A 121,896-nucleotide genomic window follows, 5' to 3' on the forward strand; every position below is an offset into this window, starting at 1 on the left:
ATTTTTTAGTGGTAAAAAAATATTTGTCATAAAAACCTAAGTGGTCCCTATTTGAGTTTGTATTCCTTGATGGCACACTTATTAATGGGTACTTGGGTTCTTTGTTCATATATAATGTGCATATTGGTATTTTGGTAACTACACAAGGTTACATAAGAGTGTGTTAATGGTCTATTTGGACTGCCTCATTAATTAATTGGAACCCAATAGGATTAATTAATCAATTAGGACCCAAGTGAGTGTTGGATCAAGTGACCTAATCCTAATATGAACTTAAGTCACTTAAACCCATTAGAAGCCTATATAAATCATTTTTAGGGCTTAGAGCTTCAATTTTGTCTTCTAGTCTTCCTATTTGCTAAAAAAATAGGGGAGATCTAGCCACCACCCCTTTATGAAGCTTTCATCACTTCTAATGCCAAGAGCAAGGGAAATAGAGCCATTGGGTGGAATATCCCTTGGTTTGCGAGATTTGTGTTCACTCTTTATTGATTAGAAATGATTTAGGTACATCCAAATTTAAGGTAAAACACCATAAACTCTAGATCTAAATTTGGATATCTATATCGTTTCCACTTGTTAGATCTAGAGATCCCTCCCTATGACAGTTTACATGCACCCCTAAATGATCTAGGGTTGAGAATGGAGTAATCTAAAGATTCCTAATAAGAACTTAGTAGAGACTCATGCTATATGGATGCTACATCTATAGAGACGTGGTAATTTTTTAGATTACCTCACCAAATCATTACCATGTTAAAGTATTTTCTCCATATCATTGCGTTTCCACATCGAAGGAATTGATCATACTTGTTGTCAAAGGAATTGATTCATAACCGCATACAAAGATAAATCATATAAATATAGCTAGCCTAAGTCCCAACACATACATGTGTGTCAAATGTTCTTCATTTTTCTTTCATGGTTTAGCAAGATGATTGAATGCATCTATATCGCACATTGTGCACCCTACATCATTATGCTTGAATGTTGGGGATCTAATGTACGCAAACCAATAGGAGGCCCACACCTATAGGAAACCCCCCTGAGCAATGAGATGATGTATGATATGGGAGTTATGATCCATGCATGTCTAAAGTTATCTAGTGTTTGCAAAGGCATGTAAAAGGATGTGTACCAATAATGAGTATGACATTTATTCTAGGATAGCCTTTCATTCTACCTTTTAGAGTCACCTCCACTTTGTCAGGACATGAACTAGAACCATAAACTAGATACTTGCCTACATTTAGGTGCATTTGTGCATAAGATTGTAATAACAATGCAATAAAGATTAAGCAGCATGGTTTGAGTTAGTTCAATTGGGTTTTCCATCATCATTCATGACTTTGGAATTGAGTTAGCAATTGAAAGGAATTGGATATTTATTAGTTGTGTTTAGTGTTTCTCTAGTTGATTAAAAGGGATCTGGTCCATTTGGGATGATTATTGATTTCTTTAGGTTACCAACTCATGTATAAGACATCATTTGAGCATTTATTACTAAGAGAACTTTGTGTAATTATTATTTGTCATCTAAAAAGATTTCAAACATCAATGTTGAGTGCATTTGATCTCTCATTAGCAAACCTTTAGAGCACTTTGATTCAATCCTAGTTTCTATTGTATTTGGTAAGCTAAACGTGTGCATGAGGATTTCATTTGATCTTTCATTCATTTAAGAACCTTGAGAGAGACATTCAACTGTGGATATTCACTTGAGGAAGAATTTTAAAGAGTACATTAGAACTCTCAATGCAGTTGAAGTTTGAGAAAAGTAGAGATAGGCTAGAATTGGGTTGAACCGCCATAAAATAGTGTTTGCATCCCTCTTTTCCTATCTTTATTTCATTTGTTGTTAATCTACTTGCTTATTATCTCTTACTTGATCAATTACATTCATTAAGCTTAAAATTTATAAAAATTGATCACCCAATTCACCTTTTCTCGTAGGTGATTAACTTAGAATTGAATTAGTTAGACTTCATATTATTTACCATAAATGAGATGTATATTAGATTGATACCGAGGATGGATAGGGTAGAGGCCATCATATTAAAGCATCAACCCACACTTTCTTTTTGGTTTCTTTAACACACATTACATTGTCATTCTAGCCCATGACACCCTTTTATCTCACTAGTCATCTTTAGGTCTATGATTCTACCAGCTTTGGTGTTACCTACACCTACATTACCTACAATTTATGACACAAAGGATCTTAGATTAGTCGAGCAGAGGTTTAGGATAGAGAGATCAGAGGGATAACAAAAGAAGAGGAATATGATGGTAGTTGTAGGTTGAACTCTAATGGATTTGGGGATGTCTTTAGATAAAGCTTTCCAAAGTCCCTGAGTCATATAATTAATGCTACCATTAGGGTTTAAACCATTCTCGAATATTTTACCTCTTCATTTTTGTACACATGAATTCTACGCTTATCACTAGACATGAAGACACAACACTAGTTACTAGGTCTTTCTCTATAATGATATTTAGGATCTCATTGATTATGAGGCAATTGCTCTCTTTCAGTTAGGTGAGACCAATACTCCTATCCTAACTTGTATCATACATGCGGCTACTCTCTCACTAGTTGATCGTGACCTTAATTATGGACCTCGATGATTGATCTATGTTGGCATGGTGTCTTGAGCCCAGAATTTGAATTGTCTTGATCTCATATTTCATCTTTTGTTCTTATCCTATTTTAAATAAATTTTTTTTTTTTTAAATAGGATTTTAATATGAGCATAATATATTAATATGTACTAAAATAATATTTTCAAAAGATGATTTTGAAGAGTATTGTATTTCTTTAAATAGATTCATAACTACCCTTATTAGTATTTTTTTATTATTTTTAAAAGACATATAGTTGTGCAAAAATCCTTTATTTACTAGTAGCCCTTTGATTATTCTTTTTATTATGCTTTTGAGTTGTATTTATGGCTAGCTTCCAACCAAACTTTGGATGAAATTTACCCATGACTCAACATCCATACAAGCTAACCAACCATCCTTGATTGAAAAACTCTTATGAATGTTTACAATCATACTTATGGATTTTGGAAGCAAATTCTCTGCCATTCACGTTGGTGGGTGAGATCCCATCTATCAAAATCCTGACTCATTTTACATCCTTTCTAAACAGAAAGAAAGAACCTTCCTAAAATTTAAAAATCTACCTTAAACTCCATGATTTCTATTTTGCATGATATTCGCGGTATCCCTTTTTGGAACCTCACAACTTTTTTCACTTTTTTTCTTGGATGTATCTGCTACCTGTCATTTGGGCATCCAGACCTTGCCATGTCGCCTGCCCCTTGTCGCCCCAAACAGAATTCTTAACATTTTTATTGAACCTATTATAACATTATACGCGGAATTGAATTCCCATGTAAATTATATGGAAGATTTGTTCTCTTAAATTATCTATTTGTTCTTTGAAAAAAAAAAAAATTCGTGGATTGATGACTTTATGATAAACTCAAGTCATTCACAGAGACATGTCAATAACGTCTCATTTAGCTGCTCCACTGACAATTCAAAATATCATTAAATACTGCACACCATTGTCCAAATAAACAATTACGTGAAGAGCAAATAAATAATGAAAAGGATGGCTTTCGTATCCTACTTGGACATTAAAAAATTTTAAAAAAAAATGACAAAGGAAAAAGTTGACAAAAAATATGAATAAGAGCCGTCAGGCCCTACAAGTCATCACAAATGACATCCAAATATTTCAACTATTATATAGAAGAACAAGGCGTTTCCTGGGGGCTATCAAAAAATTTAAACAAGTGATGGGTCGTGGAAGACGACCAAAACCAAATGGCAAGAAAAGAGAAATAGAAAGATGTGAAAAACTTATTTGACGCGGCATGTCTCGACTTTGTCTTTTTGCCTTTTCGTCTAATTTTTCAACAGCCGCGTAGACGCCCTTTACCCAACGGAAGCCTCTAATGTGTGACTCTTCTTTTGCCTTTTTACGCTTTAAAAACTTGGAGGCATAAGAAGATTCCATACACATGGGGTGCAAAGAAACCCGTCACATCCCACGTGAATAATATGTCATTTAATTTTTTTTTCTTTAATAGAAAAGAGCTCTCATCTCCAATTATGGTATAAATTCACTTTTTTTTTTTCATTTTTTTTCTTTTGATCTTTCTTATAATGGGTCTTAGTATATATATACTTCATGGATAAATTGCACAAATTATTTCTATATTTTTACACATCTTAATTTTGCAATCATCTTCATGGTATTAACATTCATAAGAAAAAAAAAATCATAAAATAAAAACCCAAGTTTATAAAATAATTTTTTTAAAAAATTATTTAAAAATACTTAATATTTCATTCAATTTTAATGATATAAGTATTATCTTTGATAATCATAAATATTATTTTTAATTGGTGAATGCATAAAACTTAAATTATTTTATGATTATTTTTACGTGAATGCATGAAAATTCACTTTTTTTTTTTCAACTCTTATATATCTCAATCCATCTTGTAATTATTTTAAATAATGTTAATTTTAAATTATGTCTAATAGATATTATATGGCATTCTTCTAACATCATTTGAAATTATTACAAAGTTAGTGATTTACAAACAAATAGATGGGTTAATTTGGCTCTACCAAATCATTATTTAATACAACTTTTTCTTTGGGGGTCTTTGTCAATAAAATTGGGAGAAAAAACAAACATGTAATTTAGAAAGAGCTAGCTTTATCATTTTGACTTGGCTTTGGGGCGATGAACTACTCCCAAGGGGATGTAAACCAATTCAACTTTTACTGCAGGCATGTGTCGATATGAGCCAATATTCTATCTGGGGAGCCTCATATTTTGTATGTTCACATCTGTGAAAGGTTTTCAGGCGTGGAAGCATATGAGAACTCCCCCGTATGTAGACAGAGACTTCCAGGAAAGGGACCCATCAACCTCCAAAGTCAAAAATAGGAAGCTTCAACAATTAATCTTTCCTATAAAGCCTTCTCCATTAACGAAGGCCCTCCCACCCACAGGCCTATATCAGAACCAACCTCTTTCTCGTTCAGAATAACAGAAAGACAGATACAAGGCTAGGTATATTATTTTGCATCATCACTCTCAACTCTCATTCATTTCATCCATGGCAGATCCTCAGAGAATCCATCCTGCCCAAGACCCTGAGGCTCCGCATACACCTACTGCCCCATTGGTGCCCCGCGGGGCTTCAAAGTCGGACAGAAGCGATCCGACCGAGCAGTATCCGCCCTTTCAGCGGACCATCCCGGTGATGCACTCAAAGCCACCCAAGAAAAAAAGAAGCTGTCTCTGCAAGTGCTTTTGCTGGACAATATCTCTCCTGCTGCTCTTAATCGTTATTATTGCGATTGTTGTTGCAATCCTTTTCCTTGTGTTCAAGCCCAAGCTCCCCAAATACTCCATTGACGGCCTGAGAATAACGCAATTAAGCCTCGGCAGTGACGATAGTTTATCAGCTACGTTTGATGTGAACATCACTGCAAGAAACCCCAACACGAAAATCGGAATATACTATGAAGGAGGAAGCAGTATAACCGTGTTTTACACAGGCACACAACTATGTGAAGGATCGCTGCCGAAATTCTATCAGGGTCACCAGAACACCACCGTGCTGACCGTGGAACTAACGGGACAAACCCAGAACGCCACCGGGCTGTTGACGACGTTGCAGGAGCAACGAGAAACAGGAAGCATTCCATTAACTCTGAAGGTTAAGCAACCAGTGAGGATCAAACTTGGGAAGTTGAAGCTGATGAAGATGAAGTTCAGGGCGACGTGCAACCTTGTGGTGGATAACCTAGATGCTAATAATACGATAAGTATTAAAAGTAGCAGCTGTAAGTTCAGATTAAAGCTATAATTTCTTTATTCGTATGTAGCATATATATATATACTTCTGTATCGATTCATTGCTACTGTCTGTAGCTGTTTTTTGTTGTTGCTTTCCCTAAAGGAAGTGGAGGATCATATGTGATTTTTTCCTCCCCTTGATCAGCTTAGATACATTCAATACTATTGTATTTTGATTACTAATAGAGATTATATATCTTATTTAAATTCGGAGTCAATGATCTTATATATATTGTGGAGATTGGTAGGTGAGACATTGAAGGCTTAGGGATGAATATTTCAACCCCAATGCCCAAATTCTTGGTCTTGGAAGTGTTCCTTCCCCCCTCCTCTAATACACCGACTACACTCGGACATGGACCCATTCCAAAGTCAATATATTGGTAGTAGATTATAGCTCTAACTCCCTTAATTTTTTATTATTTTTTTATTTTTTGAAATTATGGGTTCTTGCTCTGTACTCAAACTGAAGATATACAATTGTGTTTCCCTTTTAAAAATATGAGTAATAGCCAATAATCATGTCACCAATGTCACTTTTTCTAGAGTAGTATTTAAGCAACTTATTACATTATGATGTTAGCTTGTTAATGAAGAGTAGTTGTGGAGGCATGGCCCGTTCACAATTCCATCAAGTCTTAGTTTGAGCTAGCATGGATTGTTTTCTAGAATTTTATCAAAATGTTTGATTTTTGTAAGAAAATTATTTTAAAATATTAAAAAAAATACATTTAATTTTTGAAAAATTACTTTTAAATAAACTACAAGTTTGTATTTAAATTTAAAATGATTAAACAAAATATGGACCTATTACTTTGTTGGAAATGGTAGTTAGATCAAACGTTACGAAGTACCTTGTGGAGAAACAAAAATTAAAACTAGACACTGGATGCAGGTTTGGCTTCAAACCCAACTCAATCATCCAAGCTAATGATACTTGGTTGAAAATTTCTATACATTAGATATACGTCTATATCATAGACTATGTTTAATTGGTATCTCATTGAAGAAATAAAATAAATTTGTGGTTAAAAAAATTTAAAATATTTATAAAATATATTGTAAAATAATATTAATGTATGAATTATATATATATATTGAATAACATAATATAAAAAAATGTATTTATAAAGCTTAACTATTTTAATAAAAAATATTGTTAAGACTAAAAGAAATTTGATTTTTTAAAATAAGAAGTATTAGAATATAATATAATTTTTATTTTAAACATTTAAAAAATAATATATATATATATATATATATATATAATTATTTTATTTTATTTTATAAATTAAATATCTATTTAAATATACTACTTTAAGATTTCTTATTCTTTCAATTTAATATCAAAATATATTATATCTATTGAAAATTATATTATAGGATATGCATTCTCTATCTAATAGGATATGAATCTTACGATATACATATCATATCCTTTTCATGATTCCTTCTCATTCCTATCTTATTTTTATTCATATTTTCACTCGAATAAAGTCGTAAAAAAATGAGACCTTGATTGTAACGTAACCAACATACGACACCATTTGTGTCTCCTAAACCAATTCTTATCCTCCACCGACTTTGTACATGGAACCTAAATTTTTGGATACCAAAATGACTCATTACAAGATGGGTGTCAGATAGGAAAGGCAATGGGGCGGGTTCAGAACAGGTCACCCCCATCCCAACCCCGCCCCGTCTTAACCCCGCTCCGTTTATTCAAAACAATTTTTATCCCTATCCCATTTAAAAAATTAAACGGGGCAGGGCGGGGCAAGATGGGTATGATAAATTCTCATACCCACCCTGCCCCGCCCCATTTAACTTTTTTTTTATTTATTTTTTTAAATTACTCTTAAAATTTTTAATTACATTAAAATAAATAATTAAATAATTATATTTTTTATAACTTATTTTATTAAAAATATTTTATTATTATCTATACATAAAAAATAGTAAAATAAAAATTAAATTAAATTTTAAAATTAATTTTATATATAATCAGGACAGGACGTGGTGGGACAAGGCAATACCCGAACCCGCCCCGGGTTTTTTAAAAAAAATCACAAACTCGTCTTAAACCCGTTTATTAAAATGAAACCCCGTCCCATTAAGGGCGGGGCAGGTACCCGAAAAAACCCACCCCATTGTCATCCCTAATGTTACAGAGATGTATGTGTAGAGTTGAAGATTCACATGTTGGAGAAAGATGTATGTCTTGAGAGACGTGTGCTCTACATGCACATTTGAGATACTCCTATATACAGGCCAGCTTCTTTGCCACGCCTCTTTTTTCTTGACACCATAACACAATTTTAATCCATAAATGTGCCTATTTTATCTGAGAATCATAATTATCCCTACTAGCAATTACTTGCGTGTTAATATTGCAGTTCTCAAAGCCTAATACTCAAATTCTCCTTTATCGGATGCAGAGTTTTTAATTCATGGAAACTTTAATCAGCTGCTTGAAAAAGAGTCCTAGCCAGGTTAATCCAGAACTTTTAAAGGCTCAAGCCACAAGCAGTATGTCGTGTTTGAGTAATGTCAAAATCTATGTATTTTATTATATTACTCAACCCAAACATGACACGAATAATAATCTTGTTAAAAATATAAACTTGAATATTACATAATTATTAAACAAACAACATATTATGTAACTCATTTAACCCATTTAATAATATTTTTCTATATAATAATCAAATTGAGTTAAATCTTGTATATATTTATATGATTAATGTTTTAATCAAACATATTTATTACGTAATTGATCTATTTATTTAAAATAAGTCAAATATTGGTTAAATGATTTAAAGATATAATTAAGTTAATAACAAAATTATTAGATGAGTCAATTCATCAACCCAAAAACTACCTATTTATTAAGTGGGTTATACATGTCGACACAAATTTGACTCAAATCCATGTGTATTCAACTCAAACTCCTGAAAGATGTGTTAGGTTCCAGTCCTGTTAGCCAATCATATCAAATTTTGTCACCCCTAGTTTGGATTATGAAGAGAAAAGTGATCTTATGTCTTCTATCAAAGCTATTGTTTAATTTCAATAAACTACAAGTTATGTATATCTAATGACTTATCTTAATCTTACTTTATGGTGAAAATGAAATTCTAAAAGCTTAGTGTCTATTTGGAAATTGTTTTTTAAAATAATTTTATGTTCTTCAAAACAAAAAACACAGACAAGACATTTGGTAACCAAAAACTATTTGTTGTTTTCTATTTTTAAGAGTAAAAAATATGGTGTTTTTATACAATATTTTTTTTAATTATTTTCACTTATTTTCTTATGAATGTTTTAAGAAATAATTATACAAACATTTAGAATAATTAAAAATAAAATACTAAGTATAAAAATTGTTTTTAAAAATATTAAAAACGGGTTAAAAATATTTTGGGTTTTCAAATATTCCTTTGTTCTATAAAAATTAAATAATAATTTTTAAAAACTATTCTCAAAAACTATTTTTCATAATTATTTTCGAAAATAATAGGCTCTTAGCCATTATTTCTTGGAAGCTAGCTGATAAAACTATTGATGAGATCAATGATACTCAATTTTTCCTTTTTTTTTTTTTTTGGCACAATCACACGTGTTTATAAGAATTTTTTTTTTTAAAAAAAAAATAATAGTTATGAAACCATTTTAGAAAATACAACATTTTATATTCATGTTAAAGATCTTCTTTTCAAAGAAGATTTCAGCATAAATTCATAAGTTATCTTTATACTAAAATCCTATTTTGAAAATATCATTTTATCTTTCAATTGTTTATATCAAAACCATCATTTTAAAAAAAAAAATTTCTACATGCAAATTGGATAATATTTTTAAATTAATTAGTTAAAAGGATGAAATAAATCCCCAAAGTTATGAATTTAACTTTTTCTGTATTTTTATTTGAAAAGTAAGTTTGTTTTTCTCATAAATATCTTTTATTATGTTAAGTATTTATAAATATACTTTAAAAAAAAAACAAGTTATTTTTACAATAAAATAGTAAAGGTCTTTTTATTAAGATGAACCTAAAAAATAATGAAAGGTAACCCATATTTTTAAAAGAATTTTAAAAGTATCAAATTTTTTAGATATTTTATGAATTATTATCCTTTAAGTAATATTCTCTAAATAAAAAAATCCCATTTAGTGGATTAGTTAATTAATGTTGTAGAATAATTTTTTTTTTTTCTGACAAGAATTTTTCGGAATTTTGTATAAATGCTCAAGATGATAATGGGAATAGCAATGGACAGTTCAATGATGGTGCTTCGAGAAAGGGTCAAACATGAAATCATGATTATAGTATCACTTCATTATGGTGATGGTGATGTAAAGACAAGAATAGAGAAGAGAATGATGATGATGGTGGTGGTGGTGGCTGTGGAAGAATGCTATCACTTCGTTATTAGTTTCTATTTTGTTTTTATTTGTTAATTTGCTTAATACCTTTTGAAAAATAATATAGAGAGCATGATTTGCTTAATAATTTGTTTTGATTTCGGTCAATTCTTATTTCTCAAATTTTATAAAATTTAAAAATAATATAAAATAAAATAAGAAGCCTTTCTTTCCAATTCTCAATTTATCTATATTACATATAAAATTATGAAGTATTTAAATTTTTTTTTTAAAATAGTCTTATCATTTTTATTATATATTTTTATATCCTATCATTATTATATGTAATTAATTGAAATACTGTTTTTGGACAACCTATAAATTTGTTTAAATAATGTTTATTTTTTAGAAAAATTATCATTAAAAAAAAAAAAGAATTTGATTGAGATAATGATTCTTTTTTAAAAACTTAATTTAGATCATGTTTCTCTTTTAAAAAAATTATCATTATTTTTTAAATAAAATAACTTGATTTAGATAATGATTATCTTTTAAAAACTTATCATAATTTTATTTTTCATTCTTAATTTCTTCAATAAAAAATATATTTAAATTAAAATCAAATAAATAATTGGTTTGTGTTGTAAAATAAATAAATAAAATAAAAAAAGAATAAACAAAAATACTCAAAGAAAAGCATAATGCAAGAAGAAAACTAAATGAATTTTCATTAAAGGTCTCCCTTTTTATAGGGAATCACAAATAGATATACATTGGATTATCATCCACAAGTTCCCACAATCCGATAAATTTTCATATTTTATAACACTCCCCCCTTGGATGATCATAAGAATATATTTCATTAAAACCTTACAAGGAAAAACCCTAGTGAAATAACAAAAATGCAATATTCTTTTGAACTACTACAATTGTCTCGTTAAAAACTTTACCAATAAAACCCAATGGGACAAAACTTAGACAAAGGAAAAAGAGTACAATATAGTGATATTCTTATCAATTAGTCGTCCCCCACCCCTCATGTTGACATGATTATATTTTTTCTAGTAACGTAACATGGAGATATTTGAGTTAAGGTATTCCACTGAGCTTCTTAAGTATGGTACTTGGTAATGCCTTTGTGAATAGATTTGTTGAATTGTCACTTGATCTTACTCATTGAACAACATTTTAATCATTCTTCTGGAGCTGATGAATTGTCACTTGGGCGATATATGCTTAATTTTATCACGTGCATCCTTTTTTAATATGTGTAATGTATGCAACATTATTTTCATATAACTTGGTAACATTACTTCTGATGGAGGGTAATCCACACGTTTTCGGTGTTTGCTTGACTAAGATATTGTCGTACCACCATAGGTAAATACATACCTTGTTTGAGATCGAGTTTTGTGGGAGTCTGAAAGATAGCTAACATCTACATATTCAAATAATTGAAATTCTTATCCTTCTAAATAAAATAGACCCATGTCATCGTAGTACATGTTTTACTTTATTTCAATGTCTCTGAGTTGGTGTAGAACTATATCTTGTAACTAAGTTAATATGGAATGCAATATTTGGTCATCTATAATTTTCAAAATATATCAATGCACCAATAATACTAAGATATGGTACTTTTGGACCAAATAATTTTTCATTATCTTCTTTAAGACGGAATGGGTCTATTTTCACTTCAAGTGAACGAACTATCATCAAAGAACTTAATGGATGTAATTTACCCATATGAAAATGCTTTAAGACTTTCTTTGTATATATTGACTAATAAATTAATATTTTATTTGAAAAGTACTCAATCTGTAGGTCGAGGCAAAAATTTTGTTTTCTAAGATCTTTCATTTCAAATTTACTTTTCAAACAGTCAACTGTTCTTGTAAGTTCTTCAGGAGTTCAAATAAAATTCAAATATTCCACATATACTATAACAATTGCAAATATTTCACATAATGAATATGCATAGGCAAATGAGGTAGTACACATGTATTTCACGTTTCAAATATTCAATGAGGTAATTATATCACATGCCTTTGGATTACTTAATTGATACAAGGATCTATGTAGCTTAATTAAGTATATGCTACAATGTTTTGAATTAGTTGCCTAAGGCATTTGAAATCCTTCAAGGATTTTCATATATATATATATATATATATATATATATAAAGATCCATATAAATTTGTAGTAACAACATCCATGAGATGCATATCTAGTCCTTTTAAGACTACTAAACAAATTAGATATCTAAATATGTCTGTGTCCATCATAAAAGAATATGTTTCCTCATAATCAATACCAAGTCTCTACCAGAATATGTTTCCTCATAATCAATACCAAGTCTCATGATTTCATTTTTCTCATTACATTTTCCTATAAATACCCATTTATATCCGATAAACTTGACAACTTCAGGCATTTGGACTACTGGTCTAAATAATTCTCATTTTTCCATCGAGTCTAATTTTGTTAAGATATATTCTTTTCATTTTGACCAATCTTTTCTATGTTGGCATTCATCTATAGTTTATGATTTGGAATCTTTATCATTTCTTATTATGTTAATAGCCACTTGAAAAGAAAATATATTGTTAATGACAAGAGTATTTGTGGACCCCGCACTTTGCACCATGCATTCCCACTCGATGGCGAACTCGTTTTTTTATTTGCGAAAATTTTATTTTTAGAAAAAGATTTGGAGTCTCCACTTATTTTTGTTTTATTTTTAAAGGGAAAACAAAATAAGAAAGAAAAACCTTAAATGTGACTCCTAAAGGAAAAATAGGTCGATGAAAAATCGAGTTTGGGTCTGAGGATCAAGTTATCTATTGGGAAAGTACAGTGGTGAGCCGTAACACCCTTCTAAGTCCCTAAAACAAGTCTTTACTAAATAAGGTAAAGCAAGTGTGGCAATTGATAAGGAAATCAATGGATACCAATGAAATTATCAAATAATATGTAGACCCTCTATTTTGTCTTCCTCGCACATGTCGTTTATAGCAATTCCCTGGTGGCCCATTAATACTCGTGTAGCCTATCTTTTCTAAGCCACCTCGGAGACTTTGGTTGAGGGATTATCTGACCCCTTATTGTGACCCTTGGCAGCCCTAACTTAGACTTAGGCTTTTCTTGCTTTTTTTTTTAGGATAGCTTTTAGGCACCCTAGGCCCATTTAGGTAACCCTAGGCCCATTTAGGTACACTTGGCCCATTAGGCATCACTTTAGGCCCATTTAGACACACTTGGCCCATTAGGCATCACTTTAGGCCCATTTAGACACTTTAGGCCCACTTAGTTACCCTAGGCCCACTTAGATCACTTTAGGTCCATTTAGGTAACCCTAGGCCCATTTAGACACTTTAGGCCCATTTAGACACTTCAGGCCCATTTAGTCACCCTAGGCCCATTTAGGCACCCTAGACCCATTTAGGTACCCTAGACCCATTTAGGTACCCTAAGCCCATTTAGGTACACTTGGCCCATTAGGCATCACTTTAGGCCCACTTAGATCACCCTAGGCTCATTTAGGTAACCCTAGGCCATTTAGGTACCCTAGGCCCATTTAGGTACACTTGGCCCATTAGGCATCACTTTAGGCCCATTTAGACACTTTAGGCCCACTTAGATCACCCTAGGCCCACTTAGATCACCCTAGGCCCACTTAGATCACTTTAGGCCCATTTAGGTAACCCTAGGTCCATTTAGGTACCCTAGGCCCATTTAGGTAACCCTAGGCCCATTTAGACACTTTAGGCCCACTTAGATCACTTTAAGCCCATTTAGGCACCCTAGGCCCACTTAGTACACCCTAAGCCCATTAGACGCACCTAGCCCATTTGGCGTCACCCTAAGCCCACTTAGGCACTTTAGGTTCACTTAGATACACCCTAGGCACCTTAGACCTACTTAAGCACCACCCTAAGCCCACTTAGGCACTTTAGGTTCACTTAGATACACCCTAGGCACCTTAGACCTACTTAAGCATCACCCTAAGCCCACTTAGGCACCCGAGGACGATTTAGGCACTTTAGGCCCACTTAGGCACCTTAAGTCAATTTAGGCACCATAGGCCCTTTTTAGGCACCTTAGGCCCATTTAGGCACCCTAGGCCCATTTAGGCACCTTAGGCCAATTTAGGCATTCTAGGCCCATTTAGGCACCTTAGGCCCATTTAAATCGTTTTTTGCATGGGCATGGTTTGCATGGTTGCATGGCTTGTATGACTTGCAAGACTCGTTTTTGTAAAATCACATTGCTTGACTTTTTTTACCTTTACATTTTTGTTTATTTTATTTTATTTATTATTTTGTATATTTCTTCATTTATTTTATTTTCCTATTATTTTATCACTTTTCCAATATACTTGTCTTTACTTATTTAGTTTAATTTAATAATTTTGTTTAAACGTTTTCATTATTATTATTATTATTATTATTACTATTACTTTATTAACTTTGAAATTTTGCAGGAAGTCCACCAATAGAAAGTGAAGCTTGGAGTGGGTAGCTACCATATAGGTTCCAAGAATAGACATATGGAAAAAATGAATGGAGCCATGTTATGGGGAAGATTCAGCTTATGTATGAAAAAAGAAATGATGAGCAGCAAAGAAGGTAATGTAATTTGTCTTTTGGAAAAAGAATCACGTGATGATGGAAGGAGGATTCAGTAGTGTTTTGGGTCAAAGCATATTTTAAATGGAAAATAAAAAGAGATGATATATTTTAGGAAGAATTGAGGTGACATATTGAATAGACAGACTGTATTTTGCAAGAAAAAGAGCAGAAGGAATTCATAGAAGGAAAGAAAAGTCAACTCACATGCAAAAAAGGGAGGAGAGGCGTGATGAAGGGGATTTAGGTTTTTTTTTTGGGGAATATGAGAAGGACAAAGGAGGAGAGAGAGGGGGATTTTTTTTTAGAGGAGAGCTTGAAGATAGAGGGAGAGGTCGGAGGAAAAGAAAAAAAGAAGAGAAAGAGAGTTCTGGAAGAATTTTGGTTGATTTTTTGAATGAGATTTAGAAGAAAATTGTAGACATGGAGATCACGTTTCCGGGTGGAACTTCTAAAGGACGCATGGGCTGATTCGGGGACTGTTTGTGGTGAAGGAACACACGAGCCAGATCGAAGAAGCAGACACAACTAGACTGAGAAGAAAAAGTGACACAACCGTGAAAGAGGGTAGTTGTAAGCAAGGAAAGGGAATGAAATCATGGATGGTTATAATAGGATTTAATGTCTTCCGATGAGTGTTTTGTTGGATTTAATGTATTTATATGAGATGTGTTAATGATTGTTTGAATAAAATATAAATCAAGTTAGGATTTTTAGTTTTTTTTGGTTTTTGAATTTATTTTATTTATTTTATTTTAGTTATCATTATTATTATTGCTAATCTCATGTTACTTTTTGTAGGCATTTGTCTTGGATGATTCGGGATGATAGTTTAAAAATTGGATGTTTTATTCGTTTTGGATAATTTTGTGATGTTGATGAAAAGTTGAAATATTTTGCAAGTTTGTTTTAATTTTTAATAATTTGGATATTAATGAAAAGTTATATTGTGCTTATTTTTTTTAGCCTTAGGATAATTCCTGATGATTGCTTGAATAAAATATAAATCAAGTTAGGATTTTTAGTTTTTTTTTTGGCTTTTGAATTTATTTTGTTTATTTTATTTTAGTTATCATTATTATTATTGCTAATCTCATGTTACTTTTTGTAGGCATTTGTCTTGGATGATTCGGGATGATAATTTAAAAATTAGAAAAATTAGATGTTTTATTCATTTTGGATAATTTTGTGATGTTAATGAAAAGTTGAAATATTTTGCAAGTTTTTTTTTAGTTTTCAATAATTTGGATATTAATGAAAATTTATATTGTGTTTAATTTTTAGTTTTGGGATAATTCCTGATGATGATGAAAAAGTTTGAATTTTTAAGTGTTTTGATAATTTTTATGATAGCTTTGTTCAAAAATAAAAAATAAAAAGTTGTAATATTTAAATTATTTTAAACATTTTTTTTTTGTTCTCTTGGATTAAAATATAAAATAATTGTTTATCTTATATAAAAAAAAACTATTATGTTTTAAAAAAATAAAAAATAAAAAAAAAATTTGTGCTTTCTAAATAAAGAGTTGTGGAAATCATCCTCTTGTAAATAAAATAAAGTTAAAAAAAATTATTAAAGGAAAATTTAAATTATAAAAGATATTCTTACATAAAAAAAAAAAATTTAAATCATCAAATATATTTTTTATAAGGTTTTATTATTATTACCATTAATAATTAATTAATTAATTTTCTTTCTCTTTTTTTTGTAAATGAATTTTTTGAAAGCATTTTCTTCACATGGAATTAAAGTCTTTTTTTAAATAAATTGAAGCTTCCTTCTATAAAATTCATTAAAACTATGGAATCAATTATTATTATTATTATTGTTATTATTAATACTCATAAAATATTTCCTTTATAAAAGTGATAACATTTACTTTCTTGTGAATAAACTTTCTTTTAAAAAACATTTTCTTTGCATGGAATTAAAACTTTTTTTTATTTAAGTAAATTGAAACTTCCTTTTATAAGATTAATTAAAACTATGGACTCAATTATTACTACTATTATTATTATACTCATGAAATATTTCCTTGATAAAAGTGATAATTACATTTATTTTCTTGTGAATGAACTTTTTAAAAATATTTTCTTGCATGGAATTAAAGTCTTTTTATTTAAATAAATTAAAACTTTTTTTTAAAACTATGGAATCAATTATCATTATTATTATTATTATTATTATTATTATTTATGAAATATTTCCTTTATAAAAGTGATGATTACATTTATTTTCTTGTGAATGAACCTTTTAAAAACATTTTCTTTGCATGGAATTAAAGTCTTTTTATTTAATAAATTAAAGCTTCTTTTTATAAATAAAATTCATTAAAACTATGGAATTGATTATTATTATTATTATTATTGTTATTATTAATACTTATGAAACATTTCCTTTATAAAAGTGATAACATTTATTTTCTCGTGAACAAACTTTTCTAAAAAAAACATTTTCTTTGCATGAAATTAGAGCCTTCTTATTTAAGTAAATCAAAACTTTATTTTATAAATACAATTCATTAAAACTATCAAAAAAATGTTTTTTTAATACTCATGAATTTTTATTTTTTTATTTTTATTTTATAATTTTTATTTTTTTTATGAAAGTGATAACATTTAATTCCAAGCTATATTTGTGTATATCAATTGGGGAATTGGTGAAACTCCTATATAAAATCATCTTTTTAAAACTCATCTTTACTGTCACCCTTGCCTTTATTGAAATCATATCTATTTTTTTTAGGAATTATATACAAGATGTATGTGATAATTGATGATTTTTTATACTTTGATCACTTCTGCTATGCTAATTAGACAACGAGTATGCTAGGATTTCTATATTTTATTATTTATCTAACCCCTTACAACTTGAGGAAGCACGTTACAAATTATCTATGCTATCTAGGTATGTCCTCTATCACTTACTTTCTGAATTTTGTGAATATGCTTGTCATTGTGAAATAACGCTTATGTCTAATAATGATTGAGTGTTCTGATATACATGTTTCATTGTTTGATTATTTCTAATAAAATACATGTTGGATAATATATTGTTTAAATTAACCATTGATGTTTTATGATAGCGCTTGAGAAGCGGTCCAGGTACGCATCCTAACCTTCCTTTATTATGATTTGATCTTGTTTGGCATGCTATTTTTTGGAACCATCTAGCCTACTTAGGTATCCATAATTAACCGGTTAATTGCCACATTCCCCTTAACTTAGTTAGTAGAGACCTTTATAGGGCTTAGAGGGGTGCTACCTTTTAAAGGTACCTTCCCAATAGGTAACCTGATCCCCGGACTTAAACTCGGGTTTTTCAAAGACATGCTTTTTCCAAAAATTATGGAGTCACATTTTAGGGTTTTTCTTTCTTGTTTTATTTTCCCTTTAAAATAAAAATAAAATAAGTGGCGACTCCGACTTTTCCAAAAATTATTTTTCACGAATAAAAAGCGAGTCTCGCCGATCGAGTGGGAGCGCACGTGAGAAATGCGGGTCCTCATAATAAAATGAAACATGCATGAGAATAAGCAAAGCAGGAGTGAGATCGTACCTTAGCAGCAAGTAATAGTGCGTTATCATGAAACGGGATTAGTGTACAATAATGAACACAAAATATATCGCATGTGTCACAAAACAAAGTAAGAAATCCTCAATGGCAATTATGCACTTCACTCAAATCCTTTTTTTTTTTTAAATATCATGGATGTTGGGTCCCCACCAAAACCCAATTGATTTTGCATGAATTAATCCTACAAATTTCATTATTTTGGAACTATGAAAAATTCGTTCATGCTTATTAAAAATTGAGAAAAAAATTAGGGGATTTTTTATGACCCTAAACCCTAAGGAAGGAAGGAAAAAAGGATTTAAATTATTAAAAAAAAAAAATAGGGTGGCATGAAAAATACTTTGAAAATCAGAGTGGAATTAAAATTATTTGAAAATTGTAGTTTTGAAAATTATTTGACTATTGAAGTTTTGAAAATTGGAATTTTTAAAATTAAATTTAGAAATTAAATTTTTGAAAATTGAAGTTTTGAAAATTAAATCTGGAAATTGAAGTTTTAAATTTTGAATTTTGAAAATTAAATTTAGAAATTGAAGTTTTGAAAATTATTTGAAAGTTGAAGTTTTAAAGATTAAATTTGGAAATTGAAGTTTTGAAAATTATTTAAAAATTGGACTTTTGAAAATTATTTGAAGATTCAAGTTTTGAAAATTGAAGTTTTGAATATTAAATTTAGAAATTGAAGCTCTGAAAATTATTTGAAAATTGGAGTTTTGAAAATTATTTGAAAATTGGAGTTTTGAAAATTATTTGAAGATTGAAGTTTTGAAAATTATTTGAAAATTTGAATTTTGAAAATTAAATTTAGAAATTGAAGTTTTGAATAAATTTGGAAATCGAAGTTTTGAAAATTGGAATTTTGAAAATTAAATTTAGAAATTGAAGTTTTGAAAATTATTTGAAAATTAAAGTTTTGAAGATTAAATTTGGAAATTGAAGTTTTGAAAATTATTTGAAAATTAGAGTTTTGAAAATTATTTGAAGATTGAAGTTTTGAAAATTAAATCTAGAAATTAAAGTTTTGAAATTTGGAATTTTAAAGAATTATTTGAAAATTATTTGAAGATTGAAGTTTTGAAAATTATATCTAGAAATTGAAGTTTTGAAAATTGGAATTTTGAAGAATTATTTGAAAATGGAAGTTTCAAAAATTAAATTTAAAAATTGGAATTTTGGATAATTATTTGAAAATGGAAGTTTTGGAAATTAAATTTGAAAATTGAAATTTTAGACAATTATTTGAGAATGGATTTTTTTTTAAAAATAAATTTTTAACATCAAAAGATGAAAAACTAAGAGGACCGACACTTGGCTTTCCGGGTTGCATGTCAAAGGTGGCCATGCATGGCCATGCAAGAGTGGGCCCAAGGAGGTAGGGCAAGTACTAGATCATTAGGTATAGCCAACTACATTGCTTTGCTGGTTTGTAATCACACAATTTCAAAGTTCACTAGTGTGTTACAATTGGACACAATATCCCAAAACCTTAATCTTGAATCAAAATTTGCACTCTGAAGATTTAGTAACAACACCATGAGTGGTGGCATGGTCCTGACTGGACAGCATCCTTGGATGCAGTCTCTATCTAACTAATCCTTTGGCTTGACTTGAAGTTCTGCCAATAGCTAACTGTTTTGAACCACTCCCATAAGCAAATTTCTTTTGTGGTACACGGGGTCTAACATTTACACTTTGGCTTGATGGCAAGGACTTTAACATTGGAGCCTTATTCATAGCAAAACGTTCAAGGAGGGGTGGGTGTCTACCAAGCTATTATTGGGACTAATCTCATTTCAGTTGGTTGTCGCCATTGTTGTTTCTGCCATTTTTTTGTTTCTACTTTTACATTTGCTTTTGTTCTTACAGGCATCCAAAGTTTGGGATTTCTAATTTTTTTGGGCTTGCTTAAACTTGTGATCCTCCTCCTCTGCGAGGATTTTCGAACAATTGAAGCAAACACACTGCATAATATCATAAACCTGATGTGGAACATCTATGTTTAACAAGTTCTAGGTGCTCAAAATGCCTAGGACATTGGGCCATGTTTGTTGTGCAGGTCTCGCACTTCATCTTTTCGTTAATTGTATTGAGCCAAGGATCGCTCAACCCTCCTAGCTTCGGCTTTCCTCTCTCTGTTGGAACCTTCATCAGAACACCAGTGAGGTCACACCCATCAAGGTCAAAATGGAGGATAGCATGTGAGAGGGCATACCCGCAATGCTAGGAAACACGACACTCGGAGCATCATCTCTAGCAAATCTAGCATTGGCCATTCCAATTCCATTATCTCAAACAAGAGGTTGAACATCCTCAGTTTCTGTCATCCCTTAGTTCCTATACTTCCTAATTATTTGTTCATCCTCTGACACAACTCTCACTAGGTGGCTATTGGAGCTTAGGAGGTTGTATTAAGCTTGGGAAATGTGGCCATGCAAGGCTGAAATCACATGCACATGGGAGTTATATACCTCCATCTTATCTTAAACGTTGCTAAGCTTTCATGTACTGACTTCACAGAACCTTACTTCCCATCTCCACCATCATTTGTGATCAAAACGATGGTCTGAATTCTAACAGATTTGGCCAGGAAATGATCAAACACAATAATCCCATGGAGGTTTCAATGTATTAGACTTCCACAAATGCTTCCCAAACCCATATTCTGTAAACTCACTCATCCCATGATCACTACCCACAACATCTTAATGCTCTATATTTGTAGTGCCCAACTCCCCATAGACAAACATAAAAAACAGGGGAAAACATGAAGAAAATAGAGTACAAATGAAAGAAACGAAATGAACCAACCATAGCCAAGGTTTCATGTTATAATCAACGGGCTCAGATTGGTGAGAGGAAGACAAGTAGATTCAAAACCAAGAAAAGGCATAAAGCAGAAATATCAAACAACTAGGAAAATGGCATATTTACATTATTTTCTAGGCAAAGTCTAAGAAAACAGATATGAGCATAACAATGGCAAAAATATTAGAACTAGATTCCAACAAGTAACAAGTGGTCATCACCATCTATTCCCAAGTGAGTTAAAATATCTAGAAATCAATAAGAGAGAAAGAAAGGCAGTATGGCCAACAAACTAAACAATAGAAACGAAATATCCATACCTAGAAGACTTCTCTCTAGACATGTGGAATATCAGCTTCCAACTATTCCTTCTCCTCCAAAACCAATCGATAACCCTTTCGTTTCTCCTCCATCTCCTTCCCTGCTCATTTTCCTCCTCAATCTCTTTCTTTTCCTGCTTCTCCCTCTCACTCAAACCCCTGAATATCAGAAAACTTGCCTGCCATCCCCAGCTACTCTACTACTCCCCGTTCAGCAAAAAAAAAAAAAGTCTCCATTCCTAACCATAACCATGGCAAGGTGGTCATGTCTTTGCCACACGTCTCAGCAGCTTACTCACCCTTGGAAGCCGTCCCCCACTCCCAAATAAAATGCCCAGCTCACCCGATCCAAAAAGGGGTCTACAGTATTTCAACCCCATTTTTCTTCATACATAAGTAGGTAATTGAGATCTCATCATTATCAGGTATTTATACCTTTTTAGGAGCTAATTGTATAATATATACCTTTCCTAGGGCTACTTGTTTAAGTCCTACCTCTTCAAGGGTTGATTAAGATTGATCAGTCATTTTAATAACTCATTTTAAATGCAACTTCTTCAAGAGTGTCACCTTTCCATATATCTTTCCTTGTGTTTTCCTCTTTCCTTATGCTTTCATTTTCTAGGGAATTTGTTTGCCTCTTCAATGTCTACAACACTTCATGCATGCCTTAGACTTATTATTTAATTGTCCTTCAAGGACATCAATCTGTACTGGAATATTCTCAGTTGGCAAAAATGATTTTATCACTTTCTTTGCATCAATGAGAGTATCTAGTAGTTGGTTTGCAAGTCCTTGCAAATGAATAATCTTTTAAACTTCCAAGTCACATTGATTAGTATAAGGATCAAGATTAATCAAAGTCGATGTCCAAATAATTTCACATCTTTATTCTAGAACTAGCTCTTCACCCCTTAACAACGGGAAAATTGTCTCATTAAAATAATAATTTGCACAACAAGTCATTCTACATTTTAAGTGTATAGGTAGATTAGTCACTAAATAAAAACTTATGGTATTATAATGTACATTTATACAAGTTTACAAAGAACTAATGCATCATCGTTTAAGGGGACCAAGTTAGTCTGACAAGATTCTTCTACATTTAGCATAGTATAAAATGTCATTCACATGAAATCCAATACTATTAGTGACATAGTATAAGCTCTTCTAGAGCCTTTAATTAGGTTTCTATTACTTGATATAGTATTAACATTGTTTGTTATCAATGTTGTGTAATTAACGAGACAAGAGTTTCATCAAAATAACAAGTCATAAAACATGTCATAAAGACCTCACCCTTATAGAATTAAAGAAATCTTATTATAGAGAAAGAGTTAAAATCAACAAAAAAAAAAAAGTCATTAATGATGACTTAGCTTAATAAGTTGTGTAAAAGCAACGAGAACATATATAACACAACAAAACAAATATAAAAAAAATAATTTAAAGTTATTTATTTCTTAAATATCTCACATATTTGATTTGAAAGTGTGGAGCAATTTATGTATGAAATAGCGAAGAAGTATTTCAATAATCAAACTAATTGCAATGATATATCAATCATTTTTATTCAAATATCATTATGATTTAAATTAATGAGCAAAAATTAATTCATAAATCAAAATTTCAAGAGGACATATCATGATTTAAAGTATCTTGCAATTTTTCCATATCTCAAAACTTTAATTGAAACACCATAAATCTATCTAAATATATATGCAAAGATATAACAAAATATATTGAGAATAATAGTTGAACCTATTGTAATTTCAAAATTATTCTTGGATAATGAAATTATTGTATTAATAAAAATATCATATGTGGCAATATGTAATAATAATAATAATAATAATAATAATAATATATAATCAAATTATCAATTATATAACCAAGTCATATATTTCACATATATCTAAAACAAATTATGTAATCAAAATTTTCAACACATAATTTTAGTATTAAATTCTCAACAAGTAAATCCAAATCCTTTTGACATGAGAGGAATTCTTATGCATGCTTTTTAAAACATTGAAAATTGAACTCATATACTATCAAATAAAAAGATGTTATCCAAAATTTTAAAGATATAAGTACATATGTTATCCAAAAATCTCAACTTTCTATATGAAACAAGCATATTTTATATTAGATATTGGAAAATAAATATTAAGATTAATCTCAACTATTATATCATATTAAAAACAAATATTTTTCATAGCTTCGGGCTATGATTATTTTGTTAGAGTAAAAAAAATGTGCAAATTTATACATAGTTTCAGGCTATTATTCATTGTGCAAATATGTACATAATTTCAGGCTATAAATTTTCATTTTATAGCTTCTAACTATAAAATATTATTTGATATAACTTTCAGTTATATAATATAATTAAAAAGTAATTAAGGATCATATGCATAGCTTCCAATTATGTATTTGTAATTTTTTTAATTTACCTCATAACATCTGGTTATGAGGATTATGCATATTTTTCATAATTTCCAATTATGAAAAATTCTCTATATAACTTGTGGTTATTAAATAATTAAAATATTTGCAATTATAAATTTTTGGCTTGATTATATGAAATGTGATTACATTGCTTCTGACTATGAGATAAAGTAAATAAAAATTATAATAATAAAATACAATTCATACTACTTTTTATATTTTGTTTTAAGAAAATAAGGCTACATACCTATAAGAAATTTTATAGATGAATTCTTCTCTTTTTCTATTTCGATCATTCTTCTCTTTTTCTTTTCTATCTCAAGCACTCTTCTCTTTTTCTACATACTCAAAGCATCATACTGATAACTCCTTCTAATTGATGAATGGTAGTTTTTCATTGATTATTTCATTCGTTCATGTACAGAGTATATATAGAGGGTTATCACCATTCTAAGAATGGGAAAGAATGATACAAGGAAGGAATGATATAAGGAAAGAACAACTAATATTCTAATATTTCAACATTCCTAATATCTCAACATTTCTAATATCTCAATTTTCCTAATATCTAAACATTCCTAATATCTCAACACTCCCCCTCAAGTTGGTGCATAGATGTCACACATGCCCAACTTGTCTAAAATTTTTGAGAACACTCGACTTGAGACTGCAACTTTGGTGAGGATATCGGCCAATTGATCTTCTGATCGAATCTTAGGCAATTCCACAATCTTATCATCTAACTTCTCCTTAATGAAGAATCCGTCCACCTTGACATGCTTTGTACAATCATGTTGTACTGGATTATGTGCAATATCACATGCAGCTTTATTGTTACAAAAAAATCGGATTGGTTGCCTAGATAGGTAACCTAAATCCTGTAAGAGGAGTCTTAGCCATGATGCCTCACAAAGTCCTAAAGTCATACCCCTAAATTTCGCTTCTGCACTTAAACGAGCGACGACATTCTGCTTCTTACTTTTCCATGTCACAAGATTACCACTTACAAAGGTAAAGTAACCAGATGTTAATCGTCTATCATCCACTGCACCAACCCAATTAGCATCAGTATATACTTCTATACTCTGATGATTAACATTTTTAGTGAACAAAATTCTATTCCTAGGAGCATTCTTCAAATACCTCAAAATACGCATGACTGCATTCATATGTTGCTCTCCAGGATTATGCATGTATTGACTTACTACACTCAATGCATAAGCAAGATCTGGTCTTGTATGAGCTAAGTACATTAATCTCCCCAAAAGTCTCAGGTATCTTCCCTTATCGGTTGATACTTGATTAAGCTCAACACACAATTTCAGACCTTTTTATATTGGTGTATCAACAGATTGACATCCCAACATTCCAGTCTCCTGTAAAAGATCTAAGGCATACTTTCTTTGAGATAGAAAAATTCCTTCACTTGATCGAGAAACTTCAATCCCAAAAAAGTATTTCAGAGGACCTAGATCTTTCATTTCGAATTCTCTAGATAGATAATTTTGCAGAGTTTTTCTTTCTTCAGGATCATTTCCTGTAACTACCATGTCATTCACATATACGATGAGTGTCGTAATCTTACCATGTTGCTTTTTCAAGAACAAAGTGTGATCTGAATTACTTTGATGATAACCAAAAACTCTGATTGGCTTTGTGAACCTTCCAAACCATGCTCTCGGGGATTGCTTCAACTCATACAATGACTTCTTCAATTTGCACACCTTCTGACATTGCTTTTCTGACACCATGCATCCTGGTGGAAGATCCATATATACTTCTTCAGATAACTCACCATGCAGAAAGGCATTTTTCACATCGATCTGTTGTAATGGCTAATCCAGGTTTGCAGCTAAAGACAATAATACTCGAACTGTGTTGATCTTAGCTATAGGTGTAAATGTCTCTGTGTAGTTAATTCCATAAGTTTGAGTGTACCCTTTTGCTACCAATCTTGCTTTAAATCGTTCAATACTACCATCTACCTTATACTTCATAGTATAGATCCAACGACACCCAACTGAATTCTTTCCTAGTGGACATTCTATGAGTTCCCATGTTTCATTTTTCTTCAATGATTTCATATCTTCATTCATGGTTGCTTTCCACCTTGGATCAGCTAAGGCTTCCTACACAATGTTAGGAATAGCTACAGTAGATAATTGATTTACAAATGACTTATTTGATTCAAACAAACGATGGTTAAACACATAGTTGCTCATGGGATATTTGACTTTGGTAGACAATTCAGGTTCATATGTGGGTTTAGGAATACCTTTATTATGACGGTGTGGTAACCGTTTCATGAATGGATCAGGTTCCAAATTAAGAACACCCTCAACAGACGACGATTGGTTTGGTATTTCAATGAAGACATCTTTGAACCCAAATTGTTCAAATGGTGGTAATGGTTCAATTGTACTGTCTCTTCCTTCTTCTATCACTTCTTCAGTTTTTGGGTGGTCATTACTACTTAGTTCCAAAGTTGTACCACTCATATCCAACTCACCCGCTTCCTGGTTCACTAGTTCAAATTGTCCAGATTCATCCTTCTCAGAGATATGATAATTACAATCGAGAGTCTGAATTTCCTTCTGGTACTCCCCCTGAAGTTCAGACTCAAATGAAAAATACATCGAATCTTCATGAAACACCACATCCATTGTAATAAACATTCATCGAGTTGGAAGATGGTAACGTCGATATCTTTTTTTGTGCAATGCATATCCAACAAACACACATTGCAATGCACAGGAAGTTAATTTGGTGCATTGGTGTTTGTGTAGATGCACAAATGCCACGCAACCAAAAACATGAGAAGGTAGATTTGGGATGGTTGGGGCAACTACGACATTAGTAAGAGCTTGGAGAGGTGTTTAGAAGTTAATTGAGTTGGAAGGTACTCGATTGATCAAGTATGTGGCATATGTGATTACTTCTCCTCAATAAGATATCGGTATTTTTACTGCTATCAAGGAAGCACGAACAACCTTTAACAAGTGCTGATTTTTCCGTTCAACGATTCCATTTTACTGGGGTGTATTGGAACAAATAGTCTGATGAATGATGTCATGTCCTTCCAAATACTTTTGAATATCAGAACTCTGATATTCTCCACCATTATCGCTCCGCAGAACCCGAACCTTTGCAATGTACTGAGTTTCAATCATTTTATGAATTTTTTGAAACAACAAGTTCACTTCATCTTTGGTCTTCATCAAGCATAACCATGTTATTCTGGTACAATCATCAATAAAAGTAACAAACCAACGCGAACTACTCAAAGTTGGGACTTTGGATGGGCCCCAAACATCAGAATGTATAACCATAAAAGGAAACAGACTTTTATTCAAAATTAACGAAAACGAAGCACGATGGCTTTTAGCCAATTCAAAAATATCACAACGGAAACCAGAAATATCACTCTTTGCAAACAAACTAGGAAACAATTTTTTAAAATAACTAAAGGAAGCATGTCCCAGACGTCGATGCCACAACCAAATTTCAAACTTTTTCTTCTCCCTCTCAGATCCATTTACCATCAAGACTTGTCACAACTTATTTGAATCCTTTAACTGCAAGTCCAAGTAACATAAATTTCCCCGCTTAATACCACAACCAATCATCTGTCTTGTTTGGATGTCCTTAAAAACACAAAATTCAGGCCAAAAATGACAATACAAGATAAGACTGCAGTGATTTAAGAAACTAACAAAAGATTGTAATATAAAGATGGAACAACTAAAACAGAATCCAAATTCAAAGTATGAGTAAGAGTTAAGGATCCTTCCCCAATGACTGGGGTTGTGTTACCATTGGCTGTAGAAACAATTTTTTGTGAGGAAGGTCTAAGGAGTGAGACCTATCTAGAATCAAAAGTCATATGATCTGTAGCACCAAAATCAATTATCCATGCACTATTAATAATAGGTGTAGAAGTATTTAGAAACTTACCACCATAATCTGTAGTGACTACCAATGCAGAGACTTTCTCAACAACATTAGCCTCTGTTTTTATTTCGGTAACAGTTGCAGTCAAGGTTTTCTTGGAATCCTTCTTCCATTGATCACGATTATGATCCCACCAGTCTGGATATCCCACAATTTCAAAGCAACGACTCTTGGTATGACCAATCTTATTACAATGAGTGCATTTGAAGGTTGACTTATCAATATTAGGGTTTGTCTTAGGATGTTTGGTCTTGGATTGGTCCTGCCAATTCTGGGTTGATCGTTGTCAGACTACCATAGCTGAGGTGTCAGGGTTGTCAAATTCTGTTTTCATACTAGCATGTCGCACTGTTGTAGACCCTCCATTTTGTCATCCTAGCACATGTCCTATTAAGTACTTGCCTGGTACTTTACAACAATTCCTTGGTAGCCTATTACTACTCGTGTAACCTATCTTTTCTAAGTTACCTTGGGGACTTTGGTTGAGGGATTTATCTAACCCCGTCGTGACTCTTGGCAGCCCTAACTTAGACTCTAGGCCCATTTAGACACCTTAGGTTCACTTAGATACACTTAGGCCCATTAGGCACTACCCTAGGCCCACTTAGGTCATCTTTTAGGCATTTTTTGCATAGATGTGCCTGGCTTGCATGGCTTTTTTTTTATATATATAAGTTGCATGACTTTTTATTTATTTATTTATTTATTTATTTATCTATTTATTATCTTGTATATTTCTTCCCTTATTTTATTTCCTTATTATTTCATCTCTTTTCCGCAATACTTGTTCTTACTTATCTATTTTAATTTAATAATTTTGTTGAAATGCTTATTATTATTATTATTATTATATTATTATTATTATTATTATTATTATTATTATTATTATTATTATTATTATTATTATTACTCATTTTTATCATTTCTATTCTTATTATTATTATTTTATTTAACCTGTTAACCTTGACATTTTGTAGGAAAGTCCACCAAAGATTGAAGGAAATCATACACGACTGCATCTTGGTGAGATATTCAGACTACATATATTGGGAGTGGCAGCCGGATATAGGAAGAAATTCAAGGAGGGATCACCCATAAAGAAAGAAAAGAGAATGCAGTCGTTGTGAATTTTTTTAAATGGTAAATTACCAAAGCTGTTGAGTAAGTGAAAAGAAAGAATCCAACGTGTATGTGGATGGAATAAGGGTTGTGTGTAAAAGAAAATTTCTCAACGTGCATAGAAAAGGCAAGGGGAGACGGGTCAAAAAAGAGGACACTTATGGGAAGGTATCCGGCTGGTGAGGGTTGGGAAATGGAAGAATCTAAAGAGAAAGAAAATTCATTACGGGAGGAAAAATATGTTTTGGAAGGAAAGACACAGGCTGGTGGTCTGAAAAAGGGAGAAAACAAAAATCAAAAGGAAAGAAAAAATTTTGACAGCCAGTGGTGGATGCATGAAAGAGGATCATTCATCTAGAGAAGGAAAAAGAAAGAGCATCTCAGAAGAGGGGTCACGAGGCTGTTGTTTTGGGGATGAGAGAAAGAGAGAGGTTTTGAGGGCGTGAGAAGGTGCCATTTGAGGGAGGATCGGTAAGAAGAGAAAAAGGGGGGGAGGGGGGAGGCTGCTAAAAGAAATAAAGAAAAAGAGGAGCGAGCTACTGACGCTTCTAGATATATATATTTTCTCATCACTGGATTGTGATGCTTCCATTATGATGATCGAACGACTGTGACTTCTATTTTTTTTCATCATGCAGCACAAAGTCTAGAAGAGGATCATCGAATGAAGGTTGGAAGAATTCGCAGAGAAAAGATGTATTTTTTATTTTGAGAGAGTCTGACACCTTTGGAGAAGGAAGAACAACCAGTCGCACCATACTTGGGACGCTTTCAGGATGCATAAGAGAGTCTGACGCCTTTGGAGAAGCAAGAACAACTAGCTACACCATTCTTGGGACGCTTTCAGCATGCATCAGAAGAGATGGTGACACCAAACAGGAAAGAGATCAGCAGCCGCACTAAGGGGAATCCGGGTGAGAGAAGCAAGATTATTTTCTAGAATGTGAGAGGGTGCAACCGCACCATTGAGATGAGGACTTCTAGAACAGCCGCACCATTGAGAGGACGATTTCTGAATCAGCCGTACCGTTGAGAGGACTTCCAGAGCAGCTGCACTATTGGAAGAAAGGAAACATTCAACCGTGCTCCTAGGTTTCAAATATATTATGGTTAGTGTTTTTGTTTAACTTCAGGTTTAGGTGCTCTTGTAAAAAAAAAAAAATTGTTAAAATAATTAATATTAAGTGTTAAACATTTGATTTTAGACTTACCTTTATTAGTGTTAAATATATATATATATATTTAAGCCTAGGTTTCATTTTAATAACGTAAGTTTATTTCAAAGTTAGATTCACTGAATTCATATTTTGTTTTAGTTTCCTTTCGTTTAAATTGATTCATTTTAATTATTTTAGGAGTTTGTATAATTTTAGGTCATTAATAAAATCAATTCTATATTTGAAAATTCATGCCTTTAGTTTACTCTGATTTAGTTTCACACATCTATTCGATTTAGGTATTTTATATAATATTAGTTCATTAATAAAATTAATTCTATGTTTGAAAATTATTGTTTGTTTTGATTTAATTTGGCTCATTTTAATCAATCTAGATGTGTTTGTGTGTTTAATTGATCTCATGCTAATTCTTGATTGTTATTCTTAATGGATGTGTTTCTTGAATATTCGTTATTAATTCTTGGTGGGTAATCTCGTTAGCTTATTTGATCTAAGTTTGAATAGTTTATTGCTTTGGTAGTCTCTAGTAAAATTTACTTTTCGGAGGCCATCGGAAAATAGTGAAGATTGGCCTCCATTCTCACCACTTCAATTTTCTCGGTTGTCAAAAATTCTACTTTGTGATTTTGTTCTCTTTTGTTTTGCTCGTTTTATTGTTTTCAAATTAATTTCTTTTATTTTTAAAACATAACACTATTCTCAAAAGATCCCTTTAAAAATCCATTTCAAAAATTCAATTTGAGTTTTTAGAATCAAAATCTCATTCCCTTTAGAAATCCATTTCAAAAATTCATTTAGAGTTCTTAGAATCGAAATCTCATTTTCTCAAATAATGTGCAACCATGTTTTGATCGGTTCACATCTTTCTTAAATTTCAAATAAAATTACAGTTTTGAGTAAGACATTAATCTAAGCTTGTGGTCCCAAACAAATGGGATAATTCCAGGCTAGATTTATGTATATCAATTGGGGGATTGGTGAAACCCCTACATAAGGAAATTTTTCAAAACTCATCTTTGTTGCCCCCTTTACTATTTGATGAACTCATGTCTATTTATTTTTTAGGAATTATATAGAAGATATAAGTGATAATTGATGGTTTTGTATACTGTGATAATTTTTTTTTCTATGCTAATTAGATAACAAGCATGTTAGGACTTCTTATTTTATTGTTTGTTATCTAACCTCTCATGTCTTGTGGAAGCACGTTACAAGTTATCTATGATATCCAGGTACGTCTCCTATCACCTACCTTCTAAATTCTATAAATATGATTGTCATTATGAATTATACCTATGTTTGAGAATGCTTGGGATGTCTTGATATTTGCTACATTGTTTGATCATTCATGATAAAATGCATGTTGAGTGATATATTATCTAAACTAACCATTGATGTTTTATGATAGCGCTTAAGAAGTGGTCCAGATACGCATCTTAACTTTCCTTTATGAGCGTGATTGGTTTTTCTTGTTTGGCATGCTAGTTTTGAGATCACCTTAACCTACATAGGTACCTCAATTAATCAATTGATTGCCACGTTTCCTTCAACAAAGTTAATAGGAACCTTTGTAGGGAGGGGTGCTACCTCCTAGAGGTACCTTCCCAATAAGTAACCTGATCCCCGGACCTAGACTCGGATTTTTTAAAGACATGTTTTTCCAAAAACTATGGAGTCATTTTTAGGGTTTTATTTTCCTTTTAAAATAAAATAAAATAAGTGGCAACTCCAACTTTTCCAAAAACAAAATTTTCACCAAATAAAAGCGAGTCTCGTCAATCGAGTGGGGGCGCACGTGAAAAAAGCGGGTCCACAAATGCCTCTCGTCGAATCAATGCATAGCATTCTTCCAAATCGGGAAGAGGATCTTTGTGTAGAATCTCTCCTCGAACTTGCTCAAAGTCACCATCCAATCCAGCAAGAAATATGTGCACCCGTTGTAGTTCAATGGATTTTCGGTATGCTGCAATGTCCTCAAGGTCTTTCATGACTACCTTATCCCAATGATCCAATTCGCAAAAAAATTCAGTTAACTCTCCATAATATTCAAAAAGAGATCTACCGCTTTGTTTGGCAGTGAAGGCTTTTTGATTCAAAGTGAAAACTTGTAATTCATCACTTCCATCATAGAAGGCCTTTGATAATATACTCCAAATTTCTTGAGCGGTGGGTAAGCGTAAGTAACGCTTTATAATTTCTAGACTCATGGACATTAACAACCATCTCTTCACCTTTTGATTCTCAGCATACCATTTTTCATATCCATCTTCTGACTCTTTTAGTGGATTTGTCTTACCTCGAATGTAGGAAAGTTTTTCCCGTTCAACAATATGCATCTCCACGAGTTGTGACCAAACTTCATAGTTTGATTCAGTCAAAATAATTATTGGATTAAAAATACCTTCAGATTGAAAAACAATAGTATTTTTTCACTCTTTTTTTTTTTTTTTTTTTTTGCGAAGGAGGGGCGATGGCTGGCCTTACCAACAAAATATCTAGGATTTCAATTCCATGGCTTTGATACTACCTTCTAATTGATGAATGGTAGTTTTTCATTGATTATTTCATTCGTTCATGTACAGAGTATATATAGAGGGTAATCATCATTCTAAGAATGGGAAAGAATGATACAAGGAAAGAATGATAGAAGGAAAGAACAACTAATATCTCAATATTCCTAATATCTCAACTTTCCTAATATCTAAACGTTCCTAATATCTCAATAATAACATGTTGTAAAATGAAAGAATAAGAAAAGAGAAATAAACAGAAATATTCAAAGAAATGTAGAATGTAGGAAGAAAATTAAATGAATTTTCATTAAATCTCTCTCTCTTTTATAGGAAGTCACAAAGAGATATACATCATTACGGATGATCATCCACAAGTTCTGACAATCTGATAAATTTTCATATTTTATAATAGTTTGAATTAATTTGTTTTTTAATCCAAATTTTAAACAATATGATAATAATATATTATTATTTCAATGATTATTTCAATTTTTTAAAATTAATATTTGAAGATGATATAAGTTAAAAAATTTAATAAATTGTCCATATATCATGTATTTATCATTATATTCATTCAAAGTATTCATTGTTATATTAATAAATTGTTTTTTTATCAATACTTATTTACCAAAATAAATATTAAGAATCATTATCTATTTATTTTATATTTTTCATTAAAAAAATCTCTTATTTAAAAAATATTTTTTTCACATTGTTTTCATTCCATATGACTATTCATTTCATTCATATCCACCAATTCAAATATTTAGATGTAATTAATTCATATGATGTTTGTTTTCTCCAAAGACAATTTACTTTTTATAAAAATTATCATAATCTAATTAAAATAATTTTAATATCTTCATAAAAAAAAAACATTAATTTATATAAATATCCTCTTAAAAAATTATGATAATTTAATTTTTTTATATATAAAAATTAGATAAATACAATTATGGCAAATGATTTGTTTATCCATATTAAACAATATTTATATTTATTGTTGTTTAATCATTCTTGCCCTATTTCATGTAAAATTATTTTTTTTTTAAATAATATTTTATCATGACCACAATTTATAAATTTGTAATAAAATTATATTTTTAAATGATGATTTTGAAAAATATTATATTTTTTAAAATAGATTCAAGACTATTTTTTCATAAAATATTTCTTAAAAATAAACATAGTTATGACCAAAAAAAAAAAACTCTTCATTTGGGTATGATATTTAAAGAGTCAATCTTTTCATCTTAGTAAATTGCGTCTTAAATAAATTCATCTCATTAAATATATTCATCTCATTAAATAGATTCATTTCTTTAAATTCTATTATATTTCAACGTCTCCTTTTATCTATTACTTTTACTTTTATATCCCATTAAATTTTATTATCTTATTTTTGTTTTGCTTCTACATCTCCTTTATCACTCAGGTATTTTGTTATGTTATTTTTATTTTGTGACATGATATTATTTATTTATTACTTATTTCATTATCACACTACTATCATGTTATGTTACTATTATTTTGTAACATTATATTATCTATTTATTACTTATTTCATATCAACAATACTATAATTAAGGGATATTTTATTTAAATAATATTATTTTTTTAAACAATACTTTAAAAACCTATATCTACACTTGTATTATGTCTAAAAGAATAGTCATCCTCTAATCTTATACCCAAAAACCTCCCCTAAAATTTTTTATTATTCTCTAGAATCCTTCAATAAATTCTAATGGTTTTTCACTTCATATTCCTCTTTATATAGATGGTGTCTTTTCAATATCAAACACTAAGAATTTTATAAATTTCATATTTAATGTCTTTTAATTTTAACTTTCATATTTAATACCTTTTAATTTTAACTTTCATATTTAATTTTATGTCTTTTGATTATATTCACCTATAAATAAACAAATATTCTCAACTCATAAAGCATTCGTTTTTATTTCTCTTCCTTCTCCTTTTCATTGCCAAATTTTATTTGCTCACAAAATGATACAAATTAATATTTTTCTCATCCTATTTACTCACAAAATAACATAACATGAAGGGTTTGGTGTTATTTTTGTTCAAACCCTATAGTCCCAATATTAGATACCACCTTGGCATCTGCTCCATCACTTGATGTTGGATTTATTTTTTGTATTTCTCTTCAACATTCTTTGATGTTATATATATATATATATATATATATATATCTTCAGTGTCGTTGGTATCTCCTCGCTCTCATGAAGCCTCTCTAATCTTTTATGGATCAACACTATTTTTTATAAGATTGATTAAGGGATTAAGGATGGTATTATATTCATTTTTGAAGATTATATTGAATTTGCAAATAAATATATTTCGAATTTATTTTAAAATATTTATCAATAATTATCTTTATTCTTATTTAATTATTTTACTATTGATCACAATCAAATTAATTTCAATATAAAAAAATGATATAATCTCAAAATGAAAAAAAATGTTGAAATGATATAATTTCAATATGAAAAAAAAAAAATGATGAAGGAAAGGAGAGAAGAAGTTGAGAAGATAATTATGATAAAACTAAAAAATTTAGGCGTTTAATTAATTTTAAAAATGTTTGAAAATAATTTATCAACAAATTACTCTTAAAACTCCCAAATTTAATTTAAACTATCTTATCTAATACAAGTAAAATATAATTCACAAAAGTTTTGTATGTTTAAAATAATAAATTCAACTATTCATGTCAACTTTAAAAAAAAAAAAATGCTAGATTAATTTTCAATATTTTAAGTTTCTAAAGTTATCATAATAAATTTCAAATTTATTTTAAAACATTTATAGGTAATTATTTTTATTCTTATTTAATTATTTTACTATTGATCATGATCAAATTAATATCTCTATTAATATAGAACAAATGATGAAAGGAAGGAATGAAGAAGTTAGGAAGATAATTATGATGATAGTTATTTGCATCAATTTATATATTCATATATTATTTTAATTAATTTTAAAATATAAAAAAATATTAAAATTAAAACTCTCTAATTTAATTTAAATAATCTTATTTAATACTGTTAGTCCAAGGGTTCTCCTAATCACGTTTTGATGATAACAAACCATGATTAAGTTGCTAATTGGTTTAAATTATAAAAAATTTCATGTGTTAATTTAGAAATTCATCAAAGGACCCAATAGATGCACGATCAAGACAATTGGAACTTTAATCATAGAAAACATATGTAAGATCAATGTATGAGTGCACTTAGGATTTTCATATTTTTTCATGCATCTTGAAAAACTCGATTTATGCATTAAAGTAACATTTTCATCCAAACTCGAGTTTTATCAAATGAACCTTATCAAAATTGATATATTAATTTACCAAAAGACTTTGCCTAAGTATTAGAAGCAAAGAAAACAAAAATAGATAGGTTTTCAGGCCAAAATGGTGAACTGGTCAGGGCACCAGTGAATTGGCTCAACTGGTTAAGGCACCGATCGACTAGTTGACCATTCCCGGTTGAGGTCCGATCGAGAGATGCAAAAATCTTCTCTCTCTCTCTTCCAATAACCTTTCTTTCCTGGTCAAGGGATGTGTATTCTCGGTCAAGACCTAACTGTCACCTGTCATGCATTTAATGCCCAACAGCTAGTGAACCGGTAAACCTCAAGCTCAACCAGTCAAGGCTATCTTTTTGGCATTTTGGCTTTTGATGCCAGAAACTTATAAATTGAGAGTTCTACTTCATTTATGAGAAAGAGAACACTTACATTTATTTGTTTACCTACTTGCTCTTATCTTAAAAGCTCTCATTCTTTTTTTGGTGCATTAAATCTCCATTTGCATATTCTTTAGTGCACCCTTGTGATTCTTCCTAGCATTTAAATTGTATTGAGCCCTTGTTGAGCTAGGTTCAAAGTTTCAAACTTGTTATTTGAGTGTTAGAACCTTCAAGTGAGTAGAGACTTGAAGAGAATCGTGTAAGAGCTCATTGGAGCCGAAATCCAAATGTAAAGTTGATTAGAAACTTGATTGAAACTTAAAGTATAGTGGAACCCTCACTCGGTTAAGAGCTTGAAGAGAGTGGATATAGGCAAGAAAATGTCAAATCATTATAAAATTTGAGTTTGCTTTCTCTAACCTTATCATTTTATATTTGTGATTCTTGCACTTAAATTTATTGTGTTTGAAAAAGAATTTTTTAAAACCCCAATTCACCCCTCTCTTGAGTGTTTTTCTCTATTAAGATTAGCCTTTATTTTCTCAAATATGACTAAAACATAATTCACAAAAGTTGAAGTAATGGTACATTAATTTTCAATATTTTAAGTTTGTAAAGTTATCGTCATAAATTTCTAACTAAAAGTCTAGATGATTATAACTATATATATATATATATATATATATATATAAATTAAAGGACAAACTTGTATTATTATAATATATTACGATTTTATTTTCATTATCATAGTATATTACCATTTATTATTTATTAATATAATATTATAGGATAATATATTATTATCTTTGATATATTTATTTATATATTATTTATTGATGAATATCAAATTTTTAACTAAATAAAATGGAGATAAAAATATTTTTTTAATTTACATATATTTTGATTTATATTCTTTAAATGAAATAGTGATAAACCTAAAAGTTTAGATAATTTAAAAAATATATATAGACCACTTAATTGTAAAAAAAATATATAAATTATTTAAAAAAATGTAAAAGATAATCTTATATTATTATAATATATTACAATATATTATGTATTAAATCATTAATATAATATATTTGATTTATCTATTTATAAGTATTATTTATTAATTAATATCCTATTTTAAATTTTTTATTTTATATATAATTTTAATTAATTTTAATTAATTTTAAGTTATTTATAAATTATTTAAGGTAAATAACTTACCGTTAAATTATTAATTTTTTAATAATGAATATATATAGACAACTCTTAAAATTAATTTAAATGATTTCATTAGTAAAAAATAATTCACTTATTACTTATAGAAACGTTATTTCATTTATCCAAGGGGTTTCACCCATACAACTTGTAAATTTTATTTTTCAAATAATTATTAACAATAAATAAATTTAAAATTCAAAATTCTTATTAAAAAAATCATTTATTTAAGAATGATTAAAAGATATGACACCAATAATTATTAATTGCTAGAAATTAATAACTCATATTAATTTTCAATATTAAATTATTAATATTTAAAAAATTTATCTTCAAAATTACCATAATAAATTTTAAAACACACATTCAATCCTAAATCCACGAATTCAAAATTACGCGACATAAAAATCAGTAAGTAATTAATGAAACTTAACCTAAAAAATTTCTGACATTTTCTTAAAAACCAAATATAATTGTAATATGTTATGTCATTGCGACATAATTACAAATTTCTTAATTAATTTTTTTTTAAAGTTATTAATTTTTAAATATTTTTATCTTAATTGTATAAAAATAAGAAAAAGCATGTAAAATAAAATAAAAAATAGATTTAATGCTTAATAATATTAAGATATTAATAAAAACAACAACTTAATACTTAATATCATTCAAACATTAATTAAAAACAGACCAAACACTTAACTATATTAAACTTTATATAAAATCAAGTCAAATTAAGATTTATTCATATTTCCAATAGAAAAAAACAAACACAACAAAAGTTTACATTTAAACCCCATTTAGTAACTGTTTTTTTATAAAAGGCTCTATTCTTTAGAGAGAAAAAAAATACATTTTTTATCCATAACACAAATAATAATAATAATAATAATAATAATACTTAATATCTTTAGAATTACCATAATAAATTTTAAAACACACATTCAATCCTAAATCCATGAATTCAAAATTATGCGACATAAAAATTAGTAAGTAATTAATGAAACTTAACCTAAAAAATTTCTAACATTTTCATAAAAACCAAATATAATTGTAATATGTTATGTCATTGCGACATAATTACAAATTTCTTAATTAATTTTTTTTAAGTTATTAATTTTTAAATATTTTTATCTTAATTGTATAAAAATAAGAAAAAGCATGTAAATAAAATAAAAATATATATTTAGTGCTTAATAATATTAAGATATTAATAAAAACAACTTAATACTTAATATCATTCAAACATTAATTAAAAACAGACCAAACACTTAACTATAGTAAACTTTATATAAAATCAAGTCAAATTAAGATTTATTCATATTTCCAATAGAAAAAAACAAACACAACAAAAGTTTACATTTAAACCCCATTTAGTAACTGTTTTTTTTATAAAAGGCTCTATTCTTTAGAGAGAAAAAAATACATTTTTCATTCATAACACAAATAATAATAATAACAATAATAATAATAATAATAATAATAATAATTATAATTAAAATTAAATCTTGAAAACACGAAATATGATGTTTTTGAACATCTTTTAAGTGCTTTCACTTGTTTTTTGAGAAATGTTTCAAAAAATTATTATCCAAATATGGAGAATTAAAAATAAAGTACTACATATATAAGTTATTTTTAAAACATATTTTAAAACATAAAAATTATGTTAAAAACATTTGAAATTCCTAAACAGACTTTTTGTTTTACAAAATATAAAAAAGCAACCTTTCAAAACTTGTTCCTAAAAAACTGTTTTTCAGAACCATTTTCGAAAGCACTTTCCAAACATAGCCCTAACTTTCATTCCTAAATAAATTAAACACTAAAATAACAATTAAAATGGTATTCTAATTTTAATTGTATCATTTCCCATCATTAGATCAAAATTTGCTCCATTCTTTAAGCACATAGAGCCTAAATTAAGCATACACGGGAAAACTGGATCCTAAACTTGATGCCCTGGACAAACCTGTTAGGAAGCATAACATTCACTAGGAAACTCTACAATTAACTCTTCTCCATATCACAGAAAGTAAGATGGAGAGGAGTAAAAGGACTTGGAAGACATCAAGAATAAATAAGCCCTCTTGGCATGGGAAAACATCAAGCTAACTACTTTCAAACCATGATTTGAAACAGATGGAAAGGACTGTGGAAATAACAATCAAACTCTGTGATACTACTTGCAGCAAAGATTCCACCAATGTGCTGCAGCCCTTCAAAACTGGAAGATCTACATTTTTATCCAGCACCATATTACAGGATCAGAGCAACATAACATGCAAAATTCTGTACATCCTGTTGAGCACCCCCTCCAGTTCATCTCCAGATGTGTGATGAGAGTAAGAAAATATCTGGTTTGCTGGACCTTAAACCAAACTAGATACCATAGTGCAATGTTAACCTATTTAAGAATTTGGAATACAATGAAGCAAAAACAAACAGTGGTAAGAAATTCTGCTTGACACAATCAGTTCTGCTAAAAAAATGCATGTGAAAGATTAGACACTTCTTGGATACCAAGTGATCACTTTGAAAAAATCTGTCTATGGTAACTAACCACAAACTGAAAGCAATCTAAGACAATTCCACAAAGTTTTGGAAGTAAGATATCACCGTCTCATTAACGACTTGTATGATCAATATACTGAGAAAATTCATGCCTTTGAAGATTTAGCAATAGAATTATAATCCACTGCAAAAGTTCATCAAGCTTTCAAAAATAAACTAGGAACAAGAAAGATTAATTATCACATGGTTGGTACCATTTTTGGAAATTAATCAAGTCTGTCTGAGGACGGAAAGAGAAAATGAATCACATTTTTGTAATGCAGCTAATGCCAACAATTAAAATGTTCTAAGCGCACTATACAACAATGCTCCTTTCTTTTGCTATTTTTGAGTACTAAATAATGTAATATATGCCTTTTCCTATTTAAATGGATCCAAGGAATTTTATGCACAATAAAACAGCTATAATCTGCTAGTAGCCGATAAGTAAAGGTACCAGTTAGCATGCATGTTTCTTGCCATAGACTAATACTAAGACCGGTATCACTACTTTAAAATCATGCAGCTATCTAGAATGCAGAATATAGATATATAAACCTGATTTACTTAATTTACACTAATGCAAGCAAAGCAATCTTACCTTTCATCGACCACGAGTAAGAAGGCCAGCAAGAGAACCAGCTACTCCTCGTCGTCTCCCCTATATCATTAAAAAAGGAAGCAATCTCAGGCTCATCTCTGTTCAAGTTTAGTTAAAACGATTTTCTTTCTTACCTTCTCATTGTTGAATAAATCTTCTGCAATTGCTTCCATTTGCTTCCGCTTTTTTTCTTCTTTCACAGATTGCATTACTTCATCACTCCCATTGTCAGATTCTCTGCCACCAAAGAAAAGTGAACATCAATGAAAATGACATACACCTTATATTTCCAGAACACTCTTCCAGTCAAAATAGGAGTTGAAATAGTGATCGTACTTGTATGGGTACTTTGCAAATGGAATAAGATTGTTGAAGCTATTCCCAGATTGAGTCTTTGCCTACAAATTGACTTACAGTCAGAAACATAGCAAAATATCTAACACTTTCTGAACTAAAATACTTGGTGTACCCAAAATAAAATAACAAGCTGCAGAATTCACAAGTAGTCTTAAATGAGCCATTTGAAGTAATTGGGTGTAGGACTCCAATAAAGCAAAATCATCTTGCAAAAATATGCCAACATAAAGATATGAATTAATAAAAGAGTGAAATGACAGGCAATGGACTGAATAGAGTTTGCCGCAATTCCAGGCAGTTCCTGACCATCTCATCTCAAATTCATCCCAGGATTGGCCATTCCAGGTTAAGTGCTTAAATTCATTCAGAAGGAAACTAAAAGCTATAAGCAGCACTTGACCCAAACAAAAAAAATTCCTATAACAAACCAAAATAAGACCAAAGGAAACAAAGAAAAAAGGGGCAGAATGCATGCTTTTAAATTTTTCCACCAAAAACTATAGTCTAACTCTATTCTTCATCATATGGAATAAAAAAATACCAGTGGAGGTTATTTACCTTTCTGAAGCATTTGAAATTTACAATTCTATTTTTTGTTGAAGAAAATGATGTCAGCAAGTTAATATCTCTCACAATTAAATCTTGACTGTATAAAACATCTGGATTTCCACTTTCAGATTCATCAACTTTGTCTCGTCTTGTTGTTACACCATCATTCCTTTGTCTAAAATGTGTCATGTGGCCAGTCTCTGATGCATTAGCAGCCTGACCAATAGATATCTCCCCTTTGCTATCATATTTGATGTCTTCTGCAGTGCGCACAGCAGCATTGGTATGAATTGATGTGGCTGTTTCAACCTCTGCATCAGAATCAGCCACTACAGATATCTCCCCTTTGCTATCATATTTAATGGTTTCTGTAGTGCAGGCAGCAGCATTGGCATGAATTAATGTGGCTGTTTCAACCTCTGCATCAGAATCAGCTACTACAGATATCTCCCCTTTGCTATCATACTTAAAGACTTCTTTAGTGTGGGCAGCAGAATTGGCATGACTTGATGTGGCTGTTTCGACTTCTGCATCAGAATCAGCTACTACAGTCTCATCTGTGGAGCATGAAGATGAGACAAGTACTGCACAAGAAAATCTATTCAGATAGAATACTTTGACAAACATTAAGATATATATGTCATGATTATAAGGAATGCATTACAATCTTTCATGCAATTATGTAGTCTAGAAAAAGCTACAAACCAGGATAATGTCATTTGATTATGCAAATGGTAAATAAAATGCTAAGTACTACCAAAAGACATCTACTCCTCTAGGTACTTTGATACAGATAAATATAATGAATGACATCATTATAAGAAATACTCAAAAGAACGAAGTAGTGGAGCTACTCCGCACCCCCAAGTCCTTCTTAAGCTTGCCCCTTAAATGATGCATTACTTCCTATTAAGCTAAGTTTTAGGCTTTAATTGAGTGTTCTTTCCACATGTTAATTTTCATTGCTTAAAAAAATGTTGAATAAAGCCCCACTTTTTCATTCCATTCTCACTTAAATAAAATTTCCCAAGTCATCTCATATTATGTTTTTTAAGGGGGAAAAAATTCTCACAATAAAAAAAATAAAAAAACAAAAAAAAAAACAGAAATATGGCACGGCATATCAACTTCAGAACCAGAAGTTCCATTTTGCCCAAATTTTCAGAATTTCATTATGAGTTCTCTGTCCCTTTTTTTAAGGGGGAAAAAAGTGAAAAGTGAACTTTCTTATGATTGTATTTTTTTCCCCTCTTCTTTGGCATTTTTATATGGTAAAACTGTTCTAAACTTCACTCTGAAATTCCTTAACAAAATTATTGAATTTCTTAAATTAATATGCAATCACATGAAGATTGATTAGAGAATGATAGTGGTTGTATATGTTGAGAAAAAGGTATAGAGTACCGTGGGAAAACGAGAATTATGGTTGTAAATTAATGGCTTGTATTTTGCTGTGTATGGTAATTATGCTAGTTTAGGAGAGTTTGTTTGTAACAGCCAGAATTCCTAGAATTAGGTTAATTTAGTTAGTTTCCTATTTTGTTAGAGTATCCCATAAATCATGGGATTTGATATAGCCTAGTAATTAGTTTCCTTTTCTATACCTAAGATTTTTTTGTATAAAGCTAATGTAGTTTTCTGAGAAGGAAGGAGAATAAAATTATTTCACAATTCTGCTCTCTCAATTTACGTCATGGTATCAGAGCTGAATTAGGATCCTTGGAATTTATTTTGTTTCAGCCTTCATTGCTGAATACAGTGCCCAATTTTTCTTCTATTTTTGAAACTCAAAACCGAGCATTTGTTTTCTCTCCTGGAATTTTCATTTTCTTCTTGGCCTTCATTGCCATTCATTTGCCTTTTTTTTGCCTTCATTGTCAATCTGATCTCTTGGCCTTCAACGTTGTCTATTGTTGACCCACGTGCTTTGCCTGAATCACCTAGAAATTGCCGTTTTTTTAGTAAAAAATGCTAGAGATTGCAGAAACAACCACTACAGTCCAATCAGAGGAGATTATTCGACCCCAACATTCCGGAGAATTGCAGAATATCCAGGCTGCATATAGGCTGATGGAAAAAATTATCTGAAATGGTCCCAACTTGTTCGCACCGTGTTGAAAGGGAAAGGGAAGATCAGCCATCTCATGGGTACAGGGCCGAAACTAGGAGATCCTCATTTTGAAGCATGGGATGAAGAAGACTCCATGATTATGACATGGTTGTGGAATTCTATGATTTCTGAAATCAGTGACACATGCATGTTCCTAGCTACTGCCAAGGACATTTGGGATGCAATCCAACAGACATACTCTAAGGCGAGAGATGCGGCCCAAGTATACGAGGTAAAGGTAAAAACTGTTGCTGCTAAACAAGGAGATAAAACTATTGCTGAGTATGCTAATCAATTGAAATCTTTATGGCAAGAACTTGATCATTATAGGGTGATAAAGACCAAGTGTCCCGAAGATGCTGCTATTCTCAAGGATTTCATAGAACAAGATCGAGTCTATGATTTTCTTGTTGGACTCAATCCAGAATTTGACCAAGTGCGAATCCAGATTCTTGGCAAGCAAGAAGTTTCGTGCTTTAATGAGGTGGTGGCATTAATTCGAGGAGAGGAAAGCAGAACATGCCTGATGCTTAATCCACAGAACACAGACAGCTCGGCTATGGTGGCTGGTAGTGGTAACAATTCAGCCACAAATATGGAAAGAGTACTAGTTTCTGGCAATGGAAGATCTAGTCAACCAAAGACTCAAAATCGTGACTACAAGGACAACTTATGGTGCACTTATTGTAAGAAGGCATGCCATACGCATGAGCGGTGCTGGAAACTACATGGAAAACCACCAAGTCGAGAGTGGGGACAGAAGGGAGAACAACCAAGTAATAATGGTCAGGCCCATGTTACAACAGTACAACAGAATGGAGCAACACCGCAAGAGATAGGCAGTCTTAATCAAGAAGAAGTTGAGAGGGTGAGGTCTCTTATTTGCAACCTTGACAAACCAGCAGGTGTTCATTGGCGTATTCAGGTAAGTTTCCATTCTCTATTGGATTAAATGTCTCGAATATAACCTTTGCCAACTCCTGGGTCATTGACTCAGGTGCTACCGACCATATGACTCATTCACCAAACATTTTTTCCACATATTTCCCATGTTCAAGCAGTAGAAAAATAGCCACAGCCGATGGCTCCTTGACCACTGTAGCAGGTATAGGAGATGTCAAAATAAGCCCATCACTGATGTTAAAATATGTTCTTCATGTCCCTAGGTTAACCACGAACCTCATTTCTATCCAAAAACTCACTCAAGATTTACATTGCAATGTGGTTTTTTATCATAGTCATTGTGTATTTCAGGACGAGGATTCAGGGAGGATGATTGGACATGCTAGAGAACGGGATGGACTCTACTATCTCAAAGCATCAAGTCAATCAAACATTACCAAAGGCAAATCATCTCATTCTTTTGTCTCAGAAGTTTTTTCATTCAATAAAGAAAAAGTTTGGCTTCATCATCGCCGACTTGGACATCCATCATTTAGGGTTATTAAAATTCTGTTTCCTTCTTTATTTAAAGGTCTAGACGTCGAACATTTTCATTGTGAAGTGTGTGAACTTGCTAAACACAAACGTGTGTCTTTTCCAGTTAGCAATAAAAGAAGTTCTATTCCTTTTTATCTCATACACAGTGACATTTGGGGTCCTTCTCCTATTCCTAACATTACTGGGGCTAAATGGTTTGTTTCATTCATTAATGATCGTACTCGAGTCACTTGGATTTTTTTGCTCAAATATAAATTTGATGTCAGTACTGTCCTTCCAAATTTTTGTTTAATGATTAAGACTCAATTTGGAGTCAATATCAAAAGATTTAGGTCGGATAATGCTAAGGATTATTTTAATCAAGTCCTAACTCCATGCTTTCAGAGGGAAGAAATAATTCATGAGTCATCCTGTGTTAACACTCCACAGCAAAACGGAGTGGCAGAAAGAAAAAACGGTCACCTTCTTGACTCAACCCAATCCTTCATGTTTCAAAAAAATGTGCCTAAATCCTTTTGGGGAGAAGCAGTTCTTACAGCTGCTCATCTCATAAATAGATTGCCTTCTAGGATCTTGGGATTCAAAAGTCCAATGGACATACTTTCAACATTCTATCCAAACCTACACACTACAAACAATCTTGTTCCTAGGATATTTGGGTGTGTAGCATTTGTCCATGTTCATAATCAAAATAGGGGGAAGTTAGATCCACAGGCATTAAAATGTGTTTTTGTGGGTTATTCTTCAACTCAGAAAGGGTATAAGTGTCACCATCCTTCATAAAAAAGATTTTATGTCTCGGTAGATGTTACTTTCCATGAACAAGAATCTTATTTCACTATTCCTTATCTTCAGGGGGAGAATTCGGTAATGGAAGATAAGGATAGGGGGGATTTTTTATTCCTTGATCTGCCATCACTTCCGTTGTCAAAACAATCCCGTCCCACTGATCCTTTGATTGAAACCTTACCTAAATTGCCTGATCAGCCTGAACCTGTGCCTGAAAATCCAAAATCTGCCCCTGAGAATGTGAGATTTGACAAAGTGTTTTCGAGGAAGAAGACAGTTGTCCCTGAATCTGTGCAAGTCCAAGACTTCAACCCAAATTCTGAGAATGAGGTAACAATTTCTAATCCTTCATTGCAATCTGAATCTTGTGTGAACAATGATGACCAGGACCTCCCTATTGCTGTTAGGAAAGGGATTAGAGAATGCACAAATCGACCTCTATACCCTCTTACACACTTCCTATCCTTTAAAAAAATTTCACCATCTCATAGAGCCTTCCTTGTTAGCCTAAACACTATTTCTATCCCTACCACCGTATCCGAGGCTTTGACCGATGAAAAATGGAAACAAGCTATGAATGTGGAGATGGAGGCATTAGAAAAAAACAAAACTTGGGAGTTGGTAAAATTGCCGACAAGAAAGAAACCCGTGGGGTGTAAATGGGTTTATATTGTGAAATACAGAGCAGATGGATCAATAGAAAGATACAAGGCTAGATTGGTTGCCAAGGGTTATACTCAAACCTATGGGATTGATTACCAAGAAACTTTTGCTCCGGTCGCAAAGATGAACACTGTTAGAGTCTTGTTGTCATTAGCAGCTAATTACAATTGGTATTTGCAGCAATTTGATGTCAAGAATGCTTTTTTGCATGGAGAACTAGAGGAAGAAATTTATATGGAGGTCCCGCCAGGTTATGACAATAATTTAGCTGCTCATACTGTATGTAAATTAAAAAAGGCCTTGTACGGACTTAAGCAATCACCACGAACATGGTTTGGAAGATTCGCAAGAGTGATGATAACCATGGGATATAGGCAAAGTCAAGGAGATCATACGTTGTTCATTAAACACTCATCTTCGGGGAGACTCACAGCTCTTTTGGTGTATGTCGATGACATAATAGTGACAGGAAACGATGACAAGGAGAGACAGGTTCTAAATCAATGTTTGGCTAAGGAATTTGAGATCAAGGCATTAGGGAGGTTGAAATATTTTCTTGGTATTGAGGTGTCTCACTCTAAGCAAGGCATTTTTATCTCCCAACAGAAGTATGTTACAGATCTTCTTAAAGAAATTGGCAAGACCGCATGCAAACCAGCAAGTACTCCAATAGATCCGAATCTTAGACTCGGAGAGGCAGAAAATGATGCTACAATAGATAAAGAAATGTATCAACGCTTGGTGGGAAGGCTCATTTATCTATCTCATACACGACCAGATATAGCATATGCAGTGAGTATGATTAGTCAATTCATGCATAGTCCAAAGGAAGCTCATCTGCAAGTAGCTTATCGAGTGTTACAATATCTCAAAGGGACACCAGGTAAAGGTATTATGTTCAAAAGGAATGGAGGATTAGTACTTGAGGCATACACAGATGCTGACTATGCTGGCTCAATTATTGACAGAAGGTCAACTTCTGAATATTGCACCTTTCTTGGTGGAAATCTCGTGACATGGAGGAGTAAGAAACAGAATGTGGTAGCGCGGTCTAGTGCGGAGGCAGAATTCCGAGCAATGGCTCAGGGTGTGTGTGTACTACTATGGTTGAAGATCGTTTTAGAAGACTTAAAGATTAAATGGGATGGCCCAATGAGACTATTGTGATAATAAATCTGCAATCAGCATAGCTCACAACCCGGTACAGCATGATCGAACAAAGCACATTGAAATTGACAGACACTTCATCAAAGAGAAGTTGGATAGTGGATTGATATGTACACCTTATGTGTCTACACATGGTCAACTTGCCGATATACTTACCAAAGGGCTAAGTAGTTCAGCGTTTCAAAGCTTTGTATCCAAGCTGGGAATGGTGAATACCTATTCACCAGCATGGGGGGGAGTGTGGGAAAACGTGAATTATGGTTGTAAATTAATGGCTTGTATTTTGCTGTGTATGGTAATTATGCTAGTTTAGGAGAGTTTGTTTGTAACAGCCAGAATTCCTAGAATTAGGTTAATTTAGTTAGTTTCCTATTTTGTTAGAGTATCCCATAAATCATGGGATTTGATATAGCCTAGTAATTAGTTTCCTTTTCTATAGCTAAGGTTTTTTTGTATAAAGCTAATGTAGTTTTCTTAGAAGGAAGGAGAATAAAATTATTCCACAATTCTGCTCTCTCAATTTACGTCAAGTAACATCCATCACAAGATTATTCAAATATAAAATCTTGTTGAGCACAATGGTAAATGTAATGAATAAGAGTCCTATAAGTCAAATATGATTTTTTTTAGAGTTATTTGTTTTTCAACTCATTCATTTTTTATAATACAATTTTGTCTTAAAAGAAAATGTGAATTTTTTTTTTCACTTTTTCTCGTTTCTCTTTTCAACATTCACTTTGTTCAGAGTACTTAAATCTAATTTCTCACACTAAATAAAACCAACTTCATTTATGAAATTTTTGAATAACTCTTGTTTTAAAAACTAATTAAACTACCTTAATTTTGTGTTGTTTGAATGAGAAGTAAATTTATCATACATTAGAAAAGTTATCATCAAGAAAAAACTGAATATGATTGAAATAGATTTTATTTTTATCCTTCTTTCTTTCTTTCTTTCTTTTCTTTTCTTTTCTTTTTTTTTTTTTTTTGGTGGGGGAGGGGGGGTGGATTGGGTGATCACTCAAAAAAATTTAGGCCTAAAATGTTCTTTGAATTGCTACTAAAAAAATGCAAGCAACAACATATAAAATCACTTAATTTGGATAAGAAATTAATCTAAAATAAATTCACTACATTCCAAAACCAAAACTGAAATTTTACTGCATATAAACCACTATTTGGCCTCATATAATTCATCAATTCTTAGCAAAACTAAATTTCATTATTTTTTATAATATGTTATTCAAAAATAAAAATAAATGTGGAAATCCGGTATAATTTAAATGGTGATTTGTAGGATATTGAGGAAAAGATTGAGGCCCCAATTGTGGGTAATTTGTGTGATTTTAATTTTTCCATATTTGTATTTTTTTTCCTGTTTTGTTTGCTCTCTATGTATATGTTAAATAGGGATCTGTTTATGTAAAAAATACAATTTTGAATGAATATTAGAAAGATTCTTAGTTTTTGCATGGTATCAGAGCGGTGTTTGCTCTAAAACCCTAATTAGTCCATGGTTGCCCAAACAGGAAACAACCACGAGTCTAGTTAGTCGGCAACCCATGAGATACACTCCTCAATGGGCCCCGTCGATGCATTCGACAATTCCCCACTCCATCTTATCATTGAAAAATTGAACGATAAGAATTATAGAGAGTGGGCGCAAGCAATCAAGCTCGTTATTGACGGAAAGGGAAAGTTAGGGCTTCTTACCAGTGAGACTTGATGACCACCTCCAACCGATGCAGCAACATCCCAAAAATGGCGGTCCGAAAACTCCTTTATCACCTCATGCTTGATTAACTCCATGAAGTTAGCCATTGGCAAGACTTACATGTTCCTCCCGACGACAAAGAATGTGTGGGATGCGATACGGGAAACGTATTCCGATGTCGAGAATGCTTCCCAAATCTTTGAAATCAAGATGCGGCTTTGGCAGATGAAGCAAGGAGATCGAGAAGTCACGGAATACTACACCGAGATGTCGGGTTTGTGGCAAGATCTCGATCTCAACTGCAAAGAGGAGTGGGAGTGCACGGGTGACAATGTGTGCTTCAAGAAGAAGATGGAGAATGAGAAGGTCTTCGAGTTCCTAGCGAGGCTGAACCGTGAGCTTGACAACGTCAGGAGCAGGGTTCTCAGTTGTCGATCGTTGCCCTCCATCCGAGAAGTCTTCTCTGAGGTGCGACGAGAGGAAAGCAGAAGGAGAGTGATGTTGGATCTCTCATTTGGGCCTGAGGCTTCAACCCTTTTAACCCGTGGGCCTCATGGGCCTCATGCTGCTGCTGGACGTGGGCCTCATGCTAGATCTAGTGGGTCTCATGCTGCTGGATCTAGTGGGCCAAGCCCAAGACAGTCCAAGAGGACTTATTGTGAGCATTGTAAGAAGTTAGGTCACACTAAAGACACTTGCTGGACTTTACATGGCAAGCTCGCAGATTAGAAGCCTAGACAGCCCAATAAAGCCCATAGTCATCAGGCCTCCACCGAAACCCAAGCAGACAAAACACCCACAGAAATTTGTCAGTCAACTTCTAGTGTGGGGTTTAATTCCGACCAGCTTGCGAGATTATATGAGCTTTTTTCTAATTTCCAAGCCCCTGGTCAATCTTCTAACACTTTGTCATCTGGTTCTTGGGCCCAAAAAGGTACCTTTTTGACAGCACTTAGCACCATGTCTCATATTACTCCCTGGATTATTGACTCTAATGCATCTGATCATATGACTGATGCTCATCATTTATTTTCTACATACTCTCCTTGTGCCGATAATTTAAAAGTAAAAATTACATATGGTACTTTATCCCCAGTTGTTGGCAAAGGGAGTATTCATATTTTTGAGTCTATTACTCTCAACCCTGTCCTACATGTACCTAATTTATCTTGCAATTTGCCGTTTATTAGCCAGTTAAGCAAAAAGTCTAATTGCTCAGCTAAATTCCTATCATCTCATTGTGTTTTTCAAGACCTATCATCGGGGAAGACGATTGGCAGTCTAAGGAACGTGAGGGTCTATATTACTTCGACGAAACTGATGTGCGTGGACAGTGTCCTCCTACTGTTTGTAATTCTGCATCTCATCTTAAGGACAGTGAACTTTTGTTATGGCACAAAAAGATGAGTCATCCTAGTTTTCAGTACTTAAAACATTTATTTCCTTCACTATGTTCAAATAAAACTTCATTGGATTTTCAGTGTGATGTGAACTTGCCAAACATCATCGGGCGTCTTTTCCTAAATCTAAGTATAAACCATCCATACCATTTACTCTAATTCATAGTGATCTATGGGGACCCTCACATACCCCTAATAGGATCCATAAAAAATGATTTATTACTTTTATTGATGATCATACTCGCCTGTGTTGGATATATTTGTTGACTGATAAAACTAAGGTTCGATTAGTCTTCATGAACTTTCACTCTATGATACAAACCCAGTTTCACACCAATATTCAAATTCTTCGTACTGATAATGGTATTGAGTACTTCAATCACTCCTTGAGCACTTATCTACAAGAAAATGGTATTATACATCAAAGTTCTTGCGTTGACACCCCTCAGCAAAACAGGATTGCAGAACGGAAAAATAGACATATTCTTGAAGTTGCTCGTGCTTTGTTGTTTACATCTCACATGCCCTCACAATTTTGGGGTGACTCCATTTTGACAACCACATACCTTATTAACCGAAATTCCAAGAGTTTTTTTCCTCATTCTAGACTCGATGCACATCTTCCACTTTGTGTCTTTAGGTCCACTGTGTTTGTCCACACTCACGGACCTAAGCGGAACAAATTTGATCCCAGAGCGCTTAAATGTGTCTTTCTTGGCTACTCTTCCACACTAAAGGGCTACAAATGCTATGACCCAATTTCACAGAAGCTATATATTAGTCTAGATGTCACATTTTTTTAGCATACTCCCTACTACTCGCTTCAGGGGGAGTCCATGAGTGAAACTAGACCACCATTAACCTTTTACTATCTCGATGTTGCTGTGTTTGAATCCACTTCGTGCCTTATATCTATCCCTTTGCCTAATACAGAAGGACACTTAAACTTAGGGGGAGATACGGAATTACAAACAAATAGGGAAACACTTGTCTACTCAAGGAGGCCAAAATCGAAATTCAATGAGACACTCATCTCCGAAGTACTAAAAGAGTCAGAACCGGTGATAGTTCCAATCCTTCGAGAGTCTGGCTCCAATTCTGATCAGGTAACAAATGACTTACCCATTGCTCTTAGGAAACAACTTCGTTCATGTACTCTCCATCCTATCTCGAAATTTGTGTCTTATAATACTCTTTCTGCAAAGTGTCATGCTTTTACAACTAACCTTGATAGAATCCAGATTCCTAAAAACATTCAAGAAGCCTTGGAGATTCCAAAATGGAAAGAGGCAGTGATGGAAGAAATAAGGGCATTGGAAAAAAATGGGACTTGGGAAGTGATGAATTTGCCAAGAGGGAAGAAACCAATGGACTGTAAATGGGTATTCACAGTGAAATATAAGGCGAATGGCACAGTAGAACGATACAAAGCCCGCTTGGTTGCAAAAGGGTTCACTCAGACCTATGGCATCGACTATACCGAAACATTTGCACCAGTAGCAAAGTTGAACACTATACGAGTTCTTTTATCCTTGGTAGCAAACCTCAACTGGCCACTCCATCAATTTGATATCAAGAATGCCTTTCTGAATGGTGAGCTAGAAGAAGAAGTGTTTATGATGCTACCACCAGGGTTCTATAAGAAAGAAGAAGAAACCAGGGTATGCAAATTGAAGAAATCTCTTTATGGTCACAAGCAATCACCCAAAGCATGGTTTGATAGATTTACAAAGGTGATTAAGAACCAAGGATACCAACAGGGACAATCGGATCATACTATGTTCTTCAAACAGTCCAACGATGGAAGGATGATCATTCTAATCGTGTATATCGATGACATCATTCTCACTGGAGATGACACAGGAGAAGTGGAAAGGTTGAAGAAGGTCTTAGCCACAGAATTTGAGGTAAAAGATTTGGCTCAAATGCGGTATTTCCTAGGAATGGAGGTCGCCAGATCAAGAAAGGGAATTAGTATTTCCCAAAGAAAGTATGTACTTGACTTGTTGACTGAGACTGGCATGCTGGGATGCAAGCCAAACGATACCCCTATCAAGGCAAGAAAAAGGACAGAAAGCGACGAAAAACCCGTGGATAGAGAGAAATATCAACGACTAGTAGATAGACTGATCTACCTTTCTCACACCAGACCTAACATTGCTTTCGCCGTAAGCGTGGTTAGCCAATACATGCATTCACCAAAGGAAAGTCATCTGGAAGCAGCGTATAAGATCCTCAGACACCTAAAGGGTTCTCCAAGGAGAGGACTATTCTTTAAGAAGAGTGATAGTAAGAAGGTAGAGATCTATACAGATGCAGATTAGGCAGGATCAACAGATGACAGAAGGTCTACTACAGGCTACTGTACCTATGTCTAGGGGAATTTAGTAACATAGAGAAGTAAGAAACAGAGTGTGGTAGCCAGAAGCAGTGCCGAAGCTGAATTCAGAGCAGTTGCACAAGGTATGTGTGAAGAACTATGGTTGCAGAAACTATTGGAAGAACTACGTATTACAACAGAGCTCTCCATTAAACTCTATTGTGACAACAAAGCTGCCATTAGTATTTCCCATAATCCTGTTCAGCACGACAAGACCAAACATATAGAAGTGGACAGACACTTTATAAAAGAAAAAATTAAGAAAGGGATTATTTGCATGACTTATATCCCTACAAAGGAACAATTGGCAAATATTTTCACCAAAGGGTTACAGAAATCAAGCTTTGAAGATTTTATTTGCAAGTTGGACATGATTAATATCTATGATCCAACTTGAGGGGCAGTGTGGAAATCCGATATAATTTGAATGGTGATTTGTAGGATATTAAGGGAAAGATTGAGGCCCCAATTGTGGGTAATTTGTGTGATTTTAATTTTTCCATATTTGTATTTTTTTCCTTTTTTGTTTGCTCTCTGTGTATATATTAAATAGGGATCCATTTATGTAAAAAAAATACAATTTTGAATGAATATTAGAAAGATTCTTAGTTTCTACAATAAATAACACTAAAAACCATAAAATTTAGATTAGAAATTATTGTACCACAAATTTTCAAAATTCAACTTCTTACCGTACAACAAAAACAAATATGAACTAATAATCATCAATTCCAATGATTTTTTTTTTCAATTAGAACTCCAAAACACAATTCACATTCATCTAAATATCCATTGAAATCAACAATTCCTATTAATTTTGAAAAATAAAAAGTGAAGATTTCTTAGCAACCAAGCATAATTAGAAATCATGATCATCATCTAATTACTAATTTCCTACTATATTACATAATTAATCACTACAAAATTTTTATTGTGGTAATAAATTATGACATTTTGGGATATTTAGAAATATGTCAAACTACTATTTTTTTAAAGCTATTAGTTTTCAAATTAAATAAGAATAAATATAATACTTTATTTTACAAATGTTTTTAACATGTAAAAATAAATAGATTCAATGTTTAACAATATTCAAACATAAATATAAACGAACTTAATACATAACAACATTTAGATGCTAATAAAAAAAAACAACACTTAATAGCATTCAACTCTATTAAGATCTTTAAATCAAATGTAGATCTATTTAGATCAAACAAAAAAACCAGACACCGTCTAAGTTTTTCTTTGAAATCTTCCTACTATCATCCAGGGCATCCCCATGGACCACATTCCTGTCCCTGCCACTTCCCAAAAGTGCATTTGGTAAATAGCAGCATATTCAAAGATATTGCCTTTCAAGAGCACTTTAAAACTATAAATATATGAACATTCAAGCATATGGTTATAAAGAACTTGAAAAAAGCTACAACTGAAATGTTTACATATAAAGAACTTGTCAAAAAAGATGCATATATGTAAAGAATGAAGAAATATTAAAAATTGAACTCTGCCAAAAGCACCCAAAACATAAACATATATTAACAGGTAAGAGAAGTTTAGAAAGCAGCAAGTTTTCTAGAAAATATGAAAACACAGAAGCATGCATTTACAAATTTAGAATCAATAAAATATCACCAGACATATATAATTAAACAAATAACACAGTGACTGACAGTAAACCCACGGATTCCAGCCATGTATTTTTCATTGACATTCATAATAGCACATCTACAGAAAATATTGAAAGCATTTCCTTTAAAAATTTTCGTCACTCAAAAACTATCAGAACAAAAAATCAGTTAAGCCAAAATATAACAATTGGGAGCAAAGTCATAGCTTAAAGTCTCATATTTTGTATGAACAGTTTGAACACTCAAAATAGAATTCCCTAATCTTTACATATTTCTACAGTATACACAGCATAAGAGAAACAAAGACATCATGATGGCTCTTCTATATATATATATATATATATATAGAGAGAGAGAGAGAGAGAGAGAGACCCCTAGGTTGATGGTTATTTCAATGAAACCAAAAAAAGTGGCAACACAAGTACAAAGGCAATGGGCAGATTGCAATTAGTTTTGCTTTCTTATTGTTCTAGGCAAACACTTACATGCACCAGCTTATCTTTGCACTCATTTTGTCTTAAAATTTCATAATCGTTCCCATCACATACATCACCAATGCCACATTCATGTTTGATTTTGAAATGTATTCTCTTTTTCATTGTGCGTTAATCACACATGCACATATGCTCTTATTACAGTGCAAGAGTTTACAGTGACCTTCTAAGATGAGAGATGAATAGGAATTAGAAGGAAACAGAAATGGAAATGAAGAAGAAGAAGAAGAAGAAGAAGAAGAAGAAGAAGAAGACTCTCTCCGTAAGGGGAAAAAAACAAAGGCATATCAAAAATCATAGGAATCTGGACATTTCTACAATCTCCTCCTACAAGAAGCAAACACATAAAAGTACATAAGACATACACTTAAAAGTAGAAATCAGACTCAAATTTTATTTTTTTTTAATCAGCAACGACAAATGTATTAAACTATGGATAAGAAATACAAAAGAAAGATGAGGAATCCACCCAAAAATACAACTAACTAATCAAAAATTATGTTTGTTCAATAGATAAAGAAATTGGATGCAAATTAGAGGGTACAAAATTTATTTAATGGTAGCCATGATTGTAGAATAGCATGAACATAAGGACTTTTAAAATTTTTAAATTAGAAAACACCATCAGAATAAAATTATTTGACCTAGAAATAAGATTAACTTATTTAAAAACATGGCAAGAATATTTACCAGGTGGCGATATTATAGTAGAAGGATCCAGATGTCCAGATATAACAGCACTAATCAAATTCATCTCTTTCACACTTGATACAGATCTGCGGTTATGGAAGGAATCAAACTTGTCTGCTGAACATGCAGGGATTACATGCACCACCCGATTATTTTCTCCTCCCTCCAAGCCCTATAAAAAAAAATTATAACCAAAACAATTTAAAAGATAACCCAAAAGAACATATAAGATTTTCAATAAAATGCACTCAATATGTTAAACATACCCAAACCAAAAAGTATGCATTCTTTTTTCCTAGTTTGGATTCGACTCATTCAAAAATCTAAGTAGGTTTACCTAAAGTTGATTATTTTGAAATTTTCTTGGCTATCAAGAGAATAATAGACCAGCTGGTGCAAATGAAAGCTATTCAATTTTTTCCTTTTGCTTGGTGGTTTCTGCATCAACAATTTATGAAACCCATTAGGGATTTTCTGCACAAATCAGCAAGGTTTAATTATCATTTTCTTTTGAATCACTCCATGCGCATCCTGTCCAGATAACTACAACACTTAAGAGTCACCATCATCCAGTGACAGTTTAATCCTGAAGATAGCCATGTATGGCATTCAGTGGCAATCCTCATCTCTCAACTTCCATCCAATTGTTAATATTCTTTTAGGGAAACAAGAGGTAAGATGATGGCACACCATATATTGCAGTTCAAAACCACCATGAGTGAAAAAAAATAAATATGCAATTCTCTTAAGCCAAATTTGAAGTGCTCAGGTGAAAAAAATGGTGTGCAAGCACTAGCCTCCAATATTTCAAGAATACCTAGGAGGCATATGCACATTGGGGATGATGAGAGAGAGAGAAAGAGGAAGAGATGGAGATGTGTGGTCAATCCATGTGCTGGGAAAGAAACCAGTAGAGATGAGGATGGGTAGTTAATCCATTTGATGGGTCAGAGAGAAAGAGAGACAGGGATGGATGGTTAATCCATTTGATGGGGCAGAGTAGTTGCAGAAAAATCAACTGGTGGTAAGAGATGCAGAAACAGATATTTGTTTAAACAAGTAGCATAGATGACAAATTCTGGGTGGTATCAAAATCTACAAGAAAATATGATGGATCTTCACAAAGTGCTAGAGCTTCAAAATTGGGAGTTCATGGAGACAAGAAAGCAAAATAATATTACCAATAAATAGTAATGGAATGAAGATCATGAACATATGATATTGCAAACAGATGGAGAGATTTATCTTCCAAGTAATTCAACAAAACTATGTCAATTAAGGTGTCGTGAAAGCAAAAAAAAATAAAAAATTGATGAAACCAATTAATTAGGTAGTGCCTATTGAAAGCAGTAAAAGAAAAGAAGGCCTAGAAGGAGCTCTGACATATTTGAAGTTCCACGATTTAACAGAACCTGTGCTTTTGACAACATCGAATGTTACAGCAGTATTTGCATTATCAACTTTCCACAAACACAAACAGAATAATATCTTAAGACCAGAGATCCACTAATGGAAAATCAAAACTGTGAATCCTAACATGATATAGTGTGTGTGTTTGTTGTGTGTATATGAGATAGAGAAAGAGATAGACCAATGAACACCGGGCATGGTTGGAACAATGAAATGGGGAAAGGGAATGAGAAATCCATTCCACTCCTCATTCATTATTGCATTTGTATTACAATTAGAAATAGGAAAAGAAATAAAAAGTTCATTCTCATGGAAACCAAAACCCACTATTGTAAGGATTTTGATTCATATCGTATAGCAGTTTACCTCCTTCCTCTTCATATTTCCATTTCTATTCCCGCATACGAAGCACACCCTAAGAGAAAAATCTATTAGAGAACCAATTGGCTTCATAGCTAAGTTGTCAAACATTATTTGCATGTGTGTTTGCACAAGCATTATGTGTGTGCATGTGTGCGTGTGTGCATGTGTGTGTGTGCGTGTGTCTGTGCACGCGCATGCATGTGTGCATGTATGCATATGTGTGTGTGGGTGCGTGTGCGTGTGTGTGGGTGTGGGTGTTTGTGTGTGTGTGCATGCGTATGTGTGTGTGTGCTCGTGCACGCGTGTGTGTGTGTGTGCATGCGTGTGTGCATGTGTGTGTGAAAGAGAGAGAGAGAGAGAGAAGAGATGGGCCATGGAATACCATTAGAGAACCAACTTCCCTGGCCAACTGGTCAAACATTAACCTGTCTTTGTGCCCAAGCATTTAATGATTTAATTCACAGAAAATAGGAAGGCTAATAGCAAATTCTGAAACACTTATCGACCAGTTGGTTGTGGAAGATGGAGTCTTTGGGAAGAAGGGGAGAGTTTGAGTAAGGAACACTCAAATATAAGCTCTCTAATGTCAATCCAACCAAAATGAAGATGTTGAATATGCAAAGGAAGCCTGCATTGAAGAATATGACAAGGCTATGTCCACCGTCCAGAGCCATATTTCAAATCAAGATACGACTGGACCTTGACCATCATATGCACACAAATTCTCAATATCCTCTCTAAATAACTGTGACAACCCCACGGTAACATATTCTGGAAGTTAAACATAAGAATGACAACTAATGTCTCATCCGCAAATGAATATTTAACTAAAACAAATAAATGACTTTAAATTATTCCAATATTCAGAAAAAAAAAAAAAAAGGAAAACAAAAGCCTAATTAATATTTCAACAACTGTCTGCGACATGTAGAATTAAAAAAGGATAAATTTCAAGTTGGGAAAAGCAACAAAAAAACTACAAACCCATGCACATGCATACATACATACATATATATATATATATATATATAGAGAACACATATGGAGAGACAAGGAGGTAAAGAGAGAGAGAGAAAGAGAGAGAGTATTGTATCACGTACTTGGCTTCTTGAAGACAATCCATCAATCGAATCAACCTTGGCACCACTTGCTTCCAATAGTGACTGCAACCTATCCCCAAAGTTGTACTGAAAGTAGGGTAAAAACATTAATCACCTACTACAATCATCCCAAATGTTTCCAAAATCAATATACAATCTTGAATCTGCAAAAATAACATGAAAAAAAAAAAAAAAAAAAAATAGAAGGGGGAAAAATCCTGTAGAACTATTCATTTGGATGAAGGATGCGGTGAATGAATGATAAAGCGATGAAGGGATGAATGAAAGGAGAAAGGGTTGAATGAATGGGAGGAAAAAGGAAAGGAATGAACAAAAGAAAGAAGGAAAGAGAGAATGAACAAATGTAAGAACAACCAAAAGGATGAATGAATCAATAAATGCAAGACTGAATGGGTAAATCATATAATGAATGAACGAAATTCTGATCAGAGTAAGCATGCCCCCTTCCATAGAGCACACTGAATCAATGTCCTAAAATCCAGATAGAACCAGAAAGCAGAACCATCCACATAAGTCTAAAAGTCAGTGTTTTAAAAGATGGAGTAGACAACACAGTGAACCATGAATCCACCGCTTTTCCTGATTAGGGCTGACACACAAAAAAAAAAAAAAAAAATTAACTTTGTAAGTTTTCTTTTGTAAATCATGTCATATTTATAGTTTTAGCAATTTGATTCACATTTCATGATTTCCTAGATCTTTTTATTTACCAATCATGTTTTCTTTTCTTTTTCTCTCCTTTTTTCAACTATTTGTGACATGGCTGTCCAGTTGGGCCAAGAGTTTGGACAATTTGGCTTTGATATCAACACTTCTCCTGTCTGACCTTTGGTTTGGCTTTTAAAGCATTACTCTAACTTAGAGCTTTACTTAATTTTTTTATAAGGGCAACGGGAAACTTTATGTACCGTTATTATTATCTGACAGATGCACTATTTGGCAGACATGACACCATGGGAGAAGCATCAAATCAGAGCAATGTTCATAGAAAAGCATTGGTTCATAGAAAGTTAAAGAGGTGAAACTGTACATGACCAAGAAATATGAGCTAAGAATAAAAAACTGATGTCTCCAGAGTGAGGGAATCAACATGTAACCTTGTGTGCAGGTTCCAACAAAAAAGTGCATCCTTTCAAGCAGTTTTCTCTAGATATAGAGTCGCCAACTTTGACAGATACGCCTCCGCATGTCAAGGTCGGAACATAGCTAGGAAAAGGAACAGCATCTAAGGTTATCAGCTTGATCAGAACTCATCTCCAATGAAACTTCATGGTATCATAGTCCCATAACAAGTCAGATTAAAAATATACTCACTCATTGCAGCTTGGAATTTCATTTCGAATATTCTTTTCTGCAACAAACTGGGTATCATAATGAATCAATTAGTTACAAAATAAGAATATACGTAAAAACACCTATCAGTGCCTTTACCATTTGTCTATTTAAAAAAATTCAATAATGTAGCCAAGTATCACAAAAATGTTGAAGAGCTGGCATGCAGTTATATACATCTAAAATTGGTCTCCAGAGCCAATTGAGTGTTTAATTACATCAAACAAATCAAAATGATTCCTGATAGTCAGTTATATATATGTACAATGAAGGATGAGGAATCCTTCCAAAATTTACACATTCTGATCAAAGAAGAGATGGAGAAGAGTTCTCCAGAGAGTACAGGATTATATACAGCACCCTCAAGAGGGTAAAAAATCTCCTAAAAAATGAAGCCAAAGCATAGAACCTCACTTTGTCAAATGAGATCAGCAACAATATTAGTTGAATGAGGAGCCCAAGAGGAAAGGCAGTCCAGGATACATGCAACATCTAATATTTGATGCAGCAACCCATTGTACCTCCAAGGAACTCTTTCTAATTTAGCCACCCAAGATGACAATAGGGCAAAGTTCCCTTCCACCTGTAGGTTAGAAAGGGTTAAGGGCCCTAGCTTGCAGCAAGCCCTCTAAAGGCTAAAAGCTCTGCCTAAATGGTTAAACCTTCTCCTGCCGGTTTTGAAAAAAGTCTAACTACAATACCATTATGGTCTTTGGTCACCCTTCCAATCCCCAGCTGACATGGGTGTCCTCAACCACACCCATCAAAATTTAATTTGCACGAACCCACTGCAGGTAGAACCCAACTAGGGAGCAGCTTCCTTTCTAATCCTTTTGATAGGAGTGCCCTCAAAAGCTGTAATAGTAAAGGCCCAAAAGGATGAATAGAAATAAAGTAGGTCCCATATGGTCTATAAGGTCCTCTATTTATCCTCAAAATAAATAAATTAGAAGCATACTCAGAATTGTTCAAGAAAAGTAATTTTTTTTTAATCAGAAACAGAATTGTATTAAAAAAAAAAACGAATAAAAGTACATGAGAAGGATGAGAAGTCCTCCCCATAGTTACAAAAACAGATTTAAAAAAATGGCTAAACTCCACCACAATACAAGGAGACCTAGCCAACTGATATGGACCAAAAAAAAATACAAAAGCCTCTCCACTAGCCCACACAAAACTCCTCTCATTGCTATTCAGCCCCTTTTGTTCTACACACCAAGGACTAGTCAAGCTAAACAACATTGAGAGGAATGTCTTTGAAAGCAGGTTCACAAGAAACCCAAAAAGAGAAATAAAAGTGGATTAGATCCTACATTGTTCAACAAAAGTATTATGGCTACTACCAAACATATTTGAAACTCTTTTTTTTTTTTTTATAGCCAAATAGAATATTGTTGAAAAATGTCTAATAAAAAAAGGGGGTGCACCCATGAACATAGGGAGTACAAAAAGCACACAACAAGAAAACACAATACAAAGAAAAAAAAAAATACAACAGACCAAACCACCACCTACCCCATTGTCAAGAAATCAGGAAATTGGCAATATATGTGGAAATCGCCTATGAATTTCCTCTTAGGGTAAAACCGCGAGTCTCAATCAATCGTAAAGTCAATCCACTAATTATGAAAAGCTAGTAAATAAGTTTACATAATCCAGACCCAACCTTCTTCCAAGGGGTTTATCTACCTAACACCTACCTTTTTATTTCACATCTTTGATACAACTCCAAGTGCTCCTATGCTGACACCTTAACAGTAAGCTAAAAGATTAGAACAAAGTAACAACCATATATTTTAATAGGTACATCATTAGAGAATTTTTAGCATAGGTATTTATAGGCAAGCCCTAGGTTTTTAGGTCAAACCACAATAGGAAAATAAATAATGTGAATTATAGGGTTTTTTTTTTCATATTTTAAAATAATTATTTCTCAACAACCAAGTTGAGTGCTTAAGTGGCCTGTTTGAGCACTTGAGTGCTCAAATCCAAAAATTCTTCTATTTGCATGTACTAGTTGGCTCAAGCACTACTTTGAACAATCAAGATCTCTAACCACTTTTCTTAACCCATTTTACGTCTTGATGCAATTTTTATACTGCCATAATCCTACCTCAAACTCCAAACCACATACTTATCTTTTTTTTCTAAATAATCACTATAACATAGCTTTGTCTGATCAAAAAAAAAAAAAAAACTATAACATAGCTTTGAAGTCGATCAGTCCCTTAGAAATACTTAATATCGTACCAGTGCTTATTTGGAGCAAATTTGTCAACCTAACTAGCTAATCTAGCACACTAACAAAACCCAAATTCATTTTTATTTTACTAGATATATATAGTGGAGGTGGTCAATTTAACTAAAATAGCTGAAGTTTTTTTGTTTGTTTCAATAAATCATCAACTTTGTTAACCTTCAAGATCTTTATGTCTATAATTTGTATATAATCTTCACTTACATTATAAATTCAGAACTTAAAAAAAAAAAAATTGTGTGTTGTTATATTGCTCTTCAATTCTCCAAAATGGTGGTTATATGATTCTTTAGTTCTAATTTGGATTTTTATTTTAATTATACAACACAAGAATGGAAACACTTCCATAGCCCTTGTCTAGAACATGTGATCTTTAATATATGAAAACATGATGTTTGAGATCCAATGGGATTGCATGTCATCTTATTTTTCTCAAGACTTAGACTTGGATCATACTGCATGCATCTATTTAGTTGAATATGGCATAACATGTGTCTCTTCCTTAGAAAATAACTGAAAAAGCAATTGGTCATAGTCCGATCTATTGAAGGGGAAATGAAATGAGAAAGCTGGTGATGTAGGGCAACCTTAGGATGGTTGTCAATAAGAAAATAGGTGGACTAGGGCTTTCAATCTTTTAGGATAATGAGAGGAACAAGGAATAAAAATTATGATAGCAGAGAAAAGTAAAATAAAATATAGGTAAAGAAAGATAAAGAAGAATAAATAGCAACCTTAGAGTCTCACTAAGCTTCTAAGGGTCTCACCTAGGAGAAAATCAATGGAATCTCACTATTAAGAATTGTAAGGTATACAAAAAATTTAAAAAAAAAAAAAAGAAAAAAAAAGATAGGTAAATATTATTGATCATCAATCCTTAATCTTATTTTGTATCAAACTATGAAAACCCTAAAATTTGAATAAAACTATGAAAGGTAAAGCTAACCTATGTAATAACCAATTAGGAGTCTTATTCTCTCCCTAGAACCATTAAATCTTTTAAAAAATAATTAAAAGAGATCAAAAATATTTTTTCCTTGTAGGATTGAAGACTTACTTTATAGAAACGTATTATAATTAAGTTTATAATAAAGAAGACTTCTAAATTCTAAGAATTTGAAATAGCAAATTTAGAGTAAAAAACTCTGTTTTTCCTTCTTTTTAGGAGACTTTTAAAACTTCCCAAATTCTAAAACTTCCTTTTTCTTTTCCTTTTCCTTTCCTTCTTTTTCTTAAATACACCTTGACGGACTCATCCTCATCTGTTGGAGATAGGGATATAGATAATATTCAAAATTTAGACGTATATATTTAGCTTTTCTGAGTTTGCATGTGCATATCTAGCTACATAGAGCAAAATCACGCAAAATATAGTAATTTTTTGTTATATAGGCAAACAAAGATGAAATATAAAGCACCCAATAAAAGGGGGCACATGAAAATAACAACTTATTTGTAAAAATATAAACCAATTCAAAGAAATTGAATCTGTATTTTCTTACTTTGAAAGGATTACAAGCTATCTTTTTATACAAGGACTTAGGTTGACTTATACTTCTAGAAAAGTTAAAAATCATATAATGATTTCCTGATTCTATACATAATAGTCAATAGTAGTACACTCTAAAAAAAAGGAACAAACATAATTCCAAAACTCTACTAGATCTTAGAATTATTTAGTCAATTTCGGATCTCCTTTGATTTCTGCAAATCTGCCAACACTCCCCCTCAAGCCGGTGCTAATATATTCTGCATTCCAAGCTTGCCTAGAATTTGATGAAATGAAGAGCCCACCAATCCTTTAATTAGCACATTTGCCAACTAATTTAAGGAAGTAACATAAGGAGTGCAAATTGCCTCAAAATCTAGTTTTTCCTTGATAAAATGTCTATCAATCTCCTCATGTTTGGTGTGGCCGCGGAAAATCTGGAGGTAACCCCGTCTTCAACTTTTCAGTCTCCCTCGTCTTATTTTCCCCCTTCTTGTGGTTTCACTTCTCCCTTCTTGAGTCTTGCTGCCCCCACTCTTCCCAGTTCAGACATTCAGTCTCTGAATCCTTTGGAGAACCGTGAGAACTCCGATTTTTTTTCAAAAAAGATGACGATGGTACTGTGGGTCAAAATAGTGTTGGCTTCCCTTACCTCGTTTTGGAGGTGAACCAGACTGCTTATCCTAACCAGTTGACCGAGAGTGTTAACCCATTGATGCCTAAAACAAATCCACCTCCCAACCAGGCTACAATTAGTTAGGGTGTTTTTGCGGGTTCCCCATAGGGTGAGTTCCAAATAGAAGGAATTTCTCCTAGGAAAATGGCAAAAGTGCGTGATGTCTTAAAGACTCTGGATATAAAAGTATACTCCAGGAGGAAGAGCAGATGTTCCAAAGGTTTGTGAGATGAGTTGGAACTGGTTTGGAGGATTAGGGTCCGTGTGTTTAATCCATGAAGATAATCAGTTGGAATACCAGGGGGTTGGGTTCAAGGAAAAAGAGAAGGGTGGTGAAAGACTTTCTGAGATCGGAAAAACCGGATATAGTGATGATTCAGGAAACAAAAAAGGCAGAGTGTGACAGAAGGTTTGTGGGTAGTGTGTGGACAGCCAGAAATAAGGAATGGGCAGCCCTTCCGGCGTGCGGGGCTTCGGGTAGGATTTTGGTCATTTGGGACTCTAAAAAATTGCACAGTGAGGAGGTGGTATTAGGTTCCTTTTCGATCTCAGTCAAGTTCGCAGTGGATAGAAGCGAACAATTTTGGTTATCAGCCGTCTATGGCCCAAATAGCACAGCACTTAGGAAGGATTTTTGGGTGGAGCTTTCAGACATTTTTGGATTCTCTTCCCCATGTTGGTGTGTGGGTGGAGATTTCAATGTCATAAGGAGATGTTCTGAAAAATTGGGTGGTGCTAGATTGACCCCAAGCATGAAGGACTTGGACGACTTTATAAGAGAAAACAAATTGATTGATCCTCCTTTAAGGAGTGCATCATTCACTTGGTCAAACATGCAAGAGATTAGACTGTTTTCTCTACTCAAATGAGTGGGAACAATTATTCCCTCAAAGTCTTCAAGAAGTTCTTCCTAGATGGACATCGAATCATTGGCCGATAGTCTTGGAAACCAACCCGTTCAAGTGGGGCCCAACACCGTTTAGGTTTGAGAATATGTGGTTGCAACATCCTAATTTTAAGGAGAGCTTTGGAAGTTGGTGGAGGGAGTCTCAAGGAGATGGGTGGGAAGGTCACAAGTTCATGAGGAAACTACAATTCCTTAAGGCTAAATTGAAAGAGTGGAATAAGAATTCTTCTGGTGACTTAATTGAAAGGAAAAAAAGCATTTTGTTAGATATAGCTAACTTTGACTCCATGGAGCAAGAAGGGGGTCTCTCCCCTGAACTTTTAATCCATAGAGCCTTAAGGAAAGGGGAGTTAGAGGAGTTGATCTTGAGGGAAGAAATTCATTGGAGACAAAAAGCTAGGGTGAAATGGGTTAAGGAAGGGGATTGCAATTCAAAATTTTTCCATAAAGTGTCTAATGGCAGGAGAAATAGGAAATTTATCAAGGTGTTGGAGAATGAAAGAGGCTTGGTGTTGGATTATTCAGAGAGCATCAAAGAGGAGATCTTAAGGTATTTTGAAAAGCTCTATGCTAGTCCTTCTGGAGAGTCTTGGAGAGTTGAACGTGTAGATTGGTCTCCTATATCTAGAGAGAGTGCGTCTAGGTTGGAATCCCCTTTTACTGAAGAAGAGATTTCTAAGGCCATTTTTCAGATGGATAGGGATAAAGCACCGGGGCCTGATGGCTTTACTATTGCAGTGTTTCAAGATTGTTGGGATGTGATTAAGGAGGATTTAGTGAGAGTGTTCGATGAGTTTCACAGGAGCAGGATTATTAATCAAAGCACTAATGCATCCTTCATAGTTTTATTACCCAAAAAAAGCATGGCAAAGAAGATATCAGACTATAGACCCATTAGCTTGATCACAAGTCTTTACAAGATTATAGTCAAAGTGTTAACAGGGTGTCTAAGAGGGTTACTTCATGAAACTATTCATTCCACTCAAAGAGCTTTTGTTCAAGGGAGACAAATTTTGGACGCAATCCTCATAGCTAATGAGATTGTGGATGAGAAAAAACGATCAGGGGAGGAAGGAGTTGTCTTTAAAATTGACTTTGAAAAGGCTTATGACCATGTGAATTGGGATTTTTTGGACCATGTGATGGAGAAAAAGGGGTTCAATCCTAGATGGAGGAAATGGATGAGAGGTTGTCTGTCCTCGGTGTCTTTTGCAGTCCTAGTGAATGGAAACGCTAAAGGGTGGGTTAAGGCATCTAGAGGTTTAAGACAAGGAGACCCTTTATCCCCCTTTTTGTTCACCATAGTAGCAGATGTATTGAGCAGGATGTTATTGAGAGCTGAGGAAAGAAATGCCTTAGAGGGTTTCAGGGTGGGTAAGAACAGAACAAGGGTGTCCCATTTACAATTTGCAAATGACACCATTTTCTTCTCTAGTACTCGAGAAGAGGACTTGCTAACTCTCAAGAGTGTTTTGCTAGTATTTGGGCATATTTCTGGGCTGAAGGTTAACCTTGACAAAAGTAATATTTATGGCATTAACCTTGGTCAGAATCATCTTCATAGGTTGGCCGAGTTGCTTGATTGCAAGGCTTCTGGGTGGCCCATACTCTACCTGGGCCTTCCTCTGGGTGGGAACCCCAAGTCTGGTAGATTCTGGGATCCTGTGATTGAGAGGATCTCGAGCAGATTAGATGGGTGGAAAAAGGCGTATTTATCTTTTGGAGGCAGGATAACTCTCATTCAATCTTGTCTCACTCATATGCCTTGTTACTTCCTTTCCTTGTTTAAGATTTCCGCCTCCGTGGCAGCAAGAATTAAGAGGTTGCAAAGAGATTTTTTATGGTCTGGGGTTGGGGAAGGCAAAAGAGATCATCTAGTTAGCTGGGATGTAATGTGTAATCCGAAGACGAAAGGGGGATTGGGTCTCGGAAGGATTTCCTTACGGAATTCCGCTCTCTTAGGGAAATGGCTGTGGAGGTATCCTAGGGAGGGTTCAGCGTTGTGGCATCAGGTCATTTTAAGCATTTATGGATCACACTCTAATGGTTGAGATGCCAACACTGTTGTTAGATGGTCACATCGTTGTCCTTAGAAGGCTATTGCACAAGTTTTCCAAGATTTTTCCAAGTTTACTCGGTTCATGGTAGGAGATGGGGAAAGAATTCGATTCTGGGAAGACTTGTGGTGAGGGGATCAACCTCTGGGGGTCCGTTATCCAAGACTACTTAGAGTAGTCATGGACAAAAACATTCCTATTTCTTCAATTCTCGGATCCACTCGCCTCTTCTCTTGGAACTTTAACTTCCGCCGTAACCTTTCCGATTTCGAGATAGAAGATTTAGAAAGTCCCATGCGGTCTCTTGATCATCTACATTTATCATCTTCGGTTCCAGATAAGAGATCTTGGTCTTTATCTCCTTCAGGACTTTTCACAGTCAAATCTTTCTTTCTTGCCTTATCCCAATTTTCTAGTTTGCCTTCAGTTTTCCCTACCAAGTTAGTCTGAAATTCTCAAGTCCCTTTCAAAATCAAGTCCTTTGTTTGGTTAGTGGCTCACAAGAAGGTAAATACTAACGACATACTACAGTTGAGAAGACCCTACAAAGCACTTAGTCCCGACATTTGCATGTTGTGCATGAAGCATGGAGAAACAGTAGATCATCTTTTTCTTAATTGCTCTCTGACGATGGGGTTGTGGAACAAATTATTTCAGTTAACAAAGACAAATTGGGTCCCTCCTAGGAGCATCTTTGACATGCTATCTACCAATTTTAATGGTTTTGGATCTTCTAAGAGAGGGATTGTCTTATGGCAAGCTGCGTGTATCGCTTTATTATAGGTGGTGTGGCGGGAAAGAAATGCAAGGATTTTTGAGGATAAAACAAGGAATTCAGAGAACCTTTGAGAGATGATTCATTTCCTTGCTTCTCTTTGGGCTTTTTGTTCTAAGGTTTTTAAGGGGATTCCCCTTAATGTGATACACCTTGATTGGTTAGCAGCGTGTAACTCCAATGGGGTGGCCTAACTTGGAGCAGTTGTTTGTATCTACTTTGTATTTTCTCGCATTTGTTTCCTTGTAGTTTTGTTTTTCTTTGGTGGGAGGATCCCTCATCCTTCTCTTGTACTTCCCTTTTTATCAATATATTCCTTTGTCGTTTTCTATCAAAAAAAAAAAAAATGTTTGGTGTGGTCATGTTGGACAAGATTGTGAGCAGTACTTATGGTTGCTTTATTGTCACAATATAATTTCATAAGACTCTTGACATTAATCTTTAAGTCAAGCAGGACAATTTTGATCCATAATAGCTCACAAATTCCTACTGCCATAACTCAAAATTCTACCTCTATACTTGATCTTGCTACAATCGATTACTTTTTACTCCTCATGTAACCAAGTTTCCTACCACATGAGCTCAAAATTTCTAAAGAGATTTCCTTTGCTTTTCAAAACAAAATTCTCATGAACTAAGTAATGAATGATGTTCCTTTTAAGTAATGAATGATGTAGTATACACTTCCAAGTGGGAGTTGAAAGGATTGTGCATGAACTAATCACAACACTTACTGCATAGGCAATGTCAAGTCTTGTGCGTGATAAGTAAATCAACTTCCCTACTAGTCTTTAATAGGCACCACCGTCAACCATTAGTTCTTCTTTAGAGCCCCCAAGTTTGTGATTTTGCTCAATTGGTGTCTTTGCGGGTTTGCATCCTAACAATCCAATTTCCATTAGGAGATCCTTAATGTACTTGTATTGAGAAATAACAATCCTATCCATAGCTCAAGCTACTTCAATGCCTAGAAAATACTTTAACCTCCCTAGGTCTGTAATTCCAAACTTTGAGCCAAGTAAGACTTCAAGTTGGTCATTTCCTGCAAATCACTACCAATAAAGATAATATCATCCACATAAACAATAACAGCAGTTACCTTCCTATTTGTGGAATGTTTGATAAACAAAGCATGGTCTCCTTGGCTTTGGTGATATCCCCTTTTTAACATGGACTTGGTGAACCTCCCGAACCAAGCCCTAGGAGACTGCTTGAATCTGTAAAGAGCTTTCTTCAACTTACAAACTTTATTTTCAAAAGCTTTTGTTTCAAAAGCAGGCGGTCTATCCATGTACACGTCTTCCTCAAGATCATCGTGAAGAAATGCATTCTTCACGTCAAATTGCTATAAGGGCCAATCCAAGTTAGTTTTTAAAGACAACAAGATCCGAATAGTATTCATTTTGGCCATAGGTGCAAAGGTTTCTTGAAAATCAATTCCAAAAGTTTGTGTATACCCTTCAGCCACAAGTCTTGCTTTGTATCTCTCTAAGCTACCATCAGCATTATATTTTAAGGTATAAACCCACTTACAACCCACGATGTTTTTCCCTTCAGGAAGCTCTTATCATCTCCCAAGTTCCGTTCTTTATTAAAGCATGCATTTCTTCATTCATGGCATCCCTCCAATTTTTATTCCCAAGAGCCCCATGAACATTTTTTGGACTCTCAATAGTGGAAAGATTAGACAAAAAAAAAAAAAAAAAAGAGGAGACAAACGGTGGAATGATACAAAATTGGAAGTGAGATGATGGGTACACTTTCTTTTGGCTTTCCTAAAAGTAATAGGAATATCAAGGTTTTCAAACAAACCAGGAAGATTATCAAAATTAGTGGTTGTAACCGTATTGTCCATACCTGCCACAGGTTCAGATGTTTGGCCTTGTGAAGGAACAATGGACTTTTTCTTCCTTGCATTCGCCCAAATCTCAAGCTCCTAGGTTATCTGCAAATTTTAGATTGCTGAAAGACAGTTTCGCCTTGATTTTCCTGATCAAGCTCATTAAAAGACTGAGAGTGTAACCTATTAGGGGACTGATCAAGCATAGAGGACTGATTAAGCATAGGCAATGTTGAGTCCATAGGCAAGGCTGAAGGAGACTTAAAATCAGAAATAGATAAGGTGGGATTCCGATCTCATTGTGAACTCCCATATTCCACAGAATTCTCCCCCCTGAAGATGGGTATTAATATCATAACTCTGATGCTCAAAAAATGTGACATCCATTTAGGTCAACAATTTTCTAGATGGAGGGTGATAGCACTTACCCTTTTTGAGTGGAAGAATATCCAAGAAACAAACATTTAATAGCTCTTGGATCAAGTTTACTCCGTGAGTGATTGTGGATGTGAACAAAGGCCACAAACCCAAATATTTTTGGGAGAAGATTCCTAATTCCTTGAAAATGAGGAAATATTGAAGAAGGATGATCAATAGGGGATCTAGAATTCAAGACCCGAGTAGGCATGCTACTCACAATATAAGTGGCAGCAAGAACAGCTTCACTCCAGTAACTTTTTGGTACATTTATTTGAAAAAGGAGAGATCTAGCCACTTCTAACAAATGCCTATTTCTTCTTTCAGCCACCCCATTCTGTTGGCGGTATCAACACAAGAGAAATGATGGATGATTCCCTCATATTGGAGGTACTTAATGAGATTCTCATTGAAGTACTCTCGACCATTATCTGATCTTAGGGTATGAATATGTTAAATTGAGTGGCTACCATTTTATGAAATGTGAGAAATATCGAATTAACCTCAGATTTTGCTTTTAAGAGATACACCTAAATTGTTCGTGTACAATCATCAATAAATGTAACTAACCAATGAGCACCAGAAATATTTGACACACGAGAACAACCCCATATATCAGAATGGACTAAACTCAAAGGAGTACTTTGTTTTGAATTACTAATCGGAAAAGGTACGCATGCTTTGCAAGTTCACACATCCCACAATGAGACTCGTGAACATTTTTTTTTTCCAAACAAAAAGGGAAATAAACTTTTCAAGATGAGAAAGAGAGGATGTCCCAATCTCTTACACCAAATCCAAATTTTTTCTTCATTACCTAGAGTACTAGAAGTTCCTAACACTTGGGAAACCAAGTTACCACACTTCATGGGTCATTTTAGGTAGTAAAGTCCATTTTTTTCCCCAGCATGTCCAATCATCCTCCTGGTAATGCAGTCTTGAAAAACAAAGTAGGAAGGTGTGAGACACACATTACAATTCAAATCCTTTGTAAGTTTTTGGATGGACAATAAATTGTAGGATATTCTTGGCACATGCAAAACAGAGTTTAACACTATGCTAGAAGATATATGGATAGTTCCTTGACAAGATATAGAAGAAAATGAGCCATCAGCAGTTCTAACTTTTTCTCTACTAGAATAGGCAAATTATGTAGAAAATGAGTTGGAATAATTTGTCATGCGGTCAGAGGGACCTAAATCTATGATCCAAGTGTTCAAGTATGGATTATTAGATGCACTAAGGGCTTGGATATTACCTAACTGGACAAAGGAATAGGAAGACTTGTTCAAGTCTTGTGCAACAACTTGTGGTTCAAGTTGCTTCAAAAGATTTCTGAGTTTTTCCATTTCCTCATTGTTGAACACATTCACAGGTGTAGTCCCTGAACTAAACCTGTCCTGTGGGGTGTCTATGGCTGCCACATGATGAGCCTGTGCACCTCAAGTTGTTGGCTTTCCATCTTTTGAATGTTTTGGGGCTTTCCATGAAGCTTCCAACATTTATCTCTAGTGTGCCTAGAGTTGTGACAATAGTCACACCATAGGCCATCCCTATCAAGCGGCTTTCTTCCTTCTGTTTTTGGTACCCCAAGTATAGAGTTAGAAGCCAACAATGCTGAATTATTTGGTGCAGTGACAATGAGATTCTCTGTACTTGAATTCAGAAGCATCATTATCCTTCTGCTGTCTTCCCCTTTCACATAGGCATGAGCTTCTTTTAATGATGGGAAAGGTTCTCTACTTAGCACTTGATCCCTTACTTGATCCAACTCCGGATTAAGACCAGCCAAGAACTCAAACAGCCTCTCAAATCCCAGAAAATTCTTCAGTTTCACACTATCTGCAGCAGACTCCATTTCAACAGTTTGATACAAGTCAAGTTCCAACCACAAACTTCTCATTGTATTATAATATTGATTTATAGTCATTGTACCTTGTTCGGTCCAATGAATCTGAACTTTTGGTTCATAGATTTGAGCAGCAACACCAATCTTTGAATAGATTTGATTCACTGAATGCCATATTTCCTTGGTTGTAGGAAGAAGTCTCAATCGCCTACTAATCTCAGGCAAAATCAAGTTCAGCAACCAAGACATCACAGTTGAATTTTCAGCATCCCACATAGCATCTTTTGGATCTATTTCTTCAGGTTCTGCAATAGCTCCAAATTTATAGCCCATCTTTACTCTACTCTTTAAGAAATTGTTTGACAGACTGGAACCATTCCAGAAAATGAGTACCATCAAGTTTTATTGTGGTGATTTGAAGAGTGGGGTTATCATTTTGAAAAATGGTAATTGGCTGGGTTGGTTGCTGGGTACTTTGTAGTTTGGAAGACGCTTGATTTTCACAAGTGATTGACATAACTTTTACTTGAATGAAAGGAATAAACAGGGGATGAAAAGAGGCTGGCTAGATAAATGAAACAAATTACAGCAATTAAGGTTGCTTAGGAGAAGAAATACTCTCCAGAAATTGGAGCAAGACGATGGCTGAAGAAGAACCTTAATTCGGCTCTGATATCATATAAAAATATCAACCAATTCAAAGAAATTGAATCTGTATCTTCTTAGTTTGAAAGGATTACAAGCTATCTTTTTATACAAGGACCTAGATTGACTTATACTTCTAGAAAAGGAAAAAAATCATATAATGATTTCCTGATTCTATACATGATAGTCAATAGTTGTACACTCTAAAAAAGGAACAAACATAATTCCAAAACTTTAGGAGATCTTACAATTAATTAGTCAATTTCAGATCTCCTTTGATTTGTTCAAATCTGCCAACATTATTAACATTTATTAGGGTAAAAAAAAAACATAATGCAATTATTCCCCGACATATTCTCTAAGAAAAACAAAGGGAATCAAGAAAACAACCATGAAGAGGGTTGGGAGAAGGGTTAGGTGACATCTATTGTTGTCTCATGAAGCTTGGAAGCATCTCTTGGAACTCAAGGCCTTTATGATGAAGGTAAAAGAAAGGTAAGAAATCATTCCTAAGGGTTCAAAAAGCCAAGTTAGTTTGCTTGTAAGAAACCAAGATGGAGGCTATTTCCAAAGTGGTGGTAAGAAGTGTTAGGTTGGTGCTTTTCTAAAGAGGTAACCTCTTTTGCTCGAAGACTAGTCAGTGAAGGTTAGTAATGTGAGAGAAAAGAGTTCTAGAAATCTTGAGGTATTTTAGTTGCAGCCTTTATTTTAGTTAGAGCCTTTTTTTACCATGTATCTATTTAAGAAGTGTAAGGATGGCTTTAACTAAAGAGGACTCTTTGGGAGGACTTGAGTGTTATCATGTTCCATGTTTATCTAGTAACTTATTGTCTATTAGCTAGATTACTAAGATTCCAAAGTGTTACGTAACTTTCTTTGAGACTCGTTATGTCTTTCAAGATCCTCTTATGGGAGCGAAGATTAATCTTGGTAGAGAGAGAGTTATATGAATTGATAAGATTTGGATAGAAAAGAAAATCAAGTAGTGGGCAGGCCAACATCAGAAGAACGGATTTGGATATGGCATAGAAGATCAGGACATCCATCATTTAGCAATTTCCACAAGTCGTTGCAATCCTTTCAAAAGTTCAAGTTTCTAATTTTCATTGTCATAGTTTTGTGTTAGCCAAACATTATCGAACTTCTTTTCCTTCAAGTTTTAATAAAAGTTTGGTGTCTTTCTTAACTATTCATAGTGATGTGTGGGGATCATCTCGTGTTTCTAATCATTCTAATTCTAGGTGGTGTGTTTCTTCCCTTGATGATTGTGTTTAATGTTTCATGGATAAATTTGTTGAAAGAAAAAATGTAATGTTTTTTCCACCTATAAGTTCTTTCATCAAATGGTTCTTGCCCAATCTAACACTAAAATACAAGTTTTACGATTTGATGGTGAAAGGAAGCATTTCAATTAGGGCATAAGTGTTTGTTTTCAGTCTCATGGCATTATTCATCCAACTTCATGTGTTGATGACCCCAATAAAATGGTGTAGCCGAGTGTAAGAATCATCATCTATTGGAAGTCGTTAGATCCTTAATCTTTGCTATGAATGTTCTTCAATCCTTCCAAGGTCATGTAGTCCTTATTGCAACATATCACATTAACAAAATTCCTTCAAAAGTCCTTCAATTTCAAACCCCTCTCCAGTCCTTATCCAAAACACATCCTATTCTAACTTGTCTTCATATCTCCCCCGTGGTGTTTGCTTGTGTTTGTTATGTTCACATGCATAAACAACATAAGAGTAAGCTTGATTTGAGGGTACTTAAGTGCATCTTTTAGGGTACTCTACCACAAAAAAGAAAAAGAAAAAAAAAAGGGATACAAATGCTACCACCTGCCTTTAGAAAAAATGTTTGTTTCCATGAATGTTACTTTGGTTGAAGATCAAGTTTACCATTTAGGGGGAGATTCAAATGCATCTCTTAAGGAGGAAGAGAAGTCTTAGGATATGCTACCACTACCTTTCACCATTGTATCATCATTTGAAGCTTTTGCATCTACTTCAAGAGGATTTATTGAGCCATATAGATTGGAATATTCATGAAGGGAGAAGACTCAACCACCTTTTGATTAACCTAATGACCAATCAGATGCTTCAACAAGTATTTTAGAGGTAATTGCTTCCCTTAAACTTTCTATTGATCCTTCTATTGAAGAGTCAACTCAATTAACTTTTGAGAACTAGACTCATTATGGTTTTGCAAACTGTAGTATAAAAAGTCTTATCTCTTTATTATATGTCTTCACATCCTTTATCTCCACCTTATAAAATATTTGCAAACCAGTTGTCCTTTGCATCTATTCTTAATAAATCACATGAAGCTCTTACTAACATAAAGTGAAAAGCTGCCATGATAGAAGACATTGAAGCATTACAAACAATGATTCATGGGAACTAGTGGAGTTGCCAAAGGGAAAGAAGACAATTGGTTGCAAATAGGTATTCAAAGTGAAACATAAGGCAAATGGTTCTATGGAGAGGTTCAAAGAAAGATTGGTAGCTAAAGATTATACACAGACATATGAGGCAGATTATCAGGAAACTTTTTACACCAGAGGCAAAGATAACTATCATTCAGGTCCTCTTATCCTTGGCTGTAAGCCTAGATTGGCCTCTTCAACAGTTTGATATCAAGAATGCATTTCTTCACAAAGATCTAGAAGAAGAAGACTGCATGGACTTTCCTCATAGCTTTCCTAACCTAACAAAAAGGGGCAAGGTATGTAGATTACGGAAGTCCATGTATGAACTCAAGCAATCACCTGGAGCTTGCTTTGGTAGATTTGTTTAGGCCATGAAGAAGTATGGATACCATCATAGTCAATCTGATCACTTTTTTTCTCTCAAACATTCACCCAATGGGAAGATTAACATCTTGATCATGTATGTGGATGATATTGTGGTGACAGGTAAAAATAGTGAGGAGCTGAGCAAACTAAAAACATATTTGGCAACAGAATTTGATATCAAAGACCTTGGTATTCTATAGTATTTTCTAAATATTGAAGTTGTTAGGTCGAAGCAAAAGATCTTTGTTTCTCAAAAAAATACATTTTTTACTCAACTAAACAAGAATGTTGGCTAGTAAGCTTGTTGATACTCCTATTGAACAAAATCACAGGTGGGGTGAATGCCCAATGATACACCAGCAGACAAAAGGCAATGCCAAATATTAGTCGGGAAGTAAACATTCATGGCTCATACTTGCTATGAAATAGCCTTTGCAGAGAGTGTGTTAAGTCAATTTATGCATGCTCCTTGAAAAACACATGTTGGTTATACACAAGCTTCTTAACTATTTAAAATCTGCTCTTAGGAATGGTTTGATATCTAAACATGGCTATTTGGAAGTAGAGGAATATATAGATGTTCATTGGGTAGGATCAATAATAAATCGAAGATCAACTTTAGGGTACTACATGTTAGTGGGAGGAAATTTAGTCACATGGCATACCAAGAAACAATATGATGTGGCTAGATCATTTTTGATAAGCAAATAATACGATTTTATAAACAAGTGTCAGAGAGACGGAACATCATAGCACATAAGAGGTATACAATGAAAGCCAAAAGAAGCAAGCAAAAAGAAAGAAAACAAAAAGCAACTCCCTCTCTTAGCAAGAACTTAACCAATCAACAAAATCATTTAAAGACATAAAACCTATATTTTTGTAACCCACAAAAACAAATTTCTAAGAAAAGTGTTTTTCAAACTTTGATTCGATTGTTCCTCATTATCAAACAATCTTTAATTCTTTTCATTCCAAACAGTCCAAAAGATGCACAATGGAACTGCTCACCAAAGCTTCTTACATCTTTTACCCACAAATGATCTATGTCAACCTAAGAGAATCTCTTTAACCATAGAAACTTGCACCCAATGAATACCAAAAAGAGCGAAGAGCAACTACCAGAGAACCCTTGCCTTGCAACAATGAAGAAAAATGTAATTTATGGATTCTTCCTCAACTTTAGAAAGAAAAAAATGACCAAAGATCACCTTCTTCTCTGAAACTAGTTTAGGGTCAACACCTGACCCCAGCTAGCCTCCTAAGTGAACAAACTCACCTTAGAAGGCACCCATGTATTCCAAATTACACTTGTTGGAAAGGAAATTGATTCCCCCAATTCCAAAGCAACACATAAAGACTTAGCTGAGAACTTATTGTTTCTTGAGTTCGTCTACCCCACCTTGTCTTCCCCCTCACTATCTACCACCACTCCTTGCAAACTTGAAAATAATTCCTCTAAGTCGTCCAATTTTCAATCATTTAAAAGTCTAGAAAAATAAGGATTCCAATGACCCTCTCACTTGTCCGATCCTATAAATTCGCTACCAAGACCTCTTTTGAAATGGCTAAGGCATATAAAGAAGGGAAGGAAACACACAAAGGATCATCCCTGCACCATTTATCCTTCCAAAATTCCACCCACATCCCATTAGCCACCACAAAGGAAGATCTACTATAGAAAGTGTTTCAATCTTTCCTAATAGATTTCCATAGTTCGACCCCATACCTATCTCTCACTTCGCAGGACCAGCCACCCTCGTCCTCCCCATATTTACCACTAATTACCTTATTCCAAAATGCTCCTTTTTCGATTGCATAATGTCAATTCCATTTGTACAAAAGCGCCTTATTGAATGAAGAAATGTGTCTAATGCCCAAACCCTCCTTACTCTTCTCCATGTACATTGTCGACCACTTCACAAGATGCATATTTTTTGTCAACCCCCCACCTCCCCAAAGGAAATCCCTTTGAATTTTCTCCAGCCTCAATCTAACTTTTCTAGGAATGTTGAATAAAGACAAAAAGAATATGGGAAGACTAGATAATGTGCTTTTGATCAATGCTTTATATATATATACATATATATTTTACAAGCTGTGAAGTAAATATATAGAAAAAATCAACATGAAGATATTGCATTTGTTGTTTGTGGAAAATACTTTTGTTCTATGTGCCTAATAAAGAACATTTGTTGTACTTTAGGTGCATCCTTCCATTGCTTGAAGTCGTTTTAGGATTAAAAGCAAATTCTGAAAGGGTGAGCTTCATTTCCAATGAGAAAGATGGGAGGATGTGGAGACATATTGGCATATAAGCTTGGGTGTAGAGTGGGTGATCTTTCAACAAGCTATCAAATCCTGCATACATTCCATTCCTTTTTAGTATTCAACAAGATAAAGGTCCCACTCAACTAAATTTATAAAAAAATAAAAATAAATAGACAAACAAACAAAAAGAAGAGAGAAAATTGTAACAATGAGACCTGTGAAAGGGAAATAATAAATTCTTTTATAGACAGTCACAAACAATGATACCAATAACTATTTTCAAACCTTCATTCATCACAAATGGAACTTCCCCTCAAAATACCACTCAAAAATCTACATTTCTTAGAAGTAACAACCTTATTACTATAACCAAATATTTTAGTTACAAGTAATACATCAGAAATAAAATGGGATAAACTTTACCTCAATCCAATCATTAAGGACAAGAGGCTTCTTGGCCAAGAAAATATCAACTAAATCTTCTTTCACCAGCATGAACTGATCAACAAGCACATGTGTGCACTCTGAACTCCATGCACGAGTAACAGAAGCGCCTATATTGAAAACACTTTATTCATCAGTTGCATAATCTCATCTCAAGAATAGATGACTTTGTAAGCAATACATAGAATCACTCAATGAGTAAGAGTAATAAAACCCAAATAATATTTGAATACACTGGTGAAAATTTTTGAAGGACACAATAATGACAAAGGGATTCCCCCGTATTCCCTAGTTACTGTCATCATTAAGTTGTATTGTATAACAAAAATATGTTAATTACATAAGTTCAAACATTGAATTTTGATTTATGATAAGTTGTTTCTAACAGTTTCACAGAGACAGTTAAGAGAATAAATATCGGATCAAATAGAAAATGGAGGTATAAGATATTTAGATAGTGAACTATCTTGATTCTATAGACACATCATTTTTCATAGGAGGTGAAATGGACTTCGCATAATTAGCACACCACACAAGATCTATTGAAGAATCAGAAAAATTTTAAGTGGGCAAACTAACTAAAACTTCAGGAAGCATTGGCTCCAAGTGTGACTAGCAAAATTTGTATGCATACATACTAAGAATGCTCAGAACTTGATTTAAGGACAACAAAGAATATAATAATTGCAAAATTGAGGGAGGCACTAATCTGTGAGTATGCGCATAATAATTGAGGGAGCATAATAATTGCAATATCAAGGGGGCATAGCGCACATTGAGTGTGTGCAATTCATTTCTTTTATTTTATTTTTGAAAGAGATGGTGTTAGGAGCAAGAGAAACTATATTTTCATTATATTAGATAAGATCAAGAATTCATACAAAACAGAAAAGGATGAGAAATCCTTCAATAAGAAAAAGAAACACAAGAGTAAGTGTTGAAACCGTAGGTTTGATTTTTAGGAGTTTGAATTTAAAAATAAAACCAGAAGATAAGGCTTGATTGAGTCCTATTATTTTGGACTGTTTAGTTTAGATAAGTCCTAGATTTTTAGGAGTTTGAATTTAAAATAAAACCAGAAGATAAGGCTTGACTGAATCCTATTATTCTGGATTGTTTAGTTTAGATAAGTCCTAGTGTGTTTAAATTTGTTTTTATCTCTAGTTTGAATTAGAAAGAATATCAGATGATATTCTGCAAGATGAGATTGCTTTGTCTATTTAAGTTCTCGATGTAAACTAAATTGTTTCAATAGAGTATCATTCAGTTTCTCTTCCAAATTCAGTAGTAAGTAAACATAAAAAATCTCCGTAGTAGAAGCTCTTTGGGTTCCCATCCCTAAAGAGGTAGAATATCAAAAAGCACAAGGGAGAATTAGATTCCAACAAAATCAATGAGGCTCCTCGCTTGGCCAGCCTTTCAACTAACTAACTAATCTAAGGGTCATTTGGAAACTGTTCTTAAAAACAATTTTCTGTTCTTTAGGATAAAAAAAACAATTTTCTTAACTTAAAAAACATATTTGACAAAATTTTGGCTGAAAACAGTTTTTTGAGAATTTGTTCTAAAAATAAATTATTTTTTAGAATAAATTTCAGGTGTTTTCAGATTTGTTTTGTAGAGTATTCAGAGAAATAATTGAAACTATGAAGATACTTTGGAAACTTTTAAATTGTACATAAGTGGGCAATATATTCAAGGAGAATAAGTCAAGAAAACGGTTTTTCATATTTAAGTTCCCAAACAGAATTTTTTTTCTAAAAACAACTATGAATTGTTTTTTTTAAATTGTCTTCAAAAATGATTTTTTGAGAATTGTTTTCAAAAATCTTACCACAAGGACCTAAGCTTCCACAAGAAGAAGCAACCAACTTCCTACCCAAGTCCACAATATGTAGTATCCAATGGTCATATCTTCAAGACCCTCTACAACAATGACTACAAAACTGTTTGTCAAAGCCTCCTATGCTAGTAAATTGGTTAGGTACTTCGTTACAACATTGAGGCCTTGAATAAAGCGAGTAATTCTACTTCAGTAGCTAGCCCAGACCCAACTTTTTGAAAAGGCACAAATGATCCCACTCCTATGATCTCGGAAGAATAATGCTCATTTGATTTGCATTCCCAAGAAACATTCATCAAAGTTCAGTTTTAAGAAACCAACAGACCAATGAGTCCAGTCAATCGTATTTCCACCACTATCATGAATGGAATGGAAACAAAACTCCTATCCTGCATAATGATAGTTATGGGAAATTCCAACAACTCTTTGGCAATTGACATCTAGGAGGATGTTCTCCCACAGTCCATTCAATGGGCTGTTTGCTCTAAGATCCTGACATTCCTTTCCATCAAGATACCAACCAAGTTGCTAGAATAGTACAAACACCACCAACCCCTTCCCCCCAGGCAATAAAATGCCTACCTACAAGCTCATTCTAAAATCCCAAAAAGTTATAATCATCACATAAAAAAACCTCTAGGAACTAACTAGGCCATCCCTGCTCCTGAAAAGTCTGAGTCACAATTTCAAAGTAAAAGAGCAATATGGGAAAAGATGGTTTGCAAATTCCCCACTCCCCAAGCATTAAACAAGTTATCCAAGCAAAATAACTATATGGAATCCCCTAAGACGACACATATCGTAAATATTTACCTTTCTGCTAGCAATAACCAAGCAAAGGCAAGAAATTTTAAGGATCTTTGGGATTTTCAAATGAGTTTTCCTTACAGAGAAGAAAAAAGAGAATCAACTTTAAAAATGGGCTAGGAAGAGAGATTTAGAGGAAAATAAACCATCTCATGGAAGAAAGAACTACACTTTGCAAAGACAACAAAAGGACTAACAGATAACAAATTTTCTTTTCATTAAAAGAATCATAAAAAGAAATTAAAAAGTCTAAATACTTAAGCAAGGCTCTTGTGCAAGTCTAACCTCTTGTATATGGAACTCAAATCTTAGCAATTTGATCATCAAACTAGGTAAGACACAGTGAGGTGTTCCCATTAAAGAAAGCTAAAAAATAAGAGCATACAACTATTAAACATCTTCACATTTTTTTTTTTTTTTTTTGGGATAAGAAACAAAAATGTATTATATTGAAATAGGAATTAAGAAGTACAATACAAGGATGAGGAATCCTCCCATAAACGAAAGCTAAGAAAACTGAATATCAAAAGCAAAAAGGCACATGGTAATTACAAAAGGCAACCTCTCCTTACTAATCCACACCCTTGGAGCTACACACCACTAACCAATCTAGTTAAACCACATTAAAGGGAATGCACTTAAAAGTTGTGGTATAAAATGCACAAAAAGAAGCAAGGAAGTGAATAGTATCCCATAGAACCTCTAAATTCCTTGCCTTGTCCACAAAAATCCTAACATTTTTTTCCCGCCACAGCACCCAAATTAAAGCAATACAAGCGGTTTGCCACAATACTAGGCCTCTCTTGAATCCTCCCAATCCCTTATAATTAATGGTCATCCTGTCACAAATGCTTCTTGGGGGAACAATCCATCTTGGCTATTCAAATAATTTGTGTCATAGCCCCATTGTCAAAGGACAATATAAGAAGAAATGATTTGTTGCTTCTCCATGCTCCATACACAACTCATAGGTATTAGGACTAAGAGCTTTGTAGGGCCTTCTCAACTATAGCATATCATTAGTATTTACCTTCTTATGTACCACTAACCAAACAAAAGACTTGACCTTAAGAGACACTAGCGATTTCCAAACAAAATTAGTAGGGAAAGCAGGAGAAGAATTAGAAAGGCGGGACAAGACTAGCAAGAAAGACTTGATTGTAAATAACCCTAAAAAAGACAAAGACCAGGCTCTTGCATCTGGAACAGATGGGGTTAAGTGCAAACAAGCAAGATAACACATTAAACACCTTCACTTAGACTAACCAATTTTGCCTTAATTGTCCTAGTGCAATTTTACCATCTTTCCCCCATAAACTAAAAATAAGTGTTCATCATAGCGATCATGCACACCCTCATTTACACTAAACAATATTGCCTCAATTACCCTAGTGCATTTTTATCATCTTCTCCCACAAATTGAGCATGATATGCAATCTAATTAGAACTTTTTTTAGTCTAAACAAAATGTTAATTGGAAATTCTATGAAAATTTACTTGAGTTGTAATTTTTTGTTTCATGTCCAACAAGCTTCTAACCACGCATGAACAAATAAAAATAAAAATAATGACAGTGGATCAGCTACCCTCTTTTGAGCATCCCCTAGGATGAGGTACTTAGAACTTGTTTTTCAAGAAGCCAAAATTAACATTGTTTGACTAAAATGAACTTTTCCTAAAAGCAAAAAAAAAAAAAATATTTAGAAAAGGTTTTTATCAAACCATAGACCAAAAATATCAACAAAAAAAAAAAATTGTCGTAGGGTCAAGCAAGTGGGACAATCAAAAGAAGCTGAAAAAACGGCTTCAGGTCCAATTAAAGTGAAGCCCAACTTCTTTTTAGTCTTTCTATTACAATTAAAACTTTCTTTAACCCCATCACAGCCCTAACATTGCTTTGTCTATAAATATTACACTACCTTGGATGAGGTGAGACAAAAAGAGTAAGCGATTCAAAGGATTATGATCATGTTTGAAGATCTACTAGAAGATAATATATGAGAAAATGTGGCTCAATGCAGATCACAGCATAAAGGCAGGATTCCCTAAGAAGTTGTTGCTTGGATTAGATTGGAGTAAATCTGTTCAGTAAAATTGTAAAACTGTAAAAAAAATTAAAAATTAAAAAACTTATTTTGTATTTTTCTAATGAATTTAACTTAGATTTGTAAGAAGCCCTTTTGACTCTTATCTCAAACAATTTATGTTTGAGGTTTCAACATAAATCATCATGTTATGCCCTTTATTTTATTTTATTTTATTTATTTATTTCCTGCATAACTAGATTGACATTTGAATAGATTTAAAACCTGAAAATTTTGCAAAAAATATTTATTCACCATTCTCTAGGTTAATCTACCAATAGCACATTTTTATTGAGGAGAAAGAGCATGTTTCTCCAAGGCTTCCAATCTAACATTGCTGTACCAGTTCCACCCCTAAGGAATGACCCTAACCGATTCTGTTTCAATTTCCCTTCTGCATTTAAATTTTATCCATTTTTCCCCCATAACCAGAGCATCAAGTACAATTTAGGGGTAAGGAATATTAAAAATTTTGCAAAAAATATATATTCACCTTTCTCTAGGTTAATCTACCAATAGCACATTTTCATTGAGGGGAAAGAGCATGTTTCTCCAATGTTTCCATCTAACATTCTTGTACCAGTTCCACCCCTAAGGAATGACCCTAACCAATTCTGTTTCAATTGCCCTTCTGCATTTGAATTTTAACCATCTTTCCCCCGTAACCAGAGCATCAAGTACAATTTAGGGGCAAGGAATATGTATTGACCCTGTCCAATTAACCATTTTTTAATTAACTCTCTAAACCCTAGCTCCACCACTATATAAAAGCCCTTTTCCAAGCCTCAAGAATCAAGCAATCCTCTTTAGATAAAGCCTATCCAAACTCTAACTAATTCTCTCTAAAATCCAGCAATTTAATCATCTCTCTAAACCCTAGCTCTGCCACTATATAAAAGCCCTTTTCCCAGCCTCAAGAATCAAGCAATCCTCTTTAGATAAAGCCTATCCAAGAAAGGAAGAGATCGAAAGGATGTCATGCTAGCATAAAGAGCTAAACATACAAACCAAGTAGCTTTCGAATGGCAAAACATTGAATGCCCAACAAATGACATTTTTAAATAATTCATTATTTTCAAGAAAAAAGAGCAGTTGATATGGAATTTCATGTGGGATGTTTGGAAAAGGACAAAAAACTACAAAAGATAATTTCATCATTGAACACATGAAGGAATTAGGACGGAATTATTGTCTTGAACCTCTGTAAAAATCCACTTATTGATTCCATTTGCTAAGCCACCAAAGCAGAAACTTTTAAAATGCTTGTATTAGTTACCCATTAGATTTTCACCTTCCATAAGCATCAATAAAATTATTCAACCCCTATAATTATTGAAGTCAAATCACCATTCGAGGTTAAAGCCTTGAGAGGAAGGCCAAAGAGTTCACAAATAAAATTTAGCAGAGAAAAATTGGAAGTCTCGTTATTTATTTAGAAACTTGGTTCTCAATGATACATCATATCAACGACAACTACAAGCATTTGTTATCTGACATAGTGAATGGTGATGGAAATTAACCAAAGGGCATTGGAGATCAAGTTGTCTTACTACGTGTTTCAATCACTGCTTAAATGGAAAAATAAATGGGATGAAAAATACCTTTTCTGACCCTTTTCTTCTAATACTTAAAAAATGCCAAGACCATATAACAAGAAGCACAAAGAAAAGCAAGAAAGGTGTCAATCACACACAAAATTACAAGTCATAGCCCTCTTAACAAAGTAATAAGAACTTTTGGAAACATGTTGAGTTAAATAGCATATTTCTAAGGAAATTGCTCACCTATTGATGAAATTTTATCTTGAAGAGAATGATTCATTTGGAAAGGCTCTGAGCGATAAACAAAAAATATGAGCGGGACAAAACCAAACCTGCCAGATATTAGTCACAGAAGAATAAGAACAACTGAGTTAAATATTACAATATGAACTTTCCATGATGCTCTCAGTCCTAACCTACATTCGGAATCATCCAATGCTACTAGAAATAATCCAAGGATTGTAAATTCAAATTGATAATTTAAATCCCCCAAAGAATTATACAATTAAAAGCAAGTTCTTATGTTGCCAACACATTTAGACCCTAAATGCAGAGTGCCCAAATTACCTGTAGGTTGCATTACCAGTGCCAAATGAAACCAAGTCCCCATCTTTTAGAGTTGTTTCCTTATTTGGGAACTCATGAAGTTTTTCCTTTGAGCCAAGATCCTTGTTAATAAATGTCCCATACTTTGAGCAATCTCTTATCCGAACATTGGAGGATACGTTAGAAGATTTATTCCACTGTGGATCTAGGGAAATCATTGAATCAACAATTATCTCTGCATGGATCCGGGATACTCCCTTGTCTTTCTTAACAATTACATCACAACCTGGAAAAGGAAACAAACAAGATTAAATAATCATACCATCAGAAACTACTGTATATCAATTCAAATTTAACAAAAATAATCATCATCCAAATCAGTGCTGGCAAAATAATAAATTTTGGCTCCAGATTTGGGTTAAGGTAGGGGAAGAGGACACGAGAACACTATTTATCATCTCTAACACAGATCCCAATTGTAGATGGCCAAAATCCCCTAGGATTTCTCCAGGTAAGACTTGAACTAAGTGTAACATCCAGGTTGGGTTCAGACAAAACGAGGCAATATAGATGTTTGCTAAAGCTGGACCAGACCAAACACAGAGGTCAAAAGGAAATGGTCACCCCTAATCATAATGTTCTTCAAACACATTTTTATTGGGAAGGAGACTTGGGTCACAAAGCTAATCTAAAATTTCTAGTTAAAAAAACATTTATAAAAAATAAATAAATAAATAAAAATAAAAACAGCAACAACAACAACAAAAAAATAAACTAGTTCAAGAATTTTGACAGGAAAAGAATGGTTGAAAGTCATTTTTATAAATGATATAACTTTTTCAAATTTAAAAGAAAAAAAAAATCCATGTTTGAAAGGAATCTATAGATGTATGTGAAGTTCTATCTTGATCATTTTCAAAAGCTAACTAAAAGCACTTCTACCTTACTGGATGAGGAAGATAGTTTGGCCTAGATGTACTGGGATTAATATTATTTGCATCCTACCATATTGCCTATCCAAAAATATTCACATCAATATCATGTTGAAAAACTCATGGTTTTGTTGAAAACCAAGGATCCCCAATTCCCCCTTTCCTCCATTTGTTCTGAGAACTCCAGTTTGCTTCTGAAGGACAATTTAGTTTCTAAAGGACAATCTGCATCATTTCTTCCATTAATAATATAACATTTTTAGCATGGAGAAAGATTTTTGCTTGCTTACTAGATGGAGTTGCAATCATTAGTTTAATATGACAAATTTTGCATCATTATAATAGAACCTATAAAAAAATTATGCATACATCAAAAGGCCATGACACAGAATATGGATTGACTGGGTAAAAAGGCAATCCCCACCGAACATTTTTTCTGCCATCAAAATGTATGATGGACAATTTTATCTTCACTTCTAACATTAAAAAAGGCCATCTTCGCTCCTTTCTTTGCATTTCCTACATTCATCTTTTTTTTATTTGTTTTTTCCAAACTTGTTGATAGCAACATATGGAAAGCTTTGCTTGCCTTTTTGGCCCTTTCTTGGTTGACCCAAACAAACATATCATTTTTCAACTTTTCATTTCTCACACAATGAATTTGTCACATCTAGCTCAGTAAGTGTTCTAGTTAAGCTACCAACGTTCCTAAAAGCCTCAAGCTGTTAGGATTTGGACTATGTGCAAGCACAATGGCTCTATCACATTGTGCTTGGAAATTATCTTGTTAAGTTACCAACTTTCCAAAAAGCTTAAGCTATTAAAATTTGGGCCCTTATGCAACCCCATACCTGCACATGGAGAGGAAAAGTAGCAGCAGTTAAGGATAAATAGAGGAGACTGGTAACAAGAGCTTGAGACCTCTATCTTTGATATCATGTAAAACAACTAATTTTCCTTGAGCTATTAGGATCTGAGCCCACAACATGTATCACATTAATGATTCCATCAATATACCCTTTCCCTTCTAATAAGAACTACTAGAGAACTAGAACAACTTAAATAATTACCTCAATTGAACTAAATCAAGATAATAGAGTTTGGTTTATCTCCATGGATAGAACTTAAGTTGGTTAGGTGGTCATAGTTAGATGATATCTCCATGTATATAACTTGAGGTGGTTACGGTTGGATGACATGATTGAAAAGGTAAAGAAACAACCAAAATCACGGCATAAATACATCAGTTAAATTTTAAATCTCACAGGCCTAAGAAACAAAAGCATCTACATGAAGAACAGCTATATTAACTCTCCATAAAGGTTCCAAATCATATCTACTAGAGGTCTGAGTTCTACAGCTAAAACACAGTTAAGGTGCCAAAAACTACCCAAAACCAAAGAAGTTATCAATATCTCACCATGACCAAATTTGAGTGCATCTATCTTCTCAATCCAAGTAAGAAACTTAAGTACAAATAATACGAAGTTTTGTCATTGTACAAGCACTTACCAAGGACCTTAAACATTGGCAAAAAAGGGTTTGTGTGTGTGTGGCTGTGGGGGGGGTTAGGGTCAGGGGAGTTGGAGGGGGAGTGGGTTAACCAAGGCTAATACATGTGATTCAACTAATCCCCCATAACAATCTATTTAATAAGGCTGTCCATGCAAGAAAGGAGACTTTAGAAAGGATAACGAACCTCCAACTTTCTTATACAGACCATCAAATGCCAAGAGCATCAAGTTCAATGATTTTCCCTAAAAACTACCTTTCTGATCTAAGGCATTTGTTCACTGCTAGTCCTTCTAAATTTTTGTTATTCTCCTTCCCTTGACTATTTCTTGGTGTGAGTCCTTCCAAAAGGCATCATCATAGGAACATTCATGATGTTGGTGCAACCATTAGCATTCTTATACTTGAGCCAAAACATTTCCCCTACATATCCACACTTCAAAAAGGGATTCTCAAATCTCCAAAGGCACTAACCCATAGCTATGATCCATGGTGCCACCTCAAAGAGAGAGAGATGATCCATAGACACATGCTTCAAGTTCTAGCATGGCCACAAGATGTCAAATGCAGAAATTCTTCAAATCCAGAAATGCTGCCTAATTTGTGTCTGTGTTTTCTAAAATCATCATATTAAACATTATCTCTTATGTTCATTTTTTTGCATGTAACTAGAAGAGCCATGGTCATTTGAATAAGAGAATGAAGAAAGCAACAATTTTAGAATAAGTTCCATGATAAAAGAGAACAATTCACTTATTCTTTTGCACATTTTTGCAGTAAATGAAGATGGATTATTAGTGAGCATCTTTTGTAAGCACCCAGACAAGTGTAGGACAAGGGTGATAAGCACCATGTCAACAAAGGTTTAATGCCCAAATGCTGATAGGGAAAAGCATCCAACTTAACACAATGCATCTAAAACAACAAAATCCAAAGAAAACATTGCATTTATAAAAGCACAATTTCTTTCAATTGATAAACTTAACCTTTTAGGAAAATTGGTTATTCAATATGGCATCAACACCTCTTTTGGTGGGAGGTCTAGCGTTTGAACCTCACCATTGCATGCCTATTTCCCCAATTTATTAAGCCCAAGTGTAAGCCAAAAAATGGAGACTACATGTTTTTTATAAGGCTTCTCAAGCAAATGGTTCATTTAAGGTAATAGCTCATGTGGCTTGAACTTAGGATCAAAAATTAATCTAGAAAAGAGCAAGTTGATTCTAATTGAAGTGTGGATAATGAGGAGGTAGCCTATCAATTGGGGTGTAAGGTAAGAGAGCTTATATCTACTTATCTAAGTCTTCCACTGGCACTCCTTTTAAATTAATGGCAGTTTGGGATGGTGTGTAAGAGCGGTTTTACAAAAGGATATTGATGTGGAAAAAGACCATATCTCTAATGAGGGGAGGCTTATTTTTATCAAGGGCACAATATTCAATTTGCCCATTTATTTTATGTCATGGTTTTCTATTTCAAGAAAAGTTAGATTGGGGCTTAAGAGGATTCAAGGAGATTTCCTCTAGGAAGGCGGGGCTTTAGAGAAAAAACTTCATCTAGTTAAGTGATCAACTGTATGCATGAAGAAAAGAAAAGAAAGTTTGGGCATTAGACGTCTTTCTTCGAGTAATAAGGCTTTATTATGTAAGTGGAGTTGGCAATTCGCATTTGAAAGGCAAGTTATCTGGAGACAAGTAATAAGTGGAAAATATAAGGAGGAAGGAGGGTGGCAATCCTATGATGTGAGAAATGGGTATGGTGTCAAGTTATGGAAACTCTCATGAAGGATTACAACACATTTAATAGTAGAACTTCCTTTTTCGAGGGGAATAGGAGGAAAGTGAAGTTTTGGACAGACAAGTGGTGTAAGAATAAGCCCTTGTGGGTTTCTTTGCCATCTCTATATGCTTTAATCATATCAAAAGAGGCTTGGGTGACGAATTTGTGAGACCAGACAAGTAAGAGGGGTCATTAGAACCCTTATTTTTCTAGACATCTAAATGATTGGGTGCTTGATAATGTAGAGCAATTCTTCTTTAGACTACAAGGTAAGGTGGTGAATGGAGAGCAAGCGGACAAGGTAGTTCAATTGAATTCGAGGAATGATACCTTCTCTGTGAAGTCTCTATATGTTGTTTTGGAGTCTAGAAGTTCAATTCCTTTTCTAATAAAGGTAATTTGGAATCCTTAGGTTCCATCTAAAGAAGGTTTCTTTGTGTGGGAAGCTTGTTAGGGAAGGTATTGACTCTTGATCGGCTTCAAAAACAAGGTTGTTCAAGCTGAAAGAGTTTCGAAGGAGAAGCAAAAAAAGCCTCAAGAGAGCAAAGGAATGTACAGAGGTGAGTGGTCCTATGCTGATGTGGTTGCAGAGAAAGGACCTAAGAATGGTGCAGAGATGCCAGTTGGAAAATGGGCAAGAGTTGTAGTTTGTGAAAGCAAAGGAAAAATACAAGACTGGTGTGATGTTGGAAAAGCTATAGCGAGAAGGGTGGGTATGAAAGGAATGGTGTCTGTAACACCCATTTCTGCTTACAAAGGGTGTTTTTTTATGGATTCTGCAAGGAGAGCTCAGTGGATTCAAGATCAAGGGAGCTTCACAGCGAGAGGAGAGGTTATTGCTCTGAGGAGATGGTCGCCAAAAGAGAACTCAGTCGTTAATGGAAAATTTAGACGGGGGTGGTTGGAACTAAGAGGCCTTCCTTTCCACCTGTGGGATGAGGCGCAGCTGAGACACATTTTGCAGAAGTGGGGGAGGGTAATGAAGGTGGCGAGGAAATCGTTGAAGCTTGTTGATTTGACGAAGGTAACATTGTGGGTGGAGATGCTTCCAAATGTCGTGCTTCCAGCGCTACTAGAGGTAGAAGATGGAGATTGGACATACACGGTTGCAGTTACAGTCACCGGAGAAGATGACGGAGAAGACTCTCTCAGGCCTGAGTCAAATCGCAGCAAGGACGAGTTGAGGTCAGTGGGGGGTTGTGTCTTTCAGAAGCCACAGATCGCTGAGGGGCTACGAGCTACTGCTAGGACCAATGAGTGCCATAGCTGGAGGCCTCGTCATCGTTCCCATTTTCGTTCTTCAGATTCAAAATCATCTAAGGGGGAAAAAGGAAAGGGAAGGTGGATGTTGGGCCCAACGGCGGGAAGCAACGTCAGGCCAACAAAAGCAGACGCCTTTAAAGCCCGTTTTGATTGGGCCCAATTTGGGGCGAAAGATTTTGGGCCCCTAGCAGGTCCAGCCCAGGAAGGATCCTCTAATGGTGGCCCAGATGCATCTTCGTCTTCAAAGCTCCTACGACCAAGGTTCACTACAAAGAAAATAATGTTGAAAGGTCATCCTCAAGAGTCGTCAAAGCCAAAAGGATCCTCAGTCTCCGTAAGGCGCAGAGCAAGAAGTTGGCCGCCGAGATTAGAGGAGGCGTCTTCTACCCCGAAGTGTAACTTAGAAGGAAGTGGCTCACCGAAGGCAAATCGAGACACTTTTCGGGGCAAATCTCGCTCCAGTAAGAGTGATCTTTCTCCTAGTTTAGAAACATCCAAGGCTTTTACCGGCAAGACAGAGGGAGAAGAGGGGATTTCGCAATGCAAATTGGTCAATAAGGTGCGTCTTTCTTTCTTAGCTGTATCCGAGCGGGATCTTCCTTTGGTTGGGGCTTTTGAGCCAAAATTTCTTCCCGAATCCTCTGTTTCTTTGGTTCATCCTTCTCGTTATCAACCTTTTTCTTCGATTCCGTTGGAGTCAAGCTTTGCCGTTCAGCATGGTTCCTTTTTTATCTCTCCTGTTGTGAATATCAGCTGTCGTGGTGGTGCGTCCTGTTCTGAAGGTGTGGTGTTTCCCCTAGAAACCTCTAACCAAAAATTTAAAGACCGGCCTTTCCTTAGGGAAACACTCAGTAACCCTGAGGAGCGTGGTGTCTCAAGTGAGGCTTCGCCCCCAGAGCTAGAACCTTCCACCTTCCCGTTGGAAGGTTTTCAGGTTGAGGGACTTACGCCTAGGAAGATGGTCAAGGTTCAGTCGGTTTTGGAGAGTTTGAGGATTAGAATTGTCAAGGATAATGGAAAAGGTGTGGAAGGAGAAAACAAAAATGCTCTCTCTAAGGACAAGGTTTATTCCAGAAGAAAGAGGAAAAATGACTCTGGAACTCGATGAGAGGATTAGTATTGGGTGTTGGTTGTGTCGGGTTGTTTTTGTTTTCATGAAGATCTTAAGTTGGAATACAAGAGGTTTAGGATCTAGGAAGAAAATGAGGACTTTGAGAAGGTTTTTAAGTACTCAAAACCCAGATGTGGTGATGCTTCAGGAAACAAAGCGAGAAATTTGGGATAGGAGGTTTGTGAGTAGTGTTTGGAAAGGTAGAAGTCTGGAGTGGGTTGCTCTTCCTGCTTGTGGGGCGTCGCGGGGGATTGTGATTTTGTGGGATTCAATTAAGTTCAAGTGTACAAAGAAGGTGTTAGGATCCTTCTCTGTAACTGTAAAGTTGAACTCTGATGAGGAAGGGTCTTTTTGGTTAACCTCAATGTATGGCCCGAATAAGCCTTTGTGGAGGAAAGACTTTTGGCTAGAGCTTCAAGACCTGTATGGTCTGACTTTCCCAAGGTGGTGCGTAGGAGGGGATTTTAATATGATCAGGAGGATATCTGAGAAGATGGGTGACTCTAGGTTAACAGTCAACATGAGGTGTTTTGACAAGTTTATAAGGGAGAGTGGTTTGTTGGATCCCCCTCTAAGGAATGCGGCTTTTACATGGTCAAACATGCAAGTCGATCCTATTTGCAAGAGATTGGATAGGTTTTTGTTCTCTTCTGAGTAGGATTCTTTTTTCTCTTAAAGTATTCAAGAGGCCCTTCCTAGATGGACCTCTGATCATAGCCCAATTTGCTTGGAAACTAATCCTTTAAAATGGGGACCGACTCCTTTTACGTTTGAGAATATGTGGTTGCTCCATCCTAAGTTTAAAGAGAAGTTTAGAGATTGGTGACAAGAGTGTACGGTTGAAGGTTGGGAAGGTCACAAGTTTATGAGGAAACTAAAGTTTATTAAATCAAAGTTGAAAGAGTGGAATATAGTGGCCTTTGGAGATTTAAGAGAGAGGAAAAAGCACATTATTTCGGACTTAAGCAGAATTGATTTAATTGAACAAGAAGGGAATTTAAATCTTGATCTGGTTTCGGAAAGGACCTTAAGAAGGAAGGAGCTAGAGGATTTGTTATTAAAGGAAGAGGTCAATAGAGACAAAAATATAGGGTTAAGTGGATTAAAGAAAGGGACTGCAACTCTAAGTTTTTTCACAGAGTGGCCACTGGAAGAAGAAGCAGGAAGTTCATTAAGTTTCTGATTTCTGAGAAGGGGAAGACTTTAAGTAACATTGAGGTTATTTCTGAGGAGATTGTAAATTTCTTTGGGAATCTCTATTCCAAACGTGAAGGTGACTCTTGGAGGATTGAAGGGATTGATTGGGCCCCTATTTCTGGAGAGAGTGCAGTTTGGTTGGATAGACCGTTTTCTAAAGAGGAGGTTCGAATGGCAGTTTTCCAATTGAATAAGGAAAAGGCCCCTGGCCCTGATGGCTTTACTATAGCAGTTTATCAAGAGTGTTGGGATGTGATAAAAGAGGATCTTATGAGGGTGTTTTTTGAGTTCCACACTAAGAGGGTAATAAATCAAAGTACAAATGCGACATTCATTGCTATGGTGCCTTAGAAAAGCCAAACTTTTAAAATCACAGATTATAGACCTATTAGCTTGGTTACAAGTTTATATAAGATAATTGCTAAGGTCTTATCAGGGCGTTTACGCAAAGTTCTACATGAAACAATCTTTGGCTCTCAAGGAGCCTTTGTGGAAGGGAGACAAATTTTGGATGCTGTATTGATAGCCAATGAAGTGGTGGATGAGAAAAGAAGGTCAGGGGAGGAAGGGGTAGTTTTCAAAATTGATTTTGAGAAGACCTATGATCATGTGGATTGGGGCTTTTTAGATCATGTGCTTCAAAGGAAGGGGTTCAGCCAGAAATGGAGATCTTGGATGAGGGGTTGTTTGTCTTCATCTAGTTTTGCAATCCTAGTTAATGAGAATGCAAAGGGTTGGGTTAAGGCCTCTAGAGATTTGAGACAGGGAGACCCTCTTGCTCCTTTCCTTTTTACTCTAGTAGCAGATGTTCTAAGTAGGTTGATGATTAGAGCAGAGGAAACTGGGATAACTGAGGGTTTCTTTGTGGGGAGGGATAGGACTAGAGTGTCTTTGTTACAGTTTGCTGATGATACCATCTTTTTCTCTAAAGCCTCTTTGGATCATCTTCAAAACCTCAAGATTATCCTTTTGGTTTTTGGGCTAGTATTTGGTTTAAAAATCAACTTAGAAAAAAACATCATTTCAGGTATTAACACTAGGCAGGAGTTGTTGTCTAGTTTGGCTTTGGTTTTGGATTGCAGAGTGTCAGAGTGGCCTTTGTCTTATTTAGGCCTTCCTTTGGGAGGGAACTCAAAGACAATAGGCTTTTGGGATCCAGTGGTTGAGAAAATTTCGAGGAGGCTGGATGGGTGGAAAAATGCCTATTTGTCTTTGGGAGGGAGGATTACTTTAATTCGGTCTTGTCTGTCTCACATCCCTAGCTACTTCCTCTCCCTCTTTAAAATCCCAATATCAATAGCTTCAAAGATTGAGAAGATGCAAAGGGATTTTCTTTGGTCTAGGGCGGGGGAAGGGAAGAAAGATCACCTTATTAGATGGGAGGTTGTTAGTAGACCAAAGGAGTTGGGAGGTTTGGGCTTTGGGAAGACTTCTATGAGAAATATTGCTCTCTTAGGGAAATGGCTTTGGAGGTTCCCTAGAGAAAGGAGCGGTCTTTGGCATAAGGTTATTGCGAGTATATATAGGGCACATCCTAATGGATGGGCACCAACACGGTGGTTAGATGGTCACACAGATGTCCTTGGAAGGCTATTGCTCAAGTTTTCCAGGAGTTCTCCCCTTTTGTCCGCCTAGTAGTGGGCAATGGGGAGAGAATTCGGTTCTGGGAAGATCTTTGGTGGGGAAACCAAACTTTGTGCTCTCAATTTGCTGATCTTTACAGAGTTATTTCTATGAAAAACCTCACTGTCTCAAATGTCCTTGGCAATTCCTTACCCTATCTTGGAATTTTAACTTTCCCCGCAATCTAACGGATTCAGAAATTGATCTCCTTCAGAGATTAATGTCCTCCCTTAATTCTGTGCTTTTTTCCCCTTCTTCATCAAATTCAAGAGCGTGGTCTTTGTCTTCGTCAGGCTTGTTTTCAATGAAATTTTTTTTATTGGCCTTGTCAAAAGTCTCAAATCCTTTAATGTTCCTTCCGGCCAAGTTTTTATAGAGCTCAAAAGTCCCTTCAAAGGTTAAGGCCCTCGTTTGGTTAGTAGCACATGGGAAGGTAAACACTAATGACAAGTTGCAAATGAGAAGACCCTACAAAACCCTCTGTCCTCAATGGTGCATTCTTTACAAAGGAAATGGAGAGTCGATTGACCACCTTTTTCTTCATTGTCCCATTACCATTAGACTTTGGCACAGGTTGTTCAATCTAGTAGGGTTGGTTTGGGTCCCTCCAAGGAGCCTTGAGGACATGTTGGTTATTACTTTTAAACGCTTGAGGAACTCATTAAGAGGCAAGACACTTTGGCAAATTGCTTGCCTTACTTTGATTTGGATGGTGTGGCAAGAAAGAAACAATAGGATCTTTGAGGATAAAGGGAGAACGGAAGAGATGGTATGGGATTTGATCCGGTTTTATTCTTCTCTATGGGCTTCTTGTACTGAAGCTTTTAGAGGAGTTCCTCTAAACATTCTACAACTCAATTGGATTGGGGTTTGCATTTCAAAAGTTTGAAGATTGATGGGGTTTCTCTTTGTTTTTAGAGTTCTATTGTTGGGAGTTTTATCCTTTGTTCAATTTGTGTAGAAAGGACCTCTCATCCTTCCCTTGGTTTTTTTTCTCTTTCTATTGTCTCTTTTTTCTCTCCTGTATTTGTTCTTATATTAATATAATCTTCTTCGTTTCTGATCAAAAAAAAAAAAACAAGGACAGACGTTGATCAATAGATGCTATCTACATAAAATAGAAGAAGAATCAATTGATCACATAATTCTTCACTGTGTCAAAACATGGTAGTTGCTCTTCTCTATTTGGCATTCTTGGTGTTGTCTACCATAATCAAAGAAACTCTTTGAAGGTGGCACACATCCTTTGTGGAGAGAAGACAAAAGAAGGTTTGGAGAGCTACTCCTATTTGCATTTTTTAAACGATTTGGCAAGAGAAGACTCGTAAGTCATTTGAGAACGAGGAGCAGTCTAACCATATTTTAAAGAGTTTTTCCTTAGTAATCTTTTCTTATGGGTAAAGGTGTACATATATGAGGCTCAATGCCCTTAATTGATTTTGTTGATTAGTTGGATTCTCATTAAGGGAGGAAGTTGTTTTTTGTGTTCTCTTTTTGGCTGAACCTTGGAGTTATACCTTTGGCACGCATTGTATAGGTCTTATATGCCTTGGCGCTTAAGGGTTTTTTTTTTTTAAATCTTATGGCTACCTATCAAAAATAGAACTTTTGTTGTGAACTGTAGAACCAGTTTTAGGGCATACTGTCATGGACCGGGATCTTCCCTAAAATCCTTGTAGCACTTAGACCAACTTCAAACACTCCAAGTTCCCAAGTCAGTCTTAACCAAGCAGCCTTAGACAATATCTAAGAAGTATAAGAAAAACAAAGAGCCAAAGGGAGCGTTTGAAAGAAAGCAAGTGCTATCATTTTTTTTTTTATCAATAAGTATATAATTGTATTACAAAGAGGCACTAAAATAGCGACCCACAGAATTACAGTATAAAGGAACTTACCCCCTTACAACAAGGCCCAAACAATAAGGAAAAAACAAAAAATCTTCTCCCTTAATGCATACACACCCACTCTATAAAATCTATTAAGGTCGAAGGACCATCTTTTATCCACAAATTGGTTTCCAACCACAGTAAATACACAAAAGAAACTTTCAGCTTTTGAATGGACAGCCCACAATCCTCAAAAGCAATTGAATTTCTAGCCTTCCATATAACCCAAAACAAACATAACGGTCCCAATTGCCACGCCATCTTCCTCTTCTTTCCCACAAAAGAGCCCCTCCATCCTAAAAGGGTTTCCTTCACCAAAAGAGGAAAAACCCAAGAAACTCCAGAAAAAGAAAGGAGCAACATCCACACTTCCCTTGTTTTTTCACAATGAATGAGAAGGTGATCAATTGACTCCTCACACGTATGGCATAAAAAACATCTATTTGCCATCACCCAACCTCTCTTTTGCAAACAATCCAAGGTTAGAACTCTCCCCCAAGAAGCCTCCCACGCAAGTGTTATCATACTAACTAAAAAAGCTAGTTCTCAATCCTGAGATCTTAAGATCTACCTTGAACAAGTGAAGGGCTCCTCTATTTATAGGTACATGAGGACTCCAAATTTGTACGTACCTAATGTGGGATTGGCTAGTCCTATTATTTTAATATTCTCCTAGAATATAGAGCTTAGGTTTTATAACTATTTCAAAACCTTTCACAGTATTTCAAAGGAACCCAAACTACTTGCTACTAATCCTAATTATTCTAAATGAACATTCTCAAACAGTTTAGAATGCTTTGGTGACTAACACTTTTGCATATTTATGCAAAATTGAGCCAAACCGTGATGATAGCTTCAAATTTCTTTTGCATAATATTTCCTATCAAAATAATTTTTATATTTTTCTCATCTTACCCTTTCAAATATTAGACTTCCAAAGATATCCCAAGATATTCTGGTATTATCCACTTAAGCAACATGAATGATTACTACTCAAAAATGCATATAACTAGTATTAATGGATGTATAATTCACATTTTTTTCATCGTAATTATACTTAAAATACTCAATTAACATATTGTTGCTCTTGCAATGATTACTAACCATCTTTTGTGAGTTGAGTGATTTCAAGGTGTAATTTGATGATAAATTATGTAAGAGGGGAGATGAATCCATATGAAGAAGGCACAAAGTGATGATGATTCAAATATGTGCTGCAAATGGGTGATATCAACATGTTGTAATTGAAGGATCTCTAAGAATAAACAAAGTTGATCTTATGAAAGAGGATGTCCAAATGACTTTGATTCATGCATCCACACATGTGAATACAAAAAGGATCAGTTCAAATAGAAGGAAAAATGAGGCCAGTTATGCCCTATATGCCAGCTCAATCAACTAATTTTGGTGTGAGGGTGATGTAGTGGTTTGAGATGAGAGAGGGAAAGTGTTAGGTTGCAATAGAGTCGAAGACGTTTGAAGTTTCGATAGAGGAAGTCCGAGGGAAGCTAAAAGGTACCATTGTGGAGAGGAGTAGAGGTCTCTCCTCTTGGATCCGTTTTCGAGATTTAAGTTTGAGAAAACTGTTGGAAGGTTTTGAAGAATGTTGCAGGAAGGAGAAGGAAGGAAGAATGGTAAAAGTTTGGGAGGAAGAGGGAAGAAAGTTCAAGTTGGAGAGGCGTGTAAATGGGGCAGGGAGATATGTCTTATGTTCTATTGTTGATGTAGAGACTAAGAGATTTTGCTTAGTTTTCCCTAAAGGAAAGGGTTTGCTAGGAAGATGGGTCATTCTCGCTGAGAAACTATGGGCTTTGGGAGTAGTTGCTCAAGAGGAAGCAAAGACTGAAGCGGCACTCAGAGTTGATTCAAAGACAAAAGTGGTGACAATAGAAGGCAAGGATGAGAAGTGCATTGGAAAAAAAGTGGAGGGTGAGAAAAAGACCTTCGTGGATGTTGCTAAGGAACCGGTTGGAAGGCTAGGAGATGCGTCATGGCTTCAGGTTGGAAGGAGAGGGTTGAGGGGTAGGGAGGAAGGGTTGGATCAATGCTTAGTTGGAATGTGGGGTGCCGGGTCGGTGGTAGAGACGAAAATGGCTTCGTTCAGGAAATGGGGGGAGCACAATTGGAATCTTAAAAAAGGTGTGCAAGTTTTGAAGCTGGGAGGACCTTTCTTTTTGCTGGAGTTTGAAGATGAAAAGGAGGCAGAGAGTGTTAAAAAGGGGGACGCGCTGCTATAAGGATAAATTGCTGCACTTAGAGAGCTGGAGTGAGGAGGCGAGGTGCTTGCAGTTAGGAAGCCAAGCAAAAAAAGTTTGGGTGAGGGTGGTGGGGCTCCCACTTCACTATTGGAGTGGAGAGATGTTTAAAAGAATTGGTGAATGTTGTGGAGGTTTTGTTGAGGTGGATGAAGAAACAAAAATAAAATTCAGCTTCAATGGACCAGAATTTTGGTGAACAGGGGGAAATTTTTTCCAAGGACGTTGCATTTAGTGGTGAATTCTTATTGTCATGCAGTCCAGTTGTGGTGGGAGGTGCTGCCATGGATTTCTATAGTGGTGCCGATGAAGAACTTGAAAGGGAGAGAGGGGGAAAAGGTTAGGGAAGAGTGGGATGTGGGCTCACACGTGGGGAGCAGCGGTGGTATGGGGAAGGAGAGTTGGCATGCATGAAAGGTTAATGGGGCAGGTTTAGTCAGAAATAATAAGGGAGAAGAAAAGGGTGATGGAGACGGGACGGTAGGTTCAGCTGATGGTTTTTCAGGATTTGGGAAGGGGGCTAGAGAAAAGGGGAGTGGAAGGGTGGGCTTAAGTGAGAAAGAGGGGTCTGCTATGTTTGTTAGTTGCAAGCCCGTTTGTGAGGTTGTTCAAGCCCAAAGGAATTCAGGCCTGGAATGTGAAGGCCCTACAATCTTTTTTAGCTCTAGAATGGGTTAGGCTTTAAAAGAAAGTGAGACGAGCAGACCCAAGACGTGTTGGGAGGAGGGGCAACCCAGCAGAGGTGTGGAGCAGGCTTCTTGTGACGGCCCTTCAAACCTTCTAAGGGATGGACTGGGCTGTTTGGAAAGTGGGGCAGCCCAGTGTTGGAGCGATTTGGGCTTCGAACCCACATAAGGCCTTTTTGCATGAGCCTTTAAAAGAGGCTAGGACTCCGTTTTGTCGACTGCGATCTAAGGGGTGGTTTGCAAAAGAATTTCTGGCCAACGGGATGATTTCTGAAATGGAGAAAGGGGCATCAGGAAGGTTTTCTCTAGCGGACACATGCCTTTTGGAGGAAGCTTCCAGGTACTCCTTCTTTGAGCCTTCTTCTGTTTGCGTTTGAAGGGGACGGGACTCTTCTTCATCTCCTTTCTCTGGGGTGGAGGGGGCTTTGATTGAGGTAGAGGAGAGTCGTGATGCTGATGTCTTTTTGAAGGAAAATGAAAGGGAGTTGTCTGTAAGTCCTCTGAGTGTGTGTTTGGTGGAAGAAAGGCTTGTTGAGAAGGTTGATGGCGAGTCTTACCCGTTAAAAGAGGGGAGGGATGAAAGGGTTGAGAAAGAAGGAGGGGATGTGGAGTCATGGAGGTACAGTTGTTTGGCAAATTTTTTTCATTGTTTGGGAATGCCTATTGAGGGATTTGAAAGTGAGATTTTGAAACTTCTTAATAGAATAAGGGAAAGAAGAGACCGATTTGAGAGGGTAAGCAGAAAAAAGAGGAAAGGACAGAGATCCTCGAGATTTGACCGAGAACTAAAGAAACTTAAACGGTTGGTAAATTACGGTGGGTCAGGAGGGGATCAAGGTCATCAGGAGTGTGTTAGATGAGGCTTCGAATCCTTTCGTGGAATGTAAGGAAGATAAATGATAGAGACAAGAGAAAATTGATAAGGATGTGATTAAAACTCAGAAGGCGGATTTAGTGTGTCTCCAAGAAACAAAAACTCAGGAGATGAGTAGTGGGATTGTGAGAAGTCTCCAGGTAGGAAGATGTTTGGAGTGGGGTGCTTTGAATTCAAGGGGTGCAGTGGGGGGGGAGGGTGGTGTTTTGGGATAATAGGGTGCTGCAAATGGTGGAGATGGAGGTGGGTAAATATTTAGTCTCTTGTCGCTTTAAGAATTGTGAAAATGGTTTTTGCTGGATTTTTTCAGTAGTGTATGGGGCCACTATGAAGGTGGAGAGAGAAGATTTTTTGAGTGAGCTGGGGGCCTTTAGAGGTTTGTGGAATGAGTCGTGGTCTGTAGCAGGAGACTTTAACATGATAAGATTCCCATATGAGCATAGTAGAGGAGGTTGTCTGTCCCCAACAATGAGGAGATTCTCAGAGATGGTTGAAGATTTAGAACTAAAGGACTTGCCTCTTCAAGGGGGGTTGTTCACGTGGAGTGGAGGTTTTAATAATCGGTTAAAGTCAAGAATTGATCGGTTCCTCATTTTTGAAGATTAGGAAGTTCATTTCCAGGGGGCCATTCAAGTTGTTCTGGCTAGGCCGATTTCTGATCACTCTCCGATTCTTCTTGATGGGGGAGAGATGAGGAGAGGGCCCACGCTTTTTAGATTTGAGAATATGTGGCTGAAGGAGGAGGGCTTTAAAGAGGTGTTGAGAAAGTGGTGGAAGGGGACTCAAGTTAGTGGGTCAGTCAGCCTCATTTTGACTGAAAAATTGAAGGCATTAAAACATATTTTGAGAAGTTGGAATAAAGAGGTTTTTGGTCAAATTGATTCTAAGAAGCAGAGTGCTTAGAATTTAGTGGATTCTTGGGACAAAGAAGAGAGTGTTCGCTCTCTGTCTTTGGAAGAAGAAGAAACTAGGAAGGAAGCAAGAGAGATGTATAAAAAGTGGGTTCTTTTAGAAGAAGTGTCGTGGAGGCAGAAGTCTAGAGAAATTTGGCTGAAGGAGGGGGATAGAAACACAAGGTTTTATCATCAAATGGCTAATGCTCATAGAAGAAGGAATCAGTTGACCAGAGTAAAAGTGAATGGGAGGTGGTTCACCGAGGAAAGTGAAATCAAAGAGGAAGTGAACAGAGCTTTCTAAGGTCTGTTGGCAGATCTCGGTGGTTGGAAGCCCAATATAGATGGTTTGATTTTTGAGAGGCTGGAAGAGCTGGATGTGGAGGGATTGGAGAAGCCTTTCTCGGAGGAGGAGTTTTTGGTGCGCTATCAGGTTTTTGAAAAGAGAAAGCACCAAGCCCTGACGGTTTCTCAATGGCATTCTGGCAGTTTTCTTGGGATTTTGTAAAGGAGGAGGTAATGAACTTCTTCAGACAGTTCCATGAAACTGGGAGTTTTGTTAAAAGTTTGAATGCAACCTTTCTAGTGTTGATCCCTAGGAAAGGGGGGGTTGAGGACTTGAAGGATTTTAGGCCAATTAGCTTGGTGGGAGGGTTGTACAAGTGGTTAGCTAAGGTGTTGGCTAACAGAATGAAGGGAGTGTTAGCTAAGGTGATCTCAACGTCTCAAAATGTTTTTGTGGAGGGGCCGCAGATTATGGATGTCGTGTTGATTGCTAATGAAGCAATAGACTCCATTTTGAAAAGCAATAGAGGGGCAATTCTTTGCAAATTCGATATTAAGAAAGCCTATGATCACATAGACTGGTCATTTCTTTTAACGGTGTTGGAGAAGATGGGGTTTGGGGAAAGGTGGCGTAGATGGATAAAGTGGTGTTTATCCACTGCTAGGTTTTCAGTTATGGTGAATGGAAGCCCTACTGGATTTTTTCAGAGCTCAAGGAGTTTAAGGCAAGGAGACCCCCTTTCGCCTTACTTATTCATAGTTGTGATGGAGGTTTTTAGTTATATGCTGAAGAGAGCAGTTTCTGGAGGTTTTTTGTCGCCGTGTTCGATTCAGGGAAGAAGGGGTGAAGGGGTCTAGGTCTCTCATTTGTTGTTTGCTGATGATATGTTGATTTTTTATGAGGCAAAAGAGGAGCATTTGACGTATTTGTGCTGGTTGTTAATGTGATTTGAGGCAATTTCAGGTTTAAGAGCGAATCTGGAAAAAAAGTGAACTAATTCCGATTGGTAAAGTTGAGAATGTGGAAAAGTTGGTTGATGAGTTCGGTTATAAGGTGGGAAAATTACCCTCCACCGACTTAGGAATGTCGTTGGGTGCTCCTTTTAAATATGCTGCCGCTTGAGATGGAATAAAAGAAAGATTCCAAAAGAGATTGGCTATGTGGAAACGTCAGTACATCTCAAAAGGGGGGAGGATTACCTTAATTCGAAGTACTTTGTCCAATTTGCCGATTTATTTTATGTCTATTTTCCAGCTGCCTAGGGTGGTTAGAATGAGATTGGAGCATATTCAAAGGTATTTTTTTGTGGGGTGGTGGGGCTTTTGAGCAAAAACAGCACTTAGTAAGGTGGCCGATTGTGTGTGTAGATAAAAGAAAAGGAGGGTTGGGGGTTAAGAGCCTTGGGACTTTCAATAGGGCTCTCCTTGGCAAATGGGTTTGGCATTTTGCAAATGAAAGAAAGGCCCTTTGGAACCAAGTGATTAGAAGGAAATACGGGGAGGAAAGAGGAGAGTGGAGCTCTTATGAGGCTAGCTCCGCCTATGGAGTTGGGTTGTAGAAAGCAATAAGTAAGATGGGACATCTAGTAACCCCTTCTTTTGGCTTTGTGGTGGGTGATGGTAAGAAGGTGAAGTTTTGGAAAGACAAGTGGTGTGGAACCACCCCTTTGTGTGAGGATTTCCCTTCATTATTTGCTCTAGCAACTTCCAAAGAGGCTTGGGTAAATGAAGTTCGGACAGCCGCGGGGGAAAGGGGGGGAAGTTGGAGTCCTCGTTTCAATAGACCTTTCAATGATTGGGAGTTGGAAGAAGTGGAAAGGTTGGTTTGTTGCTTGGATGGGAAGAAGGTTAGTGTGGATGAGGAGGATAGGGTGAGGTGGATGGATTCAAAGGATGGGGTTTTTTCGGTAAAATCTTTGTATAGGGCTTTGCAGCCGGTTTCTCTTGCTTCTTTCCTTTCGAAGATTATTTGAAACTCTTGTGTACAGCCCAAATTAAGCTTCTTTGCTTGGGAGGCTTCGTGGGGAAGAGTTCTAACCTTAGACCATTTGCAAAAGAGGCGTTGGGTTTTGGCTAATAGATGATTTATGTGCCAAACGTGTGAGGAGTCGATTGGTCACCTCCTCCTTCATTGTGAAAAAACAAGGGAAGTGTGAATGTTGCTCCTTTCTTTTTTTAGAGTATCTTGGGTATTTCCTTTTTCAGTAAAGGAAGCCCTTTTAGGGTGAAGGGGCTCTTTTGTGGGTAAGAAGAGGAAGGTGGCATGGCAAGTCGGACGGACCGTTATGCTTGTTTTGGGTCATTTGGAAGGCAAGGAATAGAATTGCTTTTGAGGATAGCTTGTTGTCCATCCAAAGGCTGAAAGCTTCTTTTGTGTATTTACTTTGGTAGGAAACCAAATTGTGGATAAAATATGGTCCTTCGACCTTCATAGATTTTGTAGATTGGGTGTGCTCACGATGAGGGAGAAGGTTTTTTGTTTTTTCCTTGTTGTTTGGGTCCTTTTGTAACAAGGTGAGTATCTCTATACTGTAATTCTATGGGTCGCTATTTTAGCGCCTCTTTGCAATACAATTTTTTGCTTATTGATAAAATAAAAAAATGTATCCACGCATGTGAATTAGTTTGGAGGTCCACTTTGAGTTGTTTGATGTAAATCGAGGAAGCTAACATGATCATGGAAGGAAGAAGTGTGAAAAATTTTTTTTGATCAGAAACGAAGAAGATTATATTAATAAAAGAACAAATACAGAAGAGAAAAAAGAGACAAAAGAAAGAGAAAAAAAAAACCAAGGGAAGGATGAGAGGTCCTTCCTACACAATAACCAAGGAAAACACCCAACAATAGTAATCTAAAAACAAGAGAAAACCCAACAATCTTCAAACTCTTTAAACGCAAACCCCAATCCAATTGATTTGTAGGATGCTTAGAGGAACTCCTCTAAAAGCTTCAGTACAAGAAGCCCATAGAGAAGAGTAAAACCAAATCAAATCCCACACCACCTCTTCCGTTCTCCCTTTATCCTCAAAGATTCTATTATTCCTTTCTTGCCACACTATCCAAATCAAAGTAAGGCAAGCAATTTGCCAAAGAATCTTGCCTCTTACTGAGTTCCCCAAGCCTCTAAAGGAAATAACCAACATATCCTCAATGCTCCTTGGAGGGACCCAAATCACACCTACTAGATTGAACAACCTGTGCCAAAGTCCAATGGTGACGGGACAATGAAGAAAAAGATGATCAATCGACTCTCCATTTCTTTTGCAAAGAATGCACCATTGAGGACAGAGGGCTTTGTAGGGTCTTCTCAATTGCAACTTGTCATTAGTGTTTACCTTCCCATGTGCTACTAACCAAGCGAGGGCCTTAACCTTTGAAGGGACTTTTGAGCTCCATAAAAACTTGGCCGGAAGGAACATTAAAGGATTTGAATCTTTTGACAAGGCATAGAAAAAAGATTTCACTGAAAACGAACCTGACGAAGACAAAGACCACGCTCTTGAGTCTGATGAGGAAGGGGAAAGAAGCACAGAATGAAGGGAGGACATTAATCTCTGAAGGAGATCAATTTCTGAATCCGTTAGATTGCGGCGAAAGTTAAAATTCCAAGACAATGGAAAGGAGTTGCCAAGGACATTTGAGACAGTAAGGTTTCTCACAGAACTAACTCTGTAGAGTTCAGCAAATTGAGCACACAAAGTTTGGTTTCCCCACCAAAGATCTTCCCAAAACCGAATTCTCTCCCCATTACCCACCACTAGGCGAACAAAAGGGGAGAACTTTTGAAAAACTTGAGCAATAGCCTTCCAAGGACATCTGTGAGACCATCTAACCACCATGTTGGCGTCCCATCCATTAGGATGTGTCCCATATATACTCGCAATAACCTTATGCCAAAGACCGCTCCTTTCTCTAGGAAACCTCCAAAGCCATTTCCCTAAGAGGGCACTATTTCTCATAGAAGTCTTCCCAAAGCCCAAACCTCCCATCTCCCTTGGTCTACTGACAACCTCCCATCTGATAAGGTGATCTCTCTTCCCTTCCCCGGCCCCAGACCAAAGAAAATCCCTTTGCATCTTCTCAATCTTTGAAGCTATAGATACAGGGATTTTGAAGAGGGAAAGGAAATAGCTAGGGATATGAGACAGACAAGACTGAATTAGAGTAATCCTCCCACCCAAAGACAAATAGGCCTTTTTCCACCCATCCAGCCTCCTCGAAATTCTCTCAACCACTGGATCCCAAAATCCTATTGTCTTTGGGTTCCCTCCTAAAGGGAGGCCTAAATAAGACAAAGGCCACTCTGACACTCTGCACTCCAAAACCAAAGCCAAACTGGACAACATTTCCTGCCTAGTGTTGATACCTGAAATGGTGCTTTTTTCTAAGTTGATTTTTAAACCAGATACTTGCCCAAAAACCAAAAGGATAATCTTAAGGTTTTGAAGAAGATCCAAAGAGGCTTTAGAGAAAAATATGGTATCATCAGCAAACTGTAGCAAGGACACTCTAGTCCTATCCCTCCCCACAAGGAAACCCTCAGTTATCCCAGCTTCCTCAGCTCTAATCATCAACCTACTTAGAACATCTGCTACTAGAGTAAAAAGGAAAGGAGAAAGAGGATCTCCCTGTCTCAATCCTCTAGAGGCTTTAACCCAACCCTTTGCATTCCCATTAACTAGGATAGCAAAACTAGAAGAAGATAAACAACCCCTCATCCAAGCTCTCCATTTCTGGCTAAACCCCTTCCTTTGAAGCACATGATCTAAAAAGCCCCACTCCACATGATCATAGGCCTTCTCAAAATCAATTTTGAAAACTACCCCTTCCTCTCCTGACCTTCTTTTCTCATCCACCACTTCATTGGCTATCAATACAGCATCCAATATTTGTCTCCCTTCCACAAAGGCTCCTTGCGAGCCAAAGATTGTTTCATGAAGAACTTTACGTAACCGCCCTGATAAGACCTTAGCAATTATCTTATATAAACTTGTAACCAAACTAATAGGTCTATAATCTGAGATTTTGAAAGTTTGGCTTTTCTTAGGCACCATAGCAATGAAAGTCGCATTTGTGCTTTGATTTATTACCCCTTTAGTGTGGAACTCAAAAAACACCCTCATAAGATCCTCTTTAATCACATCCCAACACTCTTGATAAATTGCTAAGGTAAAGCCATCAGGGCCAGGGGCCTTTTCCTTATTCAATTGGAAAACTGCCATTCGAACCTCCTCTTCCGAAAACGGCCTATCCAACCAAATTGCACTCTCTTCAGAAATAGGGGCCCAATCAATCCCTTCAATCTTCCAAGAATCACCCTCGGGTTTGGAATAAAGATTCCCAAAGAAGTTTACAATCTCCTCAGAAATAACCTCAATGTTATTTAAAGTCTCCCCCCTCTCAGAAATCAGAGACTTTATATACTTCCTACTTCTTCTTCCAGTGGCCACTCTGTGAAAAAACTTAGAATTGCAATCCCCTTCTTTAATCCACTTAACCCTAGATTTTTGTCTCCATTGAACCTCTTCCTTCAATAACAAATCCTCTAACTCCTTCCTTCTTAAGATCCTTTCCGAGACCAGCTCAAGATTTAAATTCCCTTCTTGTTCAATTCTATCAATTCTGCCTAAGTCCGTAAGAATATGCTTTTTCCTCTCTCTTAAATCTCCAAAGACCCTTGTATTCCACTCTTTCAACTTTGATTTAATAAACTTTAGTTTCCTCATAAATTTGTGACCTTCCCAACCTTCAACCGAACACTCTTGCCACCAGTCTCTAAACTTCTCTTTAAACTCAGGATGGAGCAACCACATATTCTCAAACCTAAAAGGAGTCGGCCCCCACATAAAAGGATTAGTTTCCAAGCAAATTGGGCTATGGTCAGATGTCCATCTAGGAAGGGCCTCTTGAATATTTTGAGAGAAAAAAGAATCCCACTCAGCAGAGAACAAAAACCTATCTAACCTCTTGCAAATAGGATCGACTTGCATGTTTGACCATGTAAAAGCCGCATTCCTAAGAGGGGGGTCCAACAAACCACTTTCCCTTATAAACTCGTCAAAACGCCTCATGTTGACTGTTAGCCTAGAATCACCCATCTTCTCAGATATCCTCCTGATCACATTAAAATCCCCTCCTACACACCACCTTGGGAAAGTTAGACCATGTAGATCTTGAAGTTCCAACCAAAAGTCCTCCCTCCACACTGCCTTATTCGGGCCATACACTGAGCTTAGCCAAAAAGACCCTTCCTCATCAGAGTTCAATTTTACAGTAACAGAGAAGGATCCTAACACCTTCTCTGAACAATTGAACTTAACTGAATCCCACAAGATCACAATCCCCCCCGACGCCCCACAAGCAGGAAGAGCAGCCCAAGCCAGACTTTTACCTTTCCAAATACTACTCACTAACCTCCTATCCCAAATTTCACGCTTTGTTTCCTGAAGCATCACCACATCTGGGTTTTGAGTGCTTAAAAACCTTCTCACAGTCCTCCTTTTCTTCCTAGAACCTAAACCTCTTGTATTCCAACTTAAAATCTTCATTAGAACAATCACAACCCAACACAACCCGCACCCAGACTAATCCTCTCCTCGAGTTCCAGAACCCTTTTTCTTCTTTCTTCTGGAATAAACCTTGTCCGCAGAGAGAGGATTCCTGTTCTCTCCCACCACACCTTTCCCATTATCCCTGACAATTCTAACCCTCAAACTCTCCAGAACCGACTGAACCTTGACCATCTTCCGAGGCGTAAGCCCCTCAATCTGAAAACCTTCCAGCGGGAGAGTGGAAGGTTCTTGCACAGGGAACAAAGCCTCAACTGAGTCACCACGCACCTCAAGGTTGCTAGGAATTTCCCTAAGGAAAGGTCGGTCTTTAGATTTTTGGTTAGAGGTTTCTAGGGGTACCACCACACCTTTCGAACAGGACGCACCACCACGATGGTTATCAGACACCACAGGAGAGATAGAAACAGGTCCACGCTGAAAAGCGTGGCTTGACTCCAACGGATACGAAGAAGAAGAATGGACACAAAAAGGATGACCCAAAGAAACCGAGGTTTCGGGAATAAGAATCGACTCAAAAGCCCCAGACAGAGGAAAATCTCGCTCAGAAGCAGCTGAGATAGGATTACGCACCTCATTGATCAGTTTGCATTGCAAAATCCCCTCTTCCCCCTCTGTCTCGCCGGTGGAAACTTTGGATGTTTCCAAACCAGTGGATAAATCACTCTTTCTGGAGTGAGATTTGCCCCGATTTGTCACCAGTGAGTCCCCTCCTTCAAAGCTACGCTTCGGGGAAGAAGACGCCTCATCAAATCTCGGCGGCCCACTTCTTGCTCTGCGCCTTACGGAGACTGGAGATCCCTTCGTCTTTGACGACGCTTGAGGAAGACCTTCCGACGCTCTATTCTTTGCAGAGAGCCCTGGTCCTTGGAGCTTTGAAGACGAAGATACAAACGGGCCACCATTTGAAGATCCTTTATGGGCTGGACCCACTAATGGCCCAAAATCCTTCCCCCCAACTTGGTCCTTGGAGCTTTGAAGAAGTGTGAAAAATTATGAAAGAGAGTTGAAAAGGGGGGATGGCAATTTCGCATGATCGTGTGAAATTTGGCATGACCATGCAGAATGAACCAACAAGGCACAATGGCAGGGTTTGAGGGAAGTTCCAATTCGCATGAGAAATCAGATTTTACACATACATGCCAACTGAACCAATATCAAGACATTGTAGGAGTTGAGAAATCTATTGAAGTTGACTTCACATGATCATGCAAAATTCTGCACATAAATGCTAAATGAATCGGCGACATTATAAGTGGTAGCCAACTTATTTCAATTTTGCATCCTCATGTGAAATTAGGATTCATCATGCCAAAAAAGGAGATCTTAAGGTATTTTGAAAAGCTCTACGCGAGCCCTTCTGAAGAGTCTTGGAGAGTTGAAGGCTTAGATTGGTCCCCTATATCTGGAGAGAGTGCGTCTAGGTTGGAATCCCCTTTTACTCAAGAAGAGATTTCTAAGGCCATTTTTCAGTTGGATAGGGATAAGGCACCGAGGCCTGATGGCTTTACCATTGCAGTGTTTCAAGATTGTCGGGATGTGATCAAGGAGGATCTAGTGAGAGTGTTTGCAGAGTTTCACAGGAGCAGGATTATCAGTCAAAGCACTAATGCTTCCTTCATAGTTCTGTTACAAACAAAAAAAGCATGTCAAAGAAAATCTCAGACTATAGACCTATTAGCTTGATCACTAGTCTTTACAAGATAATAGCCAAAGTGTTAACAGGGCATCTAAGAGGGGTATTTCATGAAACTATCCATTCTACTCAAGGAGCTTTTGTTCAAGGGAGACAAATTTTGGATGCAGTTCTCATAGCCAATGAGATAGTGGATGTGAAAAGACAATCAGGGAAGAAAGGAGTTGTCTTCAAAATTGACTTTGAAAAGGCTTATGACCATGTGAGTTGGGATTTTTTGGATCATGTATTGGAGAAGAAGGGGTTTAGTCCTAAATGGAGGAAATGGATGAGAGGTTGCTTGTCCTCGGTATCTTTTGGAGTCCTAATGAATGGAAACGCTAAAGGGTGGGTTAAGGCATCCAGAGGTTTAAGACAAGGAGACCCTTTATCCCCTTTTTTGTTCACTTTAGTCGCAGATGTATTGAGCAAGATGTTATTGAGAGTAGAGGAAAGAAATGCCTTGGAGGGTTTCAGGGTGAGTAGGAACAAAACAAGGGTGTCCCATTTACAATTTGCAAATGATACCATTTTCTTTTCTAGCACTCGAGAAGAGGACATGCTGACCCTCAAGAGTGTTTTGCTAGTGTTTGGGCATATTTCTGGGCTGAAGGTTAACCTTGACAAAAGTAATATTTATGGCATTAATCTTGAACAGAATCATCTCTCTAGGTTGGTTGAGTTGCTCGATTACAAGGCTTCAGGGTGGCCTATACTCTACCTGGGTCTTCCTCTGGGAGGAAATCCCAAGGCTTGTGGCTTTTGGGATCCTGTGATTGAGAGAATCTCGAGAAGATTAGATGGGTGACAAAAGGCGTATTTATCTTTTGGAGGCAGGATAACTCTCATTCAATCTTGTCTCACCCATATGCCCTGTTACTTTCTCTCCTTGTTTAAGATTCCTGCCTTAGTGCCAGCAAAAATTGAGAGATTGCAAAGAGATTTTTTATGGTCAGGGGTTGGGGAAGGCAAAAGAGATCATCTGGTTAGCTGGGATGTAGTGTGTAATCCGAAGGCGAAAGGGGGATTGGGATTTGGAAAGATTTCTATAAGGAATTTCACTCTCTTAGGGAAATGGTTGTGGAGATATCCTAGGGAGGATTCAGCTCTGTGGCATCAGGTTATTTTAAGCATTTATGGATCACACTCCAATGGTTGGGATGCCAACACTATAATCAGATGGTCACACCGTTGTCCTTGGAAGGCTATTACACAAGTCTCCCAAGAGTTTTCCAAGTTTACTCGATTTGTGGTAGGAGATGGGGAAAGAATTCGGTTCTGGGAAGACTTGTGGTGGGGGGACCAACCTTTGGTGGTCCAATATCCAAGACTACTTAGAGTAGTCATGGATAAAAATACTCCTATTTCTTCAATTCTCGGCTCTACTCGCCCCTTCTCTTGGAACTTTAACTTTCGTCGTAACTTTTTCGATTCTGAGATAGAAGATTTAGAAGGTCTTATGCGGCCTCTTGATCGTCTACATTTATCACCTTCGGTTCCAGATATGAGATCCTAGTCTTTATCTCCTTCAAGACTTTTTACAGTCAAATCTTTCTTTCTTGCCTTGTCCCAATTTTCTGGTTTGCCTCCAGTTTTCCCTACTAAGTTTGTCTGGAATTCTCAAGTCTCTTTCAAAGTCAAGTCCTTTGTCTGGTTAGTGATACACAAGAAGGTAAATACTAATGACTTCTACAGTTGAGAAGACCCTACAAAGCACTTAGTCCCGACATTTATAGGTTGTGCATCAAGCATGGAAAAACAGTAGACCATTTTTTTCTCGATTGCTCTTTGACGATGGGGTTGTGGCACAAATTATTTCAGTTAGCAAAGACAGATTGGGTTCCCCCAAGGAGCATCTTTGACATGCTATCTAACAATTTTAACGATTTTGGATCTTCTAAGAGAGGGATTGTTTTATGGCAAGCTGCGTGCATCGCTTTAATTTGGGTGGTCTGGCCGGAAAGAAATGCAAGGATTTTTAAGGATAAAGCAAGAAATTCAGAGAACCTTTGCATTCTATTCATTTCCTTGCTTCTCTTTGGGCTTTTTGTTCTAAGGTTTTTAAGGGGATTCCCCTTAACGTGTTACAATTTGATTGGTTAGCGATGTGTAATCCCAACGGGCTGGTCTAACCAAGAGAGTTTGCTTGTTTTTACTTTGTATTTTCTTGTATTTGATTCCTTGTAGTTTTGTTTTTCTTTGGTGGGAGGATTCCTCATCCTTCTCTTGTACATCCTTTTTATCAATATATTCCTTTGTCATTTCCTATCCAAAAAAAAAAATGTTGATTTTTGGCTTTGATTCTTTCTAATTCAAATTGTCAACTTTATTTGAGAACCTTTGATTATGAGAGAAGGTTCTAGATGGTCCCTAGGATGACACCATGTGTCAACTTAACCTTAACCTATAAATAGGAATTTGAAACTCTCATTTTAAATCTTTTGAGGTTTTCCATCTTTTTAATCTTAGGAACTTTCAAGCTTTTGATCATTTTTAGATCTTTTATAAGAGAATTTTCATAATAAAATTTTTTTATACTTTCTTTCATTTTCCTTTTTGGTCAAACATGTCTTGTGGAGTTGATCTCACAAACATGAGTAACTAGATTTTATTTTTCTCAAAAGAAGAAGGATCTAGAGTCAAGATCTATGGTAAATTAGTTACTTGAAACTAAGATAGAAAGATAATTTTGATTGAATTGATTGACTAATGAATTTTAGAAAATATTCTCTTTTAATTGCCTTGAATAAGGAATACAATGAAATCTTAGTCAATTAACTAAATATTTAATGTCAAATTCGATACAATCATGTAATTTCATTATAGGATCTATTGGAAGGTGAATAAAGATTAATTGAGTTTAATTGTGAAAGATTAATCAATGCAATTGGAATTCCTAATTTGAGAATTAAGCAAATTTGGATTTAAAGCTAAATCAAATAAAGGTTTAGGTGAAATTTTAAAGTCTTCAATCTAACTTGATGAATGGTAGATCATAATGACCTATTTACCATAGAGATTGATTTCTAGTGCATTCTAAATCTAAGAGCTTTTTTATTAATAGACTTTATTCTAATTTTGGCCAATTTTATCTTTTCAATTACAATTAAACTTTTCTCAACTTTCATTAATAGATTTTATTCAAGACAATAATATAGCCATATCATCTTAGGCTCATGGTAAAAAATAATAAACAAACCAAACTTGTAACACCAGTATAACAATTAAAACATTGGAGGTTAATAAAATAGGTCCAGATTTTCCCACAGATAAATAAAAAAAATGGATACAACAAACACAAATTGGTGAGAAACATCAAAAAGTATTAGATAAACATCTTGTATTAAGCATAAGACTCCAATCTATAATCAGTAAGGCTTGCAAATGCAACAAAATTAATAGGAGTCCCAACTACTTGCCAAGTTCTACAATACCTTTACGACCCACTTTGTATGTGCCTTTAGCAAAGATATAGTAACTATCTTCACCTGCAAATAAAACATACCCTTAAGACATTAGGATAAACTAATAGTATAATATGTGAAATTCATTTTCAGGCTTTTCATCAAAACCTAGTTTTTTTACATTGCATGATGGAATTTCATATGTTAAACCCGATAATGGCAAGAGACTTCAATATTTATAGATGCAAACATGATCCAGTATAATGGGAACAAGCTTGATCAAATGTTAAAGTGAATTTGAAGGGACAAAAGAAACATCTAGTCGTTTCTTCAACAATTTCAGATCTCTAGTACACCTCACAATAGGATTCACAAGTAATAAAGCCATAACAATTCAGACGTAGTAAGAGCGAGTGTGGAACTACACACTTGTGTGTTCAGAGCATTGTCCTGTTTTCAAATACACTTCAATCCCAATCTTTAAAAAAAAAAAAAAAAAAAAAAACAAGGATAGGATATAAGCCAAACACACCTGTCCAAGCCCCAAATAAACACCCCAACATAGCCCCTGCCTTCCACTCCACTCCACTCCCCTCCCCACCCCAGACAGGTAGCATTTACACAAACTGATAGATTGGCATGGATCTACATTAAAAGATAATATTTATTTACTCCATAAGGACCTTTAAGTCCCTTCTTAAAGGGCATCAAACAAGACAATGCTTAACTAAAATCAGTGCATATACAATTATCTCGTAGCTTTCAGATCTAACTTGTATTCCAATCATGGCTAAACATCATAATTCAACTATATCACATATTATATGCCCAGTTCCACAATTTGAAAAAACTCTTTAAATTTCTTTTCAAATGCTATTTCAAGAATAATGGTAACAATAATGGAAGTAGAAATCACTTTATATTTTTAGATGGAATATGAGATTCAAATTATCATTAGAAGACTCTCATTAGGATTGTTCATACTTTAATTTTTTTTAATAAAAATTTCGTTTCCTTCCCTAAAAAAGTACTTAGAGTATGACATTTCTTACAATCTGCTATCATATGGAAAACCAAAGAGTCAAAGACAGTAAATTTTTCAGGATAGAAGGCGTAAGGAGAATCTGATATTGAAACTGAAATTATACATACTTGGAAGTATAAAGAAAGTTGATGTGTCCATACATCATAACACATAATAACATAATAGAAGACATGTTTACTGATGAAACAACCACTAGGCAATTTCAATAGTTAAAGTAATGTGATTCATGGGTTAACAAATGCTTTCTGAGGATTAAACCTTTCGCCACCATGTTGTTAAAGAAATTTGTTGGTGAGCCATTACTAGCGTGGTCAATGGTATTTGAGAGAGTGAGACAAGGGGGACCAGATGAATATAGTATAGAAAATAAACAAGAACACTAATCAGAGAATTAACATCAGAAGAAAATAATGATGTAATGATAGAAGAGATATGGATATCAACTATCTTTGGTAACTTTTTTTCTTTTTCTTGGAAACTTAACTTCCATCGCAACTTCACTGATATAGAATTTAACGACCTTGAAAGACTCATGTCTTCACTCACTCATGTTCGCTTGTCTCCATCCATCTTAGACACAAAAGCTTGGTATTTATTTTCTTCAAGCTTATTCTCAGTAAAGTCATTCTTTATTACTTTGTTCAATATATCAGATCTCGTTCCTTTCTATCTAGCCAAATTTTTATGGAAATCTAAAGCCTCATCTAAGGTCAAGATCTTTGTTTAGTTAGTGTCTCATAAAAAGGTAAATACCAACATGCTATGCTTGAGAAAACCTTTCAAATCCCTTAGTCTTGACTGATGTATCTCATGTAAAGGGAATAGAGAAAAGATTGACCATCTCTTTCCACATTGTTCAATAATTTTGGGGTTATGGCACAGGCTATTTAAACAAGCTAGGGTTCTGCACAAGAGTAGATGCAACATAATGATCATTTCATGTAAGGGTTTGGGATGCTCCATTAGAAGCAAGGCCCTTTAGCAAATCGCTTGTCTCATACTGCTTTAGATTGCATGGTGAGAGAGAAATTCTAGGTTCTTTGAGGATAAGTGGAAGACGAATGCAATGTTGTGGGATCTACTCCACTTTTATCCTTCTTTCCGAGCCCCTTGTATTGATACTTTTATAGCATTCCTCTCAATGTTATTCAACTCAATTGGCATTTGGTGTGTAGATCAAAAGGGTTTGGTTAGCAATGGGAGGAGACTAGTCCAAGTATGTGATCTAAACCATTTTATGTAGTTCTCCTCATATGGTTGAGGAGTTTACTCATATGTTGATCAAGTTTTTGTAATTATAGATTCCTCATCCTTCTCATGTGCCTTTTTCTATATTAATACATCTTTTGGTTTTGATTTAAAAAAAAAAATGATTTCTTATATGTAATGGTCAAGGATCACCCAAAAGATATGTCTATGATAAGCAAAAATGAGAAGTATATTACAGATTACACTTTTGAACCACATGCGGACAAACTAGTTAGACATAAGGTAATCAAAACAAGAAATGTAAAGTTGTTTGCTCTTTTTAACTACATTCAAACAAACTAGTTAGACACAAGGAGATTACAATACGAAACGTAAAGTTGTTTGCTCCCACTTCCTCCCTCATAATGGCACATGGAGAAATTAGTAGGCCCCATTAATTTATTGGCTAATCTTTTGTTAACAGGAGGGTGTTTTCATTGTTTTTTTTTTTTTCCTTTTCCCTTTCATTTTTTAGTGCCATTTGTGTGCTTAGGTTGCACCCCCTTCTTTTCCTCTTTTAGCCATTTTGGCGGTTGGTATATAGGTATTGTATACCTTAAATCGCTCTTTTGGTGCCTCTTTTTAATAGATCTTTTTCTTTACCTATCAACCAAAAAAAACAAAAAAACATTTTTTTTTCATAAATACATAATAAAAACAAAACTAAAAAGACCCTAACAATAAAAAAAGAAAAGCTATGAACTATTTCCACCTCAATGCCATGAAAAAGAGAACCAAAGAAAAGAGCAAAGAAAGAACCAAGGTTTATGAGTAATCTTCAAGATTAGGACTAGGGTCAACTTTCTCCATCTTAGAAAAGTTAATTGTTATCTACATTTTAAGAGATATTGAGAAAGCTTTTGTATGAATGAAATGAGGTTTTCTAAGTAAAATTTACTTTGTATGAATAATTGATTTTCTTTTCAACAGTGAAAGCGTATGGTGTTCATTAGGTTAAATATTTGTTTTTCGGAGAATCATGGCAGGAATACCAACCTCTTTGTTCTCTCTATCCCTATTTCTATATCCTTTCTAGATCTAGAAACTTTCCCATCTCAAGCATCTATTCCTATTCCCAAATCTCCCCTTCTTGGAACCTTAACATTTGAAAAGGTCTTACTAATCATGAAATTAGTGCCCTATTATCCCTCCTTTTAGTGCATAATGTTTGCCTCTCCTTATCTTTCCTAGTGAGAGGGCTTGGAACCTAAATCTCTCTCGTTTATCTTGTCTAAATCCTTCATCTATTTCCCTTAATAAGATTGATAATCCAAGTTTTTCTTCAAAAACCAATTATATTTATAGGTTTAACACTCTTCCGCAAATTAGAATTTCACCAAGTTGGCAGCTAACAAGAAGGTTAACACTAATGACTTGTTTCAAATTAGGAGGATTTATAAAGCCTTCAACCTTGCATTACGTTTTGTGTTTGGAGAGCATGAACATAGTTCATTGGCATTGGTAGGTTGCTTAGCCAAGCTCATCTTTTCCAAAAGAGGGCTAGATTAGAAACATATTACAAGCTCCTCCAAGGGTGGCCAATTCAAAAAACTTTCCAGTGCCTTGAAATTTAAGCAAAGGTTGTTTTCTTTGATTGCATTTTATTAGCTGCTTCCAGAAATATTGTAATAAAATGGTCATTACTTTTTAAGGTTTTAGGAGTTCTAGGGAAGAGCTTTGTTATACCACACTTTATAACTCATGCTTAGCTTCTTTGGCTTGAAATGAACATTAACATTTTTTAGTAAAGAAGGAAGATTGTTACTGATTTAAGGGATAATAGTTGTTAACTTGCTTCTCCGTGTCTAACTGTTACCAAAGAGTTGTGTGCTATTCCCATTATATTATCCTGTTGGATTACAGAACCATTTGATGATCTCATAGGAGCAGAGTGATTAGAAAAAGCCCAATTAGGCCTTGCTTATAGCTTGTTTGAAGCCCTACTTTTATGGATGTTCCTTAGGAAGTCTTGGGCACATGGATGTTCCTCTAAGCAAGTTGGTAATGGTTTCACAATTGAGGTGAAGATCTTGGCCATACTAGAAGGCTTGAAAAGTGGGTTCCTTGTTGGATCCTAGTAATCTATTGGCATAGGGGGGACTTAACAACTGTTCATTTTTGTGAAAGCTTCCAAAGATGAATGCCTATTTATGGTTCACCTTGTCAATAGAAAGTGAATCAGACCTGAAGATTATCACATTTACAAGTCTGATACAATGTTGGTTATCAATATCTCCATTTCATATCCAGAACCTTTTTGCTGTATTTTCTCTTTTGTTTGTTTTACTTATATTTTTTAGGTATGTAAAATTCCATCCTAATCATCATATTGAATAGGAAATAATGTAGCAGTTGGGGAACCTCTAAAACTAGTTGGATCACAGAACTATTAAAATCTCAGTCTAATGTGTTGCGTCCCTTATGCATTGATCTATATAGAGCAATAGCCAACAGCTCTAGCTGAGTCCATCAAATTACCAGGTGTGTGGAAATCACTCCTTGACGCAATCATGGATATGCTAAAAAAAATTTGCCATGTCTCCCTTCCCACATTTACAACTATGGCTGTCATTGACTCATTGCCAATAACACCCCCATTCAAAATGATTTTGCTCACACCTATACAATTCAATTTCCATGGAACTACTAAAACATCTATTTCTCCCTATAATTTGCTTGAATAATGCCATTCGAGATATCAATTAAAAACACATAAACTACAGTCTGGTTTGGTGGTATTAAAATCAACATATTTGAGGAAATTCTATCACAAAAAACCACAGTTGAATGATTCAATATCCATCCAACAATAACTAAGCAATATCAAATCAGTCTGTAGTTGGACCAAATGAATCTCAATCTTTTCCAATAACCCCTCAAGCCCTAAACAAATAAAGATAGAAAAAGCAGTACTAGTATCTGACACCGAATCCATTATGGATGGTGGCTAAGACGAAGAAGAAAGTAATAACCTGAAAGTGGGTCAACGGGAAACAGACCCCACACCATGTTTTGAGCCTTCAATCAATAGCGTCTTCCAAAACAAGGAGCTATTCACTGTTAATGGCAGTGGAGATGTACCAGAGACACCTGTTGAGTCATAAACGGGTTTTGAGGTCAAATATTCGGGTCGGATCAAACATTTGTACTGTAGTTGTTAATTTAAAAATAAATAAATAAATTGCCTAATTTCAAAAAAATAAATAAAATAAACATTTCAAAATTTAATAGTCCTTATTTATTGTACTGTTTTGATATTATCTTTCATGTCCACTTTTTTTTCTCGATTTCTTAAAAATGAAAAATTAATATAATTTTGAATAAAAATAAATCATAGAAGTAAATATTTAGTGTCTCTTCTCTAAATATTTTTTAAAATAATTTTTAAGAACAATTTTTTAAAATTGCTCATCGATTTTTAAAAATAAATGTTAAATCTAGTATTTTATTTTTAATCATTCTATATATTTATATAATTATTTCTTTAAAAAATTATCAAAAAATAGATGAAAATAACAAAAAATAATTTTTATAAAAATTATTATCTAAAATTATTATATTTTCTATTTTTAAAAATAAAAAATTATTATTAAAAACAATTCATAAACAGACCCTCTACTCAATCATTTTATTTTAAGGATTAATGATGCGATTTAATGGACCCCTTTTGCAAATGGTCAAATCATGACAACAATTTTTAGTACCTTCCTTCATGACTAATTTTTTACAAACATTGCTAATAAAAATGTGTTTTAACCAAAATAATTTCAAATGAGCCTGAAAAAAAAAAAAGGATCATATGATACTATATGAAAAAGGATGAATCAAAATTATGAAAAGAACGAGTTTGATTTGCATGAAAATAAATTCTTTATTTTTATTCTTATTTAATTTCTAATAAACAATCCAAATTCAATAATAAACAAATATTGAATAAATTTCGCGCTTTTAAAGTAATACCCCTCCTTGTAATTTAAAACTTGAAAATATTCCAGAAAAACCAGCACCCAAACAAATGTGTCATGCCCTAGGTTCAAAAACTAGAATAAAGTATGTGTTACTTCAACTTATCAAGAGCATTGAAAGTTCTTAACCCACAAACATACTTAAAAAGACACACAATTGTGCTTTCTAGGCTGTCCCACTGAGATGATGGGGGGTGTAAATTTTTAAAGAAGAAGATGGACCCTTGTATCATATTTCTGATTAAAGAAAAGGGGAAATGGAAACCAACACCAACCGGCCAGGAATAGAACTAGAACCTTTACAAGTATTAACATCACTGTGAGCAAAATGCCTGGACTTGTATATCCATATCAAAAAAAGATAGAAAACAAAACCAAAAAAAAATTCATTTTGCATCCCATCTGTCTGTCTGAGGTTCTTCTCTATTTTTCCTTATCTCTCAGGTCCCATGTCAACTGCAGAAGAAGTTGGTTTTCAAGTCCTGAATCTTTTGGAGGCAGACTTCAGCTCTCTTGAGAACCACATCAACCCTATCTCCATCAACCCTTTGAAATTTCTGATTAGATTCTTCGTCATCAAAAATGCCTCTCTTCCTCTTCCTGCTACTGTTGCTTGATGCTGTTTCGCACACCGAAAATAAATTAACAACTATTAAAAGCATAACTGAAGGATGATGATGATGATGATGAAGATGAAGAAGAAGAAGAGAACCTTGTGTGGTGGCAAAGGAAGAGGTGGCAGAGGGCATTTTGTGGTGTGGGCATTGAGAAGAAGAAGGAGATGAAGAAGAGGTGTTGCTGTTGCAGTTGCTGTTGAGGAAGAGGTTTTGGGAATGAAGGAAGATGAAGGACTTGAGGTCAAGTTTGAGGGAATGGAATCTATTGGGATGCTGAGCTTCAAGCATCTCTAACTCCTCTTTGGCCTGCTGTATCACCCTCAGTGACATTGACGATGACCTCTCCATTTCCATTTCCATTTTGGAACACCAACTTCAGAGAGGACAGAGTGCCCAAAAATAGGGAATCCCTCTTTATTGCTATTTGATGGTCAAACCAGAGGAAGACGAAGAGAGAAGCCCAAAAGTTCCTTGCCCTTTATGTTTTTTGGCCTTTTTTGTGGCAAAAAGGCAAAAAAAAGGCATTGCGCTGTCTCTGTCTGCTCCTCGGCATCGAACACAATAGGACAATAACATGTAAAAAACGGTCCTTTCATTGGAGTTTGAATTTTCATATCTTCATTCTGGGCTTTACCTTTACCCATTTGATACATACAAAAAAGGGTGGAGTACATTTTAGCTCTTATGGGTTATACAAAGAAGGTTTGATTCTACATACTGTGCAATCTTTGGAGGTCAGGATATGAGATGCCTTTGCCTCATCCATATATTTACATCTCCCTACTAAAAGAATGATTGCTCCCTTAAAAAGAGCCTGGTGATTAGACAATGGAGCATCAATTTCTTTTCGATATCTTCAAAAGAGAAAGCATATCTTACTAATGTGTCTTTACATACTACAGTCCCCTCATGACTCTAAACCCATAATATGTTCAATTAAATTCAGGGATCAAATAAAATAAAAGGGACAAACCATTTTTATTTTCTTTTTTACCTTTTTTTTTAATTTTCTTTTGTTACTTAATCTAATTTTAGTACAATATAATATAAGAAATAATTTATTAAAATAAATAAAAAGATCTCATATTTATAAATAGGGATGACAATGCGATAAGTTTTTTCGGATACCCACCCCACTTTGTCATCTTCCTAATGGGACAAGTTTGAAATTAAAATAAATGAGTTTGAAATGAGTTTAAATTTTTTTTAAAAACTCAAAACGAGTTCAGAGAGGGTTCGAGTATTATTTTGTCACACCTTGTTCCTAATCAGATGGGTTTAAAATTTAAATAAACCAATTTAATATGAATTTGGATTTTTTTTCCTGATTAGATATAAAATGT

At 34.8% G+C, this 121,896-nt stretch overlaps 3 protein-coding genes across 5 annotated transcripts; 1 reads left to right on the forward strand and 2 right to left on the reverse strand.

The window, feature by feature from the left end:
- The first annotated feature begins 5,024 nt into the window (after window positions 1-5,024).
- On the forward strand, window positions 5,025-6,101 carry LOC100244374 (NDR1/HIN1-like protein 6). Its single transcript, XM_002263125.5, has one exon. It carries the CDS (start codon window positions 5,149-5,151, stop codon window positions 5,902-5,904), a length of 756 nt encoding a protein of 251 aa, XP_002263161.1. The 5' UTR covers window positions 5,025-5,148; the 3' UTR covers window positions 5,905-6,101.
- Window positions 6,102-39,555: 33,454 nt separating this feature from the next.
- LOC100853048 (nibrin homolog) lies at window positions 39,556-119,101 on the reverse strand. 3 transcript variants are annotated; one of them, XM_003631796.4, is made up of 14 exons: window positions 118,944-119,101; window positions 113,709-113,762; window positions 85,755-86,019; window positions 85,431-85,519; window positions 78,892-79,022; window positions 60,474-60,520; window positions 60,257-60,365; window positions 59,139-59,225; window positions 56,266-56,437; window positions 41,794-42,368; window positions 41,215-41,276; window positions 41,013-41,115; window positions 40,879-40,938; window positions 39,556-40,131 (listed from the first exon to the last, which is right to left on the reverse strand). In XM_003631796.4, exons 1-13 carry the CDS (start codon window positions 118,978-118,980, stop codon window positions 40,882-40,884), a joined length of 1,788 nt encoding a protein of 595 aa, XP_003631844.1. In that variant the 5' UTR covers window positions 118,981-119,101; the 3' UTR covers window positions 39,556-40,131; window positions 40,879-40,881. The 3 variants fall into 3 exon arrangements, with proteins under 3 accessions (XP_003631844.1, XP_010648864.1, XP_019075114.1); XM_010650562.2 differs by having other exon boundaries at window positions 39,556-40,106; window positions 118,944-119,095; XM_019219569.1 differs by lacking the exons at window positions 60,257-60,365; window positions 60,474-60,520 and having other exon boundaries at window positions 118,944-119,095.
- A 1,093-nt stretch (window positions 119,102-120,194) lies between these two features.
- LOC100853090 (uncharacterized) lies at window positions 120,195-120,962 on the reverse strand. The gene is made up of 2 exons (XM_003631797.4): window positions 120,649-120,962; window positions 120,195-120,555 (listed from the first exon to the last, which is right to left on the reverse strand). Exons 1-2 carry the CDS (start codon window positions 120,911-120,913, stop codon window positions 120,389-120,391), a joined length of 432 nt encoding a protein of 143 aa, XP_003631845.2. The 5' UTR covers window positions 120,914-120,962; the 3' UTR covers window positions 120,195-120,388.
- Window positions 120,963-121,896: the final 934 nt, after the last annotated feature.

The sequence above is a fragment of the Vitis vinifera genome, chromosome 4 (genome assembly GCF_030704535.1).
Source record: "Vitis vinifera cultivar Pinot Noir 40024 chromosome 4, ASM3070453v1".
NCBI lineage: Eukaryota > Viridiplantae > Streptophyta > Magnoliopsida > Vitales > Vitaceae > Vitis > Vitis vinifera.

What these genes read in the sequence shown, in the direction of transcription:
- LOC100853048 (XM_003631796.4), bottom strand. Translation starts at nt 118,980, where the DNA reads ATGGTGTGGGGTCTGTTTCCCGTTGACCCACTTTCAG. An exon ending in GAAATTCCAAGCTGCAATGA is followed by an intron (nt 60,366 to 60,473) that starts GTGAGTATATTT and finishes TCCTTTTCCTAG; the next exon opens with CTATGTTCCGACCTTGACAT. An exon ending in GATTGTCTTCAAGAAGCCAA is followed by an intron (nt 56,438 to 59,138) that starts GTACGTGATACA and finishes TTTTTTTTATAG; the next exon opens with GGCTTGGAGGGAGGAGAAAA.
- LOC100853090 (XM_003631797.4), bottom strand. Translation starts at nt 120,913, where the DNA reads ATGGAAATGGAAATGGAGAGGTCATCGTCAATGTCACTGAGGGTGATA. An exon ending in TTCCTTTGCCACCACACAAG is followed by an intron (nt 120,556 to 120,648) that starts GTTCTCTTCTTC and finishes TGTGCGAAACAG; the next exon opens with CATCAAGCAACAGTAGCAGG.
- LOC100244374 (XM_002263125.5), top strand. Translation starts at nt 5,149, where the DNA reads ATGGCAGATCCTCAGAGAATCCATCCTGCCCAAGACCCTGAGGCTCCG.